Raw genomic sequence first — 110,061 nt, forward strand, 5'->3', positions numbered from 1 at the left:
GTAGGAATGTCGGGCTACCACAGGCACTTAGGCGGCACAAGCCGGACTACCTTGGGTAGATCCTTAATTGGAAATGAAAATCGACACGGTTTGAGAATGAATGATCACTACTGGATAGGCTTAGTAGTTGGATTACATTTACATGCTTTTAGCATAGTGAGAGACATGTAGTATACTTGGTTGCCATGATAGAATTTCTACATCATGTATTGACAAAGGTTAACAACATTAAACTAGTGCCATTGGACTTAATTGTAATGATAGAATAGATGTACATTTTGGTTGACATCATGCTTACTTGAGACACAGTAGACTAGTTTTTCAATTATGCTTTCTTTCAGCAATTTATTTACATGCCCCTTATTATTGTTATTATTATTACCGTTACCTACCCTTGTTTTTGGGGCCTAGTGGAGCAGGAGCTGAGGTCAGTAATTGCCCACTGGGAACTATAAATTATAGTTCTCACGCCCTCTTTTTCTCGATGTTTTTCAGAGCCTTCCAGGGAGAGGCCAGGGATCGCGGAAAGGGTATCGCCTCGGGCTAGCGTGCTTACCGGGGGATCGTTCGATAGGTGGTCTACCTCTCGTGTTTTCTTTTTGGAGAGGTTGAGAGTTTTACCAGTGTACTAGAGACCACCATTTTTATATTAGAGGCTGATACTGTATCACTTATGTTTACCTTTATGTTTCTGTTTTGTTCTTTCACTATTGGTGTAGAGGTTAGAACTATACTCGCTCTGATATCATTAGTTGCTAGTTATTTCACTTCGTTGTTTGTTCTATTCTTGCTTTTACTTTCGTTTTTATTGTAGACGCCTTATATGTGTAGACATATGGCGGGTCTGGGCACGCTACCGGGAGGGCCTTCGCCGGTCCCGGGGCGTGACAGGGACAGGTCCCTGACGGGAGAGACCGCTCCCCGTACGCGTAGAAGCTGGCAGAAGAGCTCTGCCCGCGAAGGTTGTTCTCGGGGACCGGTCTGTCCATAAAGGGACCGGTCGCCGTGCGCGAAAACTGCCCAGGCAGAGCAATTTGAAAGAAGCAAAGTGGAGGGGTTTGGATGCAATTGTTGCATTAGTTGAAGGGTATAAAGGGGTTGGGCCCTCTCTTCTCTCTCATTCCCACCCCAAACACACACACTTCTCTCTCTCTCTCTAAGCTCTCTCTCCTCTCTTGAAGCAAAGAAGAAAGAGAAAGAGAGGAAGAAAAGAAAGGAGAAGAAGGTGGAGCAAGCTAGGAGAAGGCCTTGGTCCTCTTCCTCTTCCTCCTCACACTATTGGAGAGGTAAGCTTTTGAGCTCAACAATGGTAGGAACCTAGGGCTTGGATTTCTAGCTTTGTGAATGGGTCAAATGGACTCCTAGCATGCTTAATAGTTGATTAATGCTAGAATCTAAAGTTTTGTTGGAGCAAATTGCATAAATGCAAACCTAGGGCTCCAATTTGGGGTTTTTGGAAATCAATGAGATTGATCTCAATTGAGGGCATCTAAACCTAATTGATCGGTGTCTAAATGCGTGGGCGAAGATGGATTGAGCATTCGTCGAGTCGGTGAAAAGTTATCGGCAAAACAAGACCGATCGAGCTTCTTTTCCACCTAGGAGGTCGAAGCGGCGTTAAAGCAAGTGCCGAGTAGTGTTCTTAGCACCCCGACATCTTGGAAAGGTGGGTGGTGTCATCCCGAAGCAGCCAGGTTCCTCTCTATGTCTTAGTAGTTCATGATTTGCATCTCTTGCATATAGCATTGTAGAATTGCATGTTACTCCTTTCCTTATGCTTGCTAATGATATCGATGTATGAAATGAATGCATGATGATGGTTAGATGAGGATTGGGTCTTGACATTGAATTCTATAGTGTCGAGAAGAGAGATGACTCGATGATTGTTAATGTCACGCCCCGGGACCGATACTAATTTGGGCCGGCCGGAGCACGTCAAACAGACGCCGAACGGACAGAGTTTCCCCTGTCCGCCCAAGGCTCATCACCTGTACATTTTCAAACAAGAAGTGCACTAGCGAAAACATACACAAACGGCTTACACGAGGGTAAGCAATAGCCATGAGTGAAAGAAAGGAAACTAAACATCTACACAAGTACTATGATTCTCTTTTGATCACATACATTATATTTAACCTTCATATTCATAATTCTTTACATTGCTTGCATCATTTCTTTTTACATCACATTGCCTCAAAATAAGCTTTACAATCTTTTCTTTCTTTGCTTTACAATCTTTAATGTCACGGTTAACCCGGGGGTTTCGCCACATTAACTTGCCCACATTAAGTACATCATCGCGGGCCCTCAGCTGCCTCCCGCTAAGACCGTCCTCGGGTTTACTCCAACCCGTGATGCAAAACTTCGGAGTGCATCGCTCGAGGGGGAGCGACCGCCCTCGAGCACGGAACTCATAGCAAGTATGATCGATCCTTAACTCTAAGGATATATATATAGTTCAATCATTGTCTTTACACTAACTCTAGTGTTCTTTACATCACTTTATTTTGCTAACTCTAGCAATCATTATTCTCTAACTTTACTCGATCTTTATGCCACACCTTGCATTAACTTTAACCATTATTATTGTTCTTTTCATCACATTGATTCTTTGATGCCACACACTAACTTTAGTGTCGACTATATACTTTCGAATGCCACTCAATCTACGCTCTTATGTCACCTTGTTCTTTTATCTCATTAGGTTCTCACATTACCTCTCATGCATATATAGGGTGTTATAGGTTCTCGACCAACTAGAAATGCACGTGTACTCATATCATGCAACATTTACATAAATATCATCACATTCTACCGTACAATGCATGCAACAACATAAACATAGATGCTTAATTAAATGACACATTAGGCATAGAGGGAATTCCAACAAGTTTGGATAGCACCACCCACCTCGTAGGCGTACTAGGATGCTACGGTGATTTTCTTGGGATTTTTTAACTTCTTAGTTTGTCACCTGCGGCAAAACGAAACCCTATTAGGCAATTTTGCTCATATCTTTACATTAGCTTTTCGTAACGTTAATCCGAGCGCACCAACGCGTCGGAAACACCCCCAATTAGGTTTCTAGAGGATCAATTTCACTTTGGAACCCTCGTAAGCAAACGCCCCAATTTGAGTGCCCTAGCTCATAACATATATCAAACCTAGGGTTTGATCTCATTGGGAAGCAAAAGAAGCTTCATTCTACTCTAGAGACTCCACAAAAACCATCTTTAGTTCAATCCAAACCCTAGTTTGGATTCTACCATGAGAGAGGTTGAAGCTCTCCTTCAAGCTTCACCTTCCACACCAATCCATGGTTTTGATCTCAAAAGGAAGCAAAAGATAGCTCCAAATACTCTAAAGGTTCTATAAAAACCATTCTTAGCTTCACTCCTTCACCTTTTTCTTTAGCTTCCTTCTCTTCTTTGTCTTCTTCTTCTCCTTCTTGTCTAGAGAGAGAAAGAGAGAAGAGAGTGTGAGAGGGAGAGGGAATGAGAAATGAGCCCTTACAATCCCTCAACACAACCCATATAATGTAACTTTGCATTTAGACCCTCAGCTTTCATTTTATTAAACTGCTCAAACTGGGCAGATTTCGGGTTCAGGGAGCGGTCTCCCCGACTTGGGACCGGTCCCAGAGAGCTCTCTCGCAGCTCAGCGGGGGCTTTCGCACGAGGCAACCAGTCTCTCCCAGGGAGACCGGTCTCTCGGGGACTGGTCTCTCCCCGCAGGGACCGGTTCCCGAGAGCTAGTTTTCTAGGACTTAGCCAATTTTTCAGCTTTCTCAGTTTTCACGCGTTCGGGGACCGGTCTCTCCCACCAGGGACCGGTCCTCGAGAGCTCAAAAACTGCAGTTTGCAGATTTTTGATTCTTAAGCTCTCGAAACCTCCCACAATGTACTTTTACTCACTTTAACACCTTCGGACTTTCTGAAGTGTACCAACCCCGCACTTTGGTCAATTTGACTAAAGTTCGATATTTATTTTTCGAATTTTCGGTATATTACATTCTCCACCCCTTAAAATAATTTTATCCGCGAAATTACGCATACCTTAACTCGTCGACTCAAATAGATGTGGATACTCTCTCCGCATGGTCTCCTCGAGCTCCCAAGTGGCTTCTCGCACCGCATGGTTGCTCCATTGGACCTTCACATATGGAATTCTGCGACTCCGCAGCTTTCTTTCTTCTCGATCGAGGATGCACACCAGGTATGTAGCACATTGGACATTTGCAAATTGCGAGGTTCGAGTGTTTGATATGGATTCCGAATTTTTCCACACTTGGTGGAAGGTCGTAGATGGTATTCCGACCTAAAAGTTCGATTTCTGGAGTTTTGACTTTGTCCTGAGAATTTTTACTCTCGGGGATCGGTCCCTGAAATGAGAGACCGGTCCCTTCAGAACAGTGTCGCGGCCAGCTTGAGGCAACCGGTCCCTGGCGGGGAGAGACCGGTTCCCGAACGTTGGATTTTCGGGACAGGTTGAGAGACCGGTCCTAAGTCGGGGAGACCGGTCCCTCAGTCCGAAAACTGCCCAGCCCGGGCAGTGCACAGTGTTGATTGTTGAGGGGCTTATCAGGATTTTGTTACATTAGAAGGCTTTTAGACCCTTTCTCCTCTCTCTTTCTCTCATTTTCTCCCCTTCACACCCACCCTTGAGAGAAAAAGAGAAGGAGAAGAAGGAGAAGTAGGAGAAGGAGAGGAGAGGAGCTTGCTTGGAGGCTTTAGAGCATCATCTTCTTCCTCATTTCTTACCTTGGTGGCTTGGAGCTCGCCGTTGAAGCTTTGTGGAGGATCAAACTCCAACCCTACTTGGTTTAGAGCTTGGATTGGAGCTTCTCTTGAGGTTGGTAGCTTGTATTTTTCATTTAATACAAGTTTTTCTAAATTTTACCATTTGAAACCCTAGATTTTGGGATTTAGGGTTTATTTTGGGGATTTTTGATTTGAGGGCTTTGAAACCTAATTGATGGGTTTAGAACCTTCATTTAGGTTGGATTTGAAAAACTCTAACTCCCATTTGGAGCTTGAGAGAGGATTTCTTCACCTAGGTGAGTTTTCTCCACCTTAGCCTATGTTGCTTATTGTTTGAGCTTAGGGTTGATCGTAAGGTTTGTTTGACCCTTGTTCCTATATCTTTAGGGTGCTAGGAGACTAGTCGACACCTTCGTCGAAGCTTACGAAGGGTTTCGGAATTTTCGGTGGGTTTGACTTCATGAAAACGGGGCGAAAAGGTCCCTAAGTATTTTATACTTGTCGTAACATCAATTTGATTGCATATTCATGTTAAATGGGACTTATGTGAATTTTAGAACACTTAAAATGCATGCCTTATGTATCATAAAATTTCACTCTATATAGTAGGGCCTTCTGGGCATTTTTGCATGCATATGGGAAGTGTTTGTGTAGCGACTTGGTGTTGAAGCATTAAAAAAAAAAAGGAAAGAAGAAGAAGAAAAAAAAAAGAGAAAAAAAAAGTGGAAAGAGAGAAAATTTGAATAATGGTGTATGAGACGATCTATGCACTAGGTGCGTGGAGAAAATTTGAGTTCAAATTTTGAACGTGGTGCATAGGTTAATCCATGCACCAGGTGCATAGACTACAAAGAGAAGGAAGAGAGAATGCTCTCGTATGGGTATTACACATAGCAAATTAGTCCTTTCCCTTTCATATATTTGCATGATACTCCACTTCAAGCATATAATATGTTTTTTATTTTAACTAAAGTATAATATAAGCAAATGAGAAGGGCTAATATGCAATACCATACCCATGATCCCATGACCAAAATATCCTAACTACCCACATCCCACTACCCCTATCATCTGCACGTTCTAAAAAAAAAAAAAGGGGAAAATGAGAGAAAAAAAAAATCCAAGCAGTTATAACCTAAGTCCATAAATATCTATTTGGACCCCAATTGGAACACTTTGTTTTTTGAACTCTCAAACCCATTCCTAAAAAAAAAAATCCCACTGTTTACGAAAGAAAAAAGAAAGGTAATTTTCTCTTCTCCATGGATGCTACAATCAAAGCTCTCTCTCTCTCTCTCTTTCTCTCTCTCACCATTAACGCCGTAAATCGCATCGACACTCTCCATTAACGCCTCATGGCGGAGCTTGGGCGCCTCTCCGACGACTTCCGCAAAGACTTCCACCCACGAGTTCGGCCTCCGCCTCCTTGACGCACACCTCGTCTTCGTGCGCCGCATCGGTGGCATCGCCGCGTGCGGGTGCAACGCCCAACGCGATTTCGTCCTCACCCTCACCTTCGTCGCTTACCACCCGCCGTCCGCCTGGGCGCTACTCGACCCCCTTTGCGTCGCCCGCCTCGCCGACTACGCCGTACCCGATGCCTCCCGCGACTACCGCCGCCTCGTCGTCGAGTTTGCACGCGCCGGCCTCTTCGAGAAGAAGGGCCGCGGCGCGCTCCTCGTGTTGGCCGCCATGCTCCTCATGCTCGCCGACGCCTTCTACGGCGTCGTCGCTTCCTCCAGCCCCGCCGTCGACTTGCTCTCGGCGGCCCTCATGGGCGCTCTTTGGATGCAGCCTGGCTTCCTCGACCACGACTCTGGCCACTATAATGTCCTGCTCACCCCCCCCCCGCACTAAATCGACTCGTGCAGGTGGTGGCTGGAAACTGCATGGCGAGGATCAGTAGTGAGTGGTGGAAGTAGAACTACAATGCACACCACATCGCCTGCAACAACCTGGACTTCAACCCGGACGTCCAGCACATGCCGCTGTTCACCGTGTCCGCCAGGCCCTTCGCGTCGTTGCTGTCGGCCTTCTACGGGACGCCCTCGACACCGGCCTCTTCTCCGTCATGGTCGGCCTCGTCACCGCTCACCAGGTGTTCGCTCTGTGTCCACAGCCTTCTACGGGACGCCCTCGACACCGGCCTCTTCTCCGACATGGCCGGACTTATCACCGCTCACCAGGNTTCTCCGTCATGGTCGGCCTCGTCACCGCTCACCAGGTGTTCGCTCTGTGTCCACAGCCTTCTACGGGACGCCCTCGACACCGGCCTCTTCTCCGACATGGCCGGACTTATCACCGCTCACCAGGTGTTCGCTCTGTGTCCACAACGAACATCGGTTCTTTAAAAAGAGGTTTCTATTAGTCTACTCCCCCTCCGGCAGCAGCCGTTGTATCTCGCTCGCCACCAGCGGATCCTTGATCCCCCACGACGAAGGCGATAGTATGTTGAAGCTGCAAGCTGCGGGCGAGGTGCGGCGGCTACATCGCGCGAGCCGCGGCGTCGGTCCAGGCTGCGGCGCTCAAGGCGGAGCACGTGCAGGCGGTGGTGGCCCCAACCGTCGAGAAGGTACTGCAGAACGTCCTGCAGTCGTGCCGCGACAGCTATGGATCGGCGGTGGACGCGCTGCAGAATGCGCCGACGATTGGTGCGCGACGGCGGGCGGCTCGCGGACGTCAACAGTGAGCTCTCGGCCGCCGGCACGTTCTTTGACACCTGCTAGAACTCGTTCGACGAGTTCCCGGACGTCGACGGCTCACCCCTCGCAAACGTGCAGACCAATCTCAGCAGGCTCGCCAGCAACAGCATCAGCCTCGCCACCTACAAGGCCTTCTAGGATGTTGCTCTGACGGAGTTGGCGCCGACGAATCATGCCTACCAATTGTTTGATGAAATGCCTAAGATGTATTTTTGACGGCGAATCCAATCTGTACATGAAGAGCGAGAGCGGTGCTTTTCTCTTTATAAAAAATAATGTCTTATCAAAAGAGAGTGAGCGGTGTTCTTCTCTTTATAAAAAAAAATATAGCATCATCGAAAGAGGGAGAGAGCGGTGCTCTTCTCTTTGCAAAAAAAAAGTATATTATCAAAAGAGAGAGAGAAAGAGATTACTTCTCTAATTACCAAAGAGAGAGGGAGCTTTGTTACAAAAAGGGAGGCAAGGAAGGGATTTTTCCACCTTAGTTGTCCCATGAATATAAAAGAAGACAAGAAGGATTATCCATCTTTGTTGTCCTGTAGTTTCAAAGGAAATAAAGAGAAAAATACTCTCTTAATTCTCCTATAATGAGGAGACAAAAGAAAATTAATCGGGTTATCGATTAATATTCTTTTGATCGTCCTTTTATTGGAAGAACAATGGGATGTTCGGAAAATCGAACTCTTTGATTCTATCCAAAGTCGAATCTTTCGATTTGGCCAAATTAGACTAAATTGAGATTTAATCGCATTGGACATTTTATGTGATTCATAAAAAAATGCATTCGAAATTTTTTTAAGTGATGAATTTGATTCTGAATCATACATTTAAATATTTTGATCTCATATGATCCCAAATTAACCACCTCAAAACAATGGATCGAGTCTATACCCACCTCAAATTACACAATTCAGGCTCAGCCCAAATGTGAATACATAACTCAGGTTAAGCTCAAACATAAATTTGGGCCCAATTCTATAGCTTGCCTAAAGAAAACTTTGACTTAAGCCATGCGGGCCTAAACTGAGCCCAAGCCTATATCTAGAATTTAAATTCAATTCAGGCCTCAACCATATGGGCTTAAATTTAGTCCATGCCTGAATATAATTATATGGGTCCGAATTTGGATCATACTTGAATCTATAGCAGAATTGAACCAATTACATGAAGCCATGGATTTCCTCATATGGACTAGCACCAAATCCAAATATTTAATCCAAATCAAGATTTGAAATTATGCTTATCGATCAAATCCGCTCTTGAACCTAAGCCACATAGGCTAGGTACAACCGGAATATGAAACTAGGTCGTACCAACTTTTTAATCCAATTCTCTAGCACGTTAAGCTAGAGTCATGTTGTTACCACATTCATATTAGATCAAATTCTAAATTATTTGTTTAGAATTAATCAAACCATCTATTTATCTTAGTATATATGACTAAGATAAAAATAATAAATTAGGTTTCACCTAATCAAAAATTTATTGAACTCTAATACATTTACTTAAGAGTTCAAACAAATGAAAATGAATTAAACTCTAATACATACACTTAGAATTTAATTTAAATTAAATTTTGACTAATCCTAATATATATAATTAGGATTTAGTTGATATTTCACCTCATGGTGAACCCAAATGAAACCGAATTAGACTCTAATACATACACTTAGAGTTTAATTTAAATTAAATTTTGACTAATCCTAATATATATAATTAGGATTTAGTTCATGGTGAACCCAATGAACCTGAATTAGACTCTAATGCATACACTTAGAGTCTAATTTAAATCAAATTTTGACTAATCCTAATATATATAATTAGGATTTAGTTAATATTTCACCTTATGGTGAACTCAATGTGAGACATAATTAAGCTCTAACATATAAACATAGAGCTTAATTACACTGGACTTTGAGATATTAAATTGGAGTCTAATCCTAACACATACATTTAGGATGAAGGCTTAAATTGAATATCAAATCAAATCCCATTGGACTTTATCACATATATTTAAAGTTCAATTAACTAAATCAAACTCTAATTCATTTAATTAGAGTTTAATTTGAATCAAATCTGATTAAATCCCAATGTATATACATGGAATTTAATCAACCTTTCATCTTAGGGTGAACAATATTGTTGAGCACTGAAACATATAGAGCCCAACCAAATCAATTTAATCATACACTTTGATATCTTCGAATATATATAACTAAGGTTCAGAATCAAATTCAATCAATCGTCATATTCATGTCATTTTATTATATTCATGTACATTAGGGGGATGCCCCTGGTTAAGCCATGTAATTGTATACCGAATTATGTTATTCAATTTCAGTCCATTTCGGCATTACAAAGGTCTCTCAATCGAAGGTGCCCTAACACTTTGTAGGGGTAATTAACAATAAACGCTTGCGTTTATTGAAAGTCATGAATCCACAATACCTGATAACTATATATAATTAAATATTAATCTGAATCATGAATACTGCCCCACGGTAAAAATCAAAATAAGATAGACCGTGCGAGGTGCGTCATTCATGGTCGCAGACAAAATGGCACGCTCGGTGGGACTTGGCTTCTCCTTCCATCTTTGAGACCAATGTTATGCGGATAGAATTAGATGATAGATGTTTAATCTACACTCGTTATTCTCTTGCAGGAGAAATGGCACTGAAGAACGCTGCTACTGCTACAGGTTCGATGATGATCAATGCAGGTCAGGTTTGCCTACCGGCATCTGTCCTCACCATTGGAGCTGCCGGTGCTGCGATCCAGTTCGGCACCATCCCAGAAGAGGCTCGGGCTGCGGCGATGGCCCCTTTCAATGCTATTACAAGCACGAATGATGTTCCACCTCTTCCCTCTCGTGGGAGGCGTCCGAATGTCGTCATTCCCAACCCCCCTCGCGTTCCTGTGAAGGAGAGGAGACTTCTATTAGTGCTTCAAAGAAAATGGAATTACAAGGAAGACTGGTGTTCCAAAACCGAATTGACGAAACATCGCCACTTGATATAGCACCTAAAGCTTCAGTCTTCAATAGGCTGACATTCCCCAAGGATACTGTGACCAAGGCATTCAAGAGAAATCTTCGTCGTACTTTGAAGCGGCAAGAGATGAACAAAGAAAACAAGTCTCAACAAACCCAACTTAATAGGTTTATCGCCGGGCCCGACGTTTTGGCCCATAACCACTATGCACCCTTGAGATTTGTGAGAAAAAACTCACCTACTGCCATTCTGCTCCCCGAGTCAGAAATGGCCCATTTAAAACCTTCTTTTGCATGTCCTTGCTTGAGAAACAATGACAAGAACTCTGTCTTCAAGCAGATATATAAAACTTTTAAGGCTGCAAAAGGAAGAATGAACCTAGAGAAGAAAATTGAGAAGTCGAAGTGGCAACGAAAGTCAACACTATCATGGGAAGGAAGAAAGACAGAGTGGAAGCCTAAAACTCTTGCTCAGATTAAAGAAGAAAAATCTAAAATAGAGAATTTGGAGATTCACACTGTGAGAGTTATTGGACACACGCCGTCAAGTGAGGCCGTTGATGAAGAAGAAACTATTCAGCAAATTCTTACGAGAGCTGCTGCAAGAAAAGCCGCGGAAGAGAAAGCAAGAGCTAAGGAAGCAAGCTCTTCGCAAACACAAAATATGGAGAATAAAGATGATATGCCTAGTGATCCATCTGACCCCCGAGAGGAAGAGGAGGTTGTCTACTTCTCAAGGGATCCAAAGGATGTTATGATTGCATCCTTGAAAAAGAAAGTTGATGAAAAGGATAGAGATATCATAAATCTCTATAAGAAGATGGAGGAGGTCATGAGTTTGATGTTGAATGTGCAGAAGCAATTGGGGGATCAACGGCGTCAAACCAAGATTCTAACCCAGCCGGAAGCACACATACCACAAGTCATTGATGAACAGGCTAAAACAACTGTTCTTAAAGAGACTACCTCTTTGACTAAGGAAGAAATTCATGATTTGATCACTTCGCAAGTTAAAGAGACGGTAGCAGGGGCACATCCAAAACTGAAAGGGAAAGGACACCCTTACCTATCGGAATACGATAACGTACCTTTTCCAGAAGGGTATCAGGTCCCTAAGTTCAAGATGTTCTATGGTGTTGGTAACCCTGATCAGCATATAGCACATTTTAAGGCCATGTGTGGAAATACGGGGAGTAACGGACCTCTACTCTTGCGACAATTTCCACAAAGCTTATCAGGTATAGCTTTTGAATGGTACTACTCCCTCGAAGATGAGTCCATTAAAACTTGGGCCGACATGGAAGAAGCTTTCAGAGCAAAATTCGCCACCGTTAGCGATAAGATTACTATCGCTGATCTGGTAGCCACCAGACGAAGAAAAGATGAAACAATGCTAGATTACATTACAAGGTGGCGGAACTTAAGTATAAGGTGTGAACAACCTCTAGACCAGTCTCAAGCCGTTGGTCTTGTCATGGGCAATATTGATAATTGGATGGCCCCTTTTCTCTGCACATCTAGTTGTTCCACTTTTCATGAATTAATATCAAATATTTCTAGATTGGAGAGAACCGATCCCCAGGTCCTCTTAAACTTACAAAAGATAAAAAAAGATGATAACAAAAGAGTTGAGGCGAAGTTGGCACAGGCTAGACCGGCCCGCACAAATATGATAGAGAAAGGAAAGAAGGCAATTACCTCTACAGTTGAACAGCCCCCTGTAAAACCTGTGTTAGGGGGTAATAATCCAAAAGGGATTTCTTTAGAGGAGCGAAGAAACAAAGTATACCCTTTCAAACGGGACAAAGTTAAGAAAATATTTAACGATGCTGTTAAAAATGGTCTTCAACTGCCGGAGCCAAAGAAGCCAGAGGATGTAGGGAAAACCAGTGATCCGAACTATTGCCTATATCATAGATTAATCAGCCATCCAATTGAAGACTGCTGGGTTTTCAAAGACTGGGTTGAAAAACAATATAGGAGCGGTGCAATCACTCTTTCACAATCAGTGTTATCAGAAGCTCCAGTCGAAAAGACCAATCTGATTGATACTGAAAATATAGAAGAAGTTGAGAATGCATTTCCTCCCGAGTTTTGGAATATATTCTTATCTAAGAAAACTCGAAAGATGTTAAAATATTTAAAAGATGTTCCAGGAATAAAATGGCGAGGTCCCTTAAACCCAGAAGTGCAATCTGAGGATAAGCCCACACCTCCAATCAAAAAGATTAATACTTCAGCCAAGTCAAGGCGCAGAATAACTCGGGTAAAGAAGAATAAAAAATTTGTTGAGCCGGCTCAACCACAACATAAGAAGCGGCCTATTGAGGAACATATCGACTCAATGGAAGAATATAAACAAGTTGAAAGAGAGCCTCTTATGATTCATGATTTTATTTTTAAAGCAATAGAAGAGGTTAAGAAAAAAAAAGGACTCTGATGAAAGAGAAATTCCTGTCGAGGAGTGTAAAGAGAAATGAGAGCCTTTTTGGGGAGAGACTTGCATAGTCATCACCGCACAACGTGACGATGAAGAAATTATCTTTCCTTCTAGCCACGTTAGGGAACAAGAAAGGAACCTCAGAGAAGTTCATAACTAATTGGCAGAAATAAAAGAAATGACGCGCTACAACTTTCACAAGGCGAATGATAAAATATTGGATATGAAAGCACAACTGAATGTAATGTTCTCTATGTTGATCGGGATCGAAGCCAGAGTGGAACAATTAATGAAGATTACTCCTCTCCCTCAACAGACTCAGTCGCAAAATAATAGAGAACGAGATATCGAGCCTACAAGTGGATCTTCAAAACAGCTCCCACTCGAAACTCCTCAAAAAGATAAAGGAAAAACTCCCCTTATAGAAGCCAAAAATAAGGGTGGAGTCAATAAAAAATTTAACAAAAGGGAATGTTCGAGAACGACGCCGACGGGAGGCGTTAATTCTTAGTATTCTGACAGCAAAAATACATCTATATATTACCCTTTTCATCAAGTGAATGTCATAACCTAGAAAACTGTCGTGTCATTACGACATCTGATGACGTGCTAGAAAGACCTGCGCCGACCTTGAGAGCAAATCAACAGACATCCACACCAAACTATAATGCTTATGTTGATCCTTTGGAATTATACGACACTTCAACTTATCATGATCCAATGAAGAAATTATATAGAATGGAGTGTTGCTTAATCAGAATGGAGGGAGAAATGAGGAGGCTGCACAATGAAATTAACGTTATGAAGATGAACGTGAACGAAATAATCGATGGTATAAAAGGCATAGATATTCAAATGAGAGCTATCATAGATATGCTCAAAACCGATGTTACTGAAGTATCGAAAAGATATCGGGTCGAGATTTGTCGAGTCATAACTATGCAAGCTGATTTAAAGGAAGATGATAAGAAGCAAGGCTCGGAGCAATCAAAGTTAACAAAAGCCGAATACGACGCAAGTTTCTATGAAGCACACATAATTGCTCAAGAGCTTAAAAGAATGTCGATGAGAGGAAATGCGGGGTCATCTTTACTAAAAAAGAAGAAGAATACAACCCTAAACCAGCAATCAGAAGTTCACCAAAATAATAAAGCTCTAATTAAAGGGAATAACGAAGAAAAGAATAAAGTTACGTTGACAGAATTCTGTGCCTATCATAACATATGGGGACACACCCTGGAAAATTGCCGCCAATGGAAAAACATGAAGAATTTGCCTATGCACAAGGCGAAGCCAAAGATCGATCAACCGACGGTTGCCGAATCCAAAAGACAACGATGGAAGAAACATTTTCCACGATTTGAGAAACAGCAATCCATTACTCCAGAAGAATTCAGAAAAGCATGCTATAATGCTTTGGATGATATGAAATTTGTTGTTTTTGGTGTGGAATGAGAGGTCATGCTTATGATGTATGCGTGAAACTTCGGGACCATAGAAAAAACAAATTACAGTTCAAGGAGTCGTGTCGGGTAATAACAATCTCCGAAGAGCAATCTGAAGACTCCGTAAATCAAAGGAATATGGTTAGACAACCTGCTGTGGCATGTGAAGATAGTGATAGTGCCTGGATAGCATACAATACCCCCAGCAGGGATAACGGTGCAAGGAAGTCGAATAGTCATTTCTCGAAATAGACAATGATTATGAGGGAGGAGTGCACAGATTGATGTATGCACTCTAGCAACAACATGACGTGTGTGGCTATGGCATAAAAAATATGAAAGAGCTAAATAAAAGAGATACTTTGATAAGTTTGAATATTATTGAAAAGACTAGAATTCGAAGTGCCGAAAACTATTAGCCTGTGGCTTGTCGATTTTCTAATAACGTGCTAACACACTGGATCTGTCTGAAATTGCGAGTTCGGGATTGGGTATGTTCGAGCTTTTCCATATTTCGTGCGTGGAGTTTGTAGAATGTCTTTTCCGACCGTAAAAGGGGTCGAAACTGAAATTCCTGGACAGTCCTGAGAGTTTTTACTCTCGGGGACCGGTCCCTGGAAGGAGAAGACGCGTCCCCAATGAGCAGTGTTGTGGCGCCTTGAGGCAACCGGCCTGGCAGGGAGACGTCCCGAGAGGGTATATGTGATTTATACGTGACGGCTCCTTTAATGGATTGGGGCTGTTGGTTTTGATGCCAGGACGGGAAAGTGATTCGGTAGCATCTCCGCAATTGAAGGATTATGAGAGGAACTATCCCTACTCATGACTTGGATTTGGGGAGCCGTAGTCTTTGAATTGAGCGTTGGCGCCATTACTCTATGAGCGAGCGAATGCGAAGTATATACGGATCATCCAAAAGTTAAAGTATCTATTTCACTCAGAAGGAGTTGAGGACCAGCAGCAGAATGCGTTGGATCTAATCAGGATTGATGACTTTGACGATACCCTTGACACCGGGCAAGACAACGTGGTGCGGATGCGCTAAGTAGAAAGATCGGCACTTGAGAACTTAGCGATGCGTGGTGGTTATCAACCGCCGTTGATCGGCAGATTGAAGCGGTTGGAGTTGGAGGTGGTGCGCTCCTGAACAACCTTGGGAGACGGGGATTGGCTTTGGTGGTCGTGCAACCTACACCTTTTGGAAAAGGAATTTAAAGAAAAGCAAGCTTCCGACGGGTTGCAATAAGATTCGAGCTAGGGGGTTGACTGTTTTGCACCGATGACTTCACTTTTAGACTGTGTGGATTGATGCGTTTCCGCGGCACCGATTTGTGTACGGCGGACTTGGGCATTAAAGAGCGATATTCTTTAAGAAGCACATCGGAGCACCGTATGCTTTGCATCGGGAGGCACAAGATGTACAAGGATTGAAAGTTGCTTTATTGGTAGCCCGGGTATGAAAAGGATGTGGTGCAGTTCGTTGCTAGATGTTTTAAATCTTGCCAACAGAGTGAAGCGGCTGCAGCAGCCGAGCTTCTGCGGGGAAGCTGCCAGCACCTTACCGGTTCAGTGTGGAAGTGGAAAAGGATCATGATGGAACTTCTGAGGGATTGCCTCGCTCACAGGCTCCTGGGCATGATTGCATTTGGGTGATCGTGGATACGAATTGCGCGAAATCGGGCACATTGTCATACTCTATCCGCCCCCCACCACTACTTGGGATGGTGATGAGACTCTGCACAGGTTTTTTTGACGAGATTGTGCCGATGCACGGGTACCTACTTCTATAGGTTCGGATCGATAGATACCCGTTTTGTATCCCACTTGGTTGGCGGAGTTACAGGACAACGTTTTGGGTACACACTTGGATTTCACCACTGCTTTCACCCCCAGAGTGACGGGCAGTCAGAGCGTACTGATTCAGACTTCTCAGGAGGACATGTTTCGCGTTGTGTGATTGACTTTCAGGGAGGATGGTGCAGCCTCATATCCGATGGCAGACGTTTGCTATGATAACAATAGCTTTATGAAGGCAAGCATCAAGATGGCACTGTAATCGAGGACTCTATGGACGAAGTGTAGATCGCACTTATTGGAGTGAAGTTGGTGAGAAGATTGGCTTTTGCCCTGTATGTGGCGTCCAGGAAGCAGAGGACAGGTTCGCAATTGCTCGGGAGCCGAATTGTTGACCGGCCAGAGTAGGCCAAGCAGGAGTTATGCTGACAGGCGGCGACGAGACTTGGAGTTTCAGATTGGAGATCACGTCTTCTTGAAAGTCTTGTCGACTCGAGGAATTAAATGATTTGGAATCCGGGGCAAGTTGAGCCCTCGATTTATTGGACCGTTTGAGGTTTTGGAGCGGGTAGGCCCGGTAGCGTATAGACTTGCTCTACCGCTGAACCTATCGGGTGTACACAACGTATTCCATGTATCGGTCCTTCAGAAGTACATCCACAACCCGGCTCACGTGTTGGATGCTACGCCTTTGGAGCTGAGGGATGATTTGAGCTTTGAAGAGCAACCCTTGAGGATTTTGGCTCGCGAGGTAAAAAGATTGCGGAACCGAGAAATTCCCTACGTGAAGGTGCTTTGGAGCAACCACGAAGAGCGCGAGGCAACTTGGGAACTGGAAAGCGCGCTGCGGGAGCGCTATCCTCATCTTTTTCAGATGGAGGCTTGAGGTATTTGTCATTTCGAGTTTCGCGGACGAAACTCCTTTTTAGGAGGGGTGAAGTAACACACTGGATCTCTGCAAATTGCGAGGTTCGAGTGCTTGGATGTATTTCGAGCTTTTCCACACTTGGTGGAGGGTTGTAGAATATTTTTCGACCTAAAAAGTTCGAAAACTGGAATTCTGGACAAGTCCTGAGAGTTTTTACTCTCGGGGACCGGTCCTTGGAAGGAAAGACCGGTCCCCCAGTGAGCAGTGTTGTGGCAGCCCTGAGGCAACCGGTCCCTGGCAGGCGAGACTGGTCCCCGAACTCATCTTCGCAGTGAGAGACCGGTCCCGCGCAGGGAGAGACCGGTTTTCGAACGTTGGTTTTTCGGGTTCACAGCGAGAGACCGGTCCCTGCTGGGGAGAGACCGGTCCCTCTGGGCGAAAACTACCCAGACTGGGCTGTTGTAATTTTGGATTTTTGGGGGACCTAGCTGGATTTTGTTACAATAGAGGGTCTATATGACCCATCCACTCTCTCCTCTCCTCATTTCTCTTCTNATAAGGCGTCTACAATAAAAGCGGAAGTAAAAGCAAGAAATATAACAAAAGAAAGGAACTACAGCTAATGATATCAGAGCAGTAAGATTCTATCTTCTATAACAGTAGTAAAAGAACAACTAAACCATAAAAGTAAACGTAAAGTAATACAATGCCTGTCTCAAAAGTACAAAAATGGTGGTCTCTAGTACACTGGTAAAACTCTCAACCTCTCTAAAAAAGAAACAAAGAGAGGTAGACCACCTATCAAACGATCCCTCGGCGAGGAAAGCTAGCCCGAGACGATACCCTTTCCGCGATCCCTAGCCTCTCCCGGCGTGGAAGGCTCTGAAAAGCATCGAGAAAAAGAGGGCGTGAGAACTATAATTTATAGTTCTCAGTGGGCAATTACTGACCTCAGCTCAATGCACCACTAGGCCCCAAAGAAAAGGGTAAGTAAAAAGAGGGCAATAATAATGAATAAACTGCATTTATGAAAGCATAATTAAAATGCTAAACTACTACACTGCAATTAACAGGATGTTAATATAATACACCTTTATTTTGTCATAACCAATATGTCTCTACATGGCCACAATTAAAAGTCACGGTTTACTTAATGAAGTTATGAAGATCATGCTTTATCATGGCAACAATGTATATATGAATGCAATAAGCAACCTCTCCTAGCATGCTACATGTATGTATGTATACTCAAATATCCCAAAACTATGCTAGAAGCAAGTCCAAGTAATCCAACTACCACTCTCTATCTAGTAGTGATTATAACACACTCGACATTGTGTCGATTTCAATTTCCAATTAAGAACCTACCAAAGGTAGTCCAGCTTGTGCCGCCTAAGTGCCTGTGGTAGCCCAACATTCCTACTCTTGGAATGTGTCTATCCCACTCGACCCCGCAGGCTTTTCAATACCGCACGAGCGAACATAGGTCGCGTAGGCTAACTCCGGAGTGCCGGCTTGTAGGGAGCGACCCTCACAAGCATGTGCGAATAAGCACAAATGGCAAGCAATCATGGTCCAAGTCTCAAGTATCCAATCCTCATGTCTCTAACATGGTATAGTCACTAGCATCCCGAAGATCTAGTTCTAAGTCACAATGTGAAGTTTCGACATTCATTACGCCTAGTGCCCCTTGATGACACTTAGACAAGTTAATGTTCAACATGTTTCCAATCCCTCAATGGCCCTATTTACTAGGTTCAACCATGTCCCGAGCTCAATGCCGCTTAATGACATTAGCCCTCTAAATCACATAATAACCAAGTTCGGTGCCTCTATATGGCAATTTTGTTATCTCTCATGTCTCAATTAAACTTAAGTTTGAATGCATGTATCAAGGCTCATTTACACAATAGAAACATGAAACCAAGTCTCATATAGAACGCTAATGCAACCCTATGTCTCTCAAGCAACTCTCTACTACATAGAGGTCCAAAATTTCATTACATGTAACATAGGCATTTTAAGCATTCTAAAAATCATAATAAATGCACGTAACATGAATTTGCATGCTTTTTCAATTAACGATACTCAAATCATCACAAATGAGATTTTCTCATTGTGTGGCTAGATCAAACCCACCGAACCGTCGCATGGTCCTTCGTTTCGCCGAACGGAGTTATCCACGAGTCTCAAAATACCCTAAAAGTATTGAGCGGAGAGATACACGGGCATTACGATCAAGTATAAGATCAAACATTAACCTAAAAGCAAAAAGGGCCAAAACTCACCTCAAGAAAAGAAATCTCTTCCAAAGCTCCAAAAGAGAGCTAGAACCCTTCCAATCTAGCCTAGAGGAAGGTTCTAATCCAACCAATCTAGCCTCAAAAGCCCTAGAATCAAAATACCCAAAATAAGCCCTAAATCTATAATCTAGGGTTCCATCTACCATAAGGCATCAAAACCAAAATCTAAAGGGAGAGAATAAGCTACCAACCTCTTAGAAGCTTCCAACAAGGTTCAAAGTCTCCAAGGTCCAAGAATCTCTCCTCCAACAAGCTCCAAACCCAAGCTCTAATAGTGGAAATGCCTCTAATAATCCAAAAAGAGCAAAAGAAGGGTTTAATCTCTTAAAAACCTGTAATATACCGAAAAATTCGGAAAATAAATATCGAACTTTAGTCAAATAGACCAAAGTGCGAGGATGGTACACTTCGGAAAGCCCGAAGGTGTTAAAATGACTAAAGGTGAGTTTCGGGAGGTTTTCGAGAGCTAAAATTGTGAAATTTGCATTCTGCAGGTTTTCAGCTCTCGGGGACCGGTCCCTGGTGGGAGAGACCGGTCCCCGAACGCGTATGAAATGAGATAGCCGAAAAATCGGCTAAGTCCTGAGAAATTAGCTCTCGGGAACCGGTCCCTACCCGAGAGACCGGTCCCCGAGAGACCGGTCCCACCAGGAGAGACCGGTTGCACTGCGCGCAGCAGCTCTGGCTGCGCTGGGACGACGTTCCGGAACCGGTCCCTGAAGGAGAGACCGGTCCCCGCCTGCGTGAACTGCCCAGTTCGGGCAGTGTATTAAAGTGAAAGTTAAGGGGTTTAGCTGCAATTTTGCAACCCATTGAGTATAGTATTGGGGTAAATGAGATATTTCTCTCATTCTCACCCTCTCACACTCTTCTCTCTCACTCTCTCTCTCTAGAAGACAAAGGAGAAGAAGAAGAAAGGAAGAAAAGAAGGAGAAGAAGGAAAAGAAGGTGAAGAAGAAGATCAAGGAGCAAAGGAGCTCCATCCTCTTCCTCTCTAGTGCAAGAAAAGGAAGCTTATAAGGTAAGCTTTGAACCCTAATGTGGTAAAACCCTAGAAATGGGTTTGGATGACCTAGAAATGGGTTTTAGTGAAATGTTTAGAGAGTTTTGAAGCTTTCTTTTGCTTCTTTAGAGATCAAAACCATGGTTGGGCTCAAGGTGAGCTTCAACCCACCTCTAATGGTGAAATCTAATCTAGGGTGTTGGAAAGCCTAAGAATGGTTCTAATGGACTATTTGGAGTATAGTGAAGCTACTTTTGCTTCCCAAAGAGATCAAACCCTAGGTTTTGATATACATTGGAGCTAGGGCACCCAAATTGGGGCTTTTGCTCATGAGGGTTTTTAAGTGTAATTGACCCTCCAAAAACCTAATTGGGGGTATTTCCGACGCGTTGGTGCGCTCGGATTAACGCTACGAAAAGTCAAAGTAAAGTTATGAGCAAAATGGCCTAATAAGGGTTCGTTTTGCCACAGGTAAGGAACGAAGCATCTAAAAATCCCAAGAAAATCGTCGGAGCACCTTTGAAAGCCTACGAGGTGGGTGGCGCTTCTCAAACTCATTGAACTTCTCTCTATGCCTAATGTGTCATTCATTTGAGCATGTGTAATATATATTGTTGCATGCATATTAGGGTAAAGTAATGATAAGAATGTGATGATAGCATGATTGTGAGTACAACTTGCTTATAATGATGGTAGAGAACCAAATAAATGTCAAAACCCTAAGTGTATGCATTAGAGAAAAGTGAGCACCCAAAGTGAGCAAAAGAACAGAGTGACACAATGACATAGATCGAGTGGCATTCGAAAATGTAAAGTTAAGAGACACTAAAGTTAGTGTGATGCCAAGAACTAATGTGATGTAAAGAATAATGAAAATGACAATGTGTAATGTTAAAGTAAAGTGGAGCAATAAGAATAAGAAATGTATGGACAAGAATGCTAGAGCTAGCTGAAGTAAAGAAATGTAAAGAATGTGATTGCATGAGTTTGCAACATAAAGCGATGTAAAGAACACTAGAGCTAGTGTAAAGTCAAGATTGAACTTATAAATCCTTTGAGTTAAGGATATGATCATACTTGCTATAAGTTCCGTGCTCGAGGGCGGTCGCTCCCCCTCGGGCGATGCGCTCAGGAGTTATGCATCACGGGTTGGAGTAAACCCGAAGGACGGTCCTAGCTGGTGAGTTTCTGCGATGATGGACTTAATGTGAAGCAAGTTAATGTGGCGAAACCTCCGGGTTAGCCTTGAGATTAAAGAACAAAGAGCAAAGAATAAAGAACAAAGTACAAAGTAAAGTCAAAGAACGAACGAGTTTGCATAATCTGCATATATTTAATGTTGAGCAATATTCGTTCAGGCATATAGCATCATGTTATAGATTGGTTATCTATATCCTGCTTGTCTTTTCTATTATGCTGAGTTAGTCTAGTGGAAGTCGGTGATGTTGAGGCCGAACCCACTGGGACTTTGTTGTAGTTCTCACCCCACTATTTCCACAGAGCGGGACCGATGCGAGCCGCGACGACCGAGGTAAAAGTATCACGAGGCCACCAAAGTTGGGGTACATTTTGTTAGTAGACACCCTTTTATCATCTTTTGTATTTGATGACTAGTAATGTAAAGAAAAGAATGTAATGTGTATTTTGAGGTAAATGGGATGTAAGAAAGAAATGATGAAATGAAATGTAAGGAATTCGAAAATGAACAAGATGAATGCAAGGTATATGATCAAAAGTGAATCATAGTACAAGTGAATGTTAGTTTCCCTTTTCTTTCACTAATGGCTATTGCTTACCCTCGTGTAAGCCGTTTATGTATGTTTCCGCTAGTGCTTTTCTCTATCGATGAAAATGTACATGTGATGAGCCTTGGGCGGATAGGGAAAACTCTGTCCGTTCGGCGTCTGTTTGACGTGCTCGGGTCGGGCCAAATTGGTATCGGTCCCGGGGCGTAACAAAACCGAAACAAAATCAAAGAAATCAAAGAGGAGAGTGTGGAGGGCTCCCTTACCTCTCCTCTTGCTGCTGGTGAGCACAGGGGAGTCCTCAAGGGCGTGGGTGTTGATATAAGCAGTCCACAATTGCAAAAACACCCCTGCAGTTCAAACTGCACGAAATCAGCCTCCTTGTACCGGTACACGGGCCCCTGTACCAGTACAAGCCCTACGAAACATCACAACCCGAGGCTCGGGTTGGGGGTTCAACGACTCTGTACCGGTACAAGCCCGGTGGCTGTATGTAGTATCTTGAACTTTGCAAAACTATAGAAGTTGGAAGTGGGGCTGAGGAGTGGCATGTAACCACAGGTCCTAATATTCGTAAAAGTGTTTTGGGTCAATTTTGAGAGCTATTAGACTTTTGGATGTAAGAAAGTGCGTCGTCGAAGCGACCCTGAAACTTATTATATTATAGTTTACTGAACTTCAACAGTTTGCACAGTTCGAGTGAGGAATGACATTTGGAACCTTCCCATATGTTCAAAAGGGTTCAAAGATGTTTACAAATTAGTTTGAGAGTGGTCGGAAAGCTAGAAGTGAGAAAGTGCATTGCAATTGCGAAATCTGCAATTTCTGTATTGGTGTACCGGTACAAGCCTAATGCTGTACCGGTACAGCAAGCAGCAGAGTCAGCTGCTGCGGGACAACAGGGTTGTTCTGGTCTTTTCACATCTTTTTCTCATCCTTATCTTCCCAGCTCGACCCCTGGACCTCTCTAGATGGTACTGGAGCTCAGAGAAGACCCCTTCACCTCCTCCACACTCTCTCTCTCTAGGGTTTTCTCTCTCTACAAAGAAATCGCCGATTTCGCTCGTGTTCGTCACAATGTTGGTTTTTCGGCACGTTGCGAGCGTTGCTGAACCTACGAGGATGTGTGAGGGAGTACTTTGGAAGGATTTTCGCAGCCCTAGACCCTCAAAGTGCTGTTTGTAGGCCTAATAAGGTAATCGACTCAGTCTCTTTGTTATTAACGCTCTATTAGTCGATTTAAGTATCGATTATGGATTTCTGCTTCCAACTAGGTTAGGCTGAGGTTTCAGCTGTTAGAAAGGAGTTGATTACCTGTGAGTTAACCTCCTTAGACCTGGGACATGTTACTTTTAAGCTGAATAGAGATGTTTAGCTATTTATGATACTAATTCGAGCTATATACAGGTGATTGGATCTAATTGACGCAGTTTGAACTCTTCCTTTCGCAGCAGGGTTGTGAATTAAATTGAGCTCATTTGGTGACTGTGGGAACTTGTTTAAAAGGTGTTCTAACTCAAGGTAAACAAGAATTTCAGTTAGGAAGCTGAAATTGCAAGAATTCGACTATAGAAGCCTGCATAAGAGTATTCTAATGCCGTTTTGACGTTGTTCGCAGCAGGAGTGTGATCGACTCTTGGAGTGATTTTAGCTGACCGGTGGAAGCTCTTGAAGACTCGACTTGAGGTATTAAACTGTTGAAGCAGGGGGATTCAAGCTATTACCTTGTACTAAATGTAATTTAGGCCGAAATCGGACATTTCGGTCGTCATTTTGACGCGGTGTTAATGTTTGTTTTCAGCAGGGTTGGAGCCTTGTGGAGCTGATTATTGCGGCTTCTTGTGACTATTTGGAGCTTAGTACTAGGTGGGTTTGACCTAACCAGAGCAAGTGAAGCTCCCCCTATGTTCTATATGTATGGAATTAATATAGTTGGGCGATATTGGCGCAATATGGTTGTTTGGTACTTCTTTGCCATAACCTTGAATAAGACCCTCTATGAAATAGAGAGAACTCATGCGTAATTGTACTTATGCTTATGTTTATGTTTGTCGGTAGTTAAGTTAAATAACTAATGGGCATGATAATTATGCTTTTGTAAAGTAGAGAACAATGATATTCTCGTGACTTTATCGATTATAAAGTAGAGAACAATGACATGCCACGTGACTATATAGAGAGTGTCATAATGGTGGAAACATTTTAATGCCATATATTAACTAGCCTTACTCTCACATGTTTGTTAATCTAGTGGATGCTAGTTGTTGTCAATATTGGTTATATTGAAATTCCGATCAAAGGATCGAGAGTGAGAATACTGTGATAGTTAAGACATGTCGGAATATGGACCTTGCTTGCTTGCCATCGTGCCCATTCGCACTTGCTTGTGAGGGTAGCTCCCTACAAGCCGGCACTCCGGAGTTGGCCTACGCGACAGTTGCTCGCCCGTGCGGGATTGGGTGCCGAAGTGGATTGCCGTGGGGAGTGTACACTACCACGGGGCCATTAGGCGCGGCGCAAGCTGAATTACCCTGGGAAGATCTCTATGAATGAAAGGAAAGTGTTAAAGGAAATGGAACAGTAATGAATGATTATCAGTTACAGTGTACCATAGTTACTTACACATTCATACTTATGATCATGCTTATCATAGTTGCTATGCTTTTATTATTCACTCGATTCATTACTGTTGAGATTATGATTACACATTGCTTTCGTACTCATTACCTGTTGGCATTGCATAGTTGTATATCATGCAATTACTGCTTTTACTTTCATCCAGTACATCATGAGCCTAGTGGTGTAATTCGCCGAGGCTGGCGGCTTACCCACTGGGAACTATTGTTTATAGTTCTCACGCCCTTTTTGTTGTTAATTTTACAGAGCCATCTACAGAAGAGGCTAGGGATCGTGGCAAGGGAGTCGCGTCTAGCTAGACATTGCTAGGAGCGTGCTAGTCGATCACCTTGCTACTCGGGCTACGGCCGAGGGTAATGTCCATTGTATAGAGTGACTACCATTGTACAGATGTTTTGTGTACCCTGTGCTGTATATGAGTTGTAGATCCAGATATTATAGTTCCTACTTCTTCTCTTTTTGCTGAGATTTTGGATTGTATACTCTTTGTTCTTTTACTGATAGTATATCGACTTATACATTGCTCTGATATCAGGATAGGACTCTCTCTCTTTTATTTCCTATCGACTTGCTTTCTTCGTAGACGCCTTGTATACTGCAGGTGTATGGCGGGTCTGTGCACGTACCGGATATGCTTCCGCTGGTACCCGGGCGTGACACTGTACCGGTACAACCATCAACCCTGTACCGGAACAACCATCAGCTTGTACCGGTACACAGCCCTGAAAACAGCAATCCGAGAGCAGCCTAAGTCGAACTTTTTGGTGACCTTAGGGCTACTTTAACTACCTCAAGTCTTGGGATACGAGCCATGGGTCGGAACTCTGTCAACGACCTACCAGAAAATCTGGAAATGCTCAGAATATAACTCAGACACTCGAACCTCACAATTTGCAAAGGTCCAGTGTGTTACACAAGGCTAACGTGGTGGCGGATGCGCTAAGTAGGAAATCAACGAAAAATTTAGCGATGCATGTTGTTACTCAACCGCGGTTGATCGAGTAACCGCGGTTGATCGAGTAGATGAAACGGTTGGAGTTGGAGGTAGTGACTCCTGACACACCTTTGAGATTGATGACGTTGGTAGTTCAACCTACACTCTTGGATAGAGTTAAAAAGAAGCAAGCTTCCGATGTGGAGCTGCAAAGGATTAAAGGTAAAATGGTTGATGGTTGCACCGGCGACTTCCTTGTGGATGACAAAGGATTGATACGTTTCCGTGGACGGATTTGTATACCGGCGGATTCGGGAATTAAAGAGGATGTCCTTCAAGAAGCGCACCGAGCGCCCTATGCTATTCATCCAGGAGGCACCAAGATGTACAAGGACTTGAAGTTGCTTTATTGGTGGCTCGGGATGAAAAAGGACGTTGGCGAGTTTGTAGCTCGTTGTCTAACTTGCCAGCAAGTAAAGGCTGAGCATCGATTACCCGCGGGAAAACTTCAGAGTTTGCCGATTTTCGTGTGGAAGTGGGAGAAGATCACCATGGATTTCGTGACTGGATTGCCTCGCTCTCAGGCCGGGCATGATGCTATATGGGTGATCGTGGATAGGTTGTCGAAGTCCGCGCACTTCATACCTATTCATACTACTTAGATCGGAGAGAAGCTCGCACAAGTGTACCTTGATGAGATTGTGCGACTTCACGGAGTGCCTATTTCGATCATATCGGATCGAGACACTCGATTTGTGTCTCATTTTTGGAAGAGTCTGCAGGACGCCTTGGACACTCGATTGGACTTTAGCATTGCTTTCCACCCTCAGAGTGATGGGCAGTCGGAGCGCACCATTCAGACTTTAGAGGATATGCTCCGAGCATTTGTGATAGACTTTCAGGGAGGATGGTCGCAGCATCTACCGATAGCGGAGTTTGCTTGTAACAACAGTTATCAAGCAAGCATCAAGATGGCGTCCTTCGAAGCACTTTATGGACGGAAGTGTAGATCGCCACTTCAATGGAGTGAAGTTGGCGAGAGATTGGCATTGGGCCCTGATGTGCTCCAGGAAACTGAGGACAAGGTTTGAATTGCTCGGGAGCGACTTTTGACGGCGCAGAGTAGACAGAGGAGCTACGCCGACCGACGACGGCAAGACTTGGAGTTCCAAGTTGAAGACCATATTTTCTTGAAGGTCTCGCCGACTAGAGGGATCAAGAGATTCCGGATTCGGGGTAAGTTGAGCCCCCGTTTTATTGGACCATTTGAGATTTTGGAGCGTGTAGGCCCGGTGGCGTATCGACTTGCTCTACCACCGAACCTATCGGGCGTGCACAACGTCTTTCATGTATCGGTCCTTCGGAAGTACATCCACGACCCGGCTCATGTGTTGGATGCTACACCTTTGGAGTTGTGGGACGACTTGAGCTTCGAGGAGCAACCAGTGAGGATTTTGGCTCGCGAGGTGCGAAAACTGCAGATCGGGATATTCCGTATGTAAAGGTTCTTTGGAGCAACCACGGGGAGCGGGAGGCCACGTGGGAGCTAGAGAGCGCGCTGCGGGAGCGCTATCCCCATTTTTTTCAGATGGATTCTTGAGGTATGTGTTTGCTTTCGAGTTTCGCGGACGAAACTTCTTTTTAGGGGGGGTGAATGTAGCACATTGGACCTTTGCAAATTGCGAGGTTCGAGTGTTTGATATGGATTTCAAACTTTTCCACACTTAGTGGAAGGTCGTAGATGGTATTCCGACCTAAAAGTTCGATCTCTGGAGTTTTGATTTTGTCCTGAGAGTTTTCACTCTCGGAGACCGGTCCCTGAAAGGAGAGATCGGTCCCCTCAGAACAGTGTTGCGGCCAGCTTGAGGCAACCGGTCCCTGGCGGAGAGAGACCGGTTCCCGAACGTTGGATTTTCGGGGCAGGCTGAGAGACCGGTCCCATGTCGGGGAGACCGATCCCTTAGTCCGAAAACTGCCCTGTCCGGGCAGTGCACAGTGTTGATTGTTGAGGGGCTTATCAGGATTTTGTTACATTAGAAGGCCTTTAGAGCCTTTCTCCTCTCTCTTTCTCTCATTTTCTCCCCTTCATACCTACCCTAGAGAGAGAAAGAGAAGGAGAAAAATGAGAAATAGGAGAAGGAGAGGAGAGGAGCTTGCTTGGAGGCTTTAGAGCATCATCTTCTTCCTCATTTCTCACCTCGGTGGCTTGGAGCTTGCGGTTGAAGCTTTGTGGAGGATCAAACTCCAACCCTACTTGGTTTAGAGCTTGGATTGGAGCTTCTCTTGAGGTTGGTAGCTTGTATTTTCCATTTAATACAAGTTTTTATAGATTTTACCATATGAAACCCTAGATTTTGGGATTTAGGGTTTATTTTGGGGATTTTTTATTTGAGAGCTTTGAAACCTAATTGATGGGTTTAGAACCTTCATTTAGGTTGGATTTGAAGAATTCTAACTCCCATTTGGAGCTTGAGAGAGGATTTCTTCACCTAGGTGAGTTTTCTCCACCTTAGCCTATGTTGCTTATTGTTTGAGCTTAGGGTTGATCGTAAGATTTGTTTGACCCTTGTTCCTACATCTTTAGGGTGCTAGGATTCTAGTCGACACCTTTGTCAGAGCTTACGAAGGGTTTCGGAATTTTCGGTGCGTTTGACTTCATGAAAACGGGGCGAAATGGTCCCTAAGTATTTTATACTTGTCGTAACATCAATTTGATTGCATATTCATGTTAAATGGGACTTATGTGAATTTTAGAATACTTAAAATGCATGCCTTATGTATCATAAAATTTTACTCTATATAGTAGGGCCTTCTGGACATTTTTGCATGCATATATCCTTATCTCCAAAAAGTGCGGGGTGATGTTGAGAGCGGGCGCACCGGTGATTTCGGCGTAGGGTCTGATGGTGCACCTTATAGTGTACATCCGAGCGGCACTAAAATATATAAAGACTTAAAAGTGCATTATTGGTGACCGGGGATAGAGAAGGATGTTGGAGAATTTGTGGCACAGTGTTTGACATGCCAATAAGTTAAAGCGAAGCGCCAATTTTCGGCGGGAAAGCTTCAAAGTTTATCCATACCCGTTTGGAAGTGGGAAGATATAGCAATGGACTTTGTGACCGGTTTACGCCGATCTCAGGCCGGACATGATGCTATTTGGGTGGTAGTGGATCGTTTGACGAAATCGGCTCATTTCTTACCGATCCATAACACTTGGTCCGGAGACAAGCTGGCGCAGGTTTATCTCGATAGGGTTGTGAGACTGCATGGGGTTCCGACGTCCATAGTATCGGATCGAGACCCCCGGTTCACATCCCACTTTTGGAAAAGTTTGCAAGAGGCGTTGGGCACACGGCTCGATTTTAGCACGGCATTTCATCCTCAAAGTGATGGTCAATCGGAGAGAACGATACAAATCCTTAAGGACATACTTGGAGAGTGTGTACTTGATTACAAGGGTGGATGGCACGATTATTTGCCGATGGCGGAGTTCGCATTTAATATTAACTATCAAGAAAGTAATGCGATGGCGCCATTAATTCGAGGCTTTTTATGGAAGGAAGTGTCGCTCCCCTATTCATTGGAGCGAGGTGGGTGAAAGAGTTACCCTTGGTTCGGATGTGTTGCGGGAGGCAAAAGAGAAAGTTTGCTTTGCCCGCCAACGGCTTGCGACAGCACAAACCTAACAGCAAAGTTATGCCAATAAGTGTAAGAAAGTGAATTCTCGAAATCTGAGGATTGTACTTCATCCAGTATCGACTAATTGTCGAGAAAATACCCTTTGTGGGAGTTAAGAAAGTCCACAACGCAAAAAGTGCTTTGGAGTTGAGTCCACGAGAGCGAATGATGCAAACTGCATCATGGGGCTGATGTTGCTCTCGGGAACCGGTCTCTGGAGGTGAGAGACCGGTTCCCTTGGCTGGGTGTTGCGGGGTTGCTTGATGCAACCGGTCCCTGGCAGAGAGGGACCGGTTCCCGAATGTTGCCTCAGCGAGAAATGCCAAAAACTAGCTAAGTCCTGAAAATCAAGCTCTCGGGGACCGGTCTCTCAGGTAAGGACCGATCTCCCGAGGACCGGTCTCCCGGGGAGAGACCGGTTCCCGAATGCGTGCGCCCGAGGGAAGCTCTCGAGGCCGGTCCCAAGTCGGGGGGACCGGTCCCTCCGTGCGAAAACTGCCCAGTAAGGGCTGTGCAACGGATGGAAAGTTGAGGGGTTTTTATGCAAAATGGCCTTTATTAGAGTGGGCTGAGCCCTCTCTCTCCCTCACACTCTCTCATTCTCTCTCTTTCTCACACTCTCTCTTGCTCCCTCTCTCTCTCTCTAGAAAAGAAAGAACAAAAGAGAAGGAGAAGAAGAAAGAGAAGAAGAAGAATGAGGAGAACAAGATAGAGAAGGCTTGGAGCATCTTCCTCTCTTTCTCTCTTCTCCATTGGTGTAGCTCAAGAGGTAAGCTACAAACCCTAGCTTGTAAAACTTGGGTTTTTGGGTTTTTATGCTTTGGAATGGGTCAAATGAACCCTAAGCTAGCTTCTAAATAGATCAATCCCAAGAATCTGGGGTAAATATGGGGTGGTTTGCTATAGGTGCAAACCTAGGGCTCCAAATTGGGGCTTTTGTGAAAGTATGAGATTGATCTCATTTGAAGCCTTGGAAACCCTATTGGTAGGTCACAAAACGTGGGGGCGAAGTCGGTTTTAGCCTTCGGCGAGCCGGCGTGAAGTTCTCGGCAAAATAGGGCCGGGATAGCTTGGATTTGGGCGAGGAAGGCTAAAGCCTTTTCATAAAATTCGCCGAGGAGCGTTTCCGAAGCCTTTACATCGATAAAAGGTAGGGGGTGCCATCCCGAAGCTTTCGGACTCCTTTCTATGTCTTAGATTGCATTTGATCTCATCTCTTCATGTTGCATTGTAGGATTGAATAGTAGCTCCATTCCTTATGCTTTCTAAATGATAACCTAGTGTACTTGGAACGTTTGGTAACTTAGATAGGTGAGGATTGGGTCGGAACGTGGATCCTATGATGCTAAAGATAGAGATGAACCCGATGGGAGTGTTGATGACATAGAAAGTAGTGTTATCGTCAAAGAACAAACGAGTGGCATCCAAATGTTAAATGATAACGAGTGGCATTAATGTAGTGTATATGACACTAGAGGTTTGAGAACCTAGGGATAGGTGGATCCCTAAGAAAATGCCTTGTGGACAAGAACTTAGTAAACCTAAGTAGCCTAACATGGAGAGGTTGTTGATGAGTCGATTAAGACATTGACCCTAGTGATAGGGCATCCTCACTTGGAGAGGACCTGATTGGGTATGACTCTAGTTGATAGCATCCTCACTTGGAGAGGATTGGATTTGGTTTTTGACCCTAGTGATAGTGTATCCTCACTCGGAGATGATAGATCTAGCTCACAGTCTGCGTTTGGGATGGTATAGCCATCCAATCCCCACATGGAGGGGATGGTCGTCGAGTACTCCGGAGTGTCGCGACTAGGACCACTTGGAGGTCCGGACCACATGGAGGTCCGCAGACGGTCCCGGGCTTGGGTGCACTTGGAGCTCCCTCCCCACTTTGGGATTGAAAGGTGAGTTATGGGCGAGCCCTAGGGCCTCGCCGCAGATTGGGTAAATGAAAGGTTAAAGGTTTAAAAATGTCATTGAACGTTACTATTCGAACATGGATCGAATTTGTTAGCATGGTAGCAAACCTTTATTATATGATGCATGCATTCATATTCATGATTATGGGCATAGTAGCATAGTTTTTCCTACTATCGCATTTACTGCTTTCAGATACATATCTATCTATCTATCTGTTGTTACTTGTGCCCACTTGGACCTAGTGGGGAGATCGGCAGAGTCGGTGGCCGAGCCCACTGGGAACTATGGAAGATAGTTCTCACCCCACTCTATTTCTAGTAGTAGGTTCAGGGCTGCAGAGAGAGGACCGCGGCAAGGGCACCGCGCCCGACCAGTGAGACCGTGGTAGTTAGTAGCTTTCCTTTTTGCATTAGTTCACCTATGTATTGAGAGAGATCCATTGTAGGTGAGGATTTGGGAGAGCTATGTATTTTGGATGAAAAATGTAATCATTTAAAGAAAATGATGTAAATAAGAATGATGAAACTATTGTAATAGTTAGTAAGGTACTCTCTTTATTTCACATGCTTTATCTTGTGGATTACTTGCTCTTTGTCTTGTCGGCACTGTTTGTGCCCTTATGAATGTGTATGTTTAGAATTTAATTTCTTGGGTAAATTCTTGTACACATTCTTATTGTTGAGCCTTGGGCGGACAGGGGAGGTGCTGTCCGTTTGGCGGTCCGCCGCCGCTGCCGAATCGTGCCAAATTGGTAGTGGTTTCGGGGTGGGGCGTGACAATAAGTGTCGGAAAGATCTTGAGTTCGTGGTTGGAGACCGCATTTTCTTAAAGGTGTCACCCATGCGTGGTGCGAAGGGGTTTGGGGTCCGGAGGAAGCTTAGTCCCCGATACATTGGACCATATGAGATTTTGGAGCACATGGGTGTGGTGGCGTATAGAGTTGCCTTACCACCAAAGATTGCGGGAATTCACAATATGTTTCACGTGTCTCATCTCCGCAAGTGTGCCCATAATTCCTCTCATGTCTTAGAGTATGAACCGGTAGAGTTGCGCGAGGATATGACCTATGAGGAGTATCCGGTGTGCATTCTTGCTCGAGAGGCGAGGAAATTACAGAATCATACAATTCCGTATGTCAAAGTTTAGCGGAGCAATAATACGGAGCGTGAAGTCACTTAGGAACTCGAGGAGGCAATGCGAAAGACCTATCCTTATCTATTCGAGTAGATGAGCTAAGGTATGGAATCGAGTTTCGCGGACGAAACTTTTTTTAAGGGGTGGAGAATGTAATATACCGAAACTTTAGTAGGTTGTACCGAACTTCAACAACTCTGAGAATGCCATGTTCACTAATGCCATTACACATAAGTGTTCCATTCTCATTCACTAGCATTCTTTATGCTCACTAATACCACAAGGTGCTATTTTACTCACTTGTCACAATGTCACCATGTTCTTTACCACAACTAGGTGCATATCTGTAAGGAAGTAAATTCTCGAAATGCGAGAGTTTGACTTCATTTAAAATCGACCAAGGGTCGTGTTGGCATGCTTCGGAAAGGACGAAAGCATCAAAGAGGCAAAAAGTGCGTTATAGTTGGTCTCGAGAGCAAATGGTGCAAATCTGCACAAATTGCAGATTTTGCTCTCGGGGACCGGTCCCTGGTGAGAGGGATCGGTCCCCATAAGCAGAGAGTGCGGCAGAGAGGCTCTGTGCGCTAATGTTGCTCTCAGGGACCGGTCTCTGGCGGGAGGGACCGGTCCCCGTATGCGTGAAGGGCTGACCTGAGAGCTCTGTGCGAGAGGCTGCTCTCGGGGACCGGTCCTCCGGTAGAGGGACCGGTCCCCACACCCGAAAACTGCCCAGTCTGGGCAGCGCAAGAGAAGCAAAATGGAGGGGGCTATTAGGATATTGTTACAAGTGAGAGGCTAAAAGAGGGATTTCCTTCTCTTCTCTCTCACTCTCCCTCACACATACATACTTTCTCTCTCTAGAAGGAAAAGGAAGAAAAGAAGAAGAGGAAGGAGAAGAAGGAAAGGAAGGAAAAGAAGAAGAGGAGGACCACCATCATCTTCTCCATCTCTTCCCTAGCTTGTAGAGGTAAGCTATGAACCTCTCTCATGGTAAATGGCTTAGGGTTTGCCTTAACCTCTCGGAACTCAATTAATTGGACTCTAGTGGACCCCTAGAGGTAGTTGATCTCCTTGATTGCAAGAATAAATGCTTGATTGAAGCTATTGCAATATTGGGGATTCTAGGGCATCCAAAAGAGGGCTTTTGCTTGTGAGGGGTTTTGATCTAAATTGACCTCTCTCTAACCTAATTGTTAGGTCTACGAACGCGTTCGTGCACTCGGTTTGACTATTCGTTAAGGCTACGAAGAGATATTGGTGAAAAACTCGTTTTTGGCTTCATTTTCGCCTGGAACGCCGAGGAAGCATCTAGAAATCACGAAATCGGAACCCTAGCCTTTTGGTAGCATAAGAAGGTGGGGGGTGTCCATCCCGAAGCAACCGGGTTTCCTTTTATGTCTAAGTTCTACATATTGACATTATGCATTATATGATTAGTAGATAGTTGCAATTCTAATTCCTTGCATGCTTTCTTAGTAGTGTAGCATTGTAGGCTTGACACATGGACTAGGGATGCATGAGGATTGGTCTTGTGACATGGAATCCTATAGTGGCATAAAGAGATGAATTTGGACATGTAATAGCCTAGAAGAGTGGCATTTGGGTTAGTGTAGTAGAAACACTAAACATGAACGAGTGGCATGTCAACTAGTAGAAAACCTTTACTACAATGATTGAACGAGTGGCATCAAATCTAGAGTAGTAAACATAACATGATTCTAGGGATAGTAGAGTTTCCGAGTAATGAATTATGCATTATGAACTGTGCAGCAGAGGCGCACTATGGCCCTTGTAGATAGGGTATCCTCTTGTGAGGATTGGATCATACTCACTAGTCTGTTTTAAACTTGAGGTAGTCGCTCCACTCAAGTAGTGGTCTCCGGAGTACTTCACGACAGTGGCAGATGTAGTTGTCCCGCAGACGGTCTCGGTATGCGAGTGCAGATTCTCCTCACCTATGAGATTTGAGAGTGAGTCGAGGGCGTAACCTTCGGGTTAGCCAAGCAGATTGGACAAAGAACATGAATGATATAGAAGATTTGCATTCATACTTGAGTAGACATAGTGTATGTTGGTAGATTGCATAACTGTGTTGCATATATATTGTACTAGTATAATAGTAGAATTATTGCAAAATGGACATTGCATGCATTGCTTATCATTGAAGGCATGGTAGAATATAGTTGCAGTTTATTTCTACCTATCCATCTATCTATTTATCTTTGCTTGTTTAGACCTAGTGGAAAAATCGGCGGAGTCAGCGGTCAAACCCACTGAGAACTATATTTATATAGTTCTCACCCCACTTTGTTGTAGGGCCGAGTACGAGTTCGCCGGGCGAGGACCGCGGCAAGGGCATAGCGCCTTAGGTAGTTTGTAGCTTCCTATCTGCATTAGAGTACCCTCGTGTACTAGATGATGATGATATATATTTGGATAAATAGTATGGAGCTACTTACGCATTTTGGAGGTGAACTTGTATTACATTTTGGGAGATGGAAATGTAATTAAAAGAATTAATGTTGAATGGTTGTAATAGCTAGAATATCTCTCTTTATTCACTTGTTGTACACTTGTGGTTCTTGCTCTTACTTGTTAGCACTTGTAGTGCTCTTGTTGATCGTGTATGTAATGAATTTCTTTTCTTGGGCAAATTCTTGTACATGATTTCGTTGCTTAGCCTTGGGCGGACAGGGGAGGTGTTGTCCGTTCGGCGTCTGTTCGACGCGCCCGAACCGGACCAAATTGGTAGCGGTTTCGGGGCGTGACAATATCTCAATTCATACATATATAGGGTTCACAAGCATATAGGTTCATAAGCATAATATACATGTCTCATAACCAACTCATATACATCTTTATACTCAAAAGCATGCAAGATATATCACCATATTGCCATTTAGCCATTTAAACCCCACAATGCATGAATCCTACGTATACATACATGCTCAAAAGGTGACATTTAGACATAAAAAGAGATTCGATGATTTCGAATAGCACCACCCACCTCGTAGGGTCGCTAAGGTGCTAGGATCCAAATCTGGTGATTTATAAGCGCCTATTCCCCTCGACCATGGCAAACAAAGCTGAAATGGGGTTTTTCCTCGATTTCCTTGCATAGACTCGTCGGAACTTCGATCCGAGTCTCCCAACGCGTCAGCTTACTCGCCAATTAGGGCTACAAGAGATCAAACCCTAGTTAGATCTCATATCTACCAAAACCCTAATTTGACCCCTAGGGTTTCCAACAATCCACATAAACCTATTAATTCATGGAGATTTACACATGAATCTACCATACAAGCTTCTAGATACCATAACTAGAAGAAATTAGCATAAACCCTAGCTTAATACAACAAGAACTCACCTTGAGCTCAACTCTTCTCTTCAAAACTTTGCATAAGAGCTTGCACAAGAGCTTGCTTCTCCCCCAAGCTAGCCTTCTTCTCCACCAAACCCTCTCACACACCCTAGAGAGAGAAAGAGAAAGAGAGAGAGAGGAAACTTAGAGAGAGAAAGAGAAAGCTTTTCTCTTTGTTCACAAAAGAGAAATGAAGAGGTGGAAGGGTGTAGAACCTTCAAATAGCATCTCTCTGCAACAATTGCATATAGGCCCCTCTCCAATTCATTGTACAGGACTTACCCACGAAATTGCGGGTACGGGGTCCGGACCCTACACAGTGTCCAGACCCTAAGAGCAATTTCAGCTTGTTTCAAGCTGAAAATTCCCAGCTTGCTCTCCAAGGTCCAAACCACTCACAATACACTCCGACACGCTCGAAATGATCAACGGACCTCTCTAACTTGTCCCACTCCGCACTTCGGTCAATTTGTCTAAAGTTCAGAACAACCTACCGAAGTTTCGGTATATTACAACATATGACAACTTTTGGTTGTGCTGTAAATGTATAAGTGATGTATAAATGCCATATGCTGGAGGATATGAAATGTATATCATGTGATGTATAAATAAAAAAAAGAATGAATGTAAATTCTATTATGCTTGTATATGGTTAAAAGTAATCATGATACTTGTATGTAGTAGTTGTAGAACTTTCGCTTTTGATGTTGTTTGCCCTCGTGCAAGTCATGTATATGTATGTTTTCGCTGTGTAAAATTTATATACATGTTGATATTGTGTTGAGCCTTGGGCGGACAGGGGAGGTGTTGTCCATTCGACGTCTGTTGACATGCACGAACCGACCAAATAGACGGGCTCGGGGCGTGACATTGGGTCATCAGATGCAGACAGTCACCGTCTCCTGCTGGATCATATTCAACATCAAGCCAATGGGTGTCACGATCTCCATCTCCTACTGATGCTGGAGTTATGTTCGCCGCCCCTTCGACATTTCCTTTTTTGATGTTTGACTCGCTTCCGCCACTAATTTCTCGAGTGTACTTTAGATCTGTCTATTCTCATCGTCATGGCGCGTCATCATCGCAGCCCGGCCCAGCATCTACACCGGCCATTGTCGAGGGTGATTGACCTGAGCCAACGGAGACTCAGGCTGTAAGGAAGTGAATTCTCGAAATACGAGAGTTAGACTTCATTTAAAATCGACCAAGGGTCGTGTTTGTATGCTTCAGAAAGGCCGAAAGCGTCAAAGAGGCACAAAGTACATTATAGTTGGTCTCGAGAGCAAGTGGTGCAAATCTGCACAAATTGCAGATTTTGCTCTCGGGGACCTGTACCTGGCGGGAGGGACCGGTCCCTGTACGCGTAGAGGTGGGCAGACTGCTGTCTGCCAGAAGTTTTGCTCTCGGGAACCGGTCCCTGGCGGGAGAGACCGGTCCCCTTACGCATGAAGGGCTGGCCTGAGGGTTCTGTGCGAAAGGCTGCTCTCGGGGACCGATCCTTCCCTAGAGGGACCGGTCCCCGCACCCGAAATCTGCCCAGTCTGGGCAGCGCAAAAGAGGCAAAGTGGAGGGGTGTTTTTTGCAATTAGGCAATGAGAGGGGTTAAGTGGGCATTTCCTCTCTCTCTTTCTCTTATTTCCCTCCAACACACACTCACACACTCTCTCTCTCTCTAGAAGGAAAAGAAGGAGAAGAAGAAGGAGAAGAAGAAGGAGAAGAAGAAGGAGAAGAAGAAGAAGGAAAAGAAGGAGAAGAAGATCAAGAAGAGGACCACCATTGTCATCTTCTTCTTCTTTTGCTTGGGACAAAAGCTTGGTAGAGATAAGCTTTTGGCTCTCCCATGGTAGAATGCTAAGGATGAGTTTATAAACCCTAGAAATGGAATTTATTGAGTCTCTAGAAGTAGTTGCTCTCATTTATCACATGAGTAAATGCTTGTTCAATGCATTTTGCAACTATGTGGATTCTAGGGCATCCAAAAGAGGGTTTTTGCTTGTGAGGGATTTTGATCTAAATTGACCTCTCTCTAACCTAATTGTTAGGTCTACGAACGCGTTCATGCGCTCGGTTTGACGATCCGTCGAGGCTACGAAGAGATATTGGTGAAAAACCCATTTTTGGCTTCGTTTTCGCATGGAACTTCGAGGAAGCTTCCAAAAATCATGAAATCGGAACCCTAGCCTTTTGGTAGCATAAGAAGGTGGGGGGTGTCCATCCCGAAGCAATCGGATTCCCTTTTATGTCTAAGTTCCATATGTTGATCATATTCATATATTGATATTATGCATTATAGGATTAAGAGATAGTTGCAATTCTAATTCCTTGCATGCTTTCTTAGTAGTGTAGCATTGTAGACTTGACACATGGACTAGGGATGCATGAGGATTGGGTCTTGTGATATGGAATCCTATAGTGGCATAAAGAAATGAACTTGGACATGTAATAGTCTAGCAGAGTGGCATTTGGATTAGTGTAATAGAAACACTAAACATGAATGAGTGGCATGTCAACTAGTAGAAAACATTTACTACGATGATTGAACAAGTGGCATCAAATCTAGAGTAGTAAACATGACACGATTCTAGGGATAGTGGAGTTCCCGAGTAATGAATTGTGCATTATGAACTATGCAGCAGAGGCACTGTGACCTTTGTAGATAGGGTATCCTCTTGTGAGGATTGGATCATACTCACTGGTCTATTTACACTTGGTGTGGTCATTCCGCTCAAGTAGTGGTCTCCGAAGTACTTCACGATAGGGGCAGACATAGTTGTCCCGCAGACGGTCTCGGTGTGCGAGTGCAGATTCTCCTCACCTATTAGATTTGAGAGTGAGACGAGGGCGTAACCTTCGGGTTAGCCAAGCAGACTGGGCAAAGAACATGAATGGCATAGTAGATTTGCATTCATACTTGAGTGGATATATTGTATGTTAGTAGATTGCATAACTATGTTGCATATATACTCATAACATTATACTTGCATGATAGTAAAATTATTGCAAAATGGACATTGCATGCATTGCTTATTATTGAAGGCATGGTAGAATATAGTTACAGTTTATTTCTACCTATCTATCTATCTATCTATCTGTGCCTGCTTAGACGTAGTGGAAAAATCGGCGGAGTCGGCGGCCGAACCCACTGGGAACTATATTTATATAGTTCTCACCCCACTTTGTTGCAGGGCCGAGTATGAGTTCGCTGGGCAAGGACCGCGGCAAAGGCATAGCGCCCTAGGTAGTTAGTAGCTTCCTATATGTATTTAGAGTACCCTCGTGTACTAGACGATGATGATGTATATTTGGATAGATGATAGAGAGCTATTTATATATTTTGGAGGTGAACTTGTATTACATTTTGGGAGATGAAAATATAATTAAAAGAATTAATGTTGAATGGTTGTAATAGCTAGAATATCTCTCTTTATTCACTTGTTGTACACTGGTGGTTCTTGTTCTTACTTGTTAGCACTTGTGGTGCTCTTGTTGATCGTGTATGTAATGAATTTTTATTTTCTGGGCAAATTCTTGTACATGATCTTGTTGCTTAGCCTTGGGCGGACATGGGAGGTGCTGTCCGTTCGGCGTCTGTTCGACGCGCCCGAACCGGACAAAATTGGTAGCGGTCTCAGGGCATGACACAGGCAATTTTGGAGCATCCTGAGGGCATCATCATCGCGGATCTCAATCGGATGGCCGGTATCGAGCCACTTGATGATGTATCTCCTACTAAGCTTGATGTTGATCATGGCCGTAGCGTAGATGTGGGCATGCATGAGGACGTGACCGAGAATGTCGAGGGAGAGGAAGATTGAGAGACCGTCTTTTTTTTTTTATTTAAATCGAACACATTGTATAATATTATATACCTATTTATTTAGTTCATATTTGTATGTCTTTTTATGTTTTTATTGATATTCACCGCCTTTAGTGCAAAACTCAGAACCCCACAAAAATTTGACTTAGTCCTGGCTGAAACATAAATAAGACGGTGAATTTGATTCACCGTCTTTATAAGACGGTGAATGATTCACTGTTTTATCTGTGTTTCAACACCAACTACAGGACTTAGAAAAATTTTTAGTAATTTTGGCGGGATTCGCAGGTTTTGCACTAAAGGCGGTGAATCGTTCGCTGCCTTATAAAGACCGTGAACGATTCGCCATCTTATCAAGGGCACAACAATAGTTGAAAGACGGACTTGAAAGGCAGATTTGCGTTGAGGCGTGGGATTTGCAAGGCGAATTTGCGTTGAGGCGTGAGATTTGCACTAAAGACGGTGAATGGTTCACCGCCGTCACAAGGAATATTATGAAGACGGTGAACCATTCACCGCCTTCATAGGAAACTACTGACGTGACGCCCACGTAGCGAAAGTAGGGTTAATTTTTCAAATAAAATTTTGACAGGTCATTTTGCAAATTTTAAATTTTTGGAGGGCCATTTTATAAAAAAGTCCTCAAATTCCGCTCGCTTCGTCTTCTCTCCGCTGTTTTTTGCGCGCAAGGCGAGAGCGGGGCTATGGCGGATAGGCGGCGCGAAAAACAGAAGCATCGTGACCGAGATCGAGAGCGGGAGCGGGACCGAGATCGAGAGCGGGAGCGCGACCGAGACCGAGATCGAGACCGGGAACGCAACAGGGACCGCGACCGAGATCGAGAGCGCGAGAGAGACCGGAAGCGGTCCCGCTCCCCGTCCCGCTCCCCCTCCGGCTCGGGCTCCCGCTCCCGCTCCCGCTCCGCCGACCGCTCTAGCCGCCGCCACGGTCATAACCACCACCAACACCACCACCAAAATCGCCGGCGCTCCCCCTCCCCCGAGTCCCACCGCCGCAAGCGCCGCCGCGAGGGCAGCAATGACCTCCCCCCCGCTGCCTCGGCCGAGCTTGCAGACGGCGTTCCCAAGAACCATAAGAAGCAAGGAGGTGGCAGCGGCGGCCCGGCGGACGGCGAGGCTGCAGCTGTCCCAACGGACGCCAACACAGAGGAACTGGAGATGATGAAGCAGTTTGGGATTCCGTTAGGGTTCGATTCCACCAAGGGGAAGCCCGTGCCAGGGGCCGATGTTAGCGGCGTGAGGGTGGTGACAAAGCGGCAGCCGAGACAATATATGAATCGCAGAGGAGGCTTTAATCGGCCCCTTCCTCCGGAACGCAACCGTTAGCACCCTGTCTCAGTTCCAAAGGTTAGGGTTTTCATGATTCCCTATGTTCGACTTCTTTTTTCCTTTTTCTTTTTTGTTTTCTTTTCCTTTTTCCTTGTTATATATCCTTTGTAGTAGTTTTGCCCATTTTCATAAACTTCCAAAATTAATGCCTCTTGATATCTAATTTTCACACCTTGATGAGGATGAATCCGAGGGTGGCATAAGATTCTAGCTTTTGTAGATAGGGGTGAAAATGGATCAGATACAGTCGGATATTAGACGAAACCATATTTGCATCTATGTTTTCTTTCGAATATGAATTTGGATGTGGATAATAATTGGATGCTAAATTTTTGTTACCATATCCGTTAAGAACGGATTCGGATATGATTAGATATTTCTTCGGATTTGAATATGGATCGAATTTGTATTCATATATTATTTGGATAATAATACATACTTACATTTTTGTGATGGCTCCTTTTAATTTCAAAATACCAGTCTATAATTTTGTAGTATCTTCAACAAATTTAGGGTCAAATCGAGCTGGAAAGACTATCCATAAAGAGGCAAACTTTGTGCTTAACTTTCTAGATTTGGAAGTTGCTTAGATTGAATTTGGTTCTTCTTAGCAAGCGTAAGTTTGTTGCCCAACAAAAGAAGTTGTCGGCTGTGTAGATTGTCTTCCATATTCTTTATGTTGACACTTGCAAAAAGTTATGGAAGATAAATATTTTTCTTTTGATTAGCTTGACTTGTAATGAATTAGGGGCATCTTTGGTTGATGATTGGAATGAGAATAAGAAATGAAATTGGATTTCATTGGAATGAGAAATAGAATGCGGAATCATCCAAACATGGTTGGTATATTATTGGAATGAAAATCGGGATGGACAATTGGACACCTAAGATTTGAGAGAGGCTTTTGATTACGGGAGAGGAGAATGTTTCTTTTTTTACTATTTAAGCTGCAAAAGAGTGAAATCAACGAATAAGCATATTAAATTTATGCCGCAACATAAGAAAATAAATCATAGTTCAAGTTTAGCGGCTTATGCATTCGAGACCAAACAAACACACTCTAATTCACTCTAATTTCATTCACAACAAGATGCATTACAAGAGAAAATAAGAGTTCGATCAAAAAATTGTTGCAAGTTTGGCGTAAAAGATCCATACGATCTCCACCACTCAGCTATTGATATAGAATAGAGTGAGTCAATAGTTAAATTTTGCTTTCAATAATTGAGTCCTGCTATGGTGCTTTTAAAATCACCAAACACTTGGTATTTGTAAGTTTTCTGCCGTTAGATCTACCCATTTGACCATTTTCACCCGTTAGATTTTACTATTTAACCACCCACCCACTCAACCCTAGGGGATCACTATCATCCTAATCGCACATCACTTAATCCAAGGGCCGAAAACCTACAAGCACCAATGACTTGGTACTTTTAAGAGCATAGAATCTCAATTCTCTATAATTGTATCACAATTTAGAAATTTAGAATTAAGAAAACTAATAGTATACAAGTAATAGTATATGTGGTGACTTTGTATTTCTATGTCGGATTGCTTAGTCATGTCCAAAAAGGTCGCATGCTCTACAACACGCTTAGTTGGTCTTTTATTTTATCTTATTTCTCAATTCTTGGAACCAATCACTATAGAGTCTTGTATAGCCCCGACATAACTTTGTCATCTTGCTCGATACTTGGATTCGAGCAAAAATATGTGAGATTCAAATAAAAACCAGCAGCATGCATTGGGTGGAGTTGACATTCCCACCTATCAGCTATGTTGAAAATTTCAATATCTTTTTCTTCCTTCTCATTGGATGATCTTGCAATGGCTTCCTTTGCTTTATCCATGACCTTTTAGATGTATTTCATTGAAGATCGCTTCTCGCAATCAGCTAATTGTAAAACACGAACAAGTGGACCAAACACTTTAGAGTATATATTATATTAGTCCAAAATGTGCGGATCATTACTATGCTAGTAATTCTTGTCCGATTGTTGCTTCGCTTATTTACTCTTGGTCCAATCTTCAGATGTAAACATCTTCCTCAAGTTATCTTTTTGATGGTGTGATCGTTGAAGGTTGAGAAAAGAAGTGGCAAATGTTGTTATGCCGACCTAAGCAACTCCTTTTGGCCCGTGAAATGTCTCATCATATTCACCACACTTGTGTTGTTATGAATATAGAGCTATTCAAAGTCATTGCTCTTTGTATGGTTCTATGCGCTACTGGCATCTTTCCGATATCCTCAGGCATTAAACCAATGCAATGGGCAACACATGAAGTCCAACACAAATTTGGTCTCTTGACTTCTAACAATTTCCTTAAGGAAAATTGGAATAAAGAGAGATTATAGCTATTAGTTATATGACTATTAGGCATAATATCTAATATACTCTCAAAACTTCAAAAATATCTAATATACCCTTGGTTGACCAAAATGCCCTTATTGATTTCCAAAAATCCCTTCAAATGTCCACAAACTCTGAGGGTTACTAATGGAAATTGGGTTTAGAAGGGTATTTTGGTAATTTCAAGATAAATTTGAAAATTTTGAATAGTAAGGGGTAAATAAGCAAAAGCCCCTAAATATGAAATACGAAGCATAAAAAATTAGTAGTTAAAAACTGTGGGAGATCGAAATCTTACCAATTGCTACATTAGCTGATTCGATCAGTAATAACTTGCACAATAATTGCTTCCCCAACGGGCTCTTTCATTGTACAATAATTCAAACATTCTTTCCCTATTTTAATGTAATTAGGAGCATCAAAAGATCCAAGAAATATTGTGCCTATTGGAGAGTTCACTAGAATATTTATCAAGGGTCTTTCTCTTCTATCCTTCCACGCATCTGACATTAAAGAGCAACCAGTTCTCGCCCATTCCGCCTCATAAGACTTCAAAATATTTCTTGTCCTCTTAACCTCCTTCAAAAATAAAAATTCGTAACTTACATGCGAACGGTGGTTTTATGGCGCAACCATATTGCCCAATGGACTCAATTGCTACTCGAAGACTATCATAATTAATGGCATTACAAGGTATCTCGGCATCATAAATCTATCGGGCAAAGTCTCTAGAAGCTTTCTCTATCAACTCCTTTTTACACGCATTATTTATTGTGGCTTGCTTCAGCTTCCCATCCTTTCTTTCTTGAACCATCTTCTCCTCATTACAAGTGAAATACCGAAATGGCACAAATGGTTAACCTTGGCTAAGTGGTGGTATAATACTAACCACCACACCTCCCTAGGGATGACCCTATTTCAGGCTTCGTATGGGTACCCTCTGCCCACATACGCAGTAACCAATCTAAGCATACATATGGCCTTTGGTGGAGGAATGGAGTCGGGAAAGGGACAAGGTGATAAAAATCCTAAGGGAAAGGCTTAGCACAGAACATGATGAAACAAAATGCTGATAGGAGGGTGGACAAGGAGTACTAGGAGGGCGAAATGGTTTACCTGGAGCTTCAGCCCTACCAATAGAGCAGTGTCGCACTGCGGCGTAATGTCAAACTTACCTCGAAGAACTACGGGCCCTTTAGAATCTTGGCACGAATAGGTCCGGTAGCTTACAGGCTGCAGCTTCCTGAAGGATCAAAGATCCATCCCGTGTTCCACATTTCACTAAAGCGGAGGATCCCGTCCTCCTCCCAGATGTCACCTACTGTACCGCTAATAGGCAACGAGGGCTAGCTTTTAGCATGACCAGAGAAGATACTGGATCGTCGGATAGTGCGGAGGGGGAACATGGAGACAACTCAGGCTCTCATCAAGTGTAGCAACCTGGACGAGGCGGAGGCCACATGGGAGGACTACTGGAGCATCAAGGCTGTTCCCCGATTTCGACCCTTGAGGACAAGGGTCGTCTTAAGGGGGAGGGAGCTGTAACACCCCGATGTGATCAAGACAGGCAGAGCGACCAGAGAGGTGAAGGAGGAAGAAGAGCGACCAGAGATGGGGAAGAAAAGGGCAAAATCCAACATAATCTAGCATCAACCAAGGGCCAGTGGAGTAAATAAATATCAGCTTAACGGGTTGGGCAATATATAGGAGTGGAGTGGACACCATGCGGGTTGGATCCATCTGCCAGAAGAAAACAAGTGTGGTATGGGGGCGATTGGTGAAGTTCCTATATTGCTTCGGAGGCTCTGGAATGGTTAGAAGTGAGTTTTGGGAGTGTTCAAGTGTTTTCGGCGCAAATTGGGCGCGAAAATGGACTTCGAGGTGTTTAGTCTGCTGGAACTGCAGGTTTTGTGTTGAGTACCGGAATTAGGATGAGTTCCGGTACGCAATACAAGTGCAGAAAAACCAGCTCTCGGGTTTTGCGGAATTGAGCCTGGGGTACCGGTACTAGAGGCCATGTACTGGTACTAGAGGCTGCATGCCGGAACCCAATAGATGACCTAAAAATCCAATGTTCAGGTTCAAGAACCAAGTTGTGGGTACTGGTATTGGGGGGCTCGTGTTCCGGTATGCCAGTTCGAGTATCGGTACTTAGCTCTGCGAAGTGCAAAATCTGAACTGTTGCAAATGTTAAAGGATGGAGGGCTTGTTTGCAATTATGAGAACCTATAAATAGGCCCCAATGCATTCTCACCCTTTTGCATGAGAAACCCTTTTCATTTTCTCATTTTCCCTCAACTTTTCTCTTTCTCTCTCTAGAATCTCTCCAACAAAAGCACATTGGAGGAGATTTAAGGCGTTTGGAGCTTTTAGGGAGAGGAAGCTCAAGAACAAGTGGGAGCTTGAGGTGCAAAAGTGGTCAAGGTGAGTCTTTGTGAAAATATGAGTTAGGGTTTGAATTAGCTCTCTTATAAATGGTATTTTTGGAGTCCTTAAGAGATGTTAAACTAGATTAATCCATGAATCCCCAAGAAAATTGGGTGTTTGTTGAGGGTGTAAACCCTAGGGCCAAAATTAGGGTTTTATGGAAAATGAGGTCTATGGTGAAATTGATCTCTTACTTTCTTAATTGAAGGGTAAATTGACGCGTTGAGCAACTTAGATTGGAGTTTCTACGAGCCTACAGTGTTCTATTGGGAAAATTTGCCATTTTGCTTTCGTTAGTGTTGGGTCAAGCTAAATCGGCGACGATAAATTGCGGGACTTGGGTTCTCGCATCTTGGCATCGACTCGAGGTGGGTGGTGCGATCCGAAATGGTTGAATTTCTCTTTATGTTTAAGTCACCATATTGATCATGTATGTGCATGTGTAGAGATCATGCATAGTAGGGTTATATGGTATTATGTTGTGAATTTCTTGCATGTTCCTAAAGTAAAGTTAATAACTTGAATCGAGAATTGAACATTGGATACGTGAGAACCCTATAGATGCATGAACCAAAATGTGAACCTAGACGATATAGTACACTGGTGACATTTATAACTAAATGAGTTATTTAGCACCTTGTAGCATTGAATGCTAGGGAATGGTACATCCCGAGTAGTATGACCTTAGTTAGCATGATATCCTCAAAGTTAGAGGATTGGATCATCCTCACATATAGTCTCATTAGCTTGATGGTGGTCGTGCCACCTCAAGCAGTGAGCTTCGGAGTTGTCACATCTAGGCGATAGCGGAATTCTCCCCAGCAGACGGTCTTAGCGGGTTGTAGCGGAATTCTCCCCGACTAAAGGGATTTGGTTTGGTGAGTTGGGCTTAACCTATGGGTTGGCCGAGATGATTGGGTTATGGCATAGACATGACATGCATCATGAGCATAGTAGGTTGTTTATTTACAATTTCATGTTACAGGCATAGTAAATGCATTAGTTATGAATTATATTTCCTTTCCTTACTACTTATGCCCGATTAGACCTAGTGGGAAAGTCGGCGGGGTCGGCGGCCGAATCTACTGGGAACTTCTTTTAGTTCTCACCCTACTGTTTTGCAGATCCTAGCACTAGCGGAGCGGTCGAGGATCGTGGCAAGGGCATAGTGCCCTAGGTAGAGGACCTCCATGCTTTAGTTCTACCCTATGTTGCTACCTTGTAAATGATGAGAGAACTTGTAGAGGTCATATTTTGAGAGATGAAAAATGTATGTAATGACAATTGGAGAAAGTTGTATTTTGGTTAATGTAATTAAAGGTTGGTTGTTTGGTTGTAATGGCTAGTTATTATTCTCACTCGCTTTTGTATTTTTGCCCTCGTGCAAATCATGTATATTGTTGTTTTGCCGGGCAAACTCTTTATACATGTTGTTTGTTGAGCCTTGGGCGGACAGGGAAGGCTCTGTCCGTTCGGCGGTCTGTGCGCGCGCCTGAACTGACCAAATGGGTGGTCCCGAGGCGTGACATCGTCATCAGCGAGTTGCGACGGGTCTGGGATATTACAAAAAGCTGTAAGGAATCAATTGCACTATGATACTATGGTAACCACGGATTGAAGTGCCGGCCCGAGCCCTTCGCTTCCACCACAGGCATCCACTTTTTTCCACATTGTTTTTCCCAAATTTGTTGCACTGTGAAGCTTTCAGCGAATCAAGGGAATAATATCGAACTTGATAACCAAATTTCAAGGCATATCTAGCATAAAATTCTATTTTTTGAATTAGAAGGTTGAAAATATTGATAAAATTAACTAAATTAAATCAATTGATACTTAAATTTATTTAATTTATTTGTCATATAATTTATTGCTAAATTTTATGGGTAGATCTAACAAATTTTTATGATCCACTGCAATGATCTATATAGAATTAAGTAGTCATCTTTCTGTAAAGATGTAAATTTATATAATTATTGTACTTGTGAATTTTATTATTATATTTTAATTTCTATTCTCTATANTCTGTAAAGATGTAAATTTATATAATTATTGTACTTGTGAATTTTATTATTATATTTTAATTTCTATTCTCTATAAGGTATAGTTGTACTATACATATAAAAAAGCTTATCATTATGTTAATTGGTGAGTGTAGTAAGTTATATATAACCAATATTCGTAATTATTTGACTAAACCTTTCAAAATAATATTATAAGAGCTTATTGGGACAAAAGAAATTAAAATAAGTCCATGCCAAAGCGTACCATTAGGAGGTCGTGCGTATTCATCGGCACGCAAGCGTGCCACGTGTTGGCACAGAAGCGTACTTGTTTTGTACCGTACTAGGCAAACAATGGCATGCCCCTGTGCCACGACACTTTAATCCTTGACGATAACCATAAGCAAGGAGAATTCATCATAATACAACAATGATAATAACGAAGTATATACTTATGCATTTATGCCTCTTAAGTACTCCAACTATTCAATGGTATCCAATCTAACCATCTGTTGGTCGCAGGGATCCGACCTAAGCTTGCCAACAAAGCATTGCCGAGAATTCACTGCCACGGTTACCTCGTTGTGTACAAGGCCGCGTTGGCCATCACCGCTTCTTGCCACGCAAGCGTGTGATTGTCATGTTCGCTATATAACGACTACCCACTTTGGAGGGACTTTGGGAACACGACCACCAAAAGTGTCTATCTCAATACCATTGTGCCGCAAGCTATAGTCATATACAATGCTTAGGGTTAGTGGCAGATCCAATAAATATATCAATCTCGACGCCCTCTATAGGCAAATATGTCAATCACAAAAGGGTATGCATCAATGCCCCTACAAGGTGATATCAAATCATGATGCCCCTACAAGGCAAGGTCTGCTACTACACGATACATATCCACATACGAAGATCCCAACTAGCATGCCCCTAATGTCAATCATAAGTGCCTCTACAACGCGAGTTGAAATCTTGAGTTCTTCAATGATGGTTTCCTCTATAAGGCTGAGTTCTAATCTTGTATGTCAAGTACCTCTACCAGGCGATCAAGTATAATATAAAAATCATGAACTGTAGATATCACTAGGTGTAATGTCAACGCTAGTCATGCTAGTTAACAACTGAATTCAACATCTATCCTATCCTCATGCAAGCATATATTAAGGGCATCACGACCATATCAAGGGTGAAGAAAAGAGAAGGATAGAAACAGTGGAACTAAATGGTGGAGCAGGACCATTCTGGACTGAGTACCTAGCTTGAACCATAACTAGACGTCTACCACGCATCTTTGGCTCAACCTTCACTTGGTCCTAAGGAGAAATACAAAAACATCATAAACTCCTCTAGGGTTCCAGAACTCAACATACTACTAGATATATCCAACCAAGAGGCCTCAAGGCTTCAAAGCTTGAACTCTAGCTCAGACACACTAAATACACATTTGCCACACATGTCTTGGGGTTTCCCAATATAATCAAAACTCCACCAATTTGGGGATTCTCCATCTTTTCTTAAGAAAATTTTAGATTTTTCCACATGATGCTAACACTACGTCTTCAACACAAAGGAACCCCAAATCAACTCCGAAATTCTCACAACATGAAATCAACAAGGTCGATCCCAAGAATTTAGGAGTTCAAGAGCAACTCACCTAGATTCACAAGCTTTTCCCTTTCCTCCAAGAAAACCTCGCCTGTGTTGAGGTCGTCTTTTACTTCTCTCGAAGCTCCTACTCTCACCTACGCGTACTGAGGAGCAAGAATTTGGCCTCCGTTTCCTTCAAAGCTAGAAGGAGAGGGAGCAATGGAGTAGAGCGTGAGAGGGGGTTGGAGAGGGAAGAGAGCAAGAGAGCGAAGAGGAGAGGAGATTACGGCTTCTTCTCTTATGAGATTTATATAAAGAGTGGTTGTAACAATTGCAACTTAACCCAAGAGTTGCAACATTTTGCATGAAAGAGCCCTTTCCTATACATAGCTTCCCGCAGAGGAGAATCCGCACTTGCCCCAGGAAATTCGGATCTCGAAGGTTCTCTAGACTATTTTGCAGCCGAAGTTTGAATCCCTCAAGGTCTAGACTTTGACGCCTCAAGGTCAGGACTTTCCATCCAAAGTTCGGATACTGAATGTTTTCTTGCACGAAAACTGCTCATGGTCCAGACTTCCTCTGCAAGGTTCAGATTCTTAAGTTTTAGAAACATAAAGGTTTGGACTTCCCAATCAACGTTCAGAGTCGGACTCTGAAGTTTCAATTTTCAGAAACTTCGTTTTTGATCCTTTTTCATCCAAACTTCGCCTTAGGCTACACATCTAAATTGTGTTTGCGTGGGTTTCATCTGTACTTTATCCTATTTGAAAAAGTTTAGTATATTACACTGAAGTTCAGTATATAACATAAATTCTTGTAGTTATTCCAATTGATGTTGTTGGCGCTTCTAATCCAACCTATATAAGAGTTTTCAACCCATCATTCCAATTAAAAACCATCAAATTGTAAAATCTCAATTTAAACCCTAATTTTTCATATACTACCAAAATCCCAAGGATACCTAAAAATCTCTAAATTAGAGGCTCAAATCAAGTGGACTTATCTCTAAAACGAGATTAATCCACGTTCTAGATGACGAGATTGAAGATTGGAAGCTCCAAGCTACTCTTCTTCATAATCCTAACTTCATCTCCAAGTTGCGAGGGGTTGAAGCTCGTAGAAGAAAGAAATAGGGAAGAAGAAGATTAATCAAAAAAATGTGAGAAGTAAGGAAGAAGAAGATAGAGATGGTGGAGGAGGTATTTTGCAAAAATTTTCTTGTGAAGGAGAGAATAAGGAAAAAGAGAGGTTGGGGTGTTACACCTCAATCGGAGGCGCACTCGCAAGGATGGAGAAATCCTGAGCGGAATGTCGTCGATGACGATCAGTGCCGCGGCCGCCTCCTGAGGTGCAACCGATTAGGGAATCCCCAACTGGATGGCACCGATGATGATGAGCCCTGATCCGAGGCTCCCAGGGTGGGGCATTCGTCGTGCCTTCTCGATTTGACAATGGTGATTTCCCCACTACGGAGATCGCCGGAGTGGCGGGGAATTGCCAATCAGGGGTAGCAAGAAAAGAAAGGAAGAGAAGGGAAGAGAGAGAACGAGAGTGAGGGAAGGGTGAGTGAGAGAGAGAGAGAGATAGAATGAGAGAAAGTGAAGAGAAATTTTCATTTTCAACTAACTCTGAATTAGTTACACAGTTCCTATTTATAGGCCCACTGGGCCCAAGAGTAAATGTAAAGTAAACTCAAAAGAATGGGTTGGACTCCGGTGCCTCTTGGGGTTCTGATCGCCTGGGCCTGGGCCACTGGAAGGCGTAGCGGCGGAATCGGTAGATGAACCCGCTCCATCTCCTGGCCTCTTACCCACTCCGAGGTTCCGACCCTGGGTAACCCTAGAATCGCCTCCTGTTCTCTCTTCCTTACTAGTTTCCTACTTGAATTAGCGCCTTAATTCCTCATTATTCCTTGCAGTTGTAACAACCCTACCCCCTTAAGCCGAGCCTTGTCCTCAAGGGTCGAAGTTTGGGAATTGCTTCTTGAGGACCTTATAGTCTTTCCAAGTTGCTTGCTCCACTGGGGTATCCCGCCACCGAACCAATACCTCTGTTGCCGCGCTTTTGTTTCTGCGGACCACGCGCTGATCTAAGATCTCCCCAGGCTCCATCACTATATGTCCCTTCTCTGCCACTGGAGGTAATTCCGGCGAAACGGGGGTTGAAGGAGCGAGGCCAGGCTTCAGTAACGATACATGGAACACGGGGTGAATCTTTGCCCCTTCAGGTAACTTCAATCTATAAGCCACTGCTCCTATCTGGGCCTCGATCTCAAATGGCCCGTAGTACTTGGCCGTGAGCTTGGAGTTCCTCCTGCGAGCAACCGTTACTTGTCGGTATGGCTGCAGCTTAAGGTAGACCCAGTCCCCCACCTTCTATTCTTTCTCCCGGCGATGTCTGTCCGCCAGTTGTTTCATGCGGTTTTGGGCCATTAGTGTCACGCCCCAATCCCCGCCTATTTGGTCGGGTTCGGGTCATGTCAACAGATGCCAAACGGACAGCATCTCCCCTGTCCGCCCAAGGCTCTAACAATAAGTATAATTAAGCAATCAACCAAAGTAATTTGCAATTATACAAGGCTTGCGCGAGGGCAAGCAACAACGAAAGCGAATGCTCTAAGCTAAACATACAACCACACACAATATTTGATTACATTTAAACCAAATACTTGTAACTAAAACTATTACATCTTTTTCCATTCAATCATAATTCTTTATATTTTTGTCATTCTCCAAAATACATGATATGTTTTCAACTTTACAATTCTAAATCAACAAAATAAGTTGATACATGTAGGCAAAAGGAATGACTAATGCATAAGTCCCGGTGACCACTAGTTATGGCGCAATACCCTTGCCACGGTCCTCCGCCGCCCCGCTCGTGCTCGGACCTGTAGGGTTAGTAGTGTGAGAACTACAACGAAGTTTCCAGTGGGTTCGGCAACCGACCTCGTCGACTTACCCAATAGGTCTATTCAGGGTTAAGTATTTTAAAGAAATGGAATAGGTAACCATGCTAATGCTAATACTATGCCTGTAAGAAAGATGTTAGTGGATATATAATCAAATATAGAATGCTCATGCATGCATGCTTAATCCATAACTTTACTTTGGCTTTTACCCAATCTTGCCGGTTAACCTTGTTAACCTCAATAACTCACAACCCAAAATCTCTTAATAACGGGGGACTCGAACCACCCTAGGGACTGTCCTTTGGGGGGACTTCACCACGCCCAGTGGTGACCAACTCCGGAGCGCACCGCTCGAGGGGGAGCTACCTCCCTCAAGCCAAGACTTATCGTGAGTATCGATCCAATCCTCAACTTGAGGATATATAGCCACTAGTCACAATGCCATTGTCATAATAGGTTTCTACCTATTTGTTCATGCTACTTTTCAAGTCATACGTGTTACAATGTCACTATGGTTAAACTATGTTTAACAACCAATTCCTCAATGCCAATCATATCTCTATTGTCAATGTCACCTTTGTTTACTATTGTTCAAGTCCAAGTCTCACATTCATACAACTTTAGGGTTTTACCATACATGTCCATTATGGTTCTATCATTCTCTATGTTCAACTACGTTAGAAGCATGTAAATGAAATCAAATCAAGGTTCACATGTAATTTAACCCTACTATGCATGAATGACTATACATCAATATACTCAATAAAAGGTGAAATAAACATAAAGGGGAATCCGATGATTCCGACGTGCACCCCCCACCTTGAATATTGTAGAAGGGTTGTAGTTCGACTTTCGTGATTTTAGGACGCCTCTTCCGCGACCTAAACCCAAAAATAAAGCCAAATTAGGCCCTATATACAAGATCTCATATCTACACTTTTCGTAACGTTAAACAGAGTTGTCCCACGTGTCGGGAATACCCCTAATTAGGTTTCCAAGAGGTCAATTTACCTCGGAAACAACCGGAGGCAAAAGTCCCAAAATCCATGCCCTAACAATGCCATAATGGGATTTCTCCTAGATTGATCTTATCTCTAAGCAAATGATAGCTTAGAATCATCTAGGAAGCTCTCTAATACTATTACCAAGCCTCTAGAACCATTCCTAGGGCATCTGCTTTGGATTCTAACAATCCACCATGAGAGGGTTCCAAGAAAACCATGTTTTCATGGTGTTCAAGGTTCTAGCATACCTCTAAAGCCTCTAAAGAGACCAAAACTCCAAAACTTAGGGTTAGAATCCTAACCCTAGAGCTATTCTTGCACAAAACTCACCTTGGCCACGAGCTCACCCAAGTCCACCTTGTTGGAGAGCCCCAAGATCCTCCAAAGCCACCAAAATCCCACTCCAAAGCTTCTTCTCCACCTTCTCCTTGCTCTAGGGTATGCTTTCTAGAGAGAGAAAGAGAGGAATGAGAGAGAGAGGAGAGTGTGCTGTGGGAGAGAAGGAGAGAGAGTGTTTTGGTTATAATATGTTGCCACAATAGCAACAAGACCCCCTAAATTCTTATAATTGCAGCAGACCTCAAAGGTGCTGCCAGACCAAAGTGTACCGGTATACGTGATGCTGTCACCGGTAACACGATTACGCAGAGGCCAACCCGAGAGCAATTCTCCCAGGTTTTTCCAACGTGTACCGGTACACACCAGGGGTGTCATCGGTAACACAGGCAAAATTTCTCAAACCCGAGAGCTTCTCCTTCTCGGCTTGCAATGCTGTACCGGTGACAACTCGATGGTTGTACCGGTACACTTTGCTTCAAAATGCAATTTTGTGCCGTTTTCGATTCTGTTTTGCGCTGTTCGATGCTAAAACCTTTTTAACATCTCTTAACTCATTCTTAACCCTTCCAACATAGTTGGTATGCTAATTGAAACTTGTCCAACTAATTCTTTCGCGCACTTTAGTCGATTTGGCTAAAGTTCGATAATTTCCTTCGAGGTTTCAACATCTTACATTCTCCACCCCTTAAAATTAGTTTCGTCCGCGAAACTAACTTAATTGCAATCTAAACTCATACCTCACTCCAGCTCCTCGAAGAGATGAGGATGACGCTCTTTCATTACGTCCTCAAGTTCCCACGTTTCTTTCCGATCGTCGTGTTCACTCCAATGAACTTTAACATACGGAATTTCACGGTTTCGTAGTTTTCGCACCTCCCGATCAACGATGTACGTCGGGAACTCCTCGTAAGTCATATCCTCTTGAAGCTCTGGCACATACGAGAGAATATGCTCCGGATCATGGACATACTTGTGGAGATTGGATACATGAAATACGTCGTGCACCCTCGCAAGCCTTGGTGGTAATGCCACTTTGTAAGCCACCGCACCAACCCTTTCCAAGATCTCAAAGGGTCCGAAATATCGGGGACTTAGCTTCCCTCGGACATCGAACCGCTTAACTCCTCGCATTGGCGATACTTTTAAAAATACGCGGTCTCCAACCGCGAACTCTATGTCTTTCCTTCGCTTGTCGGCATAGCTCGTGTCCAGATTGCGCCGTCGCAAGTTTTTGGCGGGCAAGGCGAACTTTCTCCTCCGCCTTCCGCACAACCTCGGGGCCAAGAACAACTTTCTCGCCCACATCGCTCCAATGAATCGGCGAGCGACATTTCTTTCCATAAATGGCCTCGAATGACTCCATCGCAATACTTTCTTGATAGCTATTGTTGTATGCGAATTCCGCCATCGGCAAATGATCTTGCCATCCGCCCTTATAATCAAGTACACACGCCCGAAGCATATCCTCAAGTATTTGAATAGTCCTCTCCGATTGACCGTCACTTTGAGGATGGAATGCCGTACTAAAGTCAAGCCGTGTGCCCAATGCATCTTGCAAGCTCTTCCAAAAATGCGATGTGAACCTCGGGTCCCGATCCGATACAATAGATACCGGAACCCCGTGAAGTCTCACAATCTCGTCGATATAAACTTGAGCTACTTTGTCTCTCGACCATATAGTGTGGATCTGCAAAAAGTGTGCCGATTTTGTCAACCGGTCCACAACTACCCAAATCGCATTATGTCCACCTTGGGATCTAGGCAAACCCATTACAAAGTCCATTGCGATATTTTTCCATTTCCAAACGGGTATAGGTAGACTTTGCAACTTTCCCGTTGGAAATCGACGTTCCGCCTTGACTCGTTGGCACGTGAGACATTGTGCCACGAACTCTCCTATGTCCTTTTTCATGCCCGGCCACCAATAATGTAGCTTCAAGTCTTGATACATTTTAGTGCCGCCCGGGTGAATGCTATAGGGAGATTGTTGCGCTTCTTGCATAATCGCCCTCTTAAGATCGTCATCCTTGGGCACGCACCAACGATTCCGATATCGTAGTGCGCCATCGGTCCCAATGCCAAAATCATCGGCACTACCGCTCTCAACTTTACCCCGCACCTTTTGGAGAAATGAATCGGAAACTTGCATATCTTTAATTCTCTCCAACAAGGTCGGTTGTACAATCAATGTGGCAAGTGTTGCCGGCACTCCCGGCGCCACAACCTCAAGACCAAACCGTTGCATCTCCTTTTGCAATGCCGGTTGGGGTGTAATTGTCGTCGCCAAATTCTCCGCCGACTTTCTACTTAGGGCATCGGCCACGACATTTGCTTTTCCGGGGTGGTAGAGAATCGTGGCGTCATAATTTTTTAGCAACTCCAACCACCGCCGCTGTCGCAAATTTAATTCCTTTTAGGTGAACAAGTATTTGAGACTCTTATGATCGGTGTAAATCTCACAATGCTCACCATACAGGTAATGCCTCCACAATTTCAGTGCGAAGATGACCGTCGCTAGCTCAAGATCGTGAGTCGGGTAGTTCTTCTCATAGCTCTTCAATTGGCGCGAAGCATATGCTATAACTCGGCTATTTTGCATCAAAACACACCCGAGACTGATATAAGAGGCATCACTGTATACTACATAGCTCTCCCCCAGCGTCGGGAGAGCAAGCACCGGGGTCGATGTCAACCTTGTCTTCAACTCCTCAAAGCTCCGCTCACATTCGGGGCTCCAAACATACTTCACCCTTTTGTGCGTAAGGCGCGTCAGTGAAGTAGTTATCTTGGCAAATCCCTCCACGAACCGCCAATAATAGCCCGCAAGTCCAAGAAAGCTACGAATCTCCGCTACACTTGTCGGACGAGGCCAATCTTTAATTGTCTCAACTTTCTTTGGGTCAACCGAGATGCCATCACCGGATATAACGTGACCCAAGAAAGTAACTTCCGAAAGCCAAAACTCACATTTCTTTAGTTTTGCATAAAGCTTTTCTTTTCGGAGTTTCTCCAACACGATCCTCAAATGCTCCTCGTGTTCTTCCTCGGTCCGAGAATATACCAATTCGTCGTCAGTGAACACCACGACGCACCGGTCCAATAGCGGACGGAAGACTCGATTCATTAAGTCCATAAAAGCTGCTGGGGCTTGTAAGCTCGAATGGCATGACTGTGAACTCATAGTGGCCATACCACGTACGGTATGTCGTTTTGTGCACATTCTTGGGCCGTATTTTCAACTGATGATACCCCGATTGAAGATCGATTTTAGAATATACCCTTGACCTTTGCAACTGATCGAATAGATCATCAATCCTCGGCAACGGGTATTTGTTCTTAATCGTTACTTTGTTCAACTCGCGATAATCAACGCAAAGTCGAAGCGTGCCATCCTTTTTCTTCACAAATAGCACCGGAGCTCCCCACGGAGACACGCTCGGCCGCATGAAGCCTTTATCGAGCAAGTCTTGCAACTGGGCCTTTAGCTCCCTTAGCTCAACCGGTGCCATTCTATACGGAGCCTTCGAAATTGGCGCCGCCCCGGGAATTAAGTCAATGACGAACTTGACTTCCCGGTCTGGTGACAATCCCGGTAACTCTTCCGGAAACACATCCGGATACTCGCATATTACCCGAATACCCTCAAGTTCCGGGTGCTCTCTTTGGGCTTCAACCATTGTCGCCAAGTAGGCTACACATCCACCCTTAATCATCTTCCTCGCTCTCGCCGCCGATACGGTCGTCGCGAAGCGCCTACTTTTACACGCCCGGTATACTAATTCTTCTTGGTTAGGCTCACGAAATGTGATCACCTTACTTTCGCAATCGATGACCGCGTAATACTTGGAGAGCCAGTTGATCCCCAAGATTACATCGAAGCCCCACATTTGCTTTAATACCAAAGGGTCGATCGGCATGATCCAATCGCCTATATGTACCAGACAATTCAAACACTCGTCATGTACATGGAACGAATGCCCAGGTGTATTCACCGTCCAATAGTCCTCATTATGTGTGACCTCTATGTCATGAGCTAGTGCAAATGATGCCGATATGTATGAATGCGATGCATCTGTGTCAAATAACGCTCTAGCTCGAGTGCCTTTGATCAAGATAATACCTGCCACAACGTCGTCGGGAACTGGAATCGGCTGCTCCTCCACCTGAGTGGCAAAAACCCGCTCACTAGGTGCTCGAGAAGCCTCCGGCTGACGAGGCGCTGATGAACGTCCAGCTGATATAACGGGCGGTAGTCCGCCCAATTGTCGGGGTGCATACTGGACTGAAGCTGACGACGGAGCTGGGGATGTGCCGCCCGGGCACTCTCGGCTCATGTGCCCCTGTTGGCCGCATCGGAAACATCGCCTCTCCTGCTGTGGGCAAGTAGCGACTCTATAATCTCCGCTGCATATCACGCACGGGTAGGTAGTCGTCTGGCTCCTGCCTCCCCGCCACTGTGATCGCTGAGGTCGCGGGGGTCGCTTAGAGCTCGACTGCCCCGCAGACCCGCTAGCTGCCCTTTTCTTGGACTTATCCCTTTCCTTGTCCTTCTTGAATGCTTCGCGCTCCTCTTGCGCAATAGCATTACCGTGCTCCACCCAAAGCGCGCGGTCAAGTACCTTCTCATAGGTCTTTAATCGGAAGGCGTGAATGACCTTGAAAATCTCGGGTCGCAACTTGCGCTTGAACGCCTCCGCCCGGTCCCTATTGCCGTGAACCAAGCTCGGCACGCAATTGACAAGGTGCATGAACTCCCTTTCGTACTCCCGCACCGTTCGGCCCCCTTGCCTTAACTTTCGGAAATCCTCCTTGATTTTCCTTTTGTCGCTCTCGGGGAAATACTCCATCAATAGCATCTCCTGACACGCCTCCCAAGTGATGGAAGAGGAATCCAACGAGCGATTTTTCTTCGCTTGTGTCCACTATAACCTCGCCGACCCCTCGAAGCAATGGGCCGCAAGGTGAATCTTATCCTTCTCGAGGGTGTAGATATCCTCGAACAAGGCCTCCATCGCGGCCAGCCACGACTCCGCCGACCACGGATCCTTCACATTGCTGTTGAAGGGTGGTGGGTTGAATCGCTTGAATGCCGTCAGCGCCGCCAACGATCGCTCCTGCTCAGCCTCAAGTACATCGGGAATAGGAGCCGATGAACCTGATGCCGTCGGAGGAATAGCCGTCACCGGTGCCGCCGCCACCGCCGGAGGTGGTGCTACAGGAGCAACAAGTGCGGGCGGATCCCTCGGCACAGATGCTGTTGCCGCCGCCTGTCGCGCCACCAACTCATGGAGCTATCCAATTTGCTCCCCCTGTTGCCGCATAGCCCCGGCCAATGCCGCTACTTGGGCTTGCAGCTCGCGCACTTCATCCGATCCGGTCTGCTCGGGCACTTTATCAGGCAGTGCCGGAACAGCTCTACGCGTGTAGCGTCTCGGGGACGTTTGTTCCTGAAACGTAACACACGCATTAGTTGTAAGGAAGTGAATTCTCGAAATCCGAGGATTGTACTTCATCCAGGATCGACTGACTGTCGAGAGAATACCCCTTTGTGGGAGTTAAGAATGTCCAAAACGCAAAAAGTGCCTTGGAGTTGAGTCCACGAGAGCAAATGATGCAAATTGCATCATGGGGCTGATGTTGCTCTCGGGGACCGGTCTCTGGAGGTGAGAGACCGGTTCCCTTGGCCGGGTGTTGCGGGGTTGCTTGATGCAACCGGTCCCTGGCAGGGAGGGACCGGTTCTCGAACGTTGTCCCAGCGAGAAATGCCAAGAAATTGGCTAAGTCCTGAGAATCAAGCTCTCGGGGACCGGTCTCTCGGGTGAGGACCGGTCTCCCGAGGACCGGTCTCCCGGGGAGAGATCGGTTCCCGAACGCGTGGACCCGAGGGAAGCTCTCGGGGACGGGTCCCAAGTGGGGGAGACCGGTCCCTCCGCACGAAAATTGCCCAGTAAAGGCTGTGCAGGGGATGAAAAGTTGAGGGGTCTAAATGCAAAATGGCCTTTATTAGAGTGGGCTGAGCCCTCTCTCTTCCTCACACTCTCTCATTCCACTCCTTCACTCTCATTTCTCTCTTGCTCCCTCTCTCTCTCTAGAAAGGAAAGAAGGAGAAGAACAAGAAGAAGAGGAAGGAAAAGAAGAGGAAGATAAGGAAGAAGAAGAAGAAGGAGATCAAGAGGAAGGCTTTGAGCACCTCCATTTCCCTCCCATCTTCCTATTGGTGTAGCTCTTGAGGTAAGCTACTAAACCCTAGCTTTGTAAACTTAGGGTTTTTGGGTTTTATGCCTTGGAATGGGTCAAATGGACCCTAAGCAAGCTTCTAAATAGATCAATCCCAAGGAAATCTAGGGTTTTATTAGTGGGTTGCTATATGTGCAATCTAGGGCTCCAAATGGGGGCATTTTGTAAAGTATGAGATTGATCTCATTTGAGGCCTTGTAAATCCAATCGATAGGTGCCCAAACGTGGGGGCGAAGTCGATTTCGCGATTCGTCGAGCGGGCTTGGAGCAATCGGCGAATTACGGTCGTTTCGGCGTTACCTTGGACCAAGGAGGGCTAAAGCCTTTTCGCAAAGCTCGCCGGGGAGCGTTTCTAGAGCCTCTACGTTGATAAAAGGTGGGGGGGTGTCATCCGAAACTTTTGAACTCCTTTCTATGTCTTAGATTGCATTTAATCTCATCTCTTCATGTTGCATTGTAGGATTGCATAGTAGCTCCATTCCTTATGCTTTTTAATTGATAACCTAGTGTATTTGGAACGCTTGGTAATTTAGATAGGTGAGGATTGGATCGAGACGTGAATCCTATGGTGCGAAAGAAAGGAGATGAACCCGATGGGGGTATTGATGACATAGGAAGTAGTGGATAGTGTTAAAGAACACGAGTGGCATCCGAATGATAAATGATGACGAGTGGCATTAATGTAGTGTAAATAACACTAGAGGTCGATGGACCTAGGGATAGGTGGATCCCTTAGAAAAATGCCTTGTGAACAATGAATTTAGAAAACTAAATAGCATTGCATGAATGTCGGGAGCCGATGATTCCGCGATAGTCGTTGACCCTAGTGTAGGGCGTCCTCACTTGGAGAGGATTCGATTGGGTTATTGACTCTAGTTGTAGAGCCTCCTCACTTGGAGAGGATTGGATTGGGTGTTGACCCTAGTTACAGTGTATCCTCACATGGAGAGGATAGATCTAGCTCATAGTTTGCGTTAGGGTGGCATAGCCATCCGATCCCCACATGGAGGGGATTGTCGTCGAGTACTCCGGAGTGTCGCGCGACTAGGACAACTTGGAGGTCCGGACCACATAGAGGTCCGCAGACGGTCCCGGGCCTGGGTGCACTTGGAGCTCCCTCCCCACTTTGGGATTGAAAGATGAGTTATGGGTGAGCCCTAGGCCCTCGCCACAGATTAGGTAAATGAAAGGTTAAAGGTTAATAAATGTCATTGAACATAGCCATTCGAACATGGATCGAATTTTTTAGCATGATAGCAAACCTTTATTATATGATGCATGCATTCATACTTATGATTATGGGCATAGTAGCATAGTTTTTCTTACATTTACAGTTTTCAGATACATATCTATCTATCTATTTGTTGTTACTTGTGCCCACTTGGACCTAGTGGGGAGATCGGCAGAGTCGGTGGCCGAGCCCACTGGGAACTATGGAAGATAGTTCTCACCCCACTCTATTTCCAGTGGTAGGTTCAGGATTGTCGAGGGAGGACCGCGGCAAGATTAGTGAGGCCGTGGTAGTATAGTAGCTTTCTTTTTGCATTAGCACGCCTATGTATTGAGAGAGATTCATGTAGGTGAGGTTGGAGAGCTATGTATTTTGAGGATCAAATGTATTCCTTTTGGAAAATGATGTAAATGTAAAGAATGCAACTATTGTAATAGTTAGTAAAGTACTCTCTTTATTTCACTCGTATATCTTGTGGATTACTTGCTCTTCTTGTTGTTGGCACTGTTCATGCCCTCGTTGAATGTGTATGTTTAGAATTTAAAGTCCTGGGTAAATTCTTGTACACATTCCTGTTGTTGAGCCTTGGGTGGACAGGGGAGGTGCTGTCCGTTCGGCGGTCCGTCGCCGCGGCCGAATCGTGCCAAAATGGTAGTGGTTTCGGGGCGGGGCGTGACATTAGTACTCGACACACGTGACTCTTACACGTTCCAAATAATTACCCAATTAAGTGAAAGCAATAAAAAATAATTATTTTCAACTCTCGGTGTTATGTGGTCGGCCGCCCCACACAATCCCCTTAAGTAGAAAACAAATTAACACTTGAATTCATCTTTAATTCCTTTTAGAGAAGTGCTATCATTAACCCAATCAACTAGCTTTCGCAAGTACCAAGTTCACATTAAACGTTTCCTAAGTCTCTAAGGTCTCCAATCCTAGGGTTCTTAAGTCCATCCTCTTGCTTTCTTCCATCCGCTCTGATACCATTATATCTGTCATGCCCCAATCCCCGCCTATTTGGTCGGGTTCGGGTCACGTCAACAGACGCCGAACGGACAACATCTCCTCTGTCTGCCCAAGGCTCTAACAACAAGTATAATTAAGCAATCAACCAAAGTAATTTGCAATTATACAAGGCTTGCACGAGGGCAAGCAACAACGGAAGCGAAAGCTCTAAGCTAAACATACAACCACACATAATATTTGATTACATTTAAACCAAATACTTGTAACTAAAACTATTACATCCTTTTCCATTCAACCATAATTCTTTACATTTTTGTCATTCTCCAAAATACATGATATGTTTTCAACTTTACAATTCTAAATCAACAAAATAAGTTGATACATGTAGGCAAAAAGAATGACTAATGCATAAGTCCCGGTGGCCACTAGCTATGGCGCAATACCCTTGCCACGGTCCTCCGCCGCCTCGCTCGCGCTCGGACCTGTAGGGTTAGTGGTGTGAGAACTACAACGAAGTTCCCAGTGGGTTCGGCAACCGACCTCGCCGACTTACCCACTAGGTCTGTTCAGGCATAAGTATTTCAAAGAAATGGAATAGGTAACCATGCTAATGCTAATACTATGCCTGCAAGAAAGATGTCAGTGGATATATAATCAAATATAGAATGCTCATGCATGCATGCTTAATCTATAACTTTATCTTGGCTTTTACCCAATCTTGTTGGTTAACCTTGTTAACCCCAATAACTCACAACCCAAAATCCCTTAATAACGGGAGACTCGAACCACCCTAGGGACCATCCTCTGGGGGGACTTCATGCCTAGTGGTGACCAACTCCGGAGCGCACCGCTCGAGGGGGAGCTACCTCCCTCAAGCCAAGATTTATCGTGAGTATTGATCCAATCCTCAACTTGAGGATACATAGCCACTAGTCACAATGCCATTATCATAATATGTTTCTACCTATTTGTTCATGCTACTTTCTAAGTCATACGTGTCACAATGTCACTATGGTTAAACTATGTTTAACAACCAATTCCTCAATGCCAGTCATGTCTCTATTGTCAATGTCACATTTGTTTACTATTGTTCAAGTCCAAGTCTCACATTCATACAACTTTAGGGTTTTACCATACATGTCCATTATGGTTCTATCATTCTCTATGTTCAACTACGTTAAAAGCATGTAAATGAAATCAAATCAAGGTTCACATGTAATTTAACCCTACTATGCATGAATGACTATACGTCAATATGCTCAATAAAAGGTGAAATAGACATAAAGGGGAATCCGATGATTCCGGCGTGCACCCCCCACCTTGAATATTGTAGAAGGGTTGTAGTTCGACTCTCGTGATTTTAGGACGCCTCTTCCGCGACCTAAACCCAAAAATAAAGCCAAATTAGGCCCTATATATACAAGATCTCATATCTAGACTTTTCATAACGTTAAACAGAGTTGTCCCACACGTCGGGAATACCCCTAATTAGGTTTTCAAGAGGTCAATTTATCTCGAAAACAACCGGAGGCAAAAGCCCCAAAATCCATGCCCTAACAATGCCATAATGGAATTTCTCCTAGATTGATCTCATCTCTAAGCAAATAATAGTTTAGAATCACCTAGGAAGCTCTCTAATACTATTACCAAGCCTCTAGAACCATTCCTAGGGCATCTACTTTGGATTCTAACAATCCACCATAAGAGGGTCCAAGAAAACCATGTTTTCATAGTGTTCAAGGTTCTAGCATACCTCTAAAGCCTCTAAAGAGATCAAAACTCCAAAACTTAGGGTTAGAATCCTAACCCTAGAGCTATTCTTGCACAAAACTTACCTTGGCCACGAGCTCACCCAAGTCCACCTTGTTGGAGAGCCCCAAGATCCTCCAAAGCCACCAAAATCCCACTCCAAAGCTTCTTCTCCACCTTCTCCTTGCTCTAGGGTGTGCTTTCTAGAGAGAGAAAGAGAGGAATGAGAGAGAGAGGAGAATGTGCTGTGGGAGAGAAGGAGAGAATGTTTTGGTTATAATATGTTGCAATAATAGCAACAAGACCCCCCAAATTCTTATAATTGCAGCAGACCTCAAAGGTGCTGCCAGACCAAAGTGTACCGGTACACGTGATGCTGTCACCGGTAACACGATTACGCAGAGGCCAACTCGAGAGCAATTCTCGCAGGTTTTTCCAAAGTGTACCGGTACACACCAGGGGTGTCACCGGTAACACAGGCAAAATTTCTCAAACCCGAGAGCTTCTCCTTCTCGGCTTGCAATGCTGTACCGGTGACAACTCGATGGTTGTACCGGTACACTTTGCTCCAGAATATAATTTTGCGCCGTTTTCGATTCTGTTTTGCGCTGTTCGATGCTAAAACCTTTCTAACACCTCTTAACTCATTCTTAACCCTTCCAACATAGTTGGAATGCTAATTGGAACTTGTCCAACTAATTCTTTCGCGCACTTTAGTCGATTTGGCTAAAGTTCGATAATTTTCTTCGAGATTTCAACATGTTACAATTAGTAAGCTGTCCTGTAGGACACCCATTAACCGTTCGCGCTCCTTTCCCCAATCTTGTACCTTTGGGGATGTAGCTCTAGTCGCTACAGCCACTAAGTGCGTCGGAGGGGGATGTCTGTATAGGGCCTCATAAGGAGTCATGCGGAGGGATGAGTGATATGCCGTGTTGTACCACCACTCGTCGTGGGTTAGCCATTGATTCCATTTCTTAGGGCATTGTGAGCACATACAACGTAGGTAGGTTTCCACACATTGATTGAGCCTTTTCGTTTGCCCGTCGGTTTGGGGGTGATAAGCTGTGCTTAGGTGCAATTTAGCTCCCAATAACTTGAGTAATTCTTGCCAAAATTGACTAGTAAACACTCGATCCCTATCCGAGATGATCCGCTTTGGACACCCGTGCAATCTATATACCGTATCCAGGAAGGCCGTGGCCACTTTTTTAGCCGTATATGGATGCTTTAAGGGTATAAAGTGTGCGTATTTGGTGAAATGGTCGACCACTACCAGAATCGCGTCCCTTCCCTCCGATTTAGGGAGAGCGTCAATAAAGTCTAAACTGATATCTTCCCATACTTGTGTGGGAATCGGTAAGGGGTGTAGTAGCCCGTTATATGGGCGAGTGTCTGATTTGTTCTGTGCACACACTCCACACTCTTTTACGAATGCCTCGGCGCTTCCCTTTAACCCTGGCCAATGAAAATATTGTTTGAGCCTTTGGTATGTGGTGGCTATTCTCGAGTGCCCTCCTAGTACCGAGTCATGGAATTGAGCGAGTATTTGTTGCCTTAGGGGCCCGGTCTTGCCTATGCACATTCTTCCCTTATATCTCAGGACCCCTTGTAGAAACTTATAATGTTCACGGGAGTCTAGTTTGAGAGCTAAGTCTGTAAGTATCTGTTCGTATAGCGTGTTGCCCTTATAGCTCTCAGCAACCTCTGAAACCCAGGAGGGTATGACCATAGAAATCGCCGACAACTTTCCTTCCTCCATATCTCTCCGTGATAGGGTGTCGGCCACTACGTTTTCCTTTCCTTTCCTGTACAGTAGCGCGTAGTCCAGGCCCATTAGTCTCAGTATTCCCTTTTGTTGCATGGGAGTTGATATTTTCTGTTCAATAGGTATTTGAGGCTCTTGTGATCCGTTTTAATAATGAATTTATTGTGCCCAAGGTAGTGTTTCCACTTCTGCACAGCCATAAGGATGGCTAGGAACTCTTTTCTCATATGCGGATAAACCCAGATTTTTCCCTTTTATTGCCTTTCTCAGGTAGGCTATTGGTTTGCACTCTTGCGACAAAACCGCGCCAATTCCGGTACCACTCGCGTCCACCTCCAAGGTGAAGGGCTTGTGGAAGTCAGGCATGGCCAGCACCGGAGCTTTAGTCATGGCCAACTTCGGATCCCCAAAAGCAGTTTGTGCGTCCTCGGTCCAGTGGAACTGGTCCTTCCTGAGTAGTTCCGTTAGTGGGCGACTGATGTTGCCATAACCTTTGATGAACTTCCGATAGTAGCCTATGAGGCCCAAAAATCCCCTTAAACTCTTTACTGACTTGGGTGTCGGCCATTGCACCATTGCCTCTACCTTAGTAGGATCCGTAGCTACACCTTGATCTGAAACTATGTGCCCCAAGTATTCCACTTGGCTTACCCCGAAGTAGCACTTATTCATTTTTGTGAAGAGCTTGTTTTCCCTTAACTTCCCCAGCACCAGGTTGAGATGCTGTGCATGCTCCAAACATTTGCTATATACCAGGATGTCGTCAAAGAATACTAAAACAAATTTTTGTAGGTAGGACCTGATCACCTCATTCATGACTGCTTGAAACGTGGCTGGTGCGTTGGTTAAGCCGAAAAGTATTACCTTGAACTCGTAGTGGCCGTGGTGAGTGCGAAAAGCCGTTTTGTGAATGTCCTCTATGCGAACTCTGATCTGGTGGTATCTTGCCCTTAAGTCCAGCTTCGAAAAATATTTGGAACCCCCGAGTTCGTCTAAGAGGTCATCTATGATGGGAATGGGGAATTTGTCCTTGACGGTAAGTTGGTTCAACTGCCGATAATCTACACACATTCGCCAGCTCCCATTTTTTTTTTTTTACTAGCAACACGGGTGATGCATACGGACTGTTGCTCGCTTAGATGATCGAGTTCCCCAACATTTCCTTCACTTGTCTCTCGATCTCTCCTTTTTGTTCATGTGAGTGCCGATAGGGCCGAATATTGACGGGTTTGGCCCCTGGTACTAATGGTATCTTATGATCTTGTGACCTTTGTTGGGGAAGTTCCTGGGGTTCCTGGAGCACGTCTGGGTACTGTTCGATAACCCGAAGTATTGGTTGGGGCACAGCTGCCGCTCCGGCTACCGTTGTCGGTTCACATTGGCTGATGAGACAACAAGCCCCTCGGATTATGTCCTGATAGCATTGTGCTGCTGTGATCATTTTGAGCTTGGCCCCTTCGTCAATCCCCTTCAGACTGAGTTCTGTTCCGTCCTTGCACAAGGTCACCGAGTTCTGCTGGAAATCAAACATAATCCTTCCATAGGATCGTAACCAGTCGATGCCCAAGACCATACTGGAGCTTTCTAATCTGATGACCCTTAGGTCCTTCTTAAACGGTTGACCTTGCATAGTCCATGCAAACTCAGGACACTTGAGCTTGCTCAACACCTTTTGGCCATTGGCTACAGTTACAATGAGGGAAGGTGCGGTCTCGACATTGGCTTTCACTTCCTTAGCCACCTGGAGTTCGATGAAGCTATGGGTACTTCCTGTATCAATCAATATGGTCATTACTTTTCCCTTGGCTTCTTATTGGATTTTGATAGTATCCTCTAGCTTTTCCCCACTGAGGGCATGCACTGAGACCCCCAGTTCTTGGGGCTCCTTCTCACCTTGTGAGTGGCATTCCTCATCCTGTGCATCTGCTGCTCCTGCACAGACTTGGTGCCACGAGTCTTCGTCAAAGACCTCCAACACCTCTTCACAGGCCTGCAGCGCGTTTAATGTTTTCTCTGGGCAAATGTGGCCCGGATGATACTAATTCCCACATTTAAAGCATTGTCCGACCAACCTTCTTTGCTCCATCAGTTGTTTGGCCTCCTGTTGCTGGGTTGGGCTCCATTTTGTTGAGCCCGAGTACTGGCCTCAGCCCGCCTCTGCAGTTTTATTGGCCGGGTTGCCCGAGTTCGCTCTGGGGTTGAGATTGGAGGGGCCTTGTCCCGGTGCTCCCCTGGCCACAAACTTACTCCTCCGGGTGAGTACTGCGATGGCCTTCTCATGTAATCTCGCCTGTTCATAAGCCTCTTCAAGCGTGGAGGGATAGGCTAAGTCCATGAAAGCCATTAGCTCTTCCTTGAAGCCGCTCAGGTAACTGGCAATAAAATATTCCTCCGTGAGGTAGGGGTTATAGTAGAGGAGTTGGGACCTTAAATCCTCAAACCTCTCCTGATACCTTTCAACCGTTCCCCATTGTTTCAGTCCATTGAATTCCCTAATCAGATATCGTTCGCCTGTGACCGCGAACCTCTGGCTGAGTGCTTCAGTGAACTCCTCCCACGTGATCCCTTGCCTATTAATAAAGAACCCCTGCTTCCAAGTCTTGGCTTTGCCCGCTAGATGCATGGTGGCCACACTTAACCATTGGCTTTGAGGAATTTGGTAAAGATCAAAGTATTGCTCGCAGTTTTCTAGCCATACTCTCGGTTCATCCCCCGTGAAACTTGGGAAATCCAGCTTGGGGTAAGGGATGTACTGGTTACCGTCTGATTCCTGAACCCCTTATTGTGCGGGAAGGCCTCTTCTTCTCCCTCGTCTCTTTGGTGCGGATTTGGCAAGATTCCCCTTTCTTGGGTATCCCTGCTGTGCGGATAAGAGACCCGCTACTAGGGTTGCCTAGTCCGACCCGTCGCCCTGCCGGGGACTTGCTGCGCTCCGGTGGTTGGCACGGTCGCTGGGCAGTGATTAGTTTCATCAACTCCTCATGCATACTCGCACTGTCCTTCAACATCTATTCATGCCACGTAGTGGCTTCGATCTGCAGCGACTTGTAGTGCTTCTGCCCCACATCTCTTACCTCGGCCAGATTGGAATCGCTCCTCCAGATTCATAATGTGCTCACTATCGGAGCTTAATTGTTGGAATCGCTCCTCCAGATTCATAATGTGCTCACTAAGATCCCTCAGTCTCGTGCCTTCGGCCATTGGGGCTCGATCTACGGAGTAGGCAAAACGGTTCGACGCCTTCTTGCCAATCTTGACGATCCTCGGCTTGCTTACGGCCTTAGCCAGATCGAATCTTGGCCACTTACAAGAGCCCTCGAAGAGGCTCACAAGATCTCACACATTCACATGCAACTAGAAGGGCGGGGGAAAACGGAGACATACCTCTGGACGGCCTTGGGATTGCAGCCGCTCTGATACCACTTTGTTACACCCCAATCGGAGGCGCACTCGCAAGGATGGAGAAATCCTGAGCGGAATAGCGTCGATGACGATCAGTGTCGCGGCTGCCTCCTGAGGTGCAACCGGTTAGGGAATCCCCAACTGGATGGCACCGATGATGATGAGCCCGGATCCGAGGCTCCCAGGGTGGGGCATCCGTCGTGCCTTCTCGATTTGACAATGGTGATTTTCCCACTACGGAGATCGCCGGAGTGGCGGGGAATTGCCAATCAGGGGTAGCAAGAAAAGAAGGGAAGAAAAGGGAAGAGAGAGAACGAGAGTGAGGGAAGGGTGAGTGAGAGAGAGAGAGAGATAGAATGAGAGAAAGTGAAGAGACATTTCCATTTTTAACTAACTCTGAATTAGTTACACAGTTCCTATTTATAGGCCCATTGGGCCCAAGAGTAAATGTAAAGTAAACTCAAAAGAATGGGTTGGACTCCGGTGCCTCTTGGGGTTCTGATCGCCTGGGCTAGGGCCACTGGAGGGCGTAGCGGCGGTATCGGTAGATGAACCCGCTCCATCTCCTGGCCTCTTACCCACTCCGAGGTTCCGACCCTAGTAACCCTAGAATCGCCTCCTGTTCTCTCTTCCTTACTAGTTTCCTACTTGAATTAGCGCCCTAATTCCTCATTATTCCTTCGTAACATGGGCCTATTTATAGATGTAACAATATCCAAGTTGGTTCCCCCAAGCCTGAGAAATTGCAAACAGAGCAACTTTAGTAGCTACACTAGGTTTTGGGTGCTTGCCCGATCTTTCGGCAGCTGAAGGTCCTAGGTAAACCTCTTCTGGCCTCTTTGCTTGAGCATCCGTAAGTTGATTCAGGCGCCTGCCAAAGCATGTGGAAGCACTTTTAGACAGCCATATAGGGCAATCTAGGCACCCTAATAATTAGCCATCCCAGCATCCTTCCTATTGGGTTGAGCGTCCACTAGGAAGTGGCCATGGTCTAGGCGATTCGAATGTTTCGGGCGCCCAAAACCTTGTTCCAGGTGTTAGAGAGTTCTGGAAAATCTGATTTTACTTCTTCTAAAACTCTAATTCGATCCAAATCATCTCCAAATCAATTCTAACTCGGCCTAAACTTCCCCAAATCAATTCTCTTCATGTCTATAGTATGACTTTTATCCACTTTGCCAATTTGGTCAAAGTTTGGTGCATTTTATAGAATTTGAATACACAACAGTAAGAATAATGTCTCACGGTTGGGAATCACTCACACAACTGAAACAAGTAGTCACAAACGAGTGGGAAAACATCCATATGACTGTTCTTTTCGGTCACACTTAGTGAACTTGTTCGCCAGCAGACACCTATATATCACCAGACACCTATATAATTACTCCATTGTCCCCATGCTGATAACTTGAGATTTGCTATTCTATAGAAAAAACATAGCATACATTAGTCTATCTGGACATGACCGTCCTCATAATGTTCCTATGACTAGAAGCTATTTAAAAATCATGTACAAAGGAATATATATCTCAAATTTCTAACACATGTAGGAAGATGTTTCCTCATATTGATTCTATGGATGATTCATACATACACAACACAGTATTATGAATAGAAAACTTGCTCATTTTATTATTATTAATGAAAAGCACATCATATGTCCCCAACATAATGTCCCTCGATTAGCTTCTACGGCATATAAGGGGGCGTTTGGATTGACGTATTTGTAGATTCAACGTAAGTCAAGTGTAGTGGTGTTTGAGTTTCCTTGAAGTGTGATTATTTTTTTGTTGTTTGTTTTGACGTAACTCGTACTGCCTGAAAGTTAAATTCAATCACTTCTGTTGTTTGTTTTGATGTAACTTGGTGCTGGTAAAATTAGTTTTTTGAGTTCCGTTGTTTGTTTTGATGTAAGTAAGTGGATCTCATTATCTCCTAAATATAGTAGTAAATTTACCACTATAAAATTTAATCTATTATATAATTAATTTTTTTATTATTATTTAAAGATAATCCTAATTTATTATAAATAAGGTAATTCTAACCCATTATAAAGGAAGTAGAGTTTAGGTTTACTGTTTAATAAATTTTTTAGAGAAGGTTGAGTGTAGTGAAAGTCGAGTTCGGCTCTTTAGAGGAGGACGTCGAGAGTAGGTGAAGTGGAGCTCTAACGTAACTTGAGTTACATTATATTTTTCACTTACATCAAAACAAATAACGGAAGTGATGGAACTTGAGTTCCATCACTCCACTTACACCAAAACAAACGGGCCCTAAGTAACAGATGCCATCTCCACCTTTATCTTGAATGTGATCAAGCTTGTCTATGAAGATATTCAGGTGAATCCAGACTCAAAAACATGGTCTACACAGCTCACAACTTGTCATGAATTTGCCAGTACTTTATAGACCCAACACTACCACAGGAAATTCACTAGATCTAAAATAATAAAAGAAATTTTAAAAATTTTATTTATTTATTTTTTCACTAAAAGGTGGTCCCATTATTCGATGGAACTCGTTAATTGCTCTGTGTTTAGTAGATTTATGTGATCTACATATTTCAAGCATGGAAAAACCATTCTAATTTTTTTTTTGCCTTAAAAAAAAAAAAACTTGAAGGGCGTAAAAAACTGCAACAAGAAAAATTTGTCAACATGGTGTTGGCACAACCCTATGCCATGTTTCGGCACGACCTTAGCATGGTATGGCCCAGTCGGCATGGACAATCCTTGATTCAACATGATCTATGAACAACGAGTGGATAGAAGAGAAGGGAAGACCAGGTATTAAAAAATTGTGTTGACTGACCATCTAGGCATATAATCCTTTGACTTGCATGGTTCCCCAAATGCATGAAAGATATAAAAAATAATCGCAGCTATTGTTTTAATCAGTACATTCATATGGTGAACCCTAAAGACCAACCACGAATTGCAACTTAAAATTATGGTACACCTTACTATTGCATGCATCACTTGATTTGTCCACTTCAATACCACAAGACCTATCTGTTTATTAAAAACAAAATCAAGGATTATCGCATGAACTACAAAGAAATGTATCAAATGATTGAATTAATGAGTTTTGGTTTTTGAATATCCTGCTGACTAATTAATATCTTCCAATGTGCTACTTTTCTTAGCTAAATAAGGCAGCATCTCAAGGAAGTGTATCTGAGAGACTCTTTCGGCCTATCTATTTACCTGGATTTGGCCTTCCCACTTTTTTTTTTTTTCTTTTCTTTTTCCCCTCTCTAACTAATGCGTTCTCAAAAGGTCAAGTCCGAGGAGGTCTAAAGTCTTTCATTCGTTAATTGATTTAAAGGAGTCCATAAACTTTTAGATACAATGAACCAATGGTTTTAAAATTTTCTAACGCTAAATCCTAGTAAACTATCAGCAAAATCTCTAATTACTTTGCTTCGTTGATCAATTGAGATTGATTCTTCTTTGTTTCTTGGAATTGATTTGCTGAGCACTTCTTTTGCCATGGACATTGTGAAGTTCTACTCACTATGAAGTGAATATTAAGAAGAGAATGTAAAGGTAATGATGAGAAACAACAATTGTATTAATTCGAAATAAAAAATTGAAATACTATGTGACAGCTTGTTGAAAAATAACTATGAACCCCTAAGAATTTCCTGTTAGTCTACTGTTGGAAACTGATCTATTAGATAATTCACGAAAGCTTAGAAAGAGAGATGGTCGTCATATTGAACAACAAAACAATGAAGCATTCTATGATTGATTTATCAGTGATTTAGTCTCATTTGGAATCTGATATGAAGTGGAAGTTGTATTGTGCTGCATAAGTGGCAGTCATCAGTGGGCATGGTTTTTCAGAAACTAGAAGTAGGTGCCTGTATTTCTGCTTTGAAGTGAAAGGGCACACATCGATATAAATTATTTGAGGGTCATGCCAATGTGCATGAGTAAATAGCAAATATGCTCCTTGTGTTATGCCCTCTTTCTTGCTTGGTCATCAGAACCAAATAGGCCCTACTATGGACCTGGTAAGAATAAATTAAGAGAATCTGAAAATTTATTTGACGATGATTGAAGAATCTCAATGACCTTTTAGTTGTTTTGGCAACGGTTGAGCTCAAAATCAAAGGAACCTTTCTCTTTAACAATAGCTTGGAGGGGAAAAATTCTAGAATGCAACGGGTATATTGGTGATGTGGCGTAACAAACCAATCAAATTTCTCCTTTTAGGGGTACTAGTGAAGGCCCGCGCTTCGCGGCGGAAAATTTACGCAATTTTTAAAATATTTTGAACAAATTTTTTTAATTTTTTAATTTTTAAATCTAATTTAAAAGTTTAAACTTTTAAAAAATTCAATATAAAATTATATATAATAAATAAATATATATTTATAAATAAAATTGTATATATATAAGTTAAAATTAAAATTTAAAATTTAAAATTTTTATAAAATTTAAAATTTAAAATTTAAAATTGTAAAATTCTCTCTCTCCTCTCCTCTCTCTTTCTCTTCTCCCCTGACTTCCTCTCTCTTCCCGTCCGAGCCGCTTTGTCTTCTCCGTTCCGCGCGCCCTCTCTCTCTCTTTCTCCTCTTTCCCGTGTAATGCTCCCTCCTTCCCCTTCTCTCCCTCTCTCCACCTCCCTCGGTGCCGCCTGCGCGCCCGAGAGCCCGCCGCCCGCCGAGCGCCCGCCGCGCCACCCCGCTGTAGCTGGCCGGCTTCTCCTCCGTTGCCCTCGCCCGCGTCCTCGCTCTCCCGCGCCCGCCCCGCTGCGCCCGCCCCGCCGCCGCCCCACTGCTGCCTGCCTGGCGCCTGCGCTCCGCCTCCTGCTGCCCGCCCGCTGGGGGAGAGGGGAAAAGAGAGGAAGAGAGAGAGAGAGGGGAGAAGCGGGGGGGAAAAAGAAGGGGAGAGAAGAGGGGAGACGAGAGAGGGAAGAGCCTGGCGGGGATGGGAGGAGGATAAGAGGAGAGGGACGGGAGCGCGCGCGGGGGCGCGGGCCGGACCCACCGGGCGGCCGCACCACGCCGGCGCCGGTCGTGCGCACGTCGGGGCCGAGAGAGAGGAAGAAACCGGGAGAGGGGAGAGGGGGGGGACGGGCATGCGTGGGGAGGGCCCGCACCCGGCGCGCTGAGGGGGTCTCTCTCCTCTCTGTCTGCTCCTCTTTCTCTCTCTCTGTCTGCGCCTCTCCTCCTTCTGCCTCTCTCTCCTCTCTCTCTCTCTCCGCCCTCCGCCTCAAAAACCCAAACGATCTCGACCCCTCTCTCTCTCTCTCCCTCTCTCCTCTGCTCCTCTCTCTCTTCTGTCCGCCCCACCGTCCACCCTATCCTCTCTGCCCTACTCTCCTCCTCACTCCTCTCTCCTCTCTTTCTTCCTCTCCTCTCTTATCGGTGGACCCGACCGACCCCCACCCCCCACAAAAACCGGGGAGGCCGCCGTCTTGCTCTCTCTCTCTCGTCTCCCTGTCTCTCTCTCGTCTGCCGCGGGAGGGGCGCAAACCCCGGGTCGCCTGCACGCAGGCCCCCCCTCTCTCTCTTTCTCTCCTTTTCTCTCTTCCTCGCGAGTGCGGAGAAGCGGCCACGTCGGCCACAGTAAAACTCTCGATTCAATTTATATATAGATATGTCCCATCATAATTGTAAAAAAATATTTTTATTGTACTTTTGTTTGAAAAGAAGAAATGTGATTGGCTTGTTATTGATGACGTGGTGTAAGTGTTACAGTGTAGAATTCCTCCTTGGAGGGAGCATAAATGTAGAAGTTTTCTATGTTACTTTTTAAGCATGAGTTAGGAATGGGTTAATATTTTATTTAAGACCTTAATCAAGGTTCTTAATGTTCCTTTCGATGCTAATTTACACCTTTCTTTCGCTTTCTTCCGCTATCTGACCTTTGCACACATATTTTTGCAAATCAAACAAGATTACCTAATGTTTTACTAGGTCTTATCAACCCTAACCAATTCAATATGGTCTATTGTCATTATGGTCCACTTTATCATTCAGTTGATGCATTGTTGTTCAGAGTGGCTTTGCTAACTAACACATTTAAGGTTTTTGTTTGGGTCCCACACTTTGATTGGGAAAGGATGTTCTTGAACTTGGACTGAGTTGCAACTATAGTTTTGGCATTAAGTACTAAATGGTAGTGACACCGACAATACAGATGTTTGAATACATGATATGACTCTGATACATACCAATGTTCAGATACTGAAGTTCAAGTTCATGCTTTGGGTACCGTGTGACTGGCGATATAAGCATTATCATCTTTGTTAATGGACTGTGTTTCCCATTTGCCCAGGAACTTGAACAATTCATTTCTGCTTGCGTGGGGACTTAGATCATCACTGGAAAGAGCAAATATAAGTTATATTCTTTCCTGTAAGAAAATTGCTTGTAGAGATGATTTTACTTATTCCATTGTTTCCATTTTAAGAAATAAAGGTGAAATTCAGTTGGAGAGAGAACAAGAGGAAAAGAAACATGTTGTATGCTGCCTTCAATATTGTTCTGGAGCAGGGTGCCAGCTGCAGTGAAGCTTCTTTACAATTCAAGAAAGATTGAGATTTGAGCCATAGGGATCAAAAAGGTTCTGTCTGAACTTTTATCTAAGGGCAGTTGACTATACAATCTTTGAAGGTAGAAGCTGTACCTAAGATGCTATTGGGTGCTTATATGATGAGCCATCGGAGAATATGGTTTTGAGAAATGAGATGATATTGTTATTAATTTAGCTGCTTGTAATCCAATTTTTTTTCTGGCCCTAAAATATTGCCGAGGTTCTAATCAAGTTGTAAGTAGGTCGATTATTGAGTCAATTTAGGCTTTTTAGGATCAAATATTGGATATGCTTTTGGGCATGAATGTTGTGTGCAATTGGGCAATTTAAATTCGAAAACTTGAGGGATGCTATTAGTATTAGGAAGTAGGAAGGCTATTTGCCTGTAATGGATACAAACTAGTCATTTACATTATTTTAGAAGAGGGAAAATGTACAAAGACCTCTTGAACTTCAACTTTTTGTAAACAGACGCCTGAACTTTCAATTTTGGCAACTAGACCCCTTATACTTTATCAAGTAGTTCAAAAGACCTCTCTCTTCAATTAAAGTTATTAGTTATAGAATCTTTTTGGTTGTATGTATTGCATATAGTTTTATAAAGTTTCAAAATCTAAAAAAAAATAATTTTTGTATTCTAAGATGTAAAAATGGATAAAAATTGAAGTTTTGTTTGAGCCTTTCTTCGACCGACATGCTTAATTATCAAAATTGGAAGAGAAAAAACTAAATTTCTATATACTTTGAAGTCTTAGAGGATAATGTGCACGACATTCATTCAAAATGACTATATCATCAGTAAGCTTACGTGAGAAAAGGGGCCTAGTGAATTATTTGATAAAGTTTAGGAGATGTAATTGCCAACAGTAGAAGTTCATGCGCCTATTTGCAGAAATGCTAAACTTTTGGGGGTCCCTGTACATTTTACTCTTTAGAAATAGCTGTCAGTATGTGCCTATCTTATTATTTGTCTTCATTTCCTTACCTTTGTAGTTTTTACAGCCTGTCATAATCAAAATGTTGAGTCATAATCTCAATTCAAGTAAAGAAATTGTGTGAGTCGATAGGAGACTGATAGTCATAAAAGAGAAGGCGAAAAGGTCATATGGTTGTTTTTGTTTCATTATCTTCCTCTGCAATTTCCTAGCCTTCTCTTCTTGTTTCCCTTTCACCTTCCCTCTTTGCTTGCGGATTTCCTTTCAGCCCTCATGAGCACCCGTGTTGCAGTAGAATTATAGCGTCTCTATAGCATATTTATGTCACGCCCTAAGATCGCCAATTGGGCCTGCTCGGGCACGTGCAATAGACCCATTGAATGGTCAAGGCTTGTCCTACCCGCTCGAAGCGGAGTCACATACCAACCTGTACTAATAATATGCACGATATGGATACAATAGAGCATCAGAGTGAATACTAATAACTAAAACAGCTACAACTTTAGATATAAAGTTTGCAATAATTAAACATCATTCCAAAATATTACACTTGTTTACAAAAGAGGGTACAACTAGACCTCTCTCTAGGTCCACTACTCGGTGACACCCTTGCTGCAGTCACGCGCCTCGCTGGCGACTGTAGGCTTTGAAGAAGGTTAAACAACAAATGGATGAAAACTTCAGTTATGTTCTAGTGGGTGCAATTGCCGAAAGTGGCGCTCTATACTCATTCGGTGTAAAGGAGGCATTAGTTGATAGTAACGATAACCAACATATATTTCTACAATATAAGTGTAATAGTTGAACTATAACCATAATGCCTCCAATATACAAGATGCCACAATGCCATTAGTTACAAGTTTACCAAATTTATTGCATGTCTCTAACATCTCATGCCTCTCAATCATACATAGCCTATAACAAACTTGGTGGTTTAGTTTTTTTTTCTTGTTATACTTCATGGAGAGTCGATTGCTCGCACTTATCTTCAATTGGTCGGTAAATAGGGTCGGTTGCTCTCGGACTCTCCCAAGTACCTCGTAGGGAGTCGATAGCTTGCACATCTCTTTTTTTCCTTTGACACTTTCGGAAGGTTGCATATATTTTACATTACACCCTAAGTTTATGATTTCTAGGTTTATCAACCATGCTTAACTTACACATACATGTTCTCTAGTTCATATTTAGCCTGGAGTTCACAAGTCACTATATTTCACTTTAGGTTTTGACCTAAATTTAAAAGCCACTTGTTTTAACCTATATCTAAGGTTCCCAATACTCTTACAGGCACATGTCCATTGTTCCATTTAGAAAGCAAAAGGCTAAAACCCTATTTCTCTAGCACGCAACTAAAATCTTATTTAGTTTAATTATTTCACATAACACATGCAAATAATTCCAAGAAACTAAGGACAAAGGGGAGATCAAATTCTTGTCGGTGATGTTTTCCACCTTTGCCTTAATCCTCGTTGGTGATGAGTATTGATTTTCAAAGAATTTCATGAAAACTCTGTAAATGAGTTCTAACCAAGTTAGAACCATGAAATCTCTCATTTGAGGCAAAGCCTCCAAAATAAAATCTAAAAACACATTAACTAACTTCTTTTCCTAGCAAGAGAAATGCTGGTGGAGAGGGTTTCCTTCCTCCCAGAGCTTCCCCTTAGCACCCTCGATCTCTTCCAAGCCTCCAAGGAGATGGATTTAAGAGGTCCCTTTAATGGGAAATTAGGGTTTCCTCTTCTTCTAGAGAGAGAAAGAGGAGAGGGAGAGTGTGAGAGAGGGGGAAATGGTGAATTAGGGATTTGGCCGTGATTTGGGATTATATAGAGGTGCTACAATTGCACATAAACCCCTCAATCAACCATATTTACAATCCCTCAAAATCTGCTATTCGCAGCCATGAGAACCGGTACTCGGGTTCTACTACCGATACGTGGCTCAAGTGTATTGGTACTCCAGGTTACTTTTGCATAACCTGGACGCTGTTTTCGCAATTTTTATCGTGTATTGTTAGTACCCGCCCGAATTATTATTGGTACTTGCCCGAATCTGTACCGGTACTTGGGCAAGTTCCGCAAAACTTGAAGGCTTTCCCCAGCCTCTATGTAGTTGAATATCGATACCCAGGTCTAGTACAGGTACTCCCATGTAAATTTACAGTTTTGTAGATTTAGCTCATTGATGTATGTTTTCACGTTGTTTTCGCCGTTTTAGCTCCGAGAACACTTAATTGCTTCCTAAACACTATTGAGGTGATCTGAATAGTTTTATTTATTATTTCTTACTAGAACTCCGCCATTTGCGAAAGTTTAGTGCATTACATTTATTGTTGTCACAGTAGGCCCTCTCTGCCTTCTACAATTTTGTCAAGGGTTCTCTTGCTTCTGTTGCTGTGATCTACTCTTGCTGCCTCACCATGTTCACCTTGGCAACCCCTCTTCTTCTATTGGAATTTCCTGAGGGCCATTTCTTTTTAATTTGCTGTCAGTTCTCCTTGCTTTTGTGGTTGTTCCTAGTACTACTAGATGTTTTCCTGTTGTATTTGTGCAGCCTGTTCCTCTGAAATCCTACTGCAGTTGGGTCCTTTAGGTTTTATGATTGTTGTAAAAGGCTTGAAGGGTGCATTGTTGTATCAACAAAGTGTGTAGCCACCTTTCTTCAAGTATAGAAAGAAGAGGAGGGAAAAAAGGGACTATAATTACTAACATGGCAAGATCAATTTGTGATCTTACCCGGAAAGGTGGGCATTCTCGACTTTTAGATTGATCCAGTTTAGGAAGTTGACCAGGGATGCCATGGCAATTTGTCAAGTGTATGTAAGAAAGTATGTCATTATGCCGTGCCAGCCAATTAGACGATTTTACGGGCTCGAAGTTGAATTTGATCACTTTCCATACTTCACAAGACACTGTATTTCATACGGGCCTGTGCTGGTTGTGCCAAATGTCGTCGCTAATTTTGTGGCACCTATGGTGTTCATAATCAAGGGGCATGGGGGCATGCCACACCAAGCAGAAGCATGAAGCGGGCAATAATAAGGAATTTTCTCGTGCTGGTTTGCACATGGTCACAAATTGGAGATTCATCATGATTGTTTATCAATTTAGTGTTTGGCGTCCACATTTTTGCCCTTTGTTGGATTGTGTGAAACGATAAAGTGGTATGTTTGTTTATGCTATATCGGTTTGTTTTGTTATCACTTATCAGAAATGTCTTCTTTTGGAGGATATTTTCTGAAATATCTTACTGTTGCTGAACATGCATCGTCAATGTCTAGTATATGTTGTGTGCGGTGTTACAGTATTTTTTCTACATTATGATACTCACGTGGAAATTCATGCAATTGCAGAATCATGGGAGCACGCCAGGAACGCAGCATAATTCGATGCTTATTATTTGGTACTAGATGGGGTTCCGTTATCATCTATTTGTGGAAAGGTTGTGCAACTGCTTTACATTTATAACAGTTCTCCCTCATCTTAGAAAATAACTAGCTCAAACCTTTGCAGACTTTTTGGGTATTTGTCCTTTGTTTCATCATTGTTCTGTCGACAGTCCTGGAGAAACAGAAATTGCTGGCATTGTATTGAGATTATCGGTAGTCAACCTGTTCTTCACATAATTTGGTGAGCCTTGAGCAATTGCTTGCACACTACATTTCCGTTAAAGACCGATATTAACACTTCTCTTCGTTCTTCTAGTCTGTATTTTTCAGGTACCTGGCTCATCAGGTGAGAAAAATTCTGGATTCCCTTTTCAGTTCATCCCTTTCCATCTTCTTTTTCTACCTAACTGGTGCAAAAGCACTCCAAAATCTGAACCTATATGATAGTGCTCCACAGATTGTATGTTGATCTTAGATAGTCAAGGAGCCCAGAATTTGTATGTTTCAAGTTGCTGTGATGGGACCTAGAGTCCTCGAACAATGAGCTATGAAAACCGAAACATTTTTTTTTTTCTTTTTCCCTCCATACCGGTCCTATTCTGATACATTTCTACGAGATCTGCCGTACGCTGAATTGTAAACATCTAGGATCTGCAGTCCAGCACATGTATCTTTTAAGATAATTGTAGAAGTTGCAGTCTACTGAGAGATTTATAGGCAGATGTCCTACAATCTTTTGTTTGGTATAAGCTACTCTTGGGCACCGGCTGGACCCTTTAAAATTATACAGATTCATGTATAAAGTGCTGCGCAATACAATTATGCTATACGTCCTTAATGCCGAAGAATTAGCTGATGTTGTCATTACCGTATTACATTTATGGCGTGTTTGGTTTGCTTCTTTTTCACCCTGAAATTGGAATCGGAATAGGCGAATCCGTTTGTAGGTGTTTGGTACGCGGGAGTTTTATTCTGATTCCGATTCCCGAGTGGAATGGAAATTTCCCAATCACCTTCGGCCTAGGAGGTCGGATTGAAAGTTGAATCCGGACGGAATGGATATTTATTCGGATTATATTTATTTTTTCAACTTTTTTCAATTAAAATATGAGTTTAAATTTAGAAGTTAAATATATAATTTTAAATTTTAATTTGAACTTGAATTAAAAAATTAAAATTTAATCAAGTATTTCGAATCTAACTTATGAAATTTGAATTTAAATTAAATTTTAATTTATATAAAGTTTTATTCAAATTTTATTTAAAACTTCAATTAAATTTATGGATTCAAATTAAAATTTAAATTATAATTTTAAGTTTGAATTTGAATAAATCAAAATTTAGTTTCATATTTTGAATTACCCACTCAACTTTAAAGTTCAATTTTTTTTTAAAAAAAATAGATTTAAAATTTTGACATTATTTCAAAATTTTGATCTAAATTTTTAATATTTAATTTTTAATTTAAATTTAAATTAATATATTACAAAGATAAAGTTAGTGTATTAATTTGATTACGTTTTTTATAACCACCTTAACCAAACACCGACAATAGGAATGATTTATTCCGATTTCGATTCAGATAATGAACCATACAGAATTAGGTAATGAATCATTCCGTTTTCGATTCCAGCTTATTTTGATTTCGATTCTTATTCCGATTCCAACTTCAAACCAAACACGCAGGGTGTTTGGGTAAATGTCTCAACAGCTTTGGTGGTTTCGGCGGTTGTCATTCACAGTTTCTGGTATCGGTAGAGTTACCGCGCGTGTGAAAAATGAAAACGGAGTACAATGAACTGAATTAGTTGCAAACTTTCAAACATGGCCCTCAAAAGTTATAAAATGTTATGAATATTATAGCAAAATTGTTGATATCATTAAATCAGTGAATTATATCAAAAATATCCTCCATCACATCAATATAAATATATGAATTCCCGGTTTGATGACTTGATCCTATGTGGTAGTTTCATCACATCTATATAAATATATGAATATCCGGTTTGATCCTATGCGGTAGTTTTACCTTCATTTGGGCAAATATAGTTGGGATGGAGCCCACCTTTTTTTGACCTATTTCTTTGCATTTTTTTACAAATAAATTATAATATTTAATACTTAAAATTTTAAAAAAATGACTAAATTTTATGAATAATTTATATTCAATACTATCATCTAAATCATATAAAAAGACTATATGTAAAAATTACATAATTTAAATTTTTATAATGAGATTTTAGAAATATAGTATGTAAAATTTATGTTTCTAGTCGATACACGGAATATTTCTTCTCCACCACTCTATTATTTTTTTTCTCAGTGATAAAAATTAATACGAGTGCTCGGTCTATTGGTACATTGCATCGCATGTACTAAAAGTTATTTTTAAATATTAATATTATAAAATTTAAATCTAATTTAATAGATGCAATCTACACTATATAAAATCTCTATTTACAAATTTTATAGAGATTAAATTATTAGTAGGGTATTAAAAATTTAAATCTTGCGTTGGGATGTTGTATTGTACTGTTGTGGTGATCTCGTTGTGATGTTGTATTGTATTGTTGATCTGATATTTTGCGCTAACAAAAATGGCTAAGTCCCTGGCAGTTGTATTGAACACAGTGAATGGTTCACCGTGTCTAGACACGGTGAATGATTTCACCGTGTTTAGACACGCTAAACACGGTGATGAGACATGGTGATCCATTCACCGTGTTAGGGAAACGGTGATCCATTCACCGTCTTTCATGTACGACGCGGCTTCGACGCAAGGCCAAGTGATGTGTATATAATACATTGGACACGGTGAACCATTCACCGTGTCTAAACACGGTGAACTATTCACCGTGTTTGAACACGGTGAATAGTTCACCGTGTCCTATGTATTATGGACACGAGCTCCCTCTGGTTTGGACCTGGTGCATAATACACTGGACACGGTGAACAGTTCACCGTGTCTAGACACGGTGAACAGTTCACCGTGTTCAAACATGTTAGCATGCTGCATGATGTACTAGTTGTCAATTCTCTACTTTATAAAGTTCAACTTCAGTTATATGACGCAAACATGTTAGCTATCTTAACCATACTTCACATAATGAGCCAATGACACAATTACACTAAATCCACAATTCACTTAGCATCAAACTCACAAGTACACTTTGCAATGCACTTTTGTGCTTTCGGCTGTTCGATCACACTTTTAATTTGTCAAAACCTTACTACAACTCTTTAAAAGATGTGGGTTAGCTCGAATTACCAATCCCACTCTCGAACTTCGTAATTTGCCAAGTTCAAAGTACTACACCAATATATTATGAAAATGCCGTAAGACAGATCCTGAGTTGGTAATATAAATATTGAATCTTTTAAACATTGAATTATCTAATTTTTATGTGCTTTCCTTTCAATACTTCGTCATCTTTTCGTAGTAATTATATGTATTTTTCACAATAGTTCAATTTTGATAACACGAGATCAACATAGTTCAATTTTGATAATTAATTATATGTATTTTTCACAATAAATTACATGGAGGCCTTATGACGATATAGTGTTAGAGACGCTCCTACCTTTTCGTCTGGCGGGGCCCCAGGTTTAGCGATCGAGGACTAACTTAGTCTGCTTCCACATTATTGAGCTCCATCATCCCGATCGTGTGCTTCGACAGTTTGGGCTATCACAGCATATACCTGAAGCAGTGCTTGCTATACCTCGCATCAATTCACGAGGCAGAGCAGATGAGGATTGGGCGGCATACCATGCTTCATACATTCAGCATTGGAATGATAGATTGGTAGATATAGCAGAGGTGGCCCTTGAGACAGATCCAGATCCTATACGAGCTACCACTGTTTATATGCAGTGGTATTGGACGATCACCAGGAGGTGGATATCTACACCTGTACAGCAGCCACCTCTCGCGTATCAGCCACGTGGGCACGTCGAGAGAGTAGTGGTATGATTGTAATATATAATATCTTTTTATATTTATTTTTATATATACAAGAAAGTTTCGTATAATCTTTTTGATGGTGCTTTTATTTCAGGTCGATATTGTGCAAAGATCACATTATACGATCAGACATGTCCTATCAGATATTCCAGGAGGTGGAGTGTTAGATGCCCTATCACATATTGCCGATCAGATGGAAGCAGTTTTGGAGACTTTACCTACGTTTTCACACACTGTATCTCCACGACCAACAGACTATGGTAGAGCATCGACATCCGGCCATGCACTGGTATATAGTCCACTGAGGCCATCATCACCGATAGAGGAGCCACCTTATGCTGATGTTATGGACCCGGCACCAGCACCAGTACCACAGGATCCACCTCGAGCAGTTGATATTGTTTATTATAGGCGCCGACGACATATGCAGTCTAACCATACAGATCAACCCATCTCTTCAGCTCCTTCACGGCCAGACATACTACCGACACCTGCTACTGCTGTGATTGAGCCGGTTATTGAGGGTGCTGCTATCGAGCATCTGGACCAGTTGGAGATTTTAGAGTCTTTTGATGAGCATGGTGTTGATCGTGGTCGTGGACGTAGTAGGCGACGTGGTCTAGGGAGTAGGAGGAGAACATGATATTATATTTCTATATTATTGTAAAACTTGCTTTAATTTTGGATATTCTGTTGTGATTATCTGGTATTGATACTTTATTGAGATTCTGTTGGTAGTGATGTGTATATTATACTGTTGTGTTGTGATGCTGTGATGTTGTATTGTATTGTTGCGTTTAGGTATCTGTATTGTATTGTTGTGTTGTGATATTGTGATGTGCATTGATTTGATTTTTTGTGCAAAAAATATGGCGATGTTGTGATGTGTATTGATTTGGTTTTTTGCGCCAGAAAAATGGCCAAGTCAGGTTAGTTGTATTGGACACGGTGAACCATTCGCCGTGTCCAATACAAATACCCGGGACTTAGCCATTTTTGGCTAAGTCCTAGGTACTTGTATTGGACACGGTGAACTGTTCACCGTGTTTAGACACGGTGAACTGTATAGACACGGTGAATCATTCACCGTGTATAGACACGGTGAACCATTCACCGTGTCCAATACAAATACCCCACTTAGCCATTTTTGGGTAAGGGTCGGGTATTTGTATTAGACACGGTGAATAGTTCACCGTGTCCAATACAAGGTGAATAGTTCACCGTGTTTAGACACGGTGAACCAATCACCGTGTCCAATGTATTATTCACACCCTGACTTGGGTGTTTATAATACATTGGATATGGTGAACTATTCACTGTGTTTGAACACGGTGAATGGTTCACCGTGTTCAACTTAAACACCTGGCCCCAGCTCCGCTCGTGTGGTGCTGACGTGGCGCTTGCGTGGTAGGGGCAGGGCCATTTTTGCAAATAAATTTTTGACAGGGCTAATTTAAAAAAAAAATTTGTCAGGGGGCTATTTGCAAAAAAAACCCTAAAATTATCTATTAATAACCTAGATGGGTACAAGTATCTGAGTATGCTTTCTGTGTCACAAATTTATGTCTAACTTGCCTTGTGAGAAAAAGGCGATTAGATCATGCTAGCAAATCCACTGATGTTGAATCGACTTGAAGGGTGTCACGCCCCGGGACTGATACCAATTTGGCCCGACCCGAGCACGTCAAACAGACGCCGAACGGACAGGGTTTCCTCTATCCGTCCAAGGTTCATCACATGTACAAATTCAAACAAGAAATGCACTAGCGGAAACATACACAAACGGCTTACACGAGGGTAAGCAATAGCCATTAGTGAAAGAAAGGAAAACTAAACATTTACAAGTACTATGATTCATTTGTGATCATATACATTGCATTCATCTTGTTCACTTTCGAATTCCTTACATTTCATTTCATCATTTCTTTCTTACATCACATTTACCTCAAAATACACATTACATTCTTTTCTTTACATCATTTACCATCATGTACAAAAGATGATCATAGGGTACTTTACTACAAAATGAAACCCAACTTTGGTGGCCTCTGACTAAGGCGCGATACCTTTACCTCGGTCGCTCGCCGGCTCGCTCGGTCCCGGCTCTGTGGAAATAGTGGGGTGAGAACTACAACAAAGTTCCCAGTGGGTTCGGCCTCAACATCACCGACTTTCCCACTAGGACTAACTCAGGCATAATAGAAAGGATAAGCTGAAATATAGTAACCAATCTACAACATGATGCTAATATGCCTGAACAATAAGCAAGGAATATGCTCAACATTAACATATGCAGATTATGCAAGTTCTTTCGTTCTTTATCTTTACACTTTGTTCTTTGTTCTTTGCTCTTTGTTCTTTATTCTTTATTCTTTAATCTCAAGGCTAACCCGGGGGTTTCGCCACATTAACTTGCTTCACATTAAGTCCATCATCGCAGGAACTCACCCGCTAGGACCGTCCTTCGGGTTTACTCCAACCCGTGATGCATAACTCCGGAGCGCATCGCCCGAGGGGGAGCGACCGCCCTCGAGCACGGAACTCATAGCAAGTATGATCGAATCCTTAACTCAAAGGATTATATGTTCAATCTTGACTTTACACTAACTCTAGTGTTCTTTACGTCACTTCATGTTGCTACTCTAGCAATCATTGTTCTATACATTTCCTTACTTTTGCTAACTTTAGCATTCTTGTTCTTTACATTTCTTATTCTTATTGCCCCACTTTACTTTAACTTTACACATTGTCATCATTATCATTCTTTACATCACTTTGGTTCTTTGGCTCACACTAACTCTAGTGTCACATTACTTTACGTCTTCAAATGCCACTCGATCTATGTCATAGTGTCACTCTATTCTTTTGCTCATTTTGGGTGCTCACTTTTCTCTCATGCATACACATAGGGTTTTTACATTCATAAGGTTCTCAACCATCACATTAGGCAAGTTGTACTCACAATCATGCAACATCACATTCTCATCATCTCTTTACCCTAAAATGAATACAACAAATATGTAACATATGCTCAATTGAATGACACATTAGGCATAGAGAGAAGTCCAACGAGTTTGGAAAGCACCACCCACCTCGTAGGTCTATTTAGGTCTTGAGATTTATAGGCTCCTCGTTCTTCACCTGCGGCAAAACGAAGCCAACTTAGGCCATTTTGCCCATATCTTTTTATAAACTTTTCGTAACGTTAATCCGAGCGCACCAACGCGTCGGAAATACCCCCAATTAGATTTTTAGAGGGTCAATTGCATTTAAAAATTTCCATGAGCAAAAGCCCCAATTTGGTGCCCTAGCTCCAATACATATATCAAACCTAGGGTTTGATCTCAATGGGAAGCAAAAGTAGCTTCATTATACTCTAAAAAGTCCATTAGAACCATCTTTAGGCAAATCAAAACCGTACTTAGGGTTTCACCATGAGAGGTGATGAAGCTCACCTCAAGCTTCACTGTTTTCATGGTCTTGATCTCTAAAGAAGCAAAAGAAAAGCTTCAAATACTCAAATGGTTCCATAAAACTCATTCTAAGCTTGAGTATTCTATAGTGTCACCTAAATAGCTTGGNCACCTCAAGCTTCACTGTTTTCATGGTCTTGATCTCTAAAGAAGCAAAAGAAAAGCTTCAAATACTCAAATGGTTCCATAAAACTCATTCTAAGCTTAATTCAAACCCTAGATTAGGTTCTACCATGATTAGGGTTCAAAGCTTACCTTGTAAGCTCTCATTTTCCAAGCTAGAGAGGAAGAAGATGAAGTTGCTTCACCTCTTGATCCTCTTCTTCACCTTCTTTTCCTTGTCTTCTTCTTCTCCTTTGCCTTCTAGAGAGAGAGAGGGAGAGAAGAGAGTGTGAGAGGGTGAGGAAATGAGAGAAATATCTCATTTGCCCTCTTACTATACTCTATGGGTTGCAAAATTGCAGCTAAACCCCTCAACTTTCACTCTTTCACACAGCCTGGACTGGGCTGTTTGCGCAGGTGGGGACCGGTCTCTCCTTCAGGGACCGGTTCTCGAAGGCTCTCCCCGCGCAGCCAGAGCTGCTGCGCGCAGGGCAACCGGTCTCTCTTTGGGGGACCGGTCTCTCGGGGACCGGTCTCTCAGGCAGGGACCGGTTCCCGAGAGCTGATTTCTCAGGACTAAGCCGATTTTTCGGCTGTCTCATTTCATACGCGTTCGGGGACCGGTCTCTCCCACCAGGGACCGGTCCCCGAGAGCTCAAAACTGCAGAATGCAGATTTTGATCCTTTAGCTCTCGAAAACCTCATGTAACTCATCTTTAATCATTTTAACACCTTCGGACTTTCCGAAGTGTACCGTCCTCGCACTTTGGTCAATTTGACTAAAGTTCGACATTTATTTTTCGAATTTTTGGTATATTACAAAGGGTTCGACCTATTTTTGGGTATGGACTGGCTCTCAAAGTATTATGCAACTATTGGTTGCAAGAGACGAGTTGTGTGGTTTTTTAAAAATTTAACTATCAGAACACAGTCTTAGTAGCTGGTCACACTTCTGTAAAGTGACGAAGTGAGCCAGAATAATTTTGGTGTGAAATAGATGCCACAAACAATCACAAAGCTTGTGTTTAATTCCTGCCAGAGCAAGATAGGTTTTGTGCCAAGGGCACAAGATGCCACCTAATAACCTCTAATTAGATTTTGATACCTCATTTACCTCACCTGAACTTAACCTCCTCTCCACTTTATTTCTTTTTTCTTTATCTCCCTTTTCTTCTTTTTACTTCCCTCATCTCTTTCTCCCATTCTCCCAGTGGGCAGCTTCAGGCAGCGGTGACAATAATAGCAGTGAGCAATGGCGGCAGTAGCAGCAGCAGTGAGCATTGCCTTTTCTTCTTCTTCTTCTTTTTCTTCTTCTCCTTGCAGGTTGGGAATCAACAACACCACTAACAACAGCTCTAGTAGCCACAACAGCAAGGTGGCGACAGCAGTAGCAGCAGCAGCAAGTGAGCCCAATTGAGCGCAATTGAGCTTCCGATTGTGAAATTGATGCTTGTTTGTGGGAGAGAAGAGTAGAGGAGCTCAGCTTATAGCTTCGTCCCACCAAAATTAAGAGTTTTTGGCGGGTTAATTATTGCTGGAATTCCCTTCACTTCCTATTGAATGGGAGTTGCTCCTGGCGGGTTAGTGAGGGATAGTGCTGGGTTGGAGAGTGGATTGGTATTTATTTTGTGCACCCTGCTAGTTCTCGAGTAGTGAGGAGGTTCTTTGGGCGCATTTCTTCCTTGCCGTTGTTGGATTAGCTAACAAGGTGGGTTAAATAGCCAGATACTATGAATTCCTCACTATGCCTAACTATTCCATATGCAATTTATTTTTAGCTATTGCTTATCAGTAATTAGTAATGTAACATAAGGATTGCTGACTTCACTTTTCATATTACTTCTCACACTATTATTTGCAACATGTGGAAGATGAAATTTGAGAAATCTAGACTACATTAATTCATGGGAAACTTACGCTATGCTGTTCCATTTTTCCATCGTTTTAACTCCTAGTTCAGTAGTTGCTATAACTTATTTTTCATCCAGGTTAGTGGGTAGGGATGATTGGAAATAGTGCAGGATAATTTTACGCCTGTGCTGAGGGGCTGACATAGTTATTACAACAATTGGCACGCTGGCTAGATTTTAGTGTGCCGTATAGGGTTATGGTGATTCCGGATCATTGAGTGTCACTTCAGATTGTGCTTGTGGATAGCCTTATATATGATCTAGATGATTATTTGCATTGACTATCGCCTGTATGAGCCATATTTGAGCTCGATAGAGATATGCCACTTACTCGGTGGGGTTGTACCCCTCGGCTATCGCTTCAGAATTGGCTTTTGCGCATTGATATTGTAGCAGCCCTAGTAGGCGAACTACATTTGTAATATACCGAAACCTTGGTAGGTTGTATCGAAGTTTAGTCAAATTGACCAAAGTGTGCGAGAGAAATAGTTGGACAAAATCTATTTAACATTCCAACAATGTTGAAAGGGTTAAAGTTGAGTTCCAAAAGAGTTAGAAGGGTTTTAGCATTGCTCGACGCGAATTAGAGTCGAAACAATGCAAAATCTGCAGTCTAGAGCATTGTTAACCGGTAAAGCATTGAAGCAGTACCGGTACTAGGCAAGCACCAGAGAGTAGCAGCTCTCGGGTTTGGCCTCTGTCAGGCTGTTTAACCGGTGACACCCCTGGTGCGTACCGGTACCCCTTAGCAATCCGAAAACAGCGGTCTCGTGTTTGGGTTGTTGAACAGGGGCTTAACTGGTGACACCCACCCGTGTACCAGTACGCAATGCTGCGAAACAGCAGGTTGGTCTGCTGCAAATAGAAAGAGTTGGAGGGTCATTTTGCTATTGTAACAGCGTATAAAAAGGCCTCAACTCCTTTCCCATTCACAGCAGTGAACACACCTCTCTCTCTCATTTCTCTTCCTTTCTCTCTCTAGGAACTCTCTCCCAAGGTGAAATGAGGAGATCTAGAGGAGGATTTGGAGGAGATTTAAAGTTTTGAAGGGTTTAGGGCTCTCCTATAAGGTGTAGCTTGGTGGGCTTCTAGGTTAAGATAAGTTTCTTGTAAGATTGATGTTAGGGTTTGGTTTTATATCCTAGAACACTTGGTTTTGATCTTCTTACATGAATGAAAACCTTGTAGAGACCATGGAACCCATGAAAACCCATGTTTCTCCATGAGCTCTCATGGTAGAATTCTAGGGTTTGTTTTATATGCCCTATGAATGGTTCAAATGACCTAGAAATTGTTCTAGATGAGTTTCTAGAAGATGTTAACTTGCTTTTGCTTAGCATAGAGATCAATATGGTGTATGTTACTATATGACATTGTTAGGGCACCAAAATTAGAGCTTTTGCCCTAGATTAGTTTAAAGGCAAATTGATCTTGTAGAAATCAAATTGGGGGTATTTCTATCTCATTGGTGGACTCGGTTCGCCGATCAGACGAGTCTACGTAAAGATATGGGAGAAAAAGCCTAATTTGGCTTTGTTTTGCTGCAGGCGAGAGAATAGGCGCCCAAAAATCACGAAACTTGAACTGTAGCACCTTTACAACCGTATGAGGTGGGTGGTGCTTTCCGAAATCCTTGAATTTTCTCTCATATCTAAAGTGTTATTTTTGAGCATATGTATGTATAGTATTTTCATGCATTGTAGGGTTGATTGAGATATATGATTGCATGTTTTGAGTATAAGATGCATTTGAGATGTTGTGAGCTATTGAGAATATGTAAAACCCTATGTATGCATGAAAATACTATACATACATATGCTCAAAAANAGTATTTTCATGCATTGTAGGGTTGATTGAGATATATGATTGCATGTTTTGAGTATAAGATGCATTTGAGATGTTGTGAGCTATTGAGAATATGTAAAACCCTATGTATGCATGAATAGTGACAAAGATCTAGATGAGGTAAAGAACCAAATGACATTATGACATATGGATTGTGTGGCATTAGTAAACAAATGAATGCTAGAAATTAGACTCTTAGTTGAGTGGCATCAATGAGATTTGAATGCTAGAGTTGAACACTTAGTGTGGCATTAATGAGAACAATGAATGCATGAAAATGAGTTAAAGAACACCTAGTGTGTGTGGCATCATGAAAGTTAAATAATGCAAGTAAAGTGAGATAGTTGACATTATGACATAACAACCTTATAGTTAAGGATCATATGAGCATTAAATCCTTACAAATAAGGATTGGATTGAACTTGACATCCTTAAAGTTAAGGATTGGATCATACTCACCTACAAGTCTTGGCTTGAGGGCGGTCGCACCTCCTCGAGCGATGAGCTTCGGAGTAGTCATCACTGGGTCGTAGCGAGTATCTACCCAGAGGACGGTCCCGTCGGGTTGTAGCGAGTATCTCCCCGATAGTAGAAATTTGAGTTAGTGAGTCTATTGAGGGCGAAACTTACGGGTTAGCCAAGAGGATTGAGAATTGGAAAGTGATCTTGCATTCGTCATGAGCATTCTATTTAAGCATAAATTGGATTATATCTTGTTCAGGCATATTAGCTGCATTCGTTTAGTTGGTTACTATCTATCTCTATTTTTCTATTATGCCTAATTTAGACCTAGTGGGAAAGTCGGCTAAGTCGGCGGCCGAACCCACTGGAAACTTTGTTGTAGTTCTCACCCCACTATTTCCACAGAGCCGGGACCGAGTGAGCCGGCTGACGATCATGGTAAAGGTATTGCGCCATAGATAGGGACCACCCGAGATGATTTTCATATTTTGTTTAGTTGCATACCCTATATAGATCATCTTTTGTATTTTGATGATTATAGATGAATGAATGATGCAAATGTATTAGAGAAAGAATGTAAAAGTTTATATTTTGGGAGAGCATGTGATGTAAAAAGAAATGATGTAAAAGAATGTAAATGTATAAGTTGAATGCATGTAAGTGATTCAAAAGTTAATCATTGTACTTGTATTTTGTTTAGTTTAGTACTTTCACTTTGGCTATTGGTTGCCCTCGTGCAAGCCAAGTATATTATGTTTCTGCTGTGCAATCTATATACTTGCTCTGTACTTGTTGTTGAGCCTTGGGCGGATAGGAGGGGTGCTGTTCGTTCGGCGTTTGTTCGACGTGCCCGAACCGACCAAATAGGCTGTCCCGGGGCGTGACAGATAAAATGGTATTAGAGCCTGAAAAGTGAAAGTATAGGATGGACCTAGAGACCTTTAGGAATGGAGACCTTAAGGATCTAGGAAACATGAGTGACGTGGAACCATAGTATAGCGAAAGCTTTGAGATTGGGTGATGTTACTAAGTCTCTAATGTGGTTAGGGGCTAATCCAAGTTGATATTTGTTCTCTACTCCGTGTGTTGTGTCGGGCGGCCGACGACATAATGCTTTGGAATGAGAATAAATACACTTGTTTGCTTTTGCCAGATTTGGTATGTTCGAGTATATTGGTTGAGTAACTAATGTGAGTTGCTATGTTTCAGGTAGCAATGGCTCGTGGTAGACCGCGAATGAGGTTGATGCCCGAGGAGCTAAATGCGGCTCTCGAGCAATCTGGAGCGAGCGGCGACGGGGAGCTCCGGGAACAAATGTTTGCACTTATTGTGTAGTGTGACAGCAAGCGGAATTCGTTCAACGCCAGGGGGAGAAGATTCAAAGGCTTCAAGAGGCCTTGGAGCGACAGCAGGCGGCGGCGGCCCAAGTGGGCGCCGAGCACCCTGCGCCCCCTGTACTGGTGCCGGCTGTGGTGGAGGGCGTGGCCGCGGCGGCTGTGCCAATCACGGCGGTGCCAGCCGGTTCGGGAACCTCAAATCCCGATAGTGCGTCGACAGAGGCGGAGCGAGAGCGTGCACTTGCGGCTTTCGTTATGTTCAAGAAGTTCAACCCACCTGTGTTCGACGAGGAGAAAGTGGAGTCGTCAATGGTAGAGTCATGGATTGACTCAATGGAGACGCTCTTCGAGGATATTTATACCTTGGAGAAGGACAAGGTGCACCTCGCCACCCATTGTTTGGAAAAGGCGGCGAAGGTGTGGTGGAAGCGGGTGAAGCGCGATCGATCCCTCGACCTTCCGCCTATGCTTTGGGAGGAGTTTCGGAGGTTAATGTTCGCGAACTACTTCCCCGACACCGAGAAGCGGAAGTTGCAAGATAAATTTCGCAAGTTAAGGCAAGGTGATCGATCGGTGGGTGACTATGAGCAAGAGTTCTCCCACATTATCGATTGCGTCCCGGAGGTTGTTCGAGATGACCGGAATCGGGTTGACTGGTTCTTGCGAGGACTTCGGCCGAAGATTTATAAGGCCGTGCAATTGTTCAAGCTCACGACCTTTGCGGTGGTCTTCGATCGAGCGTTATGGGCAGAGCATGGCAATGCCTATGCGAGAGAAGAGCGCGGGTCTATGGACAAGGAAAGAGACAAAGATAAGAAGCGGACTGCGGGTGGTGCTGAGGGCCAGTCGCATACAAAGAAACCCCCTCGGTATCCTCGGCAGCAGTCGAGGAGTTGGAGACCTTCTCGTTGTGCTATTTGCGGTGGTGATCGGCATGCCTGCAGCGCAATGGAAAATGTTACAAGTGCGGCCAAGCGGGGGATATGGTCCAGGAGTGCCCGAGTTGGGCGTTGTCTCAACCGACAGCGACATCAGTTCCTTCTACCCCGAGGCAGCTTGCGGGGTTGCCACCGCCTATGTCGGCTGGACGCGCATCAGCACCACGTCAGCCGGAGGGATCATGAGCACCTAGTGGACTGGTTTTTGCCACTCAGGTGGAGGAGCCTGCCGTACCAGATGATGTCGTGGCAGATATTATTTTGATTAAAGGCACTAGAGCTAGAGCTTTATTTAACACGGGTGCATCTCATTCATTCATTGGTGCATCATTTGCAAAGACTCATGGCATTGAAGTAATATATAGCCTGGATTATTGGTGGGTTAATGCGCCAGAGCATTCGTTCAGTGTTCTTGACGAGTGCTCGGCTTGTCCAGTTCAGATAGGTGACTGGATTATGCCGGCAGATTTGCTAGTGCTAAACCAAATGTGGGGCCTCGATGTAATCTTAAGGATCGATTGGCTCTCCAAGTATTATGCGGTTATTGACTGTGAAAGCAAGGTGATCACTTTTCGTGAGCCTGACCAAGGGTTGTTGGTGTACCGTGTATGTAAAAGCTCGCGCTTCGCGGCGACTGTATCGACGGCAAGGGTGAGAAAGATGATTAAAGGAGGATGTGTGGCCTATTTGGCAACAATGGTGGATACTCAAAGGTAGCACCAAGCCTTGGGTGGTGGAGGCTTGTGTTGGATCTATGGAAAAGATATTTGAGGAATTATTCATTTTGGAGAGGAATCAAGTCCACTTGGCAATCCACTACTTAGAGAGGGATGCGTGTACCTAGTGGAAGAGGTTTCAGCTGACGTGATCACAGAGCGTGTTGTAGATGACCTAGATTTAGTTTCATGAGTTGCTATTTGGAATCTACTTCTCGAACGGTGTAAAGCCGAAACTCGAGAATGACCTGAAGAATTTGCAGTAGGGCGACAGGATAATGTAGGAGTATGCTAGGAACAACCGATGAGGCTCAAAGGGTATATCTATTTGAGCAGGGGTTGCGATCAGAGATTTTTTACCTTGGTACAGGCGCATAGGTTACAGACCTTAGATCTAGCGACAGAGTAGGCTATCTGGGTAGAGCGTGGGGCTACTGTTGCCACACCTTGGAGTTCAGTCTAATTCGGGCTCGCCAACAGATCCGTTGCATACACAGGAAGCTCTGTGCACACGAAGGGATAGTAATGCTTGTAAAGTATACTTGAGCGACTACAAGTAACAGAGCTGGAAAGAACTGCTAAAACTAAAATATAGTCCATTGTACATACATAATATCCAAGGAGTACAAAAGTAAAATCCATAAATACAAACACCATTTCTCAGAACTCTGAACTATAGAATAAATACATCTGTATGTACAATGTCTATAACAAAAAACTGTCACAAAAAAGTACTCCACTAGCACAACTCGTCGAAGGGTAGGGATCTAACTCGTGAACTTTCTCACCTTGATCAGTAGCAACAGAGGGCTCTGCGAGAAACAGGAGTAACAACGGGCGTGAGAACTACTATAAAACAAAATAGTCCTCAGTGGATGTAGTGCACTAAACTTCTACAAATTATAATGTTCCAGTGAAAAGTAGTCTAAAAGTCTATTCGAATAGTTCCGGCAAGGTTTGGAAACTATTCGGGTGTTTTCGATACAAACTAGACGTGAAAATAGACTCTGAAAAGTCAAATCTGCCAAAACTATAGATTTTGTATTGTGTATTGGTACTGAAATTTGAGTACCGGAACACAATACATAGGAAGCAGAACTAGCTCTCGGGTATTAAGGAACTCAATTTGAGTACCGGTACTGATGCACTGTGTACTGGTACAACATGATGAGTACCGAAACACAATAGAAATTTGAAAAATCTAGTGTTTGGTTTTGAGGAATTGGTTGGTGGGTGCCGAAACTATTTGCTCGTGTTCCGATATGCCTATTCGAGTACCAGTACGCAGTACTGCGAAATGCTAGTTTTGATTGGTTATAATTAGTGGAATGTGGGGTAGTTGCAATTGTTGCAACACTCTGTAAGAATAGGGACTTCAGCTATTTCCTCCCTATTTGGATACAAGAGAACACATTTCTTTTCTCTACTCTCTTACTCTTTTCTTTCTCTCTCCCTAATGGAGCATCTCCCATGCTTGGAGCTTGGAGGATCAAGCTTGGAGGAGAGATTAGAGGTGGGAGCAGGCTTCTTGGAGCAGAGGCTTGAGGAACTTGCAACAAAGGTGAGATTTCAGGATTTGAGGCTAGGTTTTGGATACAAACCATGCAAAAGAATTTTTACTAAACCCTAGGTTATTCTAGACTATAAATTATCGAGATTAGCCATTTAAAATGGGTTTTGTCATGGATATTGGAAAACCTTAGGTTAAAAGTGAGTTTTTGGATTTGAGGGATTTAAAAATTATTTAACCCTTTAAAACCCTAATTGATAGATTAGAAATCATGTAGGACAACATAATTTCAAGAGATAAAATCATTTTAGGGTTCGAAAATGTTAACGAACCATTTTTCTTGTATTAGGGCAAGGAAGCTTAGAGTTAAAGCTTGTAGCCTAAGGAAAAAGGCGTAATAGCAAGTGACTACAAGCAATTAAGATTGTGCTAAAGAGTTAAGGTGGGTTGTGTGCATCAAAGTGACTTGGTCACCTCTTATGTCCAGAGCATAGTAACTAGACTAAGTTGTTGATGGTTGCATGGTAGTTTACTTTTCAAGATATGCATGTTATGGCATATGTTACTTGGATTAGTAAATTTCACTACTTATGCATAAGTAGATGTGCTTTCATGTAATACATGCTAATTAGAGTGCTAATTTCATGAGATAAATGAATGCATGCATGGTTGATTGTGAACCTATGTTGTGGACTAAATGGTAGGTTGACTTTCCCTAGGGTCATTAGAGAAGTCAACACATGAACATAGAGAACATAGTGCCATTGGAACATAGGTTGGAAAATATAGTGGATGAGATATCACTTGGACAAGATGATTTGAACATATAAGGTTTGACAATATAGGGTAAAAACAATGAACCTTTGTGACCATGAAAGAAGGAATTCTGGAACTCCTAACAACCCGATGGTCGGGGATGGTTGACAATCTTGTCACCCGATGCGATGAGGATGGCTGTGCTGCGCTCTTGATTGAACTCGCTACCATTTACTCACTACAAAAAAAATTAGGTTTTAGAAGCGGTCGAAACCGTTGGGAAAAGTCTGTAGAATCGCTGGAAAAATATTTCCAGACATTTGTAAAATCGTCGGGAAAAGTTTTATAACCGCTAAAAGTCTTTGCCGACAGTTTATACAACCGTTGGAGAAGATAATAATTTTAGTAACGCTTCTCCAACCGCTACTAAATATAATAAAAAGCGCTAGTATAAATTAGTAAATTTATACCATCGGTTTCGTAATTCTTGTGAATCCAATCCAAAATATAAAACATATAATTAAAAAAATCTAGACAAAAATTTAAGACTCTTTTAAATTGAGAAATAAGAACAAATTCATCATTCAAACAAATTTAAATTTGATTACATATGACAATTGTCAAACAAGAGAAGCCAAATCATTTAATCAAATAGGAGTTTGCAGAGTAAAAACAGAATTGTCAATAAAAAATTTTATTCAAAAAAGTTTTCAATCTAAAAAAAATTAAATCCATATGAAATCAATGTTTTCTACGAGTTCTTCAACTTATTTTATGAATTCACTCCAAATTAAACACCAATCCTTCATCTTTTTTGAAAATTCCTGCAAGAAAAAAAAAAAATCAATTTAGTGAAACAATAAAATCACAAGATTTCTAAACCATCTTTCAATTAGGGACCAACCAGAAAAGTTAAAAATTCTTGCATATAGAGCACTCTTTCATTTATTTTTTTTCTTTCAAACCAAATAAATATTGATGAAAAACTACTACTTTTTTCCTTCCAAACCAAACACTACAAAACGTAATCAGTTTAAAAATGTAATTAGTTTAATTGCCTTGACTACATATCTAATTACATTCTAGTTAAACTAATTTGTACATGTCGAAGAATGAAGAACATTACTTGCCAATTAGAGGCTGTCTGAAGGGATTTGGTGCAGATAATCATTTCAGGTGACATTATTGTACATGTCGAAGATATCAACAAGAAATAGACAGTGTTAATCACCACAAAAGTGCATAGCAATAGTAATGGCAAGAATTTATCCAGATGAGATAGATCAGGATATTAGCCAACATTTGAGCTATGGCTTTCCTATATTAGCCAAACACACCAAATATGATGATTACAGAGTGAGTGTACTTAATTAAACGGTTCAGCCGATATTCAAAGAACACCTAATAACTCCAAAGTATTTGGTTTCCACTGCAGTCAGAAATAAAAAACGCCACACTTACAACCTCTGTAATGAGCTAATGACGGAACCCTCACTATCAAGATATTAATCACACTAGTAAACAAATGTGATGTATCTAAGTTATCCACAAGCAAGATATGCAAGATAGGAGTAAATGAAGTTGAAAGAGAAAAGTCCAAGCACAACCACAACAACAATACAATATTTACGTGGTTCACCCAAACCGGACTACATCCAAGGGCACAGAGAGATCAAATCCACTATCAAATGAGGAGAGTATAAGATTTGGTTAGAGATTACCACTCTATTACAATGGGCTTGCAACCTTCTAAGTGGGAAAAAATCCTTCTTGCTACACCTTCATCTAAGCACCTTTCAAATCCACGAAACCCGCTTCGAAATGCCTCTTAGAATTCCTCCAATCAACCTTGGAAGCTTTTGAATCAAGCAAGAAGAACAAGAGAGCTCTTTCTCCAACCCTCTCTACACCTCTCTTCTCTATCACAAGAAAAGGAAAACCTAGAGAGCAAAACAAATGAGAACTCTCTCTTACTAAATCCAAAGAGAATCTCTCTTAACATCACTTGGCCCAATATACCAAAATGGGTCAACTAAAGCTCAAACCAATTACTAACTAGCCCAGTACATGAGTTATTGAACCAAATCCAAAATAAAACTAATTAGGCTAATAAGTGAATTTGATAATACTAACCCAACAATCTCCACCTTGATAGCAAAATCACGGCTCCGCATCTCCGTGCCAACCATGTGCCTTTATCCTCCGCTCAACTTGAAGCCTAAAGAAGTTAGGCTCGAATTCAAGCTCCGACACCCATTGATTTAGCACCTTCTAACATGCTTCTCTACTTGTACCGGCTTCGTGAGCATATCGGCCACATTCTCATGAGTGCCAACTTTCAACACACTCACCTTGCCATCTTCAATGACATTCCGGATGTAATGATATTGCACATCAATATGTTTAGTCCTTTTATGATAAACCGGATTTTTAGCCAAACATATTGTACTCATACTGTCACATAATAAACACATGGGTTTAAAATTCATACCAAGCTCTTTCATCAAACCTTGAAGCCACACCGCCTCCTTGGTTGCCTCAGTTAGTGCCATGTACTCGGCCTCCGTGGTTGACAAAGCCACCGTTACTTGAAGCTTGGACATCCAACTAATTGGACCATTTCCATGTTCAAATACAAAGCCCGTTGTAGATCTTCTCTTGTCAAGATCACCGGCAAAATTAGCATCAACATAACCTTGCACTAGCCTTGAGTTTTTGCCATACATGATTGCATAGTCACTTGTACCTCTCAAATAGCGAAGAACCCATTTCGCCGCTTCCCAATGCCCTTTCCAAGATTTGCCATAAACCGACAAAGAACACCAACGGCATATGCAATATCCAGGAGTGTACACACCATGGCAAACATCAAGCTACCTACAACACTTGAATAGGGAACTTGATTTATCAACTTCTTTTCCTCCTCCGTCTTTGGACTTTGCCCGAAAGATAATTTAAAGTGAGACGCAAATGGTGTCTTTACAGCATTTGCTTTACTCATGCCAAACTTGCATATCAATTTTTCTACAAATCCCTTTTGTGAAAGTAACAATGTGCCATTTTGCCTATCTCGCCAAATCTCCATGCCAAGAATTTGACGTGCCGGTCCGAGATCTTTTACTTCAAACTCTTTACTCAATTCATACTTGAGTTCATTGATCTTTAGTTTGTCCTTATATACTATAAGCATGTCATCCACATACAATATCGAAACCACAAATGTAACGTATCACATCCCCGACGAGTTACGCCGAGCTTCCGTCAAAACAATCGAAGCGCGGAGTCAGACGAGTTAGAACGGTCCGCAAGGTGTTCTAAATGCTTTAGAACAAGTGCATAGGGGTTAGAGGACCCAGGAGAGCAAGCTGGGAGGTTTCAGCATAATTGCTGAAATTTCAGCTCTCGGGATCTGGACCCTGTGCAGGGTCCAGACCCCGTAGGCAAAATCAGCCTGGTGAGGGTTGCCTTATATTATGATTTGGAGAGGGGCTTTTTGCAATGTGTTTAAGTGGGTGTTGTACATGAGGATGGCTTGTGTGTTAAGCCTTATTTTCCTCACCACCTAGCAACAAAGAGACTTCCCTCTCTCTCTCTAAAAACCCTTTTCTCTCTTCCTCTCTCTTTAGAGCTTGTACAAGGGAGGGTTTTGGAGAAGCTTGGTTGGAGAAGAAGCTTCCTACAAGGTGGAGGCTAGCTTGAGCAAGGGCTTTGGAAGGAAAGCTTGGAACCTATCGTAGGTTTCCCTGTTTTAAGCTAGGGTTTAGCTTTTTGCTTCTAGTAGTAGCATCTAGAGGTTTCTATGGTGGATTTCTCCATGTTTTCCCCATGACTAGGGGTGTGTTTGGAGAAGATGACATTGTAGAGGGGCTTATGTTAGGGCTTTATAAATATGAGGTCTAAAGTTGGAATTGATCTCATGTAACCCTAATTGGTAGGTTTTTTAATGCGTTGTCGAACTCGGTTCGTCTATCCAATGAGTGTGTGTGGAGATATTTTGGAAAAAGCCTGTTTTGGCTTTGTTTCGCCGTAGCGAACGGCGTAGGCGTCTAAAAATCAAGAAACTTGGATCATAGCATTTTGGTATTCCTACAAGGTGGGGGGTGCTATCCGAAATCTCTGAATTTCCTATTATGTCTATATCGCCATATTTGAGCACATTTGCAACACACTGGACCTTTGCAAATTACGAGATTCGAATGTTTGATCTGTGTTCTGAGCCTTTCCACAGTTTTTGGAGGGTCGTTGATAGTGTTCCGACCCATGGCTCGCATCCCAATCTTGGCACCAAAATTCAGAAAATTGGATTCAGTGGTCTGCTCTCGGGTTGCCTCTGCAGGATTGTATACCGGTACAACCTTGATGGTTGTACCTGAACACATTGTGTACCGGTACATCCCTGATGGTTGTACCGGTACAGATGTGGATTTTAGCCAACCCGAGGCTCGGGTTTGCCATTTCGTGGGATTTGTACCGGTACACTTTCCCGTGTACCGGTACACTTTGGCAGAATCTGAACGGGTCAAACTTGCAGGGGTGTTTTTGCGATTGTGGCCTTCTATATCATCACCCACGCCCTTAGGGCTGTTCCTTGAAGTTGGAACAGCAGGGAGGAAGGTGAGGAGCTCTCCACACATTCCCTTTTCATTTCTTTGAATTTTGTTTGGATTTTAAGAGATTAAACACCTCTTTTGCTCTTTTTTAGTTTGTTGGAGGCTTTTCCACCTTGGTAGAGGCTTGGAGCTTGGACTTGGGGAGGCTTGGAGCTTGGACTTGGGGCTTGCTTGAGGGAAGATCCTTGAACCTTGAGGACTTTGATCCTTGTTTGAAGCTTCATAGAGGTTAGCACCTTGTTCTTTCCCTCTAGATTTGGTTTTTGGAGGTTTTCTTGAGATGAAACCCTAGAAATGGAAAATCTAGGGTTTACTTGGGGCTTTTTGATTTGAAGCTTTTAGAGCTCATCTTATTGGATTAGAACCTTGATTTAGGTTGCTTTGGAAGGGATTTAGCTTCTATTTGGATTTTTAAAGGGGATTTCTATGCTATAGGTGAGTTTTTGCCCCTTTACATGAGTTGGTTATTGTTTGAGCCTAGGGCTTTTCGTAACGTATGTGTATTCCTTCTCTTGTGACCTTTAGGGTATTAGAAGAATTGTGGACAACTCCGTTCGGCGAAACGAAGGAGTTTTAGCGGTGCTCGGTGGGTTTGACCTCACCTAAGAACGAGAAAATCTCATTTTTGTGGATTTATGTATCGCAAAATGGAAAATCATGCATTTTCATGTTAGATGTATTATTTATGAATTTTAGAATGCTTAAAATGCTTATGTTGTATACAATGCATTTTTGGACCTCTATGTAGTAGAGAGCTTGCATGTGAGACTTATGCATGAGTTCAGCATTCGTATTTGGGACTTAGAATGGTGTTTCAAATAGTGAAATGACAATGATTATATGTATATACCTTTGGTCATATGAGGAAACATTAGGCCATGAAGTGGCTTGGGACTTGATTGTCATGTGAAATAGTAAGCTAATGTCATAAAGAGACATTGAGTTTGGGCTATGTGTGAACCTAGTAGATAATGTCATAAAGGGGCATTAGATTAGAGTGGTTTGTGAATTAGTAAGCTAATGTCATAAAGGGGCATTAGGCTTGGAATATGTGTGGACTTAGTAAACCTAATGTCATGAAGTGGCATTAGTGTTGTACCGAGATTTGGGCATAGTGAGATGTAATGTCATAAAGGGTCATTGGACATAATGAACGGTTAAACCTTCACGTTGGACATTGGACTAGACCGATGGGTTGCTAGTGACTGTTGCCATGTTAGAGACATGATGATTGGACATTTGAGATGATGACTACGCTTGCTTGCCATTTGTGCTTATTCGCACATGCTTGTGAGGGTTGCTCCCTACAAGCCGGCACTCCGGAGTTAGCCTATGCAACTTATGTTCGCTCGTGCGGTATTGAGAAGCCTATGGGGCCGGGTGGGACAGACTCATTCCTCGAGTGGAAATGTTGGGCTACCACAGGCACTTAGGCGGCACAAGCCGGACTACCTTGGGTAGGTCCTTAATGGGAAATAAAAATCGACACGGTGTCGCATAAGTAAAATCACTACTAAATAGATTATAGTAGTTGGGTTTCTTGGGCATGCTTATAGCATAGGTTTGGACTTATAGTATACTTGATTATAGCGCTCTTTGCACTTTAGTATACTTGCTTGCTATGTGGGATCACACTAGTTTTGTGTTGGACATATTTGAGCATGATAGAATCTGTGTACTACACATTGCCATCATATTGCTTATAGCATAGTAGTTTATTTTAGCATTCAATACATGCTTTCATATTTGCAGTTTAACTCTAGTTGTTTATCATATCTACCGTACTCTTTGGGCCGAGTGGCGCAATGTGCTGAAGTCAGTAATTGCCCACTAGGAATTATAAATTATAGTTCTCACACCCCTTATTTCTTGTTTCCTTTCAGAGCCTTCCACACCGGGCGAGGCTAGGGACCGCGGAAAGGGCATCGCCTCGAGCTAGCTCTTTTGCGAGGGTCGTATCGATAGGTGGTCTACCTCTCATTGGTTTTATTTTGGAGAGGTTGAGAGTTGTACCATGTATAGAGACCACCTATTTTGTATTATGAGACAGATGTTGTACTTCATATATTTTTTTAGTGGATCTGTTTACTGTTCTCTACTTGTTGTTAGTATGTAGCTGCTAGTTACTCTGATATCTTTAGTTGTCTTACTTTTCCTTGCTTTCATATCTCTATTGTTGTCGACGCCTTATATGTGCAGGCATATGGCGGGTCTGGGCGCACCTCGGGCGGGCCTATGCCGGGTCCCGGGGCGTGACAATATTGGTTCTGTATCATTCATGCATGATAGGGTAGTGTAACATGTGATTATTGGTTGGGATTCAATTATATGCTTGTAAGTAGGTGAACATATTAATTGATATGGAACCATGTGAGACATGTATGTTGGAACCCTATACTTGTGTGAATATGTGATATGGACTATGACAATAGTAAATAAAGGTGACATTGATATTAGCGGGCAAGATTGGCATCGAGAGATGAATTGCTAAACAAGGTCTAACCTATTGTGGCATTATGGCAAGTGTGGCCTAGAGAGTGATGTATAAAACAAGGTAAAAACCTGTTATTGCATTGTGGCATCGTGGCTTGTGGCATTATAGCAAGTGTAGCTATACGTCCTCAAATTGGGGATTGGATCATACTCACATTGGGTCTTGGCTTGAGGGCGGTAGCTTCTCCCTCAAGCGGTGTGTTCCGGAATTGTCACCATGGGGAGAGCGGTCCCCGAAGACGGTCCCTCGGGTGGTAGTGCTTGGAGCCTCCCCGATTGACAGGGATTTTGGTTGTGAGTTTTTGGGTTAACTAGTGTTAACCGGGCAAATTGGGTAAAAGCCAAGTGAATGTGAATCATGCATGCATTTATCATACTCATGATTATATATCTGTTGACCAGTTTTCTTGCAGGCATAGTATTAGCATTAGTGTGGTTTGCTATATCTATTTCCTTTCATACTTATACCTGAATAGACCTAGTCGGCGAATCGACGGGGTCGGCGGCGAATCGACGGGGTTACACCACTAACCCTGCAGATCCGAGCGCATGTGGGATGGCGGAGGATCAGGGCAAGGGTATAGCGCCGTAGCTAGCAGCCACCGGAGTTGTAGGCATTCCCTATGTACATATTCAACTTTTGTATGTTGAACTAGTGATGTAATAAAGTCGTAATCCATATGTTTTGGTTGGATGACTTATGTGATGTACATGTACGAGAAGAAGGGAAATGGATGTAATATGTTTAGTTTACTTGTATTTGGTTAAAATGTAATCAAATATCATATGTATGGTTGTATGTGGATGTGTAGTAGCTTAGAGCTTTCACTACTTGTTGTTGCTTGCCCTCGAGCAAGCCTTATATAATTGCAATCTCGTTGTTTGATTTGCTTGGTTATACATGTTGGTGGAGCCTTGGGCGGACATGGGAGGTGCTGTCCATTCGGCGTCTGTTGACGTGCCCGAACCGACCAAATTGGCGGTCACGGGGCGTGACAACAAAGGTACCATCTTTGAAGAATTTTAAATAGACACAATGATCATACTTACTTTTTTGGAATCCACGGCTTAGCATAAATGTCACGCCCCGGGACCGGCGGAGGCCCTCCCGGTAGCGTGCCCAGACCCGCCATATGTCTACACATATAAGGCGTCTACAATAAAAGCGGAAGTAAAAGCAAGTAAAAGAACATATAGAAGAAGTGAAATAACCAGCAACTAACGATATCAGAGCGAATACAGTTCTAACATCTACATCAATAGTGATAGAACATAACTAACACAAGAAAGTAAACATAAGTCATACAGTAACAGCCTCTAATACAAAAATGGTGGTCTCTAGTACACTGGTAAACACCTCAACCTCTCCAAAATAAAACACCACGAGAGGTAGACCACCTAGCGAATCGTCCTCAAAGGAAGCTAGCTCGAAGCGACTCCCTTCCCGCGGTCCCTGGCCTCACCCTGAGTGGAAGGCTCTGAAAAACATCGAGAAAAAGAGGGCGTGAGAACTATAATTTATAGTTCCCAGTGGGCAATTACTGACCTCAGCTCATGCTCCACTAGGCCCCAAAAGTAAGGGTAAGCAACGATAATAATAATGAGCAATAAAAAGGAGCATGTAATAAACTGCTGAAAGAGAGAACATAAGTAAAAATGCTATACTACTATATCCCTCATAAGCACGATGTCAAACTGTTGTACATCTATTCCATCATAAGGAAAGGTAACCAATGGCAATAGTTTCCTGTTACGACCCTTTAATCATACATGATGTATAAGCTCTATCATGGCAACCAAGCATACTGTGATGAAATAGGTAACTGTCAAGTATACTACATGTCTCAACACTATGCTAAAAGCATATAAATGTAACTCAACTACTAACCCTATCTAGTAGTGATTATCCATTCTCGACACCGTATCGATTTCCATTTCCAATTAAGGACCTACCAAAGGTAGTCCAGCTTGCGCCGCCTAAGTGCCTGTGGTAGCCCAACATCCCTACTCATGGAATGTGTCTGTCCCACTCGACCCCGTAGGCTTCTCAATACCGCACGAGCGAACAAAAGTCGCGTAGGCTAACTCCGGAGTGCCGGCTTGTAGGGAGCGACCCTCACAAGCATGTGCGAATGAGCACAAATGGCTAACAAGCAAGGTCACTGTCTCAAGTACCCAATCCACATGTCTCTAACATGGTATAGTCACTAGCATCCCGAAGATCTAGTTCAAGTCACAATGTGAAGTTTCAACATTTGCTACGCCTAGTGCCCCTTAATGACACTTAGGCAATTTAATGTTCAACATGTTTTCCAAATCCCTCAATGGCCCTATCCACTAGGTTCACACGTGTCCCGAGCTCAATGCCGCTTGATGACATTAGCTCCCTAATTCACATCGCTTCTAAATGACAATATTGTCAATTTTTCATGTCACAAGTAAACTTAGGTTTAAATGCATGAATCCGAACCCATTTTACTGTAGAAGCATGGTACCACGTCTCATATAGAATGCTAAATGCAACTATGGCCTAATAAGCTACTCTCTACTATATAGAGGTCCAAAATTTCGTCATATATAACATAGGCCTTTTAAGCATTCTAAAATTCACAATAAATACATATAACAAGAATATGCATGCTCTTTCATTTAACAACACTTAATTAAGCACAAATGAGAATTTCTCATTGTGTGGCTAGGTCAAACCCACCGAACCGTCGCGTAGGGTCTCGTCTCGCCGAACCAAGTTGTCCCCGAGTCTCAAAATACCCTAAAAGTAATCAGCGAAGAGATACGAGGGCATTACGACCATTAAATAAGATCAAACCTTAATCTAGAAGCAAAAGGGCCAAAATTTACCTCAAGAGTAGGAAACTCTTCCAAAGCTCCAAATGAGAGCTAGAACCCTTCCAATCCAAGCCCTAGGGAGGTTCTAAACCAATCAATCTAGCCCCAAAAGCCCTAGATCAAAAAGCCCCAAAAATAAACCCTAATACCCATTCTAGGGTTTCAACACAAGAAAAATCTCAAATCCAACGTCTAGATGGAGAGAAAGGGCTACCAACCTCAAAGAAGCTTCAATCCAAGCTCAAAGGGTGAAGATCTTCTCCTTTGCAAGCTCCAAGTCCAAGCCTTCAAGCACCAAGGAAGAAGAGGGGATGAGGAAGATGCTCCAAGTCCTCCAAAAACTCTTAATCTTCTTCTTCTTCCTTCCTTCTTCTCCTTCTCCTTCTCCTTCTCCTTCTTCTTCTTCTTCTCTCTCTAGGAAGTGTAGGGAGAGGTTGAGAATGAGAAAATGAGAGAGGGGAGAGAAGGAAATGGCTAATAAGCCCATCTATTGTAACAAAATCCAACCAGGCCCCTCAAAAATCCAATATTGCATCAGCCCGGTCTGGGCAGTTTTCGCCCAGAGGGACCGGTCTCTCCCCAGCTGGGACCGGTCTCTCGCTGCGAACCCGAAAAACCAGCGTTCGGGAACCGGTCTCTCCCTGCGCGGGACCGGTTGCCTCAGGCTGCCTCAACACTGCTCACTGGGGGAACCGGTCTCTCCTTCCAGGGACCGGTCCCCGAGAGTAAAAACTCTCAGGACTTGTCCAAAATTCCAATTTTCCGAACTTTTAGGTCGGAAAACATTCTACAACCCTCCACTAAGTGTGGAAAAGCTCGAAAAACATCCAAGCACTCGAACCTCGCAATTTGCAAAGGTCCAGTGTGTTACAATAAAAGTGTCAAACTTTTGATACCACTGTCTTGATGCTTGTTTGAGCCCGTACAATGATTTTTTGAGCTTACATACAAGAAAAGTTGGCGAAGATTTAACTACAAGAAAAGTTGGATAGATGGATCATGACCAAATAGACTTGCCAAAAAGAATTTATATGCCAAAACAAAATTATATTGAGTTATTAAATACACAATGAATTCACATTTTCTTTATAGGGAAGAAAGTAAAAAAAAAAAAAAATCAAATGTGAACTCACTATCAAACACAGAACAAATTCACAAAGAACTCATATAAAGCTTGAAACTAGAGCAAATGGCAAAGGACTTGATGGTTGGAACTTTCTTATGCAATCTTTAATTGAAATGTGTTCCTGGTTGGAACTTCGTATATTGTATTGATTGCGACGCCTTGAATGTACAGGGGAGACTCTGTCCGCGGTACAGGGGAAATCCTGTCCGTTCGGCGGTCTGTTGGCATGCCCGAAACCGACCAAATAGGCGGGCTCGGGGCGTGAGAAGACCGGTCCCTCCATCCGAAAACAGCCTAGACCGGGCTTTGCAATGGTTGCAAAGTTGAGGGGCTTTTCTGGATTTTGTTGCATTAGAGGGCCTAATGGCCATTTCTCTCTCTTTCTCTCTCTCCCTCATTTCTCTTCCTCACACTCTTGTTAGAGAAGGAGAAGGAGAAGAATGAGGAGAAGGAGAAGAAGGAAGGTAGGAGAAGGAGAAGATCAACTAGAGGACTTGGAGCATCTTCCTCTCCCTCTCTTCTTCCCATTGGTGCTTGAAGGCTTGGACTTGGAGCTTGCTAGAGAGGAGATCATCACTCTTGGAGCTTGGTTAGGAGCTTCTAAGAAGGTCAGTTGCTCATTTCTCCCCTCTAGACCTAGTTTTGTTGGTTTTTGGGAGATGAAACCCTAGAATGGAAAATCTAGGGTTTATTTGGGGCTTTTTGATTTGGAGCTTTTGGAGCTAATTTAATTGGATTAGAATCTTGGTTTAGGTTGCTTTGAAAGGGGTTTAACTTCTATTTAAGCTTTGGAGAGGGATTTCTACTCTCTAGGTGAGAGTTTAGCCCTCTATGCCTACATGGTTAACGTTTGAGCTAATAGCTGTTCATTTACTTCTTGTAGCTCACTTTTTGATGCTTCTAGGGTGCTAGGAGCTTAGTGGACATCTTCGTTGGAGCAAACAAAGGATTGTGCGAAGTTCGGTGGGTTTGACCTAGCCGAAAATATGAGAAATTCTGATATTTGATGATTTATGTGTCGTACGGTGGAAATCCATGCATTTTCATGTTAGATGTATTTATTGTGAATTTTAGAATGCTTAACATGTCTATGTTATGTGTAATGAACCTTCGGACCTCTATGTAGTAGAGAGTTTGCATGTGGGGCTTATGTTGCATTTAACATTCTTGTGTGGGACTTGGGACCATGATTCTTATAGTGAAAATGAGCATTGCTTGCATGCATTTAAATCTATGCCCAATTGAGACACAAGGGATTTTAGTAAGTCATAAAGAGGCTTGGGGACTTATACTATTGGAGAATGATTGGGCTAATGTCATAAAGAGACATTGAGCTCGGGCTATAAATGAACCTAGTATTAATGTCTTAGATAGAACATAGAATATGAAATGTGCTCAACTTATAGCAAGGCTTAAGTGTCATAAAGAGGCACTAAGCCTAGTGAGTGTTGGAACATCACATTGAGACATAGAACTAGACCGTTCGGTTACTAGTGACTTTTACCATGTTAGGGACATGATGATTGGACATTTGAGACGATGACTACGCTTGCTTGCCATTTGTGCTCATTCGCACATGCTTGTGAGGGTCGCTCCCTACAAGCCGATACTCCGGAGTTAGCCTATGGGACTTATGTTCGCTCGTGCGGCATTGAGGAGCCTACGGGGCCGGGTGGGACAAACTCATTCCTCGAGTGGGGAATGTTGGGCTACCACAGGCACTTAGGCGGCACAAGCCGGACTACCTTGGGTAGGTCCTTAATGGGAAATGAAAATCGACGTGGTGTCGGATAAGTAAAAATCACTACTAAATGGATTATAGTAGTTCGGTTTCTTGGACCTACTTATAGCATAGGTTTGGACTTATAGTATACTTGATTTTAGCGCTCTTTGCACTTTAGTATACTTGCTTGCCATGTGGGATCACACTAGTTTTGTGTCAGACATATTTGAGCACGATAGAATCTGTGTACTACACATTGCCATCATATTGCTTATAGCACAGTAGTTTACCTTAGCATTCAGTACATGGCTTCATATCTGCAGTTTAATTTCAGTTGTTTATCATATGTATCTTACTCTTTGGGCCTAGTGGCGCAATGTGCTGAGGTCAGTAATTGCCCACTGGGAACTATATGTTATAGTTCTCACGCCCTCTATTTTATGTTTTCTTTCAGAGCCTTCCATGCTGGGAGAGGCTAGGGACCGTGGAAAGCGTATCTGTCACGCCCCGAGCCCGCC

The 110,061-nt window shown here is 43.0% G+C and overlaps 3 protein-coding genes and 1 long non-coding RNA gene across 10 annotated transcripts; all 4 read left to right on the forward strand.

Annotated features, from left to right (window-relative positions):
- LOC109726062 lies at positions 23,544-24,966 on the forward strand. Its single transcript, XR_002220413.1, has 4 exons — positions 23,544-23,573; positions 23,671-23,738; positions 23,857-23,918; positions 24,936-24,966. It is a non-coding gene; the product is annotated as an uncharacterized LOC109726062 (long non-coding RNA).
- On the forward strand, positions 32,068-32,373 carry LOC109726058. The gene has a single exon (XM_020255489.1). The coding sequence runs from the start codon at positions 32,068-32,070 to the stop codon at positions 32,371-32,373; it is 306 nt and encodes a 101-aa protein (XP_020111078.1).
- On the forward strand, positions 40,198-80,576 carry LOC109725888 (U4/U6.U5 small nuclear ribonucleoprotein 27 kDa protein). 7 transcript variants are annotated; one of them, XR_002220363.1, is made up of 5 exons: positions 40,198-40,906; positions 75,154-75,441; positions 78,685-78,829; positions 79,696-79,972; positions 80,048-80,576. XR_002220363.1 is itself a non-coding variant. In XM_020255285.1 (2 exons), exon 1 carries the CDS (start codon positions 40,244-40,246, stop codon positions 40,883-40,885), a length of 642 nt encoding a protein of 213 aa, XP_020110874.1. In that variant the 5' UTR covers positions 40,198-40,243; the 3' UTR covers positions 40,886-40,906; positions 79,696-80,576. The 7 variants fall into 7 exon arrangements, 2 of the variants coding, with proteins under 2 accessions (XP_020110874.1, XP_020110875.1); XR_002220364.1 differs by having other exon boundaries at positions 78,688-78,829; XR_002220365.1 differs by lacking the exon at positions 75,154-75,441.
- Positions 82,641-84,442, forward strand: LOC109725875. Its single transcript, XM_020255273.1, has 2 exons — positions 82,641-83,698; positions 83,790-84,442. Exons 1-2 carry the CDS (start codon positions 83,600-83,602, stop codon positions 84,336-84,338), a joined length of 648 nt encoding a protein of 215 aa, XP_020110862.1. The 5' UTR covers positions 82,641-83,599; the 3' UTR covers positions 84,339-84,442.

Source organism: Ananas comosus, linkage group 20 (genome assembly GCF_001540865.1).
Source record: "Ananas comosus cultivar F153 linkage group 20, ASM154086v1, whole genome shotgun sequence".
NCBI classification, from domain to species: domain Eukaryota; kingdom Viridiplantae; phylum Streptophyta; class Magnoliopsida; order Poales; family Bromeliaceae; genus Ananas; species Ananas comosus.

What these genes read in the sequence shown, in the direction of transcription:
- LOC109726058 (XM_020255489.1), top strand. Translation starts at nt 32,068, where the DNA reads ATGCGTGGTGCGAAGGGGTTTGGGGTCCGGAGGAAGCTTAGTCCCCGA.
- LOC109725888 (XM_020255285.1), top strand. Translation starts at nt 40,244, where the DNA reads ATGGCGGATAGGCGGCGCGAAAAACAGAAGCATCGTGACCGAGATCGA.
- LOC109725875 (XM_020255273.1), top strand. Translation starts at nt 83,600, where the DNA reads ATGCAGTGGTATTGGACGATCACCAGGAGGTGGATATCTACACCTGTA. An exon ending in GGCACGTCGAGAGAGTAGTG is followed by an intron (nt 83,699 to 83,789) that starts GTATGATTGTAA and finishes CTTTTATTTCAG; the next exon opens with GTCGATATTGTGCAAAGATC.